The sequence below is a fragment of the Ursus arctos genome, unplaced genomic scaffold, assembly GCF_023065955.2.
Source record: "Ursus arctos isolate Adak ecotype North America unplaced genomic scaffold, UrsArc2.0 scaffold_7, whole genome shotgun sequence".
NCBI lineage: Eukaryota > Metazoa > Chordata > Mammalia > Carnivora > Ursidae > Ursus > Ursus arctos.
This window is the reverse complement of record NW_026623089.1, coordinates 72,995,082-73,139,260: the sequence shown is the minus strand read 5'-3', so window position 1 is coordinate 73,139,260 and position 144,179 is coordinate 72,995,082. Positions and strand designations below refer to the sequence as shown.

The 144,179-nt window shown below is 38.1% G+C and overlaps 1 protein-coding gene and 1 pseudogene across 1 annotated transcript in view; both read right to left on the bottom strand.

The window, feature by feature from the left end:
- PCDH15 (protocadherin related 15) overlaps positions 1-62,790 on the bottom strand; it is a 1,631,248-nt gene extending 1,568,458 nt beyond the window's left edge. The window contains exon 1 of the mRNA XM_057308638.1: positions 61,802-62,790. The gene's annotated coding sequence lies outside the window, so the exon portion shown is untranslated. The remainder of the gene's footprint in view (positions 1-61,801) is intronic.
- A 7,099-nt stretch (positions 62,791-69,889) lies between these two features.
- On the bottom strand, positions 69,890-123,466 carry LOC113259274 (60S ribosomal protein L27-like; annotated as a pseudogene).
- Positions 123,467-144,179: the final 20,713 nt, after the last annotated feature.

The following is a 144,179-nucleotide window of genomic DNA, read 5'->3' as shown; positions in this document are numbered from 1 at the left end:
CTCCCCCAGAACACAGAAGGCAGGCTGAAAAATCAAGAAGCCCACAACCCGAGGCGCCTGGGTGGCGCAGTCATTGAGCGCCTGTCTCCGGCTTAGGGCGTGATCCCGGCGTTCCGGAAAGGAGTCCCTCATCGGGCTCCTCCGCTGGGAGCCTGCGTCTTCCTCTCTCACTCCCCTGCTTCTGTTTCGTTCTTGCTGACTGTATGTCTCCCTCTCTCAGATAAGGAAATAAATAAAATCTTTAAAGAAGAAGCCCACATCTCTAAGATCCCTATAAAACAAGGGGCACGGCCTGGGACCCAGTCAATAATTTTGGGCTCTGGAAACCCCGCAACCTCTCTTCATCAGAATGACAAGAAGGAGAAGCCCCCCCCAGCAAAGAAAAGACAGTGAGTCAGTGGCCTCTGCCACAGAAGTAACGGATATGGATGTAACCAAATTATCAGAAATGGAATTCAGAGTAACAATGGTCAAGATAATGAGTAGACTTGAGAAAAGTATTCAGGAAAATATTACTGAGAATATAGAATCCCTAAGGGCGGAAATGAGAGCAAATTTGACAGAAATTAAAAATTCTATGAGCCAAATGCAGGCAAAACTAGAGGCTCTGACGGCCAGGGTCACGGAAGCGGAGGAAAAGGTTAGTGAATTGGAGGATGGGTTAATAGAGGAAAAAATAAAAATAGAAGATGGTCTTAAAAAAATCCACGCCCACGAATGTTGGCTACGGGAGATTACTGACTCAACGAAACAATCCAATGTTAGAATCATCGGCATCCCCGAGGGGGTGGAGAAAAACAGAGGCCTAGAAGAGATATTTGAACAAATTGTAGCTGAAAACTTCCCTAATCTAGCAAGGGAAACAAAAATTCGTGTCCAAGAGGCAGAGAGGACCCCTCCCAAGCTCAACCATGACAGACCTACACCACGTCACGTCATAGTGCATTTCGCAAATATGAGATCCAAGGATACAGTATTGAAAGCGGCCAGGGCAAAGAAATTTCTCACGTACCAAGGCAAAGGCATCAGAATTACGTCAGACCTGTCTACACAGACCCGGAATGAGAGAAAGGGTTGGGGGAGCAATTTTAAAGCTCTTTCAGAGAAAAACATGCAGCCAAGGATCCTTTATCCAGCAAGGCTGTCATTCAGAATTGATGGAGAAATAAAGACATTTCAGAATCGACAGTCACTAGCCAATTTCGTAACCACGAAACCAGCCCTACAGGAGGTATTACGGGGGGTTCTATAAAAGTAAAAAGGCCCCAAGAGTGATACAAAACAGAAAGTCACAGCCAATACAAACAAAGACTTTACTGACAACATGGCAGAATTAAAAGCATATCTCTCAGTACTCAGCCTGAACATTAATGGTTTAAATTCTTGCTTTAAACGCCACAGGGTTGCAGATTGGATAAAAAGAAATGACCCATCCATTTGCTGTCTACAAGAGACTCATTTCGAACCCAAAGATGCATTCAGACTGAGAGTAAGGGGATGGAGTACCATCTTTCACGCAAATGGACCTCAAAAGAAAGCTGGGGTAGCAATTCTCATATCAGATAAATTGGATTTTAAACTACAGACTATAGTTAGAGATGCAGAAGGGCACTATATTATTCTTAAGGGAAGTATTCAACAAGTGGATATGACAATTATAAATATATATGCCCCCAACAGGGGAGCAGCAAGATACACAAGCCAACTCTTAACCAGAATAAAGAGACATATAGATAAAAATACATTAATAGTAGGGGACCTCAACACTCCACTCTCAGAAACAGACAGAACACCCTGGCAAAAACTAAGCAAAGAATCAAAGGCTTTGAATGCCATACTCGACGAGTTGGACCTCTTAGATATATATAGAACACTACACCCCAGAACCAAAGAATACTCATTCTATTCTAATGCCCATGGAACATTTTCAAGAATAGACCATGTTCTGGGACACAAAACAGGTCTCAGCCGATACCAAAAGATTGAAATTATCCCCTGCATATTCTCAGACCACAACGCTCTGAAATTGGAACTCAACCACAAGGAAAAATTTGGAAGAAACTCAAACACTTGGAGACTAAGAACCATCCTGCTCAGGAATGACTCGATAAACCAGGAAATCAAAAATCAATTTAAACAATTTATGGAGACCAATGAGAATGAAAATACAACAGTCCAAAACCTATGGGATACTGCAAAGGCAGTCCTAAGCGGGAAATACATAGCCATCCAAGCCTCACTCAAAAGAATAGAAAAATCTAAAATGCAGTTTTTATATTCTCACCTCAAGAAGCTGGAACAGCAACAGAGGGACAGGCCTAATCCACGCACAAGGAAGCAGTTGACCAAAATTAAAGCTGAAATCAATCAAGCAGAAACCAGAAGTACAGTAGAGCAGATCAACAGGACTAGAAGCTGGTTCTTGGAGAGAATCAATAAAATTGACAGACCACTGGCAAGACTTATCCAAAAGAAAAGAGAAAGGACCCAGATTATTAAAATTATGAATGAAAAAGGAGAGGTCACGACGAACACCATTGAAATTGGAAGGATTATTAGAAATTTTTATCAACAGCTATATGCCAATAAACTAAGCAATCTGGAAGAGATGGAATCCTTCCTGGAAACCTATAAACTACCAAGATTGAAAAAGGAAGAAATTGGTTTCTTAAACAGGCCAATTAATTATGAAGAAATTGAGTCAGTGATAAACAACCTTCCAAATAACAAAACTCCAGGCCCGGACGGTTTTCCTGGGGAATTCTACCAAACATTCAAAGAAGAAATAATACCTATTCTCCTAAAGCTATTTCAAAAAATAGAAACAGAAGGAAAGCTACCAAACTCATTCTATGAGGCCAATATTACCTTGATCCCCAAACCAGGCAAAGACCCCCTCAAAAAGGAGAATTACAGACCGATTTCCCTAATGAATATGGACGCCAAAATCCTCAACAAGATACTTGCTAATAGAATCCAACAGTTCATTAAAAGGATTATCCACCACGATCAAGTGGGATTCATACCTGGGATGCAAGCGTGGTTCAATATTCGCAAATCAATCAGCGTGATACATCATATCAACAAGAAAAGACTCAGGAACCATATGATCCTCTCAATCGATGCAGAAAAAGCATTTGACAAAATACAGCATCCTTTCCTGATTAAAACCCTTCAGAGTGTAGGAATAGAAGGTACATTTCTCAATCTCATAAAAGCCATCTATGAAAAGCCTACTGCAAATATTATTCTCAATGGGGAAAAGCTGGAAGCCTTTCCCTTAAGATCAGGAACACGACAAGGATGCCCACTCTCGCCACTATTATTCAACATAGTACTAGAAGTCCTTGCAACAGCAATCAGACAACAAAAAGGGATCAAAGGTATTCAAATCGGCAAAGAAGAAGTCAAAATGTCTCTCTTCGCAGACGACATGATACTCTATATGGAAAACCCAAAAGAAGCCACTCCCAAACTATTAGAAGTTATAGAGCAATTCAGTAACGTGGCGGGATACAAAATCAATGCTCAGAAATCAGTTGCATTTCTGTACACGAATAACGAGAACGAAGAAAGAGAAATCAGGGAATCCATCCCATTTACAATAGCACCAAAAACCATACGTTACCTTGGAATTAACTTAACCAGAGACGTAAAGGACCTTTATTCTAGAAACTATAAATCACTCTTAAAAGACATTGAGGAAGACATAAAAAGATGGAAAGATATTCCATGCTCATGGATCGGAAGAATTAACATAGTTAAAATGTCCATGCTACCCAGAGCAATCTACACTTTCAATGCTATCCCGATCAAAATACCGAGAACGTTTTTCAAAGAACTGGAACAAATAGTCCTTAAATTTGTATGGAACCAGAAAAGACCCCGAATCTCTAAGGAACTGTTGAAAAGGAAAAACAAAGCTGGGGGCATCACAATGCCGGATTTCGAGCTGTACTACAAAGCTGTGATCACAAACACAGCATGGTACTGGCACAAAAACAGACACATAGACCAATGGAACAGAATAGAGAGTCCAGAAATGGACCCTCAGCTCTTTGGGCAACTAATATTTGATAAAGCAGGAAAAAACATCCGGTGGGAAAAAGACAGTCTCTTCAATAAATGGTGCTGGGAAAATTGGACAGCTACATGCAAAAGAATGAAACTTGACCACTATCTCACACCATACACAAAAATAAACTCCAAATGGATGAAAGACCTCGATGTGAGACAGGAATCCATCAAAATTCTAGAGGAGAACATAGGCAGCAACCTCTACGACATCGGCCAAAGCAACCTTTTTCATGACACATCCCCAAAGGCAAGAGAAACAAAAGATAAAATGAATTTATGGGACTTCATCAAGATTAAAAGTTTCTGCACATCCAAGGAAACAGTCAGAAAAACTAAGAGGTAGCCCACGGAATGGGAGAATATATTTGCAAATGACACTACAGATAAAGGACTGGTATCCAAGATCTACAAAGAACTTCTCAAACTCAATACACGAGAAACAAATAAACAAATCAAAAAATGGGCAGAAGATATGAACAGACACTTTTCCAATGAAGACATACAAATGGCTAACAGACACATGAAAAAATGTTCAAAATCATTAGCCATCAAGGAAATTCAAATCAAAACCACACTGAGATACCACCTTACGCCAGTTAGAATGGCAAAAATAGACAAGGCAAGAAACAACAATTGTTGGAGAGGATGTGGAGAAAGGGGATCCCTCCTATATTGTTGGTGGGAATGCAAGTTGGTACAGCCACTCTGGAAAACCGTGTGGAGGTCCCTTAAAAAGTTAAAAATTGAGCTACCCTATGATCCAGCCATTGCACTACTGGGTGTTTACCCCAAAGATACAGACGTAGTGAAGAGAAGGGCCATATGCACCCCAATGTTCATAGCAGCAATGTCCACAATAGCTAAATCGTGGAAAGAGCCGAGATGCCCTGCAACAGATGACTGGATTAAGAAGTTGTGGTCCATATATACAATGGAATATTACTCAGCAATCAGAAAGAATGAGTTCTCAACATTTGCTACAACATGGACGGCACTGGAGGAGATAATGCTTAGTGAAATAAGTCAAGCAGAGAAAGACAACTATCATATGATTTCTCTCATCTATGGAACATAAGAACTAGAATGATCAGTAGGGGAAGAAAGGGATAAAGAAAGGGGGGGTAATCAGAAGGGGGAATGAAACATGAGAGACTATGGACTATGAGAAACAAACTGAGGGCTACAGATGGGAGGGGGGTGGGGGAATGGGATAGACCGGTGATGGGTAGTAAGGAGGGCACATATTGCATGGTGCACTGGGTGTTATACACAACTAATGAATCATCGAGCCTTACATCGAAAACCGGGGATGTACTGTATGGTGACTAACATAATAAAATAAAAAATCATTATTAAAAAAAAAATTATTATACAGTCAAGCAGCTCTCCTTAGCTGCATTATTCTCCCTCCCTACAGTTCACCTCACCCCTACCTACCGTTATCAGTTTGCTCATTTTAGGCTATCATCTGGACAACTTTCTGAATTTTGTTTTATACTTACGCATTGAGGGCATTGACTCTTGCACATTTTAACTTTATAGAACTTTAAACTTCTTTAAAAATTCTTCTACAACTTTCCCTCCCTCTTTCTCTCCTTGTGTATGTGTATCTGGTTCATAAGTCTTCAATTGTCTTTGATGATTATAAAACAATGTACACATTTTCTCACTGGTGGATACTTAGGCTGCTCCAAATTTCTGATATTAAAAATGTGTCATAGTGAAAAGTATTGCACATGTCATCTTCTTTGCAGGGGAGAGCGCTCCTGCTGCCTTCCCATGCACTGAAGAGTGCGTGCGCTGAGAGGACTATCCCAGCCCGTCTGCAACTCGACCAGGCAGCAGGAACGACCTCTGCAAAACACGGGTGCCAACTACAGTGCCACAAGTGGCTTGGGTTCTGATGTTCTACACTCGTCCCCAAATTTGAAAAGAGGAAATAGTTTCAATTTTTATTTTTAACAAATGGGGTTTAAAATTACTTACCCTGGATTTTATTGGTAACTAGAAATGTTGGGCATAGGATTATTTTTTGTGAATCATGTGGATTTCCTCCATACTGAACTGTCCTATCATATTGTTTGGCCTTTTGGTGGGGGGGGTTGCTTTACCTTATTAATTTTTAGTTCTGTGTGCGTTCTGGATACAAAGTCTCTGAATTTACATTGTATGCGAATAATGTACTTAATTCCTTGTTCACAATTGTCTCAAATCAGTTTTCATACAGTCAAATTCACCCATCTTTTTATGGTTTCTGTTTTCATTCTCCAATATTTGGTACTAAAATACAAACCTGGCTATGATATGTTTTTATTTATACATCTTGGATTTGATTGCTAAATTGTCAATTTAGGGAATCAATGTCCATAAGTATATTAATTCTGTAATTTTCCTGTTTTACATTTTCTTACTATAATAAGACAAGGCAGAGTTACACAATGAGTTTGAGAGTGTTTTCTAATATTTGCTTCTCTGGCAAGTTCTCTTGATATTAGACTCTACGATCGGAACTGCCTGTCAGAAGCAGGGATTGAATGAAACATGAGAGACTATGGACTATGAGAAATGAACTGAGGGCCTCAGAGGGGAGGGGGGTGGGAGAATGGGATAGACCAGTGATAGGTAGTAAGGAGGGCACGTATTGCATGGTGCACTGGGTGTTATACGCAACTAATGAATCATCGAGCCTTACATCGGAAACCGGGGATGTACTGTATGGTGACTAACATAATATAATAAAAAATCATTTAAAAAATGTTTAAATTTAAGAAGCAGCATTGTTCTAAGCAGCCCCTAAACTGGAAGCAAACCATAAAAACCAGAATTCATAAATAAATTTTGGCATATTCTTAGAACATTGTACATCAGTGAAAATAAATGAACTATAGCTACTCAGAACAAAATGGCTGAATCTTAACTATGCCATGTTGGGAGAAAGAAGCGAAATACAAAAAGTACATAGATTATATCTGTTTAAATAAAGCCCAGAAATGGTCTTAAAAAAAAAAAAAAAAAGAATCAGGGATTGGTCAGGGGCAGCCTGTCAGAGGGGGCTGGGCAAACAGGAATGCACGAGGAGCTGGAAGTTACATCCAAAGTCAGGCAGCAGAGCAGGGGCACGGATTCACCAGGAGAAGAGGCCCCTGCCATCCACTACCCCACTAAGGCTTTTCCCTTCACTCTCATCCGGTTACATTGTGCTGAGTCAACAGAGAAGGAAAGAGTCCAACCTCACTTAGCAGATGGGTTTGCTCGGTATGGGGCACTGCCACTCTATAGTCAAACCTCGAGTAGTTCTGAGGGCAAAGCCTAGGAAGGTCCACCGGACGGACATGACTTCATCACAGTGTCTGAAAATAAGGATGCATCAGAAAAGGCTGTATATCAACTTATGACAGTTATGAAGCATGTGGGTGGCTGTTCAGTGGCCTGGACCAAAAATGTCCTGAAAACTGGAGACAAGGAAGGCTTGGGGAGCAGTCACTCTGATGCATTAAGAAGTAGAAAATGTCCTGAGTGTAGAGGACAAGTTGTCCCAAGGCGAGGACATTCGTGTGATCCACACCCAAGTGAGGAACTGAATTTCCCTCCCGCCCCGTCCCATGCCCACTCCCCAGCCTGTTCCAAGACCGGAGAGGTCCTGTGAGTGTTCAAGTGTAAGAAGTGCATTTCAGTCTTGACTGTGATCCTCTGTCCCCACAGCACGGTCACACGGCACACCGTGAGGGGCATCACAGATGTTCCAGAAGGACAAACACCGCAGCCCCAGACAGAAATGAATCAATGCCAATATCGCTAATGGGCCCGTAACGATTCTAAGGTAACAGTAAATATGTTCCTACCTTTCCTCAAACATCACATTGAAAACTGAGTTTAAAATTTTGAAAGGAAATGTTACATAAACATGTTATTACAATTATATAATTAAAGTACAAAGTAGCAAATCTTTAAAGAAGAAATAAGAACTAAGGTAAACTATTTTCAGCAGTAAAATCATGCACAGCCTTTACGAATGACAAGTACTAGAGTTAGATGCAGGATTCTATTATTTCATATATGAGAAATGAATAAAAGCATGTGTTCTGGAGAAGAATATCAGAAGATTATGTGCTTTATCACAACAAGTAAAGGTAGTTAATAGATTTCTTTTTACTCGTTTTAAGGTAAACTATTGACATTAAAATTCAAAAATTGTTGCACATTAGTGCATTACAAACAGTATTCACTGGAATAAGAAAATTTAGAGCTGAGATCCGATACATGAATCTATGAAAGTTTGTACCTCTTCCCACACCTTTCCCCAGAAACAGTATAATTTTCCCTAAGAAAAACGTTTTCCAATATTCTGTATAGTTCTCTTTACCTAGTATTTTGAATTACCAATGAATCTTAACATTCACAACATGATAGTTCTCAATGATCACTCAGGATGTCTCCAAATGCCACCCCAAGTAAACTATAAAGAAAGCCGTAATTACATCCCTAGTCTCACAGAGTGCAGCAGACCATTAAGGTCAAACAGCTCTCCAATGCACTGAAGAGCCGTATTCAGAGACATTCAGGGAACTTCCTACTCTCCGCCTTCAGACGCTTACACAGTACCATCTACTACCATGTTTAAGATGGCCTGACACTTTTTGAAATGTTAATTAAGCTTCTATAATAATTTAGGCCATTCTGTTGGATTCTTAAGTATGGGCAAAATTCCGTAGTGCTGTTTTCCTCTCAGCCAGTAGAGGAAATGATGAAGGAGAAAACAGAGAAATGGCCAGAACACAAAACCACAGAGGGTATGAACAGATTTTTACAGTCTGGCAATCCTCAGGCCAGCCGTGCCCAGTGTTCCCCCATCATCAGCAACAGACTGATCATGCACAATGCCAGTCATGCTCCCAAGCGTGGGCATCAGGTTGTCTAAGAGTCACTGCCCTCCCTGGTAGTGAAGTGTGAGTACGTGAGGGTCCTTTACAAACATAACCCTGCAACAGGTACTCAGATGCTGCGATGCATGGATTTCTGCCGGAACTCGAGGACCCCTCGGGGACAGTGACACGGTCTATCCCGGTACAGGCTCTGCAGGAGCACTAAACCCTCAGCATGTCTCCAAACTCAGTGAGCTGGCAGCTATGAATCAGTACTGGCATGAAACACATCATTGGTCCTCAGACTTTCCCTTTCTCGACAGTGTTTATTCTGTGATTTCCTACTTACAAGTCCTGTGACACCTACACCTCATTGTCATCATATGCCTTTTCTGGCCACGAACAACACATTGTGCTAACAAGTACAGGTTCCGTGAGCCACAACATTACTGAGCTGTAAACAAGAACTGTTCTTATTTATGGAAGATAAATATGATGAAATATAATATTAGCTTTTCTCCCACAATAATTTTAAAAACAGAAGTTCAACTTCACTTACATTTTAAATAAGAAATATGTTTTTGTTGGTAACAATTACTAATTTTTAAAAAGCTCAATAGTTGGGTTTTTTTTAAGATACACTGGGTAGCTCATTTAGAAACAGTCTAAAAACGAGATAATATGCATTTAAGAAAGAGCTCAGATAATACTTAAGAAATAACCCAAAAAGTTGAGAATACTTTCACAGAAAAAAAAACTGAGAAATTAATCTTTAAGAAGCAAGGTAAAAGTCTAAAATGACCTTTGAAAACCGTGAAGTTAACAATTCTACACATCATTAAACATTTTATATAAAATTTATTTTATAACCAAGTCAGGAATGTACATGCTACACTTTCAAAAAACTGGATTCATATGAAACCCTTGGATTTTTAGAACCAGCCTCATTTTTCCCCTACAACACCAACCAAATTTCATCACCACACCAGCTTGAAAATCACCTGGAATTGCTAGAATATATTTATCCAAAGTGGTCTGCATTATACTTTTGAACAAGACAAAATAATGGTAAGTTCCATGATTGATAATTATGTGGTGTTTTCCCCAGATATATTAAGTACTGTTCTCTGAAAAAGCACATTCTAGAACAATGTGACTTGAGGCGGCAGCAGATAGGATGTTTCCAAATATCCCGCTGGATCCACGTATGACAGAAAGAAATTCCAGGAACTGAGTGTCACTTGATTGCCCTAAGATCGGTCTCTCATGAGGTATATTTTAAATCAATTATCTCATGGGGACAAGAGGAGAGAGGCATGTATTTTCCCAGATACCAACAGCTGCCACTTTTCTCTCTTCTTGAATCTAGGAGTCAGTTTTGGAGGACGAGAAAAAGAAAAGCAAGTAGGGTAGTTAATGAAACAAGAAATTAGTTCCAATATTATTACAACTTCAACATCTGCTAGTTACAGAGATTGCCCCAGTTTAAAATTAATTCTTCAGTTAAGATACTAAATGCCATTTTGTGATTTTGAGTCAGGGGGGCCTCCCAGAATACTCAGAATCAACCTTTTGTTAAGTCATTAACTGACCGAACTTTTTGCATTTGTGCTTTTCAGTTAACATTATAACCCATTCCCCCACAGACATCCTTTGATTTTCTGTCATATTCATGGGGCTCTGGTTAGACACACTTACAGTCTCAAGGTTAGTAGCAATCATAATTTTACTTAACAATGCATCATGGCATTAGCATTTTAGGGCTTACTCTTCCAAGTAGGTGTTATAACAAAGCATTTATAAACACAGAACTTCAGCTTGGGTGAAAATTTATTAACTGAATGCCACTGTTGGCCCCAATTTGCTAGTTTACACACTGCTCATTAATAAAATGGAAATAATTTTATCCACACAGTTGTTCTAAGGATTAAACCAGATATTTTTTAAGTATTAGAAATCTACATGATAGAAAAAAACTTGCAACCTATTTTTCCACGTTTATATTTATAGACGTCTCAAAACTTGTTTAGCATAACTGAGAGTCCATTTTTCAGAAAATAAATGAGAGGCATTATGGCGTAATAAAAGTGGTTTAGAATCAAGTAGACCTGTATTCAAAACCCAGGTTTGACACTTAGCCAAGTAATACGTTGAGCTTCTAATGGGTATGCCTGGGAATATCGGGTTGCTGAGACATTTAATTAAGATAATATGCAAGAAATCAGTGTTCAGCAATAGGTGGGCAAGAGTAAACAAACTAAGTGATATTTATAAGTAAAAATCAAAAAGACTCAAACAATAGCAAATAAAACTATTTAAGTGATATTTAGAGATTAAAATAATGGAAACCGAGTAGTATTTAGACTCAAAATTGAAAGGACTTTGTGAGGAATGATATGTGTGAGGAAAACAGAAGGATGCATTGGTTTTTTGGTTTATATAACTGGATGAACAGTGATATTCATAGAAATACTATAAAAAAGCCTGGTTTAAAAGGATGAAATTATGAGTTTGGCTTTGAACAAGCTGAACTGAAAATATCATTAAGACATCCAAGAGAGGCCATTGTGTAGCTAATGGGATAATCTGAGTTAACACATTAGAATTATTTAGAAGGAGTTCTGGCATATTGTAGTTGGTTTAATGCCATTTATTATTATTATTGTCATTCACAGATTCCAAGCTTAGAAGAGAAACTTGAACAGGAAATATAAATTTCTGAGTCATCTGCACACAGCCTCCACAAGGAAAAAGTATAGAGCAGCTAAAACAACCCCAAACTGTCCAGCACCGGACAAAGGTGATGAGGCCTTTACACCTGTTCTCCCTCAGTCACTGCACATGGGCTTCCCTGAGATGGACGGAATAGGCAAGGCAGCGCTCTACTCTAAGGGATCCCTGGAGGAAGGGGCAGGGGCTGACATCTACAGAATGTCTGCAGACAGCACTCCTTAACACGAGGGTGACCATCCTTCCCTGAAGAGGGATTGGGACAAAGAATCCCCATGCCCCCCTCCAATTCCCCCCTCACCTAGTGGTTTACCGTGCTCAGGTTAATATTTTTTAAACCTGGTTGCTCCTAAGCTACTAATATCCTGTGTCTATGGAGTATACTTTGGGAAATACTGCTCTTTTTTTTTTTTTTTAAAAGACTGTGTATGATAAAAGGTATTCAGGTTTAAAAGGAAGAAATACAACTGTCTTCATTCACAGACGGCATTATCACCTATGGGAAAAGTCCAAAAATACTGTGAAAACTAATAAGCAATCCAAAACAAGGTTTTCAAGATGTAAGGCTAATATGCAAAAATAAATCCTTTCCTATATACCTGCAATAAACAAGTATAATTTGAAATTAAAAACAATACTATTTATATTAACAACTAAAAAAATAAAAACAAATATAAAGCTAAGAAAATATGTACAAAATATATGTTTTTCTGTGTGAGAAAAACTAAAAACTCATGAAAGATCTCAAAAAAGCTTCAAGTAACTTGACAGCTGTTTCATAGTTCATAGAAAGGAAGATTCAAAAATGTAAAGATGGCAGTTCTTCCCAACTTGACCTACAGACTCAATGTAATCTCAAAGTCCAACAAGTTATTTTGTGGATATGGAGAAACTGACTTTAAAGTGTACTGTAAAGTTTTATAAGTGACAAAAGACCCAGAACAGCCAATATGATCTTGAAGGGGAGGAGCTAAGTTAGAAGACTGACATCACCCGACTTTCATAAATGCCATAAAGCTGCAGTAATCAAGACAGTGTGGTCAGACAAAAGAACAGAAAAACAGATCAATGGAATGTAAGAGAGTCTCAAAATAGACCCACATAAACTGATAGTGATTTCAACAAGTGGTACCAGAACAACCGGGCATCCAAATGAAAAAGAAAGAAAGAAAGAACCTAGACACAGATCTGACACACCTCACAAAAACTGGATTGCAGACCTATATGTAAAACACAAAACTATAAAAATTCTAGAAGATAACATAGGAGAAAGCCACATGACCTGATCTACGGGTGTCTTTTACATTAGAAAACCACAAACACAACCCATGGAAGAAATAATTGATATGCCAGACTTCATTAATTAGAATCTTCTGCACTACAAAGAATGCTGTCAACAAAATGAAAAGACAAGTCACAGACTTGGAGGAAACATCTGAAAAGGTTACAGCTGAAAAGGACTGTTATTCAAATTACATACAGAACTCTTAAAACTCAAAAATAAGAAACTCAACAATAAGAAAACAAACAGTTAAAAAATGGGCCAAAGACCTTAACAGACACTTCATCAAAGAAGGTATACAGATGGCAAATAAGTGTATAAAAAGATGCCCCACATCATATGTCAAAATGCAAATTAATACAAAAATGAGATATCACTACACACCGATTACAATGGCCAAATTATGGAACATGACAACAGCAAACGCAGCAGGAACTCTCTCATTCTCTGCTGATGGAATGCAAAACTGCACAGCCACTTTGGAAGAAAGCTTGGCAGTTTCTTACAAAACTAAACATACTCGAACCATACAATCCAGCAATCATGCTCTTTGATATTTGCCCAAAGGAACTAAAATATTATGTCCATACAAAAATCTACACATAGATGTTTATAGCAGCTCTATTCATAATTGCCAAAACTTTTGGGTTCAACTTTAGGACCAAGATGTCCTTTAGTAGGTAAGTGGATAAATAAACTGTAGAACATTCAGACAGTAGAATGTTATTCGTCAGCAAAAAGAAATGAACTATCAAGATACAAAAAGACTTAAATGCATCATCAAGTGAGAGAAGCCAATCTGAAAAAACTACCTACAGCAGAATTCCAATTATATGACATTACGGAAAAGGCAAAACTATAGAAACAGTGAAAACATCAGCGGTTGCCAGGAATGGGAGAAAGGAGGAATAAATAGGCAGAGTCTTTTTGTCTGTTTTTTATGGCAATGAAACTCTTCTGGATGATATTATAATGTTGGACACACAATTATACATTTGTCCAAACCCACAGCATGCATAACACCAAGAGTGAAACTGTAACATAAACCACAGACTTTGGGTGGATAATGACATGTCAATGTATTCATCAACTGTGATAAAGAGGATGTTGATAATGGCCATACATGAGACAGAGCAAGGAATATATGAGCATTCTCTTCACCTTGCACTCAAAGTTGCTGTGAATCTAGAACTACTCTAAAAGAGAGTCTATGAAAACATTAGATATTAATCACAACACTTCTTGTAATGATGAAGAGTTGGAAGTAACCTAAATGTCCATCAATAAAGTGAATGAACAAAAAATGATTCATCCTGTGGCAGATGGTAAATTGGGTCACAAATTCTTCTCCTCCCTGCCTCTACAGCCTTCCAATGTGATGCCACCAACAGCCCTGAGGTTCGTGGACGTCTGTTCCCCTGCTCCTTGAATCTGGTCTGAATGTGTGACTACCTTTGGATGGGACACTAGCGATATGAAACAAACAGAGGCTTGAGAGATGCATGAGACAGCTCATCAGAAACCAATCAGAGTGGTTAGAACAGAGGAACTGTGCATCTGACCTTTTCAAGCCAGTTTGGGTGTGGCTTGAGTCACAGCAACAGACAACTATCTATAGCTATCTACAGAATCACAGAGCAGTTTGAAAGAATGAGGGGAACATATGCATATTAGTATAGTTACATGGAAAACGTGTTGAGACAAATTAATAAGAAAACAAACATATAAAAACCAGGAAGACTTTTTAATTCTACAGGCTATCCTATAACCTTCCAATAAATTCCTTTTCCTCTTACAAAAAATATGATTTTACATGGGTTAGGGGTCATGAAGAGAGTAGAATTATCTGTGCAGAAGGATGCTTCAATGCCTTCAAACAGGCAAACAGGCAAACAAAGACAGGAAAGTGTCCATTTATTCACTTGTGGAAATTTAAATTCTTTTTTTTAAAAGCAAACAAACAAATATTTCCAAGTTGTACTGAAAGACTCAAATACGTCTTTGATTTTTCTTACAATTTCCTCAGAAAGAAATAACAGAAACAACCACCTCAAATGGAACACTGCCGTGAGAATATCTTCAGATCATTTTGTTCTGTTGCTGAGGAAATATGGGCAATTTATTATGTTCTACATTTCCAAAAGCAGTCCTATTTTTCTCAAAATAATCTATTTTCAGAAATAGGAAAATACGAACTTCAGAAAAGCACAGTAATCAAAATGTAAACTCATTCAGAATAATCTAAAAGCATGAACCTATGTCTGTCAATGTCTATGAATCATCACCTAAATACTTGTAAACGTTTTTTAAACAAAAGATTACTCTTTTGAGGCAGGAGGGAAGACAAGAATAATTATTTAGGGGGGGAAAAACTTATAAGTTAACACTGCCATTGGGGTGCCTGGGTGGCACAGCAGTTAAGCGTCTGCCTTCGGCTCAGGGCGTGATCCCGGCATTATGGGATCGAGCCCCACATCAGGCTCCTCCGCTATGAGCCTGCTTCTTCCTCTCCCACTCCCCCTGCTTGTGTTCCCTCTCTTGCTGGCTGTCTCTCTCTCTGTCAAATAAATAAATAAAATCTTTAAAAAAAAAAAAAAACACTGCCGTTGTTTACGATTAAACATGCTTTTTCCTAAGAAAGCAAAAGCTCAGAATTAACCAAAAGATAGATAGATAGATAGATAGATAGATAGATAGATAGATAGATAGATTTTAATGGGAAAACAGTTCTTTGTTCTCAAATATGGGGTAGTAAGAAGAAAATTTCTCATCTGAAATTTTTGCAGATTGTTAAATTGTTCATGGCAATGGTGCGCTTATGAATTGTTTCTCTTGTTTCTTAAAAGTACTAGAATCACACGCTGCATTCCTTTGAGAGTTTTATCTGTAACCACCATGTCAGGAGAGGACGTGGTGAGTGAACATAAAGAGCCACTATGAAGTAAACAAACACTTTAAAAAGGTTCTTCAGTAATTTTTAAGAACAAAATCATTGCATGTGAGCTAATGCTGCTTTCTCGGTAGTTTGGAGCTGGTCTGCATAGGTTTCCAATACTGCACTAGAGTCTAGTAGGCATGGTATCCAACCTAAATCTTACTATACTTATTTTATTATAAAAATATTAATTTAGTTTAAGATTGTGAAAGGTTTGATTAATTCTAACATGATAAAAATATTAATTTACTTTAAGATTGTAGAGGTTTGATGAATTCTAACATGATAAATTGGCTCAGGAGCCAATTTTTTCCTTTAGGAGCACATCTCGGAAATTACATTGTCAGTCACTAGGAAAATATGGCTTGATATTCAGAGAGCATAAAGTCTGATTTATACATGACTTTTAAGAAAGCTTTGTATAAAGTAATATATATTTACTTATGCTGGGAATATAGTGATTTATACTACAGTGTGTAATTTACCATTATATATGTGTGTGTGTGTGTGTGTGAGTGTGTACGCACGCACGGTAGTAAATATGTGGGCAAAGCAGAAAATGTCTTCCAATGCTACCAATTTCCATTCAGACCTAACACAAAGCCTGACTTTCTTAAAACAGATTTTTAAAAATAAATAAATAAATAAATAAATAAATAAATAAATAAACAAAAACAAAAACATACTTCATTTTTGTCACCACTTCCTTATTAGCTAGCTGATTTGAACTATTTCTTCTTTCAAAATGACATTATCTGTTTACCATGGTATTAACAACAGCAATAATCATAACTTTCAGCTCTTTCTGATATGCTAAAAAAAAAAACTGGCAAAGGGCACTATTACAAAAGTGATACCTAAAACAAAATCCTCTAAATGGTTTTCATGCAAATAAATGTGAGTTGATTAATAAATTCATAGTTCTCATATAAATACGAAATGAATCTTAAATATAAAAACAGGTAATGAGCAAATATCACGCGATGATCAGGTAATGCATCTAGAACTGTACAGAGAACTTCCACATAGTACACAGCAAAGGACACCACGGAAGCTTCTCACAGAACAGCAACTGCAGCGAATACCTTCACTACTATCCCTTCAAAACGACTTATAAGGTAGAAAATCATTATTATTTTGTGAGTAGCACACTGTCCTTGCTTTAGGTGGAAATCATTGCACATATGAGAAAGCTGCATACCCTAGAACGTAAGTGTAGAGAGATGAGCGACAAATAGATAAACATGAAAATAATGAGGAAGCAGGCAGGAGCTGGACACAGACATTCCAGTTACACAAGCCTGAGCATAATTGTTTGTGCCAACCTGCCCTAGATTTTTAAAATTTATATTTCATTATCATATGCATCGTATCTTTGCAAGGTGATAGAAGTCAATGTAGGGAAACCAAGTGCGACATATGTCCACCAAGATATAATTCACCTGCCAATGTTCTTGTTCTTGCTATAAATCTCCCCCCAAAAATTCTGATTTTAATTAAAATATTAAAATTAAAATTAAAAATATCATTTATTCTTTTACAATATTATACATATATTACAATATTATATGAAGTTGCAAAATATGTTCAAGGAATAAATGTTAAGGAGCGGATGAGGAGAGTTAGATAATAAACAAGTACAGGATATATCGTAGGGACTTCTGCTGTGATAAAACATAATGCGGGTAAGAAAAGAAACAGTGACACAGGTGGCAAAAGTAATATTTCAGATACCTGAGCAAGTGGGTTCCCTTTTAGCAGAGAGCTGAGTGAAGTCAGGGAGAAGGTGTGCTATTAGGCAAAAGAGTGTCCGCACAAGCGGCAATGATGACATTTTTTTTAGTGTTTTTTTATTATATTATATTAGTCACCATACAGTACATCCCTGGTTTTTGATGTAAAGTTCGATGATTTATTAGTTGCATATAACACCCAGTGCACCATGCAATACGTGCCCTCCTTACTACCCATCACCAGTCTATCCCATTCCCCCACCCCCCTCCCCTCTGAAGCCCTCAGTTTGTTTCTCAGAGTCCATAGTCTCTCATGCAATGATGACATTTTAAAGTTCCAGAATGGGGACGCCCGGGTGGCGCAGTCGTGCAATGATTTCCACCTAAGCTTCTGCCTTCGGCTCAGGACGTGATCCCGGCGTTACAGGATCGAGCCCCACATCAGGCTCCTCTGCTAGGAGCCTGCTTCTTCCTCTCCCACTCCCCTTGCTTGTGTTCCCTCTCTCACTGGCTGTCTCTATCTCCGTCAAATAAATAAATAAAATCTTTAAAAAAAAAAAAGTTCCAGAATGGTGTGTGTTTGCAGTCCTTGGAGAAGAGAAGATCAGCATGGCTGAAGACAAGAAGTATAAATAGGAAAAGACATCGGAGAGGCAGCTAGGCTGAATGCACTGATGTATGGTGTGACGTAAACTCATTTTTAACATTTTCGTAATTATTAAATTGCATTGCTTTTACAATCCAACCTGAGGGAGAAATGCACTGTTACTAGGGGCAGAGGAGACAAACACCTGTCTCGAGAGAGGAAGCGCCACCATGTAGCAGGGAGGGCGCATGCTTTGAAAGCATAAGGCTGCAGCTGGGGAGGTAATGAGTTTCTCTCTTATTGCTTCTTCATAACTGAAAAAGAGCCGAGTAACACGTAGATGATGAAAATTCAAAAATTTTAAAGAAACAAAGGTAAAAGTCATTAAATGGCAGGAGGGTTCAGCCGCCACCCAGCAGCATGGCTGAACTTGAAAGGAACAGGAGACCAACTGTCATGTCCACTCCCTTGTTTTCCAGCAGGGGATGCATAGTAAATGTTGGGCTGAAAATATAGCGAGACACCTGGGTCTGGTTTCCAGATAAAAGTCCTCAGACCCTCTACACTCAACACCATTAACTCCAACAGACATCCCTTGGGTCCTTCACTGAGTCTATGGAATTCTATAGCCTCACTAGGAAGCTGGCATATCTGAAAATAATGAAATGTAATAGTTTGTTCCAATGTTGTTAATGTTTTAACTATTTACACAAAATAAAATCAGAATTAACAATATTTTTCATATGAAATATCAAATTATATGCTCCCTTGAGAGGCATATCTTTCAACACTAATGCTAAAAAGGGATGCTTACTCTTTTGATAGGCTTTTGTTTGATGCTGTCTCCTGCCATGAACACACTCTGAACCACAATCTGTGCAAAACAATACACGTTCTGCGATGTTTCCATCTGGCATCTGAAGTCAATGATTTGTAATATTGTTTTACCTACTGTGTGTCAAGATAAACATAACACATTTACTTTTAATATACTAATAATAGGCTAATGTTTCCTATGAAAATCATTAAATGAAAAACAGGTTAGCATGACATGGTATCCTTATTAATGCGACATAACATTGCAGCAAGATTGGAGATCTCTCCTTGGTGTTGTTGTAACATACAAAAAAGTAAATTTTCACCACTATGGAGATAAAGAGACACAGAGAGATCTTGTTCTGAACCTTGGCTTTCCCACCATATAATCCAAATCCCATTATCACATTGGAAATATACAAAATTCCAAAATGTGGAATCAAATCACAATATAACGTCAGGGTGCTATGTATGACTAGTTGTCAAACTCTACAACTGTAATGAGGAAAGAAAGGGAAAACATGGTTACAATAGTTTTCACAGCACCAGCAATGTCATGGGAAGGATCTCCTGCCCCTGGGTCAGTGCAGCTGCTGTGACAGGTACCTGCACTTACAGATAAGTCCCACATACACTGGTGATGGTGCGGTCACATGGGTCTTCTTGTTGTTACACCTCCAGTCTCCTTGACAGTACCTCATGAAGAGCAGACTTTTAGTTAACATCTACCGACTGCATGACTGAACCCAGGAGATGTGTGGTCATTTAAAAAGCAATTATTTCCTATCTATACTTCTAATAAGACATTATTTAATGATAAAAGACATGATCCCTCCAAATTATACTCAACTCGGAGTGCTCACTCAAGAAATCAGAGCTCCTCCTGTGCTCTCTCCCTTCACCTCTGGCTGTAAGGATTGCAGTGGGAGTAATTAAGCACCATTTATAATGATCTGAATGAGTCTAGTAATATAATAGATTCCTATAGCAGCATGGCTCGCTGATATTTGAAACAGCTGAAGTCATATTGCTCCAAACTCGATCCTTCCAAAGCAAATGATTTCAACTAATTCATGATTAATATATTGAACTTACAACTTTATAGTGACTTATAACCTATCCTTACCCCAGAGGTGAAAAAAGATTGATATTATTTTCATAAAAAATCATGCAGGTTGAGTTAATGTCAGAAACTTCCCAATGTAGAATTATTTGCCAAATAAAATTGGAAGTATATAAAAAAAAAACTTTATTTTGCATTATTTGATATGGTGATGTTAGAGGTGTGGCCAGGTGATACCATTAATTTACTCCCAGACACTAATCTCCAGAGAAAAATCACATCCATAGTTGGAAGTGAAGCACCTATAACAGTATTCTTTGCAGGACTTATTTCTAATCAAAGAGCTGAAATATCAATAAATGTTAGCACTCCCAAAGCCAGAATTGCCATTTTCTGTTCAGTTGTCAAGTGTACCTGAACAGTACATTTCTCTTCAAGATTTTGTTTTCCTTTCCTGAAAGCAACAAAAACATACTGCACTTTACAATTGTCAGACACTTGAAGAATCACGTGACCAACTCTCTTTGCATTAGAAACAGACTATGATACTTGAATATCAGCATTACTTCTTCAAGGTACTTAGAAAAGGTCTTCCATTCAGAAAAAACTAAACCAAATAAAATAGACTTTCTTTGCAAGTTGTACTATCTCTTCACCATGTAACATGCCTGAGAACAAGCACTCACTCGTAGGTAGTATGACCAACAGTGAACCATCCACATATACTCTGCTCCCCACCTACCGAACACCCTTGGTTCATCTGAATTGAATATGTTACATTTTGTGATAAGGATAACGTGTGTTTGCCTGTTTGATGCAAATTAAGACTTCGAAATGTATTTAATACTTAAACTCAGTAATGGTAAAATTCTCTGTAATATTTATAATCACAATAACAAATTCCATTCATCTACAGGAAGATATTTTCATTTTCATATCAATATAAACCATTTTAAAAAGAACAAATGCTTTCTGGTTGTTATGGACTGAATGTTTGGATTCTCCCAAAATTCCTTTGCTAAGATCCTGACTCTGGACGTGATAGCATTAGGAGGTGGGACGTGAGAGGTCATGAGGGTGGCGCCCTCATGCTGGAATTGGTACCCTTGTCAGAAGAGCTCCCAGAGCTTAATCCCTCTGCTCTCAGAGTCCTCTGTAGACCAGGGGAGCCTCCCACCAGCACCCCGCCATGTTGGCACTCTGATCTCAGGTTTCTCAGCCTCCACAATGGTGAGAAATTGATTTCTTTCGTTAAGTCAACTCATCAGTGGTACATCTTATTACAAAAGTCTGAACTAAGACCAGGATTATATGGATTTTGTCCCAGGCTATCGTTTCTATACCTAAATAAATAAATAAATAAATAAATAAATAAAACAGAAGCCTCAAAAAAATGAATGCTTCAAAATGAAAAAAGCCAAAATGCCCTTCGGCAGATGAACGGATAAAGAAGATGTGGTCCGTATATACAATGAAATATTACTCAGCCATCAGAAAGAACGATTACACAACATTTGCAGCAACATGGACGGGACTGGAGGAGATTATGCTAAATGAAATAAGCAGAGAAAGACAATTATCATATGGTCTCACTCATTTATGGAACGTAAGAAATAGCAGGGAGATCGTTAGGAGAAGGAAGGGAAAAATGAAAGGGGGAAAATCAGAGGGGAAGACGAACCATGAGAGACTATGAACTCTGGGAAACAAACTGAAGGGTTTTTGTGGGGAGGAAGTGTTAGCCCGGTGATGGGTATTAAGGAGGGCACATATTTCATGGAGCACTGGGTGCTACATGCAAATAATGAATCATGGAACACCACATCAAAAACTAATGATGTACTGTATGGTGACTAACATAACATAATAGAAAGAAAGAAAGAAAGAAAGAAAGAAAGAAAGAAAGAAAGAAAGAAAGAAAGAAAGAAAGAAAGACAGACAAAAACATAAAAAAATAATGGTGGACAAAAATAATGAATAAATGATCTATTATCTAATTTTACTTAAACTCCCTTAAAGTATGCCCTATTCTCATTTCGTCTCCAAAGGAATTACAGAATTTTCAAATCTCTCATAAGATAAATCTATCATGTGTGTGATTAAATAGTTCTAAGTATATTTCAGAACAAAATCTTAAAAATTATTCTGAAAACATTGGGGACTGGCTAAAATTTATTCTTCACATTTGATTTTCATACATACAAATATATGAAGATCAAGAAATATTTTATATTTAATATTTAAATATTGTATTATACTAAATTCTGTGGGGATACCTAAGAAAAAGGAAGAATAATTATATTAAGTCAGTCATTATGAGTTTACCACTTGTTCTAGCTGTACTCACAAGAACTTGTATTCTATTTAATAGCATGTATATTATTATTGTCTCTGTAGTGACTATTTTGAAGACTGTTTATAGCATTGTTTTATATGAAGAAAAAACATTGTTCTGGGGGAACCCCCATCCTCACACAGTGAAAGACAAAACAGAATTAAATCAAGTTAGATGCGTCAACTATCAGTGGTTTGAATAAAAGTAGATTTTTCAGGCAAGGATTAATGTTAAATTCACCTAGAAGACCAAGCCACATAAACTTTCTCCAGCAATATTTTAAAATATGAATCAGATTGTTAACTTGCTGATATTTTGCACACAGAATTAAGTATAATGGAAGAATCCTGTCATGCAGTCAATTCAGTAACTGTACAATTTCTAAACCCTTGAGAAAAAAGAAACTTAAGCCTTCCTTAAAGAGTCAACCTTGTAATTAAAGTAGCACTAAAGATATAGGAGGGAGAGAGTATGTGCTACTTTTTCAGTCTTTTGCGATAAACCATAATGAGTTAAAAGTGAAAAGCCACCAAAATATGTTTAATTTTATGAATCTACACAGGTAAGATTAATATCACTCATGATTTCAATAGACATGACAAGTAATTTAGGATCTTCTAAATTGCCCAACATTATGGAATAAAGCAGCATTAAAAGCTCAAATGACCTTGGAACACAATACTCTTCAAGTGACAATTCCCAACATGTCATTAATTATATGGGGTTCAAGTATACAAATGATGCTTTCACTGCTGCTGATTTTCAGTTTTATCTGTGAAAACAACAAATGAACTATTTTTTTTTTTTATTTCAGATTTTAATTCTGAATTATGTTTATTTTTCCAAACGTGTATTTTGGTAGCAAAAGACAATCACCAATACTTTTCTAATTTTATCATTTTCTTATATAGCAGGTGTTAACATAAAGAGATTTGCTTGTTTATTTTTTTATATTCAGCCGATGAATTTAGAACTTCAATACAGAGAATTACATAAAAGTATTGTATCAGTATCACAAATATCCTTTTGCATTTTACTTTTAATATGGAAACAATCATAAAAAATAATTATAAATGGACTTGAGATTAATCAGTGGGTAGATGACATCATCACCAGAGAAATAATGGAGATTTTAAACTACTGCAGAAGGATTAAGAGATAGACATCTCAGCCCTGAGCTTCTGCAGAAGTCACTCCTGTTACGTTTCACACGCCCCTGGGGCTCAGCCTTGGTCCTCGGTGCCGCTCCTCTGCTCATCTTCATAACTGCACTGAGCCTGTTTCTCCCCTAAGATCCTGAGAGATGCTCTCTCTTGTGCCTCCTTATCAGCAACAATCAAAGTGCTTAGGGCTGGCACAAAACAGGCGTTCACAGACTACTTCCAAAAGGAAGTGAAAATCTGTGTGGCTAAAACTAGTAAATGACTAACATGTCCAAAGTATCCATGATGACGGCACAAACATTCTATGAAGAATCTGTAATCAATATGCTTTCTGTTCGTTTTTGTTTTTTTTTTTTAATTGACTTATTTATTTTTGTCATCTCTGCCCCCAACGTGGGGCTGGAGCTCATCACCCCCAGATCGAGAGCCGCGCTGCACCGACTGAGCCAGACAGGCGCCCCAGTAATCAGTACGCTTTGAGTTGATGTCGCTTTGTTAGTACCCCTCACTCCTATTTCCTCTCCACCCACAGACCACCGTTCTTTCGTATCAGATTTGTCTCTTTCTGTTTTTAAGTTTTCTTGCAAAATGTGTATTGTTGTTTCACACTGCTATTTGTATTCATTCCATTTTCTCAACTCTGACTCTACAACTCCTTGTCTTTCCCGCACCCATGCTGACAGGGCTGACGTGGAGAGGACTCCCAGGTTGCTGGCACAGGCTGCCAGCTGGCTTCCTCCCCAGGGCAGTGCTGTACCTCCAACCAGCCCGCGCCCCAGCCGGCTCACCCCATCCCCAGCACCGCCGTTCCAGAAGTTCTTGCCTTTGCTTTCTGTAATCTTAAGAGGGCTGGAAAAAGAAGACTCAGCACCCAGTCCGTCCTCCTGAGCACTCCAGCTGTCCTCCAACCACAGAAACGCCTTCTCTGTCCCTTTACAAAACCAAGGTGATCATGCACATATTATCATGCAGCTTATGTGATGCAACCAGATTCAGGTTTAGTTTGAGTGAAGAGGAATCGAGTATAGCATGTGACTTAATGAGGATTACCAGAAGAAAAAAAAAAAAAACACAGGGACTTATTTATGCTAAAATGTAGGGATATATTTATACTAAAAAAAAAAAAAAGGAAGGAAAAGAACAAAAAAAAGTGAGAGTGGTTTATCTGAAATTAAACTGGGCATCCTGTATTTTCAAAGGTAAATCTGGTAAATCTAACATTAATAGTGTCTGAACCACAGGTTAGCAAGCCAAAAATACACTTATTAAATGTTCTCTAAACACTTAAAAATGAGGATTTGAAGAGTTAATACATTTGAGAGGCAGTGGCTATCCCAGAATGATGTCTCCAGTAATGTGACGTGATGAGAAAGTCATTGATGGATACTTCACTAATGATCTAAATCATATTTAAAATTGAACACAGATTAAGGTTTTGATAGTTTAAATATAATTGGCATTAAAATACCCATGAAATATTATTAGGCATTTAAATCATTTCTAATAAGTTATCATGAACAACTGACATAAATTAAGGCGATGGATAGCAAATTCTTTCTCCATAAATTTCACCATCACATCTATAATACCAAAATGTATTTACATTTTTCCTATAAATAACCAATCTTTATTAGGAAAAGAGGTACATTTCTAATAAAAAATTATGAATCTTCATGAATGATTAAAATGGAATTATAAAAATTTAACATCCACTCTTACTATTTTGCACATTAATCACTGTGCAAACATAATGAGTATAACAAACATTAAAACCAATTATATGTTTATAATAAACTGGAAATATTGAGGCCAATGATTAACGTTTTCGCAGGAGAAATTATGCAAATGTAAAGAGTTTGCATCTTTAACATGTTCCATTAATTTAAATTGCTTCAATAGAATTCAGTCTGACCCAAAATGCTTCTCATCAGCTCCTAGTTCCCACAGTTTGTGTAGTGAATGTTCTACATACAGAACACAACCCTACTGACAAAGGCAATCCCATATCACCCATTTCATAAACCCAATCTTCCTACCATTTTCAGAAAAATTACAGTAACAAAATTCTGAAACTATGTTATGAGCATCTTCTAAAAAAACAATGTTATATATGTTTATATATGTTTTCTAAATATAGATGCACTTTTTATTATTTTTTAGGGGATGGAGTTTGTCTGACTCTACAAGTTTTGGAGATCTTCAAGGTCAGGCCTCAGTAGATGAGCAGGAGAAAATCATATTAAGGTAAACAATAAACACTGTCAGAAGTGTCAAGTTGGAATTTTAATTCAGGTACTTTCCTTAGAAAAAACAATTAAAATTCCAAGACTTCAGCTTTCTCACCTGTAAAGTAGGGAGATAGATACACATATATAAGGATGTAAATTTGCATATAAATGCCCTATATTTATTAGGATATTATTGAAGATCAGAGTTGAATGTATTTCAGATTTTGTAAAATGTTAGGTTGCCAATATATAGGTGATTATTACATTAGTACTTAATTAAACATAAATAAATTATTTTAGGTACTTGAAAATAATATTTTGACTCATAAGCAGTTTTATGACATCCCTGAAAAGTTCTGACATCCTTAATTCATTAAAAACTTATTGCTTAGCAAGATAGAGTTGATCACAGAATATCAGGACAATGGTAAGCACGCATCACCCGTGTCGTTGGGACTCTGTAAACCAGCTTCTGTGATCTGTTTCTATAGAACTTCTGTCCTCATTTTTCATCCTTCCTGTGACCAGCCAACTGGAAAAATGAGCAAGAATTTGGGAGGCACTGAGACGTGGTAACCTCACAGCCTATCATAGCATTCCTGGGAACACTTCTGTTCACTTTTCCTGGGGTAAAGAGTTAGTGCGAGAACAGAAACCACATGTCCGTGATAAACATCCACACCTCCCCAGACTGACAAGAGTCATATTCTCAGCTGTGTCTTCCTTTATGGACGCGGACGCTACAAACCGCACATTACCCAGATGTGAACTTCCAACAGCACACTTCACTTCTCTCTGGGGGCAGTTTTGTCGAGTGAAAAAAAAAAAAAAAAGCTTAACTACTGTTCTCTTTGTCAATTCCTGATCTTAGTCCGCCACTCCCATCTTTTGGGGTCTTTCTGTAGCACAGGTCTCTGCATTTGGGTTTAAATGAGAAGAATCTCTACCCAGGTCACACTTACGTGCCTGACTTCGGCCTAATCTGTCTAGGCACCATCATCATCATCATCATTGTCACTGGCAAAATAATAACACTCCCCTTTACCAAATACTTGCTGTATTCCCAGTCTTTAATGAAGGGTCATGTGATTCAGTATGTACAGAAATCCCATGACATAGGTACTGGGGTCACTCCCCTCTCATAAATGTGAAAAGTGAGACTCACAAAGTTACTCACTCAAGATTACATAACTAGAAAGGGACAGAGCTAGTTTTTGAACTCTCATCGGACTGCAGGCCTGAACTCAAACATTATTCCAGCCTACATTTAAAAGGAGTTGATTAAAACCCATTTACCTTGCTTTCTTTTTCCATGATGAATGCAATCGACCAGCGCCTGGCCAGTCTTCTCACTGAAACCCTGTGGACTCAAAATCTATTCCAAGTACTTAACTTTCTTCTGCAAATTCCCTCATCTATAAAATTGAGAATGATGATAATTGCAGAGATGCCAGGGAAATTTATAATCATTAACGAGCTAAGCCTTTTGAAAATATAAAGCAGCATTAAATGTTAATATTACTAATCTTCTTAATTAGGGGAAGTGGCAAATGTGTCCAAAAAGTCTGTAACTAACTTTATTACTCTTTCATTTATGTAGCTAAGTTTAAGCCCTTCAAAATGTGTTTTATGTTGATTAAACATATGGTTGGCTGCATTTATAAATGTCCATTACTAATATGCTATACTATGGTAATTCTGTTTCTGCTGTTATGAATAGAGAATGATGAACTTTGATCAAAATTTTACATCTCAATAATTATATGCTCTTCTATTTTTATTTTATTTGCAATAAACATGCATTTATGTATTTATTCATACGTTGGTATTTTTCTTCAGTTAAGGATTTGAAGGAACTTACACTGAGAATATAGGCATTTGAGGACAAACAGGATCTAAACTAGAGTTTAAGAATCTAAAGTAAAGTGAAGTTAAGGTGGGACAGAAATACAGTGATGACAAAGGCCAGTGCTTTGCCAGTGCTCAAACTAGGATTTCTTTGTAAGCTTCCTGGCTGTTGAAAACTTACAGGCACATGCCCTTTGTGGTCCTGTTAGCTGGGAGGAAACACACTAATAGAAAGCTGTTTTATATATTATACTTGTCATACATAAAACAAAGATTATATAGTGAAAATAAACATTTTTATAATCACAATTCTTCACTATAAAAATGCTCATATAGTAAAGATATAGGTCGTATTATCAGACTCTCCTCATTACCTACTTTGGTGTTCCTGTTAAAATTAACATGAATGGTAACAGTATTCATATTGAATACCCCTTAATTATTTAAATGGGTTCAAATTCACCATATTCAGGACTGACAATGAGCAGCATGTTTTATTTTAAAATCAAATTGATTTCTATCTCTTGATCTGGATTGCACAGAGAGAAGGCATCCAAGCTGTTGTGCTGGGCACCCTCACACATATCTCCTCACCAACAGTCAGGGATATGGAATGCATAGTGTATTTGATCATTCTTTCACTATAAGCAGAGGAGAAACAAACAATGGGATGAGATCTAGAACATTCCTTCAGCAAAAGCTATTAGTCTACTACCGGGGCTTGTTTTTACAACACCATAAAGGATTCCAATGTAGGTATGTATTTATTTTCTGGTTTTATTTATTTATTTGACCATGTTTTTAATTGAGCATGGTTGACACAGTGTCATATTACTTTTAGGTGTACAACACAGTGATACAACATCTCTATGCATTATGCTGCACTCACCACAACTGCAGTCTGTCACCACATGACACTGTTACAATACCATGGACTCTATCCCCTGAACCGTTCATCCCATGACTTACTCATTCCATTACTGGAAGCCTGTATCTCCTATTCCCCTTCACCCGTTTTGCCCATCCCCCCCCCACTTCCCTCTGGTGACCATCAGTTCATACTCTGTGTTGATAGGTCTGTTTCTGCTTGGTGGGAATGTAAATTGGTGCAGCTACTGTGGAAAACAGTATGGAGTTTCCTTAAAAAATTAAAAAGAGTGACCCAATAATTCCACTACTGAGTATTTACTCAAAGAACATAAAATCACTAATTTGAAAAGGTACATGCATCCCTATGTTTAAGGCAGCATTATTGACAATTGCCAAGATAAGGAAGCAGCTCAAGCGTCCGCTGAGACATGAATGGATAAAGAAGATGTGGCATGTGTACACACACACACACACACACACACACACACACAGTGGAATATTACACAGCAGTAAAAAGGATGAAATCTTGCCATTTGCAACAATACGGTTAGCTTAGAGGATGTTATGTTAAGGAAAATAAGTCAGCCTGAGAAAGACAAATACCATAGGGTTTAACCCACATGTGGAATCTAAACTACAAAACAAATGAGTAAACAATAGATTCAATTTCATATTAGAGATCTGCTTGTATATTTTTTATATTTAAGAAAACAAATTCATTTTTTGTTTTAAAATTAATTTTGGGGGCACCTGGGTGGCACAACGGTTAAGCGTCTGCCTTCGGCTCAGGGCGTGATCCCGGCGTTATGGGATCGAGTCCCACATCAGGCTCCTCCGCTGTAAGCCTGCTTCTTCCTCTCCCACTCCCCCTGCTTGTGTTCCCTCTCTCCCTAGCTGTCTCTCTCTGCCAAATAAATAAATAAAATCTTTAAAAAAAATAAAAAATAAAATTAATTTTGCAACCACATCAAAAGCTGAATGATCAGTTATGCTTTCTACCAACTATTTGTAAGAATTACTTGTGAAGTCACTACACATTACACTTATTTCAATGGTGGTCAAGATTGTAGAATCTACAACCTGACTATGTAGGTCCAAAATCTGGCTCTGCTACTTGGAATCTGGACCAAGTTATTTGAACTCTGTTGCTCAATTCCCTTGTCTCTAGAATGGGAATAACCATGGCACTTACTTCAAAAAGTAATTAAGGGAATTGAATACATAGTACAGAAGGGGAAGCTGAAGGACTCCGTGTGAGAAAGGCTCTGTCTCTGCTCTTTTTCTGCTGGTTCCCATAGACTCACGTTCCATAGTCTGCCTCTGAATAAGCCCAAGAAGGTATGTTCCCTCCTCAATGGGGAAGCAAGAAGGTTCATCATTCTCTGAGTTTTGTCCTAGGCCCCAAACACCTGATGACACCCAAGAAGAGCCAGATCCCAAGCGTGTTCCAGGATATTAGCTTCAAGCAAACCTCTGCTAACACTGGCATCCACACCCCCACCTTCAGTTATTTATAGAGTAACACCTCTTGTTCACCTGACACTTGCCTTTTATTGGACACTACCATGGATTCCTGGATGAACACAGACCCTAGACTCCTTTCCAATATAAATCTCTAACCCCAAACGACGACTAGACTCATTCTTCTCTCCTTTCTGAGTCTCCCAGACTCTTCATCTGCTATTCTCTGTCTGTCACTCACACTATTCAATAAACTCTGTTTTCACTTCCTCTGGCTCACATTTGATTTCTATCCTGCACGCAGCCAAGGACCCTTCTGGCTGGACCTGTGGGACCTTCCCCTGGGTTCTCAGATCCAGCTTGCCTGCCTCAGTACTACCTATGGTCGGATCGCCCAGTGCCTGACATACACTAAGTGTTAAGTATATGATTCCTATCAGCATTAGCAGTAATTGGCCCTGGAACTGAAAAGATATGAATTAGCTCTGTCCTTCAGGGATTCCATTAGGTGCTATGGTCTCACGTTTATGCATGCCTGCCTACCTCTCCCTGCTCTTGGTGTCCATAATATTTCAATAGTTATCCTTCAGAAATAATCCTGGTCATCCAATAACCAATGCATCAAAATCTTATAGAATTAACACAAGAAAAAATATCAATAAAGATTATAACTAAAGGAGACTTCTCAGTCTTAATAACTTTAAAGACTGTATTTCACAATGTGGTTTAGATAAAACGATCATTTAGATCTATTTACAATGCAAAAAGCTTATTGAGATTTAAAGATTTGTATGCTATGTTAAATGTTTTCCTCAAGATTTTTTTCTGTTAAGGGGTCATTTGGTAGCTTTCAGGTTCCTTGAGACTTGGATCTGGCAGACAACTGATGCTCAGAACACGTGTGCGGGACATGTTTGTCGAATTGAACTGAAGTCATGTCAGTCACATCCAAAGAAGGTTAAAGAAAAGGAAAAGAAATAAAGCAGAACAAAAGACAGCTCTAATTCTAACACTTCACAAGTTCTGAATCCACAGTATACGGCCAAGAGATAGGCAATTACATGAGTGGGAAAGATAGATTAATTGGGGCTGACCTTTTCCTATGGACAGAGCAACTTCAATCCTTGATTTTAAAGCTCTTCCTTACTTTTGATGGAGGAGGCGTTATGTTACTTGGTGCTGCCTTGTCATTGGCCTCTGATATCCTATGAGCAAAAGCCAAACTGGTTTTTCTTGACCATCTGCTAAATATTTATGGCAAAGACATCTATAAAGTAAGAATTTCATAACAAAAGTTGCTGACATCTGAGACTGTTTTATTATCTAAATGATAAAAAACACAAAAGCTTCTAATGCTTTCTGTTATAGAAAGCCCATATAAATTTAGGGTAACTATTATAGCTGGCCAACTAGCTACTCAACAGCTGATTATATGTATTACAAATTAATTAATTAATAGAAGAAGAAAGCCTACCCAAATGCTAGAAGCCCATGGGAGTATATTTTTGTTTTAGTCCTGATATTATAAGAATTTATTTGAATTTCAATTTACAACTACATTAAGATGAGAGTCATAATGATTATGTACCATGTGAAAACATTTGAGGATCTCAAAGAAAACACAGAAGAAAAGACCACTAATATTACCAAACATTTGCCATTTTATATTTTCTGGGGAAAAAAAAAAGTCTGTAGAGTTAGGGGAAGTAGGGACATTCTAAGAGGGGAAAAAAAGGGAAAAATGAATATTTGTCCTAATAGCATTATGAAATACTGTCAGTAATAAAGAAGTAAAATAACAAAATCTCACAAAAAGGTTCCATTTCCTCAGTTTGTCCAGTTAAATAACAACATTTAATTTCCCACTAAATACACAGAAGACAGATTTCTTTTTAGAGATTGGTTTCTTCGGCATTGTACCTACATTACTTCAGAAAATCTTTAAAATAATCTTAGGCACTGCCATCATTCACATTTTTTTCAGTAAAGAAAAAAAGCAAAGGTTCAACAATAAAATTTCAACCAACAGTTAAAATGTAATCAAATTTATTGATTAAAATAAAGTGTAAGATTTAAAGGAGTAACTTATTTTTAACCAGGGGTTGATTCTTTGAAAAGAGCAACAAAATTGATAAAAATTTAGCCACTTATTTAAAAAAAAATGACTCAAAATCAGAAATGAAAAAGGAGAAATAACAAGCAACACCACAAAAATACAAAGGACTATAGGAGAACATTATAAAATATTATATGTTAACAAGCTGAACAACCTAGAAGAAATGTATAGCCTTCCAAAACTGAATCAGGAAGAAACAGAAAATTTGAAAAGACCATTTACTAGCAATGAAATTGAATCAGTAATCAAAAAACTCTCAACAAATGAAAGTTCAGGGCCAGAGGGCTTCGCAGACTAACTCTACTAAACATTTAAAGAACAGTTAATAGCTATTCTTCTCAAACTCTTCCAGAACAAATAAAAGAAGAAGGAAAACTTCCAAATTCATTCTGTGTAACCAACATTACCCTGATACCAAAATCAGATAAAGAAAGGCACTTCAAAAAAGAGAATTACTGGCCAATATCTCTGATGGACGTAGATGCAAAAACCCTCAACAAAATGTTAGCAAACTGAATCCAACAATACATTGAAAAAAAAAGTCATTCACCACAATCAAGTGGGATTTATTCCTGGAACGCAAGGCATGGTTCAATATTTACAAGTCAATCAACATGATACACAACATCAGTAAGAAATAGGACAAAAACCATATTACCATTTCAATAGATGCAAAAAAAGCATCTGACAAAGTATAGCAGTCAGTCATGATATGAACTCCCAACAAAGTAAGTTAAGAGGAAACATACTTCAATATAATAAAAGCCATATATGAAAACGCACAGCTAACATCATACTCAATGGTGAAAAACTGAGAACTTTTCCTGTAAGATCAGGAACAAGATAAGGATGTCCACTCTTCACCATTTTTATTCAACATAGTACTGGAAGTCCTAGCCACAGCAATCAGACAAGAAAACGAAATAAAAGGCATCCAAATTTGTAAGGAAGAAGTAAAACTTTGACTATTTACAGGTGACATGATACTATACTAGAAAACCCTAAATACCTGACCAGAAAACTATAAAGATAAATGAATTCAGTTAAGTGACAGGATACAAAATCAATGTACAGAGATCTGTTGCATTTCTATACACAAATAATGAAGCAGCAGAAAGAGAAATTAAGGAATCAATTTCATCTACAACTGCAACAAAAACAGTAAAATACCTAGGGATAATCCTAACCAAAAAGGTGAAAGACCTGCACTCTGAAAACTATAAAACACTGATGAAAGAAATTATGACACAATAAATGGAAAGATATTCCATGCTTATGGATTGGAAGAACAGATATTATTAAAATGTCTATACTACCCAAAGCAATCTACACATTTAATGCAATTCCCATCAAAATACCAACAGCATTTTCATTTCTTAAAATTTGTACAGAAACACAAAAGACCCCAGATAGCCAGAGCAATCTTGAAAAAGAAAAGCAAAGCTGAAGGCATCACAATTCTGGACTTGAGATTCTATTACAAAGCTGTAGTGATCAAAACAGTATAGTACTGGCACAAAAATAGGCATATAAATCAACAAAACAGAATAGAAAACCCAGAAATGAACCCACAACTATACAGTCAATTAATCTTCTACAAAGCAGAAAAGAATATCCAGTGGGAAAAAGACAGTCTCTTCAACAAATGGTGTTGGGAAAACTGGACAGCAAAATGCAAAAGAATGAAACTGGACCACTTTCTTACACCAAACACAAAAATAAAATCAAGATGGTTTGAAGACCTAAATATAAGACCTAAAACCATAAAAATCCTAGAGGAGAACATAGGCATTAACTTTTTTGACATCAGCAGTAGCAACTTCTTTCTAGTTCAGTAAAGGACACAATCAAGAAACTAAAAAGCAACCTGTAGAATGGGGGAAGATATTTGCAAATGACATATCTAAAAGGGTTAGTATCCCAAATATATAAAGAATTTATAAAACTCAACATCTAAAAATGAATAATCCAATTTAAAAAATGGGCAGAAGACATGAATAGACATTTCTCCAAAGAAGACAACCAGATGGCCAACAGACACATGAACAGATGCTCAACATTATTCATCATCACGGGAATGCAAATCAAAACTACAATGAAATGTCACCTTACACCTATCAGAATGGCTGAAATAAAAAACACAAGAAGTAACATACATTGGTGAGGATGTGGAGAAAGAGGAACCCTTTTGCACTGTTGGTGGGAATGCAAACTGGAGCAGCCACTCTGGAAAACAATATGGAGTTTCCTCAAAAAATCAAAAATAGAGCTACCCTAGAATCCAGCAATTGTACTGCTAGGTATTTACCCAAACAATATAAAAATACTGATTTGAAGGGATATGTACCCCAATGTTTACAGCAGCATTATTTACAATAGTCAAATTATGGAAAGAGCCCAGATGTCCACTGACAGATAAATGGTGAAAGAAGATACAGTACATACATACAATGGAATATTACTTAGCCATTAAAAAGAATGAGATCTTGCCATTTGCAGCAACATGGTTGGAGCTAGAGAGTTTTTTTCCAAGTGAAATAAATTAGAGAAAGACAAATACCATTTGATTTCATTCATATATGGAATTTAAAAAACAATAAATGAACAAAAGGGGAAAAAAGAGGAAACCAAAAAACAGACTCTTAACTACAAAGAACAAACTGTTGTTTACCAGAGGGGAGGTGGGCGGGGATGGGCGAAATAGGTGATGGGGATTAAGGAGTGCGCTAGTCATGATGAGCACTGAATAAAGTACAGAATTGTTCAATCACTATATTGTACACCTGAAACTAATATAACACTGTATGGTAACTATACTGCAAACGAATGAATGAATGAATGAATGAATGAATGAAATTTTAAAAAAGAAAGAAAAATCCTATTTTTGCCAACTTTTGCTTTCCTTTTCTGAAAAATTTCCCCCTGAAAATAATGGATGAGTTTGTGGAATGGCATAAAAATGAATGGGTAGGCAGAGCTGCCTAGAGGGGCTTCTGTTAATATCTAATTTCACTTATTTTATAAATAAACATAATAATCTACCAGGATATGATGTGCAGGCTTCATCATCTAACAGAAATTGCCATCAAACTGACATAGGTCCTTTCCACTGCAAATAAAGACATAATACATTAAAAAAAAAAAACTAGTAATATGTGCTATATCCTTAAATATTGGGGTTGCATATTATTATTTAGGTTATTAAAATATTTCGAGTATACATAACACACATATATTAGATGTACATATATGTCTTGTCTTTATAGATGATGAGTTCTACCTACGCAAATTCAATTGATTAGGATTTTCAAAGTCTCACTGAAAGTAACAGCCATGAGAGTAAAAATCATATACAAATATATGTAAAGTATTTCAAATAGGAACATGACCTCTGTCAGTCTAGAAGCAGTCATGAAAAAAGAATGTAAGGAGGAAAATATCTGCTGAGAATCCCTACAGTGCAAGATATCTCTCATGTCTCTGCCCCAATCCCATCACCGTGTCCCTCACACCCACTCTCCACACTCAAGAGGTGAAATATAGCAACTACTTCTTGGGCTCCTCTGCTGTGTAACTTGGGCTCATTCAGCCCATGGGAGGCACCAGCAGAAGACCCCATGGGGAGAGAAGTACCCATGTGGCTTTCCTATAAGATCGCATATCCTTGTCTGTCACAGCATGGAGCTTCTCAAATTACCTCATTTGATTGTACCAACAGTTCCCTATTAGGAATCTGAGTGTACTCCTGCAATATCCAGAAATTTAAATACTTTGTTCTCTGCATTTTTATTTCTTTTATTTATTTAGATTCTATTTATTTATTTGAGAGAGAGCGAAAGAGCATGAGCAGGGGGGAGGGGCAAAGGGAGAAGGAGAAGCAGACTCCCCACTGAGCAGAGAGCCCAACATGAGGCCCTATTCCATGACCCTGGGATCATGACCTGAGCCGAAGCCAGACATTTAACTGACTGAGCCACCCAAGTACCCCTGTTCTCTGCATCTTTAAAAAAATTACTTTAGGAACTGACTTGATAAAGATCTACCAGAATACTTTTTGGAAATATCATTAAAACTGTATCAACCTATTATATAATAGTTAGGTATCAAAGCTATTGTTTTATCTACTTATATTTATATTTCTTGTGTATGGCATGCATATCAAGACATATTCCATGCAACTTATGACACAAGACATACATAAAATTGGTCCATTAAAAGAACGCACATTTTCTAAAGGGGATTTTAAACATGTAAGTCAAATGCCTTAATATTTTTAATACCCTTCTAAGAAGTAATACCACTTCTGAAAATGTGCTCTAAAGAAATAGTATTGGATGTGTGGTTAGATTTAACTACAACAAAGATATTCAATATAACCATTCTTTAGAAGTGAATAATTAAGGGGCACCTAGGCGGCTCAGTCAGTTAAACATCTGTCTTCAGCTCAGGTTATGATCCCAGGGTCCTGGGATCCAGTCCCCTGTTGGGCTCTCTGCTCAGCGGGGAGCCTGCTTCTCCCGCTCCCTCTGCCTGCTGCTCCGCCTATTTGTACTCTCTCTCTTTCTGCCAAATAAATGAATAAAATCTTAAAAAAAAAAAAAGGAAGTGAATTAAAATCAATCTAAATGTCCAACTTTATTATTGCTAGTTATGGAATACCAAGGAATAAAACCTATGCTTTTAAAATAGTTCTCAGTTGCCCTAAATACATGTTCAAAATAAGTGAAGAGGAAACAAAAGTATGTTCTTAGAGCAGATAGGATTTCTTTTTGAAAATGTATGTTAATATGAAAGTTATGACATTCAAGGAAACTAAAAAACAGTGTTAGGTAATATTTTCATTAAAATAAAATTCTTCTTTCTTGCAATTGTGTGGGTTTTTTTTTTTTTACTTTTCCCACTGTTTATCTATACTGTATACACTGAACGTGTATAATTTATGTATCAAGATAAAATCAGTAAGTTCAACTCTTAAAATCAAAATGAAAAGCCACATAGAAGAGGAGAGGAGAGAAAAATGAGTTCTGCTCTTCTCATCAGATGAAAAAGAGTGCATGGTTTACAAAAAGAAACAATTTTCCCTCTGTTTCCAGCTCTAAGCTATAAAAGGAATTTGTTGTGTAGATTCGGAAATAAGAGGTACTGAATACCTAACACACATTAAGATAAATAACTGTTTTAGCTTTTTTTGACAAAATAGAAATATTGCATTATCACTTACTATATCAACCACTGGAAAAGAAAATTTCAAAAAATTATTTAAAATTGAAGAGTTGTGTGATTTTGCCAAAACATCGAAAGGCATTATCTAAGATTAAGCAAAGAGCTTTCCAGGGATCTTTCTATGGTGCCTACATCTACCTTATGTGATGCAATTAGGACAATCAAAAAGATCCGGATGGCTGGATTGGCATTTGGAGACTAACACCATCATGCAGCTCAGTTTACAAGTTTCGCTCATGTATTTAGTATTCACTGGGAAACATACATGCACACTAGATGTCAGATAGGAGGATGACGTAAATATCTTCAGAGTGCTTGTGTCCTAGTCTGAAAGACCTGTGTTAGGAGTCTGGAATTTCAAGTTGCTTCTTCTCTATGCTTGCCAAGTTCATGCTATTAAAGCTACTGCTGAAAATTGTATAATATAAATACAAATAATAATGAAAAAACGATTTGAAAATATGCTTCCACTTCATAAATAATACTTAACACTCTTTAAGAAAGGATTGCGTGTGATGGTAGGGTAAACCTCCTCCCTGCTGAATCATTAAGAGTCAATTCTAGATTTGTTAGCATTTATTCAGATAGGTGGCTAATCGTGCATGTTCTGCTTACAGTTGTTCGATAGGAAATAAATAAGAACCAATTCAATTTTTTAATTGAACTTCAATTCCAAAAAGGATGAAAGGAAAAATGAAGCCATAAAATAAAATATAAATTAAAATATTTCAACTGAAAAAAAGTTAAGCTATCTCAGACAATGTTGGAGGGTGGGGTTGGCTCATACCACAGAAAAGCTGCTAATTCTCATAAATAGTCAAACAGAGATATAGATATTATACAGGCGTGACTGCAAGAAACTGGGATTAATCAAAGAACCCAGCATTTTCCATGCTGCAAAAATTACAATTGTAAACACTTTTTTCTACTCTATCAAATGTTATGTGGATAGTAAATGAGTTTGAATAAAATCTACTGTATTGAACAGAATTTTTACTGTGGATCACGACTATTGCAGAGGCCAGTTATTATCTCCTTTGTGGTGCACTTGACCCTGCCCTGGACTGGGGACGTGACAAGAAAGGTCTTCTGCTAGACGGAACGGCCATGGTAGGGAGATTGTGAAGACACTCCACCCCTGGATTCTGGAGCCTTCTTCAGATGGTGGCACAATGTTCAGATCTAGTGGGGACTGGTTCTTTCACTTAATAAAACAGTCTTGGCAAAGGAATGATCGTATATATCATCCACGGATTATTGATTTTTAGTCATTAAAATTCACTGAAATATGTTGAACATGAAAATTATACAAATATAATTTTGTTACATTAGAGTATCTTTCAGATTCTCCAGAATTTCATTCTAACCATCAACCACTATAGTATAATATTGAAAAGGTTAACATATACTCATAGGTTCAATGTTCTGAAAGGTTTATTTTTTCTTTATAATTATCTTAAGATGATCTTTCTTCTATAAAGTGTTAGTATATCTGGTAAGTGAGAGTCTATTTACTTTACAGCAATATCTGTATTAACCAGCTTTATATGACCAACAACAGCTCCCAAATTTAAAACACTATATATTAATACCTTCTCTTTATACCTGGCCTCATAACAAAACACTAAAGTTGTTCACAAATTTAGGTTCACATTAGAATAAATTGGAAAAAAAATTTTTAATTATTTATCTGAGAGAGAGAAAGAGAGGAAGAGAGAGTGTGTGGGGTAAAGGGTGAGGGAGACGGAGTCCCAAGCCAACTCCCTGCTGAATGCTAAGCCCAATGCGAGGCTCAATCTCACGAGTATAAGATCATAAACTGAGCTGAAACCAAGAGTCAGCACTTAACTGACTGCACCACCCAAGTGCCCCTTAAATGGAAAACTTTTAAGATCATGATGAATAGGCCATATCCCAGACCAACTCACACTGAATCTCTGGCCCTAGCACCCAAGCATCAGTATTTGTTTTAAATTCTGCAGGTATAATCACAGTTGAGAAACACTGCACAAAATAATAAATGCAACTCACATGTGATTAAAAAAAAAAAAACAACATTGAGTTGATGCCAACGTTTGTACAGATAGTAGCAAGCTATGGCAATTCATCCATGTGTCAAGAATTCATCTCAGAGCTGAGATTATAAAAGACCTGGAAATTGAGGTGTTTGTATATACATTCTCCTGTAAATATCAGAGAATGCTGATATTCATCTTTATTTTGATTCTTGGGAATATAAATAAAAATTTTACATTCATTTCAAAAATTCTAAACTTATTTTAAACATACAATTCTATTTTTGTTAGCTCCTGTCCATAAAATAAGTCTTCTGTTTTGAAGTAAATAACTTCGGGGATGCCTGTGTGGCTCAGTCGTTAAGCATCTGCCTTCAGCTCAGGTCATGATCCCAGGGTCCTGGGATCAAGACCCACATCGGGCTCCTTGCTCAGCAGGGAGCCTACTTCTCCCTCTGCTTGCCACTCCCCCTGCTTGTGCTCTCTCTCTCTCTTTCTCTCTGACAAAAAAAATAAAATCTTAAAAGAAAAAAACAAAGTAAGTAACTTCAATCAGGATTTATACTCTAGTGCCCATTACACAAGTCTAATTCTAATAATAATGCTTATACTGCTTACTACTAGGGTGAAAACATGCATAGTTATTGATCCTAACTGCATAATCAACAGCCATCTAGAGATGAAGGTATAAGTACAGACACAGGAACTGAAAAATTGTAAGAACTGTTAAATTTAACTTCTGGTCAAATCTTACTCTAAAATTATGCTGGATGATTGTGATTAAACATGTGTGATTAGAACTACCTGATGTGTTTGTTGATTACACCATCAGGCAGAAATACAAAAACTAATACATTTAGAAATCATGGAAGGAAAGTAATGTAACATTTTTTGGGCTACAGGGAATTTTTTGAAAGCCTAAACCTACCAAAACATTCTGGCTTGCCTAATTTCATCCTGTTTATTTGTGTGTCTGTTTGCTTTAACAAAAAAATAAATCAATATCTTGAGAAATGTCTCAGGAAAACTGAATATTACACTCAGTCCCCAGGCCTCACTTTAAAAAAAAATGAGGTACTGAAAATAATCAAGTTTTAGTTCTATAGTGCTGTGGCTCAGTAATGCAGAGAAAGGCATTTAATGTATCATCCTCATTTTGAGCCTGCTTAAGACAGGGAAAATCAGGGGCACCTGGGTGGTTCAGGCAGTTAAGCTCTGCCTTTGGCTCATGTCATGATCCTGGGGTCCTGAGACAGAGTCCTGCATCGGGCTGCCTGCTCAGTGGCAAGTCTGCTTCTCCCTCTACCTCTGCCCCTTCTCCTGCTCATGTTCTTGCTCTTGCTCGCTCTCTCACAAATAAATAAATAAAATCATTAAAAAAAAAAAAAAAGACAGAAAATCATATCTACTCCACCTACCCCATAAGATTATTCTAAAATATACTGAGATAGAAAATCACCTTATAAAGTTGACAGTGTTGTTTAAAAAATAAAGTATGATTACATTTTCTATTAATAGTAGCTTTTTATTCATCAAATAATGCGTTCTCTAATGCTCTCATAAACTTTAGGAGTTTCTGTCTGTTTACCAATTCATGCCAGGAGAAAAGGCACCATTATATTCAGGAACTTGAAAAATCACTTTATCTGAGATATCAACTTGAAGCAAATTCCCATGCAAGATGACACAAACTTGCTTTTTAAATAATTTACCATTTTTTTCTAAATACACTGGAAAGCTTGAATTCAATCTTTCTAACAGCCTTAAATGCCATCACGAAAATGTTTACCAACTATTTCTTTCATTTATGAATGGGCATAAAGATAATGGAAGTCACCTGGCTAGTCCATGAGTTTGTGGGGCCCGAGTCTAGGTCTCATGAGTTCCAGGCTAGCGAGCTTCCATGCAGATACACAACCCTTCTCCATTACTCTCAGCCCCTAATGAGAGAAAGTCTCATCCTGGGAGCTATGATAAAATTGAGGCCAGGATGTTTTCATACATATTAATGGCAGTTTCCCACCTCTCCTGAGGTCTGTGAGCAATGAAAGTACAAAGCTGGCTTCTTTTACCTTCTCCATGACCTCTTATAGTTTCAGTAAACTATGCAGGGAAATTTATAATGCCTTACATTGTGCTGTGTGCAAGGACTTCACAGAGGAATTACACAGTTCCTCCCTACAGAGAGCTCTTAGTATAAGAGGGGGACCAAGTGGGCAAAGAAAATATCGATAAAATGCAGAAGTACTAGGAGAAAGTTGTGAACAAAATGATGTGACAACATATAAATAGTATACTGAATTCCATCTAGTGATTAGGAAAGATTTTCCATACGAGATGACATGTAAACTGGATCTTTTAGGAAGAGAAATTTAACACGAGAATTAGAAGAGGATTTGATGGAAACAGGGTGACTAAAGTTGCCTTCACACAAGTGATTTTGGTGGAAAGCCACGGGTTGAAGGAGAGCCACAGATGGGAATAATGAGAGAGACCTGAGCTGGGAGAGGTAGGTTTGGACTAGATAATGCAGATTTATGTGCAAGACAAGGATTTTCATACAATGTGTTGTAAATAATGAGAAGTCAATGAGGTTAATCAAGTGGGTTGTAATAGCAATGTCTAGAAAGATTAAACGAATAGATAGGTGATTAACAGAGCATGGCAATGTCATGGAGAACAGAGTAGAAAAGAAGTGTTAAGGACATCAGCAAGATGGTAGAGTAGGTAATACCAGCTATCTTTCCCTCACATAAAACAACTAGACAACTATCTGTGACTGAAAGTAGCTCTGGGAAAGCTCAACAGTCCAGTTAGGAACATACAACAGCACAGTGAGCACAACATGGAGAATTACCTACGTTAAGGACTACCAAGGATATCAGTTTAGCTGAGTTGTCTGGGGATGGTCAGGAGCAAAGAAGGGTGGATGTTCTCAGTGTCAGCCACGTGGCAGATGCCACTGTGGTCCCTAGTGGCCTGCTCTGCAGGACCCTGGCAGCTCGCATGACAGCCATAAGCTATTTATAGCTCTCACAGTGGAGGATCCCATAGTGTTCACTGGCACAGACTCCAGAAGCCTGCTCTATAGGGCACATGGGCAGCGTCAGCAACTGAGGAAGCCAACAGCCATTGCTGCCACTCACCCCCCAGAGACAGAAAAGCTGCTACATCCCCCAAGAATGAGCTGCTATTGCACCACCCCAGGACCAGGGCTGCCACCCCAAGCCCCCTACATGTCCTAGACTCCAGAGCTGTAGCTGTTCCATGTGCACCCATGCTCCCGAGCCCAGCTCTGTGGCTGCTCTATGCACAGTTGTGCTTCAGAATCTGGCCTCACAGGTGCTCCACATCCACTCATGTCTCAGGCACTGGACCCACCACCTTGGTGAGCTAGGTAAGCCCAGAGCTACTGTCACTCCATAAGCACTTACTCTCCAGAACCCAGGTCCATGGCAGCCCATGGGCATGTGCACACCAGACGTCAGTGTCATCACTACTATGAGGGTACCTGTGACCTGACCTCGTGCCAAGGCGGGATCCCTCTGCCACGACAACTCTCCTGGGAGAAAAACATCAGAAAGTTCCCAGCAGCCATCATCACTGAAGACCCAACAGCCCTCAATACCACTGTAGATACACATAGCCTCGGCCCTGAGAATCCCTGCAAGCTTCACTGACTCTGACCTTGGCTGACTGAGCTACATGGACACTATGTGGTCGGTCCTCTCCTGGAGTAGAAATCACCACACTCTACCCATCTGGCATCCTCACACCCACTCATAGGTAAAAGTATATCCCCACTGAAACCAAGCCATAAAGTCAGGAATAGGTGACTGTTCCATCAACTATGCAGACATCAACACAAGCTACAAGAAACATGAAAAATCAAGGAAACATGACACCTCCAAACACAATAATTTTGCAATACCAACCACAAAGAAATGGAGATCGACAAATTACTGGACAAAAAAAATAATTCAAAATAATTGTTTTTAAGGAAGCTTAGCAACCTACAACTAAATGAAATCAGGAAAACAGTACATGAAGAAAGGAGACATTTAAAAGAGGTACAGGAATGATAAAAATAAAGTAGCAGAAATTCTACAGCTGAAGAATACAATGAATGAAATGAAAAAAAAATGCAATAAAGTTCATCAGTAACAGACCTGAATGATCAGAAGAAATATCTGTGAACTTAAAAACAAGTCACTTGAAATTATCCAACGGAGAAAAATGACCATAAATGAATAAATAAATAAAGGAAGGAAGAATGTTGAAAGGCTGTGAGAATTATGGAACAACATCAAGCATAACAATATTCACAATGTGAATATGATACAGAGAGAGAAAGAATGGGGCAGAAAACATATTTAAAGAAATAATGGTTGAAAACTACACAAATCTGGGAGAGATATGGACATGTAGTTACTCAGTACTCAAAACTCATAGGTCCCCATACAGATTCAACTCAAAAGAAAGAGAACTTCACCCAGGCACATTATAATAAAACTGTCAAAAATCAAAGATAAAGAGAATTTTGAAAGCAAAAACAAAACAAAACAAAACAAAAGCCTCATTTCTTACAGTAATACTCCCATAATGTTATCAGCAGATTTCTTAAAAACCTTGCAATCAGGACAGAATGGACTGATATATTCAAAGCACTGAAAGAAAAGACTGCCAAACAACATATTTTACTTGGGAAAGCTCTCCTTCAGAAATGGAGAGAGAAAAACTTTCTCAGACAAGCAAAAGATGAGGGAGTTCATTACCACTAGACCTGCCTTAGAAGAAATGATAAAAGAAGGTCTTTAGAAGGAAATGAAAGGATGTTAATTAATAACATGAAAACATTTGAAAGTATAAAACTCTTTGGTAAAGGTAGGTATACATTTAAAATTAGAATATTTCAGTCCTGTAATAGTGGTATATAAATCACATCACTCTAGTAAAAAGGTTAATTACTAAAGTATTAAAAGCATATACCAACAATAATTTTAATGGATAGAAATAATAAAAAGACATAAATTGTGACATCAAAAACGTAAAACGTGGGGAAGGGATAATTTTTGTATATGATTACAGTTAAGCTGTTAGCTTAAAACAGATTGCTAGTATAAAATGCTTTATATAAGCCTCATGGTAATCACAAAGCAAAACCCTACAAAAGATACACAAAAGAAAAAGAAATAAATCAAAGCATACCACCAAGGGAAATCATCAAATAAGAAAAGACAGCAAAAGAGGAAGAAAAGAATGAAAAAGCTACAAAATAGGCAGAAAACAATTAACAAGGTGGCAACAGTAAGTCCTTACTTATCAGTAATTACTTTAAATGAAAATGAATTAATATCTCTAATAAAAGACATAGACTGGATGGATGTATAACAAATAGCAAGACCCAACTCTATGCTGCCTCTAGAGAATCACTTCCAGCTTTAAAGACACATGTACACTGAAAGAGAAAGGATGGAGAAAAACTGTGGAAATGGAAACCAAAAGAAAGTATGGGGAGGTATATTTCTCCCAGACAAAATATACTTTAAGTCAAAACCTGTTCTTAAAGACAAAAAAGTCACAATATAATGATAAAAGAGTAAATTAATGCAGAGAATATAACAATCGTAAATATATAAATACCCAACATCAGAAGGCCTAACGTATTAAGCATGTTAACAAATCTGAAAGCAGAAAAAGACAGCAATGCAATGATAGTAGTGAAATGCAATACCCAACTTTCAACAGTGGGGAGCTCATCCAGACAGAAAATCAATATGGAAATACTGGATTTGAACTACATTTTAGACGAAAGGGAACAAACAGACACATACAGAACGTTCCATCCAACAGCAGCAGAACACACGTTCTTCCGAAGTATGCGTAGGCATTCTCCGGTATACATCTCTTGTTAGCTCACAAAAAAGTCTTCACAAATTTAGGAAGATTAAAATCATTATGAACAACTTTTCCAACCTCAACGGTATGAAACTAGAACTCAATAATATGAGAAAATGTGGAAAATTAGCAAATATGTGGAAATTAAATAATACTCTTGAATAATCAAGGAAGAAATCGAAAAATATCTTGAGACAAATGAGAACAAAAACACACCGAAATGTGTGAGATGAAGCAAAAGCAGTTGTAAGAGAGAAGTTCATAGCAGTGAACATCTAAAGAAAGAGAAAAGACCTCAAATAAACAGTCTAACTTTTCACTTCAAAGAACTAGAAAAAGGAGAACCAACCAAGACCAAAATTAGCAGAAGGAAGATAGTAACAAAGATCAAGCTAAAATTGAAAAAGGAGATGTAAAACTGATATTGCAGAAATATAAAGAATTCTAAGAGACTACTATAAATAATTATATACCAACAAACTGGATAACTGAGAAGAAATGGGTAAATTCCCAGAAATTTACAACCTACTAAGATTGAATCATGAAGAAAGAGAAAATCTGAATATACCTATGAATAGTATGGAATCAGTAATCAAAAGTCTCCCAACAAAAAAGGTCCAGGACCAGATGACTTCACTGGTAAACTCCACCAAACACTTAACAAGAAGTGATGTCAATCAGGGAACATTCCCAAACTCCAGTGAACATGGGAGTGCAGATACCTCTGTGAGATTCTGACTCCTGGGAGTCAAGAAACGGTTCCATTCTCACCAGCTCGTTTTCTGTCTTTCTAGGCTAGTTAAAAATCAGATCAGTTTTCACACGAGTAGATTTCAAAATATGGATATTCATAACTAATACACACACATATTATGTATGTTAAGTTACCCAGATATTTTGTATATACTTATATATAATACACACACAATACTTGGGAGGCTTTCTTCTCTGAACTTATGTTCATTTCCAAATTCTTCACAATAGGCTATTCTAGAAGATAAAAATTAAATCTTAACTGATTGCGAATAGGGGCAATTCTCATATATGCAAAAGACATGAGGGAGATTTTGCACTTTTTCAGATGACCTTAACCAACCTAAATTTACTGCACTGTATAAAAAAGACACTATACCAGATTTCAAGAGATGTGGTTCTCAATGGCAGCTCTGGGATTACTGCATGAAATGGGTTTATAGTGTGCTTTCAACCTTGGTCCTTATGTCTATAAGTAGGCATAATCATACCTGCCCTAACAACCTCACAGCTGTCCTAAGAATCATGTGGGGCAATATATGGAAAGTGCTTTGTCATCTGTAAAAGTCTGCTAGGTAATTACTGAAAGCTGTACTCACTGTCCAGACCTTGATATCTCCCTGTATATCTAACCATTGGAATCCCATGTCTAAATGAAAAGCATCTTCTTTTACATATATGTGTGTGTGTGCGCACGTGTGTGTATATATATACACACATATAAAATCATAATCACATATTTAAGCCAGATATTCACTGCCCATACATAACATGGATTATGCAAGATTAACACTTATGAAAACCCTTTAGACATTTAATCATGCTATCTCTAAACAGTATGATAGTATGCTTATGCCCAAGCATATGTATGATACAGTAAATAATTCATGAAATGAACTCACACTTCGCAGTAAATAATCTTGCTATTCTGCACAGAAGTTTCATGTGTAGAACTGCTCTGTAAAACTAAGACTTGGAAAATAAACATCAATCATACTTTGTTAACTGATACAGAAGCAAGCAGGAATGGCTCTATAAACAGTATTTAAGCTGTCATAATAAGGTGCAAAAAAGTCACACTATCTTTAAATAATAGGCAAAATAGGATATGCTCTTCAAACATTATGCGCTTTATAGTGAAAACTTCTGGAGATATCGCTCAGGTAATTATAACACCAAACATAAATGAGCAAGCAAAATTCCTGGCTGAAACTTATCACTTGGAGATTCCACAGCTGACTCTAAACCAAGAGGAAGTGGCAGCTCTGAAATAAACCTTGGAAGGCCCAACAGTCAATATCAGGGACTCCCCAAAACTGAAGGAAAACCTGTTCAAATGTGTTTGGCAAAACCACATTTTCAAACTAACTTTAATTTATTCCTAAGAGGTCGGTTACACTTGTTCTTTTTAAAAGGAAACTTCTTAATTAGAACTAAATCATTCATTATTCACTGTGATACAGGTTTTCTACCCTGAGGTTTCCTGTGATTATTCACATGTGCAGCTAACTGAAAGGGAAAAAGCTATTCTGATGACTGAGCTTGGCTTTAACTCACTGGTTTTTATCTCCTTTAACTTCCAGTCTCGGTTACAGATGGTCTTAAAGCTGGGGAAAACAACATTCTGGTAGACGGTAAGGGAGAAGTACAAGTCATTTCGAAGTGCTGAAGCTTTCATTAAATACGGCAAGCTCTTTCAAATCCTAAAGCTATTTAAATGGAGGGCTAAGACTTTTCTGTTGGTTTTACTTAAGAGCATAAAAGGTTCTGTTCAGAATCCAGCAGTCAACCTCCTGAATGGTGTGATTAGACATTTATTTTGACAGTGCTCAATGACAGCTCAATTATGCCCCCAGAGTCAGCCTTGCACATCATCAAAATGTCTAATGATTTGAGTGTTTATGGGGTAACAACAACCCACATACTCAACAGTTTGCCAGAATTCTGTCATTATGACATCTAAATGGAGCATTTGAGTGTTTGTGTAATATACCTAAATCTAATATGGAATTTTAGCTGAAAGAAGTGAAATCATTCCTAAGCACTTCATGCAAGTTACCAGAAGAGAAGATATTCTTGAATAATAAAATGCCTATTTGTAGAATCAAAGAATGTCAGTATTAGAAGGAACATGTTAGGTCATTTAACTCAGTCTTTGTATTGTTTCATTTTGGAACTGAAATTCAGAAATTTTATAGGGCTTATCCAAGATTAGAGAAATGATAAAAAAACAAGGCTGAGCCAAGAATACAAAGCTCTTAATTCAGACTTTTTTACTTTCTTTCATTCATGCCAAAGTATTTCCTGGAAATTAAAAATTAAATATAGTATCTCCAAAAGAACGCATCCCCCTAAGATAGGAATTTGGGGGTAGTGCTGCATATAACCTTCTATTGTCTAATCAGCTACGTATGATAGTACCAGAGGAAGAAAGTCAGATATTCTAAAACCTTCAAAACATGGAGTTCGATTTAAGGTGAATGACATATGCACAAGGGTGTTTGTTAAATTCCTGAAACTAGAATCTGTCAAACGAGCAAAGGATAAGTATGTTTTAGGCTCTAGTACTGTATACAAAACGGCAGAATTGTCTCAATGAAAAAATATTACAAACAAAGTCAGAAATCTTGGTATCTCACTCATGTCTCTATAACTCATGGTAATTTGCTTAAACTCTTGGAGCATTGCTTTTAATAAATCTGCATGTTTCCCCTTTGATTTCATTGATTTCAAGTATTCCCACTTTATACTTTAAAACAATCACCTAAAGTTCATTATCAAATAAGCTACGGAACAATGCTCTCAAGCTATCATATCACAGTAGTTTCTCTCTATGGAGAAAGTAGAGATTCTCCAACACATATTTATTCCCAAAACAGAGTTCTCTTGGAATCCCCAGATGGGTCTGGTTGGTAATCCATGACAAGTGTTGCCTTGGGTGGCCTCGCCTCCTTCTATCTTGATCTCCAGGTAAAGATAACTCACGGCTCATTACCTACAGCCTCTGAAGGGAGTTGGTGGCACCACAGACTTTGTCTGGCCACCACCTCACCGTACAGGGTTCCCAGGCTCCCATGATCTCTCTCGCCAGAGTGTGTGGGCACCACAGAGGCAGTGCCAACAAAAAGCGTAACTGGGACGTATACTACTTTCATACTTTGGAACATGTGAATAAGTAATTCAACTCTCAAACAGGTAAGCTCTATATGAAACAACAATACCTTTCCTCTCTTTTATCCAAAGGATTTGGTAGAAAGCAAAATGTAACACACATTATATATATTAGGATAATTATTTGTGGTAATTGTGACAATGATCTTAATTTCTCCTCCTGCTTTTCTGAACTTGCAGACGCTCTGCAAACTAAGTGTCTTGCTGATATAACAGTTCCCATTCTAAGTCCCTAGCATTATTCTTCCCTATCCTCTAGAAGGTCCTATTCAGGTAGCTCCAAGCAGAATAAAAAAGACATGCATTATTCAAAAGACAAATGTTAATGCAAGTTTCAATTATTAAATGTATTTCCCGCCCATTATTGATATAAGTGGTATGTAATCAAGGCATGGTATATATTTCTATTCCAATAGGAAAGGTAAAAAAGAAAAAAGAAAATTATTTTTTAAACTTTTTAAATTATTGAAGTTTTATTTTAATTTTGAAATGCTGAAGGGGTACTATTTAACAGTGAATGAGTGTAAACTCCTCTGAGTAGATATTACCTAAAATAGAGATGTGTGTTTTCCTAAACTCATTTTAGAATAGAGACCCAGCAGACAGAGGGAGCCATTCTTTGTACAGATTGTAATGAATTCAAACATACTCATTAATTTTATAGCAGCTCTTTTGGTTTCACAGAGAAACATAAAAAGGTCTACCTTATTGGAAAGAACACCCAGTAGTTACCTTGATACTTGATAAGAAGGAATTTGTTCTACTGTTTTAAATGCATGGGTGATAAAGCAAGACTTAGAAATATTTTTGTTAGACAGTTTCATTCTAATATATCTTCTTTAACAGAAATGACCTATACTAAAATAATTCAAAATACACTCTTCTGAAGGTGATTTCCACATAAAATTTGAACACAATTTTAAATAACCATTACTAGGAAATGAATTTGAATGACCTTTGAAGGAATAACATTTTCTGCTGATGTTAAAATTTGCTAATATATATTTTGTTAAAAGTGGTTTGGTCATTGTTCCTGTATGATCGACCTCAAACCATCAGTGTTTAAATAAACCAAAGTGCTCAATCTATTTCTAACAATCATCCTGGGGGAATTCTATAGCTTTTTGTCAAGTTTGACTTAATAAGGAGTACTATATTAGTTGTACAAGTTAGTGGGACATCCAAGGTTGTCTTGGTAGGAGGGTGACATAATGCCCATTAATAAGAGCTGATAAAATACACAAGATGTCTTATGCAAATAAAAGCAAAGTATGCCTTTTAAAAGAACATGAAATAATTTTCCTCTTATAGGAAGCCTTCACATTATTTTGTAACTATATTCTTATATAATTTAAACTATTCCACAAATGGTCATTAGCTAATTGATTATTTGGAAATTTTTTAAAAAATCAGATCCCTATAATAGCTTACATTATAATTAACCCAGTCTGTAATGAAATAAAAACAAAATTTAAAAATAAAAGACATAAATGTGAATATTCAAATAATTAAACAATAAAAGAGCTCTTTATGCAAATCCTGAAAGGTAAAAGTAATAGAAATATTAATAGATCTAACATAAAAATCTAAACAATAAATACATTCAAATATACCAACAAAAGTTAAAGATGTCAAATTGTGAAAAACAGTAATAAGAAATATAAATAAATCGTTTGGAAAACTTCAAAATTGTATGAAGTCATTTCAAAAATAAATGTACATAAAAAAATTATCATATATTTAAAATCAATCTCACCATTAAAAGACACAATGTAAAATTGCAAAAAATTGGGCAATATGTTAACCTAGTGAAAGTGTAAATTGCTTCCTCTCTTTGTATATTCTTTAAGCCAATAATTTTCTACCTCTAGAAATATAGAAGAAGAAAATAATTGAGGACATACACCCAGTGATATACAGATATTTCTAGAAGCAATATTTCTAGTACTGTGAAACGAATGCCGCGCTAAGGAGGGGTACGTAAGACCAAGGTGGGTGGTGACGGATGTAATATGGAGAAGCATGCCCCTGGCGCAGCATCTCCTACCCTGCAGCAAAGCTGACCGACTATTTCTGAATCTTCCATATTTTCAAAAGAAGAAGAAAACTCCAAAAATCTTCAAGTTACAAGTATCAACAGCAAAGACAACTTTAAAAAAAACTGTGAACGGTAACCACAAAATCCATCATTGGATCTAATTCAGCCCAACACCAGGTTGCGACCTCAGATCATGGGACTGCGTAATGTGGTGCGACAGAAAAATATTGTCATAAAAATGTTCATAGTAAATTTATAAATGACAAAAGCCATCTATTTTATTTAAAGGAAAAATGAGCTTGAGGCGCCTGCATGGCTCCGTTGGCTATGCTAGGATTCTTGATTTCGGCTCAGGTCATGATCTCAGGGTGGTGAGATCCAGCCCCCATCCTGGATGTGGAGCCTGCTTGGGATTCTCTCTCTTCCACTGACCCCCCACCCCCACCACCATTCCCCACACTAGCTCACTTGCATGCAGGCACATGTGCTCTCTCTAAAAAATCAAATCAAATCAAATAAATAAAAATAAAGGAAAAATGAGTTTGACAAAGAATTACAGGCCACCAGAAATGAGCAAGGATATCTTTCAATGGTAGGATTGATAACATATTTTTTTCTTTATTTATTTTTCTAGATTTCATTATTGGGACGTATTATTCTGAAAGTGGGAGCGGGAGGAAGGAAAATAATACTGTGAGTGATACTGAACTTGGTACTGAGAAGTCAGGTGTGTTGTAGCAAAATCCCATCCAGGAGTCCGCAGGCAGAAAAGCAAGAAAATCGTTTTGGAGCCTGGGAAGGTGACCCAGGGGGCATGGCGAGGGACCACTGAGCCCACTGTGCACTGAGACAGCATTGGACGTGAGCCCTACCTAACCAAGCCCTGGTACTAGAACTATGGGGAGGTCACAGGATCTCAGTAGTGCAGGACAGCCGGCACCTGCACTGGGAAGCTCGTACAAGGAAGAGATGACTCTGGGAATAAATGGTCAGTTTGCAAGCAGGAACCAAATGGAATATCCCACAAAGATCATTGTCTGAGACGCATCTCATTCTTTTTCTTTCCAAATAGGGGTGTTTATTCTATTTAATCATTTGTCCCTATTTCATATTATACTTTGAATGTGACGTAGAGCAGATAGATTTTATCTGTAAGTTCTAGATCAAGAGGAGACTCCATGTAGAGACTTATACTACAGAAAACTCATATTACTAATGCTTCTCTAATAAAAAGGTATAATCACTACAATTACTGCAAGCAACAAAGGACTCCAAAGCAATAGGTAATGTGTTCATGAAAGCCCAATAAGGTGCCCATATTTTTGCTGTTCAGAAATACAAAAAAGCAAATTATTAGTCTGTAGATGAATGAGTGCCAGCGGGATTACATCATCAAATGTCTCGCTGGCATAATCAGTCCCACGACAGTGCAACCCGTTGCCCTTACAATCTCTCTCTAACAATTGATGCACACAGAATCAGAGAAATGGTATTGGTCCCATATTGTTTTAGAGGGAAGCAGTCTAATAACTTCTCTAATGTTCTGCCTTTTAATTCTTACCCTCCTAATTATCTGATAATGACCATTTAAATTGGGAAAGCTTTGATTACATTACATCCTTCCGTTCAGCATGGCCCAACTCTTTGGCCCCACATTCAAGGCTGAAGACTTCACCTGAGACAGGAATCTCTCTTGGGGAGTCATCAGCTTTTAGAACTGAACACAATTCTAAGACTTTGTTTTCCTTCTCGACTTTTAAGTTAATTCTATTCTAACTTTTAATCGATGCTACTGAGTAGTAAAGAGGCCTGAAGGCCACTGTTTTGTTCTGAAAAACAAATGAACAAAGAAAGACATGTAACTCTAATGAAATCAAGGTAGGATACCGAATCCTTATTTAAAAAAAAAAAAAAACACAATTATTTCTAATAACCGTGCTTTCATTTCAGATGGTTTTCAACAAGGATAAGGACACCGAATAAATACAATCCTAGGAAAAAGCCAGGTTGCTTTTTTTTTTTAATTGCTTTGTATTTATTTTTTAGTTGCAGCTACTCAAAGCCAAGGAAATGCTGAATGCCCATAAACCTGCCATCTCTGCGTTCATCGGTCTTGTTTTGTTGTTTCATTTTAAATTGAACCAGTCATTCACTATGAATATTCTCTTAGGTAAAACTTTTTCAAGTATCTCTCACAAGAGCTAAGGTCAGGTGTTATTTGTGGTAGCTTTTTGTCTGTGAATCTATTTTCCTAATGCTGGAAAACTTCTTATGCCTGAGACTGTCCAAAGAGCAAAAGCAAATAAACAATAGCAATTGTATTTTCAATTAAATATATAAAAATACACGTTTTCCCTTTTGGATCATGACATGCATTTTTATTTGTAAGATGATATTTCTATGCACATAAAACTACCAGATAGTCATATGTGATATTATACTTTTCTACTATACTTTTCCAAACACTTGTTCAAAATGTTCGCCTTTCAGCAGCCTGAACTGTGTGTCAAGCATGGCCATAAACACGTTCCTTGAATTATCTCATTAAAGTCTGTTAACACTCAGGAGGTCCTGTCAGGAAGAAAATGAAGTAAAGACGCTTTCAGGAAAAATGTCCAGTTTCAGAGCAACTAAACAGCGGAGCCTGGAAGTGCAAATACCCACCCTGTATTTTGTACTGACCCAAAAAGGCCCAGAGAAGGTGAGTCTGCTAGGACCTGTGCCATCCAGAACACCACCTGATCTGCAGGAGCCGGGTCTGGATGAACACACATGTAGAGAACATGCCTAACGTGAGGACAACAGAATCAGGATGAAGAACTTGTACTGAGCCTTGGGAAACAGAAAGGAGCTCAAGAGAGTTCAGAATTAAGTTACAGATCAGATACCAGAAAACACTAAATGTGTGATTGTCAACATACTCTGGTTGGTGAAACTTTTTTTTTTCAGAAAAAGGTATTTATACCTTACAAAAAAAGGCACACACATAATGTTGATGTATTGAATTCAATATTCCATGTTACTTAAATGCTAAAAATAAGAATTTCCTTCGTGAAGAAAAAAAAAAGGAGTCATACAATTAACCTATAAAATACAAAACACAGAATCACAAGTTGAGGGCAGTACTTTTTTTCATATAATAAACGTGAAAACTGTATCAGAATAGAAAAATCCTCAAAGTAAAACGGGTGCTGGCAATCAGCAGTCACACACTGCTCGAGGTGAAGTCGGCAGTGTCTACCAGCAGTGTTAAATTGTGGCTGGTGGCATTTATAAACACCATCAAGAACCGTGAGGTTGCAGACGTCAGGAACACGGACTCTTGATTCAAACTCCATCTCTTACTGGCTGACTTCAGCCCAAGGTCTTAACCTTACTGAGCATGCATTTTCTTATCAATAAATTGGGGAAATAATAAGATTTACTTTATGAAGTTAATAGGAATTAAATGAGTAGGTAAATGTAAAATTCTTAAAATAATAACTGGCATAAAATAAGTTGTCACATGACAATTTATTATTACTTTTGCTAATCTTATAATTTATTGTTTAGGCTAAGCATAGTTATTGTATGAAAATAAAAATATTACATATTTTTTAAATTTCCAAAGTGTTTTTGACTACTTATTGTGCAGAAAAATATGGCTTTCTAGAGCAGTATTTAATGTAGGAGTTACATGTAATATTTATTTTATAAATACTGGAATGCCATAATTTTTAATCAGTTACAGTATCATTACAGTAAGTCTTCATTGGGCAACTTTTTATTTATTAAATTTTGCCTAGAGCAATTAGAGCCCTCCTAAGATGAATTTCTAAGCATATGGTCTTTTTTTCCCATTAGAAAGATGAGTAAAAGTACTACTCCACCATTCTTTTTAATTAATATGTTCACAATGAACACAGACTCACTGCATTTTTACCAAACTTAATCTGCTATTTTTGGAAACAATGTTTATAAATGGATTTGTAATTCCTTAATCCATGCCAAATGTCATCAGTATGTCATGGCCGGATGGATTCTAAATGCCAACAGAAAACCAATACCTAGAGCTAAGCACACATCATATATTTTAGATTTTGAATAACTGTGGGGAGTCTGGTGACCACGGGCATTCTTTAGAAATCATTATTTGTGCATGTATATGTGTGTGTATGTCGTGCATATCTGCATAGGGTTATTATTTTTATACCTCTAGATACCAAAGTATAGAATCAAATTATATTCCCTCACCTTGTCACACAGTGACCAACAAGAATAATGTATATTTGTACCTTAAAAATTTACCATGGCATATTCAATAAGCCAGTATAATACTTTTTAGAGGAAATGATATCACTCCTCAAAAAATGGAGTATTAGGTCTCCAGGTTTATTGCTAAGTCATAGCTGATATAGAATTTAGCTGTCAGCGCTCCTGGGTGGCTCGGTTGCTTAAGCCACTGCCTTTGGCTCAGGTCATGATCCCGGGATCCTGGGATCAAGTCCCGCATCAGGCTCCCTGCTCAGCGGGGAGTTTGCTTCTCCCTTTCCCTCTGCCTACTGCTCCCCCTGCTTGTGCTCTCTCTCTCTCACTTTCTCTCTGCCAAATAAATGAAATCTTTAAAAAAAAAAATTTAGCTGTCGTATAGTAATTAGTATGTTATTTTTTCAATTATATTAATTTTTCAGGATTCAACACCTGTAACACTTCTGTTGGCATTAATTTTTCAGGATTCAACACCTGTAAACCTTATAAAATATAATGCAAATAATGATATCAGCTCAACTTTATATATACATTTTTGTATGTAAAGACCCTTTTAATAATTTAAAATTTTAACATTTATAAACTCATTTAAGAGAACATAAAATGTTATGCAGATGCTAATTTTATATATACTGCAGTACCTAAAAATTGTTCTGAATAATGTATATTGTGTTAATGTTACAGTATTATTTTTAAAACAGTAATACTGTTTTAAATAGTTATGTACTGTTTCAAAAATGCAGATTTCACTGATCCATCAAATGATTAAATCACAATATTGGTGAATTCAAATTATTTTTACTCTTCCAAGTACACTGAAATCTATCAGAAAGTACAGAATAAATAATTTGAAGAACATTTGACTTACATGTTTTAGCAGAGTTAAAAAATAAGAACTGGAACATTATGGATTTTTAATTTATACCTATTTGATTATTAGTTATTGCTTTAAAAATATTCTTAGAAAGGAATTTTGAATCAAACCATTAGATTAATCCATAATTGACTATTTAATTTCTCAGAGAAGTCTGTCCTTGATAGCAATGCGGAGAGGGCTTCAAATGAAAAGGGATAAATATGGCAATGAGAATAAAGTTCAACAGGAAAGTTCTAATACATACATATATATATATATATATATATATATATATATATATATATAATATATGCATTTCTAAAATATATATAAAAAATCTTCTTATTGTTACCTGAAGCATGTAAGAAGAAAAACAATATTAGAAAATAATTTTAAGAGCCTTTTTTTACATTGTTCCTTAATATCTTGGATGTGCTTCCTTTCTCTTCCTTGCTTCATTCATGAAAAGATTCCATCACTGAGAAGAGGTAGGTATTTAAGGGAGTAATTCACAAATAATAACTGTAGGAATGTTAGAAAACACCTAAGTCACAGAAATCACTTCTAATTTTTTTTAAGTTTTTTTTTCTTTTTTTCTTTTTTTTTTTTTTTTTAAGATTTTATTTATTTATTTGCCAGAGAAAGAGACAGCCAGTGAGAGAGGGAACACAAGCAGGGGGAGTGGGAGAGGAAGAAGCAGGCTCCCAGTGGAGGAGGGAGCCAGATGCTGGGCTCAATCCCAGGACCCTGGGATCATGCCCTGAGCAGAAGGCAGAGCCTTAAGGACTGAGCCACCCAGGCGCCCCACTTCTAATGTTTTATTCATCTTTAAAACGAAAGCCAGCATTTCTGTTTTACCCTACTGTGTGCAGCTATAGGACACAGTCCAGAGACTATTCTCACACCAGTTTTAAGACATTTTATTTAAATGAAGTCCTTGACCTACCACAGCCATGTTGCTCTATCAGTAACCAAGGAGATGCAATTCTTAGAAGACATTTATGTTAGGATTTTAAGAATTGAAGAAAAGAATGAAGAATTTCTTTTATCAGGAATGAAACTTGCAGTGGCCATCCTGTAAGATAATCTCTCAAATGTCTGGCAAAAGAAGACTTGTAAGATACAGGTACACAAACGTCCTCTGTCCACTCTCAAAGACAATACGGACTGGATCAGACACGGTAAGTTCTCCTGTGCCTTCCATTTGTTCTTTCTTCCATAGTTGTGTCTTCTAGTGTGATCCCACTGACAAACCATGCCAACGGCAAACCAAGAAAGACAGGATCTAGTATGTGGTCTCCCTAATGTGTCCCTAGTCCCTGGATTAGTGGTAATGGCCCGCCTTTCTTGTCCACATCTCAGCAATGTACCTAACTGGTTTGTTGTGTGCACTGAAGTCTCTGGGAGGCTCTGGCACGCCGGTCATAAGATGACCAATAGGGAAGAGGCTGTAGAGCTGGCCTCATACACCTGTGACTGTGGTCTGATAAGCATTAACTTTTAGGAATTTTTGTCTAAAGACCTGAAAACCCTTACGGGAAACACGTGTTAGGATTTGTCTTCTTCTAGGAGACCCTCTATTAAAATGCAAATGACCTGTTAAGGTATCCATTAGGTCACTGACTTAGTGTGAATGGATTTTTTCTGGTAGCACAGAGGAATTTGAGGTAAACACAGATGGTGTGCAAAGAGGAGCCATTCTGATATTAAGAACATAGAACAAAGATGAGAATATATTTAACATTGTAGTTGACGAGAAAAGTATTTATCTAGTATATGTGAAATCACTCTAAGAGATAATATCTTCTATCTATGGAGTGGTTTACATCAGAACACAGGGCAGGAGAGTGGAAAAAATATAGGAGACATGGCTTCTAGGTTTTCTTGGACAGAGATTGGGAAATGATTTTTTTAAAAGGCCATCCTTGGCAACAATGGGCACTCGGACCTAATAAATAGTATGTTTACTAGGACAATACTGTCAGAAAATTTATCATTAGAGAAAAGTCCAATGTCTCCATTGCTATATGTGTAGCTAAAGACAGTTCAAGGGTAGAATTATGTAAAATATTATTCATCACAATAGTGCCATCATGTGGGCTATTCTCTCTTTCATCCCATGGGGAGAGGGGCTATATAAGAGGAAAAGAAGTTTCCAGAACTTTCTAAGTAAAATTCCACATATTTTTTAAACACGGAAATAGACTGTCTTTGCTATCAGTGATGTGATCGTTTTACAAAAAGTCTTTAAAATGTGGCAGGAATCCTGAAACATGTGGACTACATTTCAATCTCTGTGAATCAGTCATAACATCTGTGATTTGGGGCTAATATGAAGCAAAACCACAGCTTTCTTAGGTTGAGGTTATCTTGCTAGGATGAAACTAGTTCTGTGATTTCCTTCCCAGATTTCCCCCATCTTAGCGTGTCATCAACCAAATATCCAAAGAGGTTGTTGGAGTTTCGACAAAAAACAAAAACAAAACTCAATTCAAAAATTAACATATAATTCATATTAATCTCTGCTGTAAATCACCTGAGAGGTCATGTGTTATTAAAACATGCAAGCTGCATTTTCAAAAACTTGCAACATGTACATAATTTAAAATAGTAGTCAACCCACATATATACACAATTGGATAAAGAGGTTTTTTAAAGAAAATAAGCAAATACAATATCCTCTTCCTTTAACCATATGTGATGTTGTGCTTTTATGCTGCAAACTTTTTAGTAATAGAAAGCTCTAAGTGCTTACTAATGTGAAAACGCGTTCTTTACAAGCCACATTGTAGAGAAAGTACGATAAAACACACACACACACGTGAGAACTCTGATAACAAAATGTCAATGAACACCACACATCTTGAAGACCATGACAATGAATGATCAACTTGCTCTGGCTGCAAAGAATGGGAAAAATTAAGAATTTCATGGAAATGTCACTTGCAAAATAAGACTTTAAAAAACGACCAATTTTTTTTCATTTTTCATTTCCTTCACTTTTATGTCCTTTGTTAAGTTTTATTAATGGAGAAAGTAGAAAACATTGATTGTAGAGATTTTTAAGTTCACTTTCTCCCTTTATAATATCATGTAAGCTACTTGAATTACTTGCATTACTAGCAAAAAATGTAAATATGTAAATATATGAAATAAAAAGATTAACATTTTAAAAAGTGGCCTCCCTCTGGTGAAGAAGAGATAATCATGTTTACTTAACCAAACCATCAAGTACATTGTCTTTTTTTAGACATAATATCTTAATCCTGAAGCATTTCTGTCACCTCAGTGACAGAGGCACATTAGTGCCTCCTGGTTTTAATCTCAAATGGCCACCATCCATCATTTCAAATCCACAAACAACGGAAGTTTGATATTTGAGAACAGCCATCTCCTAACAGGACAGATGTGACCAAAAAAATGACACTGATAATGGGAAACAAGGAAAATTCAAAAAGATAACAAATACTAGGAAAAAACCTCAGATTAACATGATACCCTCCCTAAAAGCAAGTTCATTAACGCTAAGCCTGTATTTTTCACAGAGTAATTCTTGAGCTAGAGAACTGGAATCACCCACAGTGTTAAACATGCAGTTAACTGGATCCTCTTGAACAAATTTCTCATGTGTCTGGGGTCATAAATCTCCATTTTTATGCATCCTTAGGCACTAAAATTTGACAAAAACTGTCTTAGACCCTAAGACTACAGAGTTTATTTGGAAGTCCGTAAGTACAAATGAGAGCCCCTTATTTCCTTGGGATTCCCAGTTCTTTTGAAAGCATTTATCAAGCAAGGAGTCTGACCTTTGCGATGAACCTGCTCATGCAGATCTAAGATAAGACTGATTCCTGCTGAGAATCCAACCTCCACACACACACACCCCTCAAATTCTAGCTCTATTCCTTCCTGTCTGCCCTGCCCCCACTTTCCTTCAGTATGACCCATGCTCCTAGCTTAGTAGTGCTGTTTCCCCTCGCCCCCACCCCACACCTGGCATAGCAGGACACTTGCTGAGTACACAAGCGCACACCATCTACTCCTGGGGTATCAACATTTCAGTTCAGAGCAATCCCAGCTCAGGGCTGCCCTGCGAGAAGGAACGCACTAGGGACAGAGCTTTACTACACAGACATTGAGGTTCACACTGGAAGCCACAAGTGCAGAGAAGCAAGAGGGGGAGGAAAAGCGGTGGAGGAAGGAGTGGGAGAAGCTCCAGATTCCACTGGTGGCAGCTCCTGTGAAGGATTCCCTGTAGTGCGGACCTGGCAGTGTGGCCTGGGGCTAGGTCCTGGACCTCAGCTCTTCCTGCAGGACATCCTGGCATGGACAGCACCCGGGCGTGAGGAAGTAAATCAACCCATCCAACACAGTTCTATTCCCACAAATGAGGTCAGAAACGAGATGCAACAGCAGCCTTTCAGGTACTGCAAGCTGGGAATACTAACTGATCATTTATCTCCCTGACTACCATCTGTAGATAGGAAATCCCAGTGATTGTCAAAGAAACCACCCTCTCTCTGCAAGTTAACTTACCTTTCTGGTTTCCTTTATGCATCCATATTCTTGATATGTAAATTTTGAGAATGATTTTTTAAAATTTCCCCACAGTCCAAAAACACTGTTTGGCAAAATATCAAGGGCTGTTTCTATCCTCATGCAATTTATGTCATTAGTTAACATGCAACTATAGGGATCAAATACACACACAATATACAAAATCTTACCATGCTGAGTTACACCCCAGATACTAGTTCAGTCTTACCCCAAATTACCTCTTTTAACTAAAAAGGATCAGGTATTTAAATAAAAACTTTGGGCAAGGCTGGAAACAGCAAGGTATTTCATCATTCCTGCAGATTGTAAAAGTGTTCCATTCTCTCTACGTTCATAAGCTTTGTTACATGGGCAGCATAGGGAAAAGGGAGGGAAGGAAGGGAGGAAGAGAGGTAGGAAGGAAAGGAAGGAAGACAGGCAGGCAGGCTGGTTACAATGTCCTTGACGTACTGCACTTTAAAAATAGGGGAGCCTCCTCCCCAGTTTTTCTGTAATAAAGCAAGCCAAGCCTCCATGCATTACATCCGGACATTAGGAAAACTTGCATGGGGAAAACTTTTGGGGTAAAATGAAGGTGATTTCTCAGCTGGATTGCAGTTGTATATGACACTGACATTTATTTCCCATAATTCTTGCCCACAGGAAACACATCCTTTAAGAAACTGAATGAAATCAAGTTGGACCTTCTCAAAATCTGCAAGCTTTCAACTTCCCCGGGAAGCCCACATACCCCCAACATCCAGTGCCAGGAGCGAGGCATTCAAGCGAGGAGCGGTGGAAGGCAATCCACCTTGAGAGTGATTCCTGAGCCTGAATCCGACGCGGGGAGGGCGCGGTGGTAAAGGAGGGACAGGGGAAAGCCTCAGCTGGAGGAAACTAGACACCGCTTTGGAATCTAGGCTGAGCGCTACAACCCGGATGCCACCCCCTAGCCTACCTCCAGGCTCCAGCAGCATCCGCGGCGTCCTCCCGTTCGCTCCCTCCGCAGCAGCGGACACACGGATCCCGAGCAGCCGGGAGCTTGGGTCCCGCAGAGCGCTCGTGCCAAGCGCTGGTCTCGATTAGTTACCACAAGAGAAAAAGGGGATTAAATCCAGTTTCCAGGCACCCGCGTCCCAGAAGATTCCAGCTCCTGCTCAGCGCTTTTCGCAGCTCTTTCTCCCGGCGAGGGGTGACCGAGGGGCCCGGCAGCAGCTCCTCTCTCCTGCTCTGGCTGATCGCTCCGGTCTCCGCCGCCGCCGCCACACGGAGCGCCCCACTATCCACTCACCGCGCAGCAAGCAGGCCTGGCCGCGACCGCGCGAGGGAGGTGGATGGATAGAACCCAGAGATTTTTCGGGGAAGGAAGGGAAAACTTTGACGTTGGAACCGCACACGCAGGACTGAGAAGACACCAAAACAAGTTGCAGGTGCCGGGGCGGAGAGGACGCTTTCACCAGCTCTGGTAAAAATCACCCCTCCCCAAAATCCAGGAGACGAAGCTCCCTGCTCCTTGGGCCATTCCCGAGCGCACCTCGTCAGCTCTGGTCCTCGAGCCCACCGGAAAAGCACAGGGCTGGGGAAGCACCGCGAGTCCTCTCCTGGGGTGCAAATACCAAACGCGCCTCCCGCTGGAGAGGCTGCCGTGGACGCGGCGCAAACAGAGAGAGGGGAGCAGGAGCGCAGAAGCGACTCCCTTCAGGCAAAGTAACTGCTACAAAGTGTGCTCCCTCCTGCGCAAGGACCCACACGTTTAAGGGCCCGAGCGGACGTCAGCACCAGCTGAGCCGGCGGGATGAAGCGCCCAGACTGCCCGCCCCGCGGGCTGGAGCGCGCAGATCTGCTCGCGCCCGGAAAGTCGCTGTCTTCGGGGAGTACGCAGGGCTGGGGGCGCTGCGGAGTGTCAGCTCCCCAAGCCCATCATCACAAACCGTCTTCCGCTGGCATTTGTGCTGTGGGTGCTCTTGACGAACTGAGCAGAGCCTGAGCTGCGTGCGGAGCGATCTGACCACTCTGCGCGCGCGCACCCAGGATTGGGTCACCGAAGCGCTCCAAACCTGGTTTTTAGGGAAATCACTCTCCTCTTTAGCTGTGGTCTGAGTCATCATTCTGATTCATTTTGCAAAGTTAGTTGAAATCCACGGGGACGCCTGTTAGGTGAACGGGATTGGATTGCCCAGATTCGAAATCCCAATCCTGACAATCTCACATCTTCCCCTAAACCCTACAGGCTTCCTTCCTGATTCAGAATCCTATGAATACACGAAGCTCCTCGAAAAGTTCCAATGATCCTTACTCTTTTCTCTGAGATGATTTTCATGCTTAGATGCCCATTGGGAACCCACGAACCTTTCTTTGCACAGGGAAGTAGCAATTCTTAGACTCATACGTTACTCTAAGTGGCATTCTCTAAGATTTTTTCTTATTTCCAGGTTGGTGTCGAGGAATTAAATTCAAACTCAAATATCATGGGGGGAAAAAGGAGTTTGTTTCTTCATCCTGTGTAAGATAACTGATTCTGTCCCCAGCTGAGTTTTCCTTTTTTTTTTTTTTTTTTTTTTTTTTTGGCCAGAACAATGATACACCGACAGTGTTTTTAAAAGTATAAAGTAAGATGAAACGGAGGGGGAGAAATAATTCCGAAAACAGGAATCACATGTCCGCGGCCCCTTCCTAAACTCTCCTTCAGGACAGAAAGAAATGACAAACTGAGCACACTTGTTAGCAGTCCTGGCTGTGTTCAGGGCACGCGGAGACTTGCAGTGTCCAGCTCAGTGAAGAAAGGGTAACAGAACGGGGAGCCCCAAGCCCAGAGAAACCTGCGGCTGTCAATGGCCAAGAACCCCTGTATTCCCCAGCTCTGGTGCGCTCCAACCTCACTAGGGTAGACTCCCCTGGACCACAATCACTCGAAGTCTTTTTAAAGTAGAAAACTGAAACTCCGCCAGAGAGCTACTCCATGTTTGCTCCAACTCGCGCGGGGGCCCGGCAGCCCTCCCTCTAGCGGCCGAGCGCGGGAAACACGCAGGGTGCGTGCGCGCGTGTATGCGTGCTGCGCGCGCGCCTGTGCGTGTGTGCGTGCCGCGCGCGTGCGTGCCTGTGTGCGTGGGGCGGGGGTGGGGGGTTCACTGTGAGCGCTCCCGGACCTCTGCGGCTCTCCTGACCCCGCTTCGCCCCAGCGGGAACCGTCCCCCTAGGGCCCTCGGGTGGCCCTTCTGGAGCGTCCTCCTCCGAGCGCTCTACGCTGCGCGGGTCCAAGCAGACCTTATGGAGACGCGTCTGCATCAAGGCGCTTGAAACTTTAGAAACTAGCAACGACCACAGTGTGTGTGCTCATTGTAGTGAATATACCCAGAAAGAGCAGAGACCTGGGGATCGGGGAGGGGAGCAGGACGGGAAAAGGCTTGAAAATATCAGTAACAGAGATCAACTATTTTTTTTCTGCAAATAAACAGGCTTCCCGTGAAAATCCCTAAGAAGTCAGGGGACAGAGTCATTTGTTGCTTTGGCTCCTGCACCCTGCACTCCCGCTAGGTTCCGGGTCTTCCAAACTTAGGGCTCCCTCCAAATGCTTTTGGGATCTGGGGAGGGCTTCGTCACACGGTCCCCAAACCCATCTCCATGATCTGTGTGGCTTTCTGAGCGGCCGGTGACTGTAGGAATCACCACTTGTGACCAGGACAGGCAAGCGTAGGCAGTCTCCCGGTTTCATTCGTGACTCAGGGTACGGAGAGGGGGATGAACAGGGACCCGGGTGGGGACGTCGGCGCGCCACGTCTCCAGCACGGCCCGAGCAACCGGGGAAGGCGCTGGGACCCCGTCCCTGCCCGCCGGGATGCTCGGGTGCCAGCTGGGCTCGGGGGAGGAAGGCGGCAGTTCGACGCTCTGGAGACGGATCCTCACAGGCCCCACGGCCGGGCGCTTAGGGGCCCTCTGAAAGGTGGGCGGAGAAGGGCGCCCTGGGCCGAGTGGACCCAGCGCGCACCCGCACGTTCCGCCTCCGGGTGCGAAAGCTCGACCCCGCGGAGCTGCCGAGCCCGCAGCTGCGAGCTAGGGGAGCCCAGCGCCCGCAGCCTCTGCGCGCCCCGGTGCCCGCGGCGGCCTCCGCACTTCCTCCCGGGCAGAGACGAGCGCGGGCGGAGGCCGGGGCGCCCTGAAGCTTCTCCCGCGGACCGAGAGATGGCGCAGGGCAAGCGGGGTCCCCCGGGAGGCGCCGCCCCAGGAGCACAGCCACACGGTGCCAGCGAGGTACCCCCAGGAGGGCGCGCCCCCCGAGCACAGCGGGAGGGCTGGCACGCCGGGCCCGCGGGTAGCCCCCCGGAAGAGCGCGCCCCCGGAGCACAGCCGCGCGGGGTTAGCGGGGTCCCCCCTGGGGGGGCGCGCCCCGGTAGTATAGCGGGAGGGCGGTCGCGCCGGGCCAGAGGGGTCCCGCCGCGAACACAGCCGCAGGGGTTAGCTGGGTCCCCACGGGAGGGCGCCCCCCCAACACTGTCGGAAGGATGGTACAACTGGCGGAGGGCGCCCCCTAGCGGCGCCGGGCGGGCGGGGGAACTGTGGCCCGGGGTCCCTCCGCCAGCCACAGCAGGGCGGGCGCTGAGGAAGAGCGCCTGGTGAACGCAGAAGGCCCGCACACCCGTGGTGCCTCCTCCCGCATTTCCCTCCGGGGAGGCCAGTCTGTTCCCCAGAGAGCTTCCCCGCTCCTGCTGGTTCCTGTGACTCTGACCTGGATTCACGTGCACCCCCGCCGTGGTAGTAGGAGACCTTAGGGTGGCACAAAAGCAAGAGGAAACAAACTTCTTCCTGAATAAGCCCCCGAAGATCAACTTTCTCTGAAGGTGCCATCAGAGCAGAGCGAGCTTCACTTAGCTTTTGTTATTCTCATGCTTTGACAAGTCAAAGATGCAGATCTGTGGTATTGGATAGACTCAATTATTTTACGTTCTATAAGCTAATCGATACCTTTTATTTATTTTCTGTCCTAAAATAGTGAAACTAATCTTGGTGTGATACATAGAAAAGTTACATATTAATATTACTTAATTAAATTGGCATGATAGTAAACAATATTGAATTGCCATCTATTATAACCTACTTTTGTTAAAATTTAAAAACAAATCATTTCCTTGGATCTAGAAAAAGCTCACCTAGAACATTAAAATAGAAATACTATTTTAAAAATATCATTCAATTAAAAATACATTTTATGTATATCGATATTCTTATAGATTAAATTATAACTTAGTGATCCAGATTTTAAAAATGCTAAAAATAAATCTCAAAAAGATTATTGGAGAAATGGCAAGGAATTTGGAGGAAAACATTTAGGGAAATATTATACAACTGAAAATATGTACTTGGATTGTTTATATAGAAATTTTTTTACAGTTGATAAAATGATTAACATTCTTTTATTTTTAATTATAGTAAATACATATTACATAAAATTTGCCATCTTAACCATTAAGTGTACAATTGAGTAGTACTAAGTTTATGTACATTACTGTGTGCATAAACAGATCTTCAAAACTTTTCCATCTTGCAAAACCACAAGTCTATACCCATGAAGCCCCTTCCCCTCTCCCAGCCTCTCTTACTCTGTCTCTTTGCACAAGCACAGAAGAAAATCCATTTTTGGATGCAGCGGGAAGGTCATCATCTGCAAGCTGGGAAGAGGGCCCTCACCACACACCAAGCCAGGTGGCCCCTCGGTCTTGGGTTTCTCAAGCTTCGGATTTGTGTAACAGGCTTCTGTTGATTAAGACACCCAGTCTGCTGCATTTTGTTATAGCAGCCTAAGCAGACTAATAAATATGCAAATTCTATTTTAAATTTTTATTAGGAAACACATTACTGTTTTCCACAGCAGCTGCACCATTCTGCATTCCCACCAACAGTGCACAAGGGTTCCAATTTCTTCACATTCTCACCAACACTTGTTATTTTCTGTTTAATTGATAATAGCCATTTATCAGGATATCTCATTGTGATTTTGATTTGCACTTCTCTAATGATTAATGATATTGAGCATCTTTTCATATACCCAGCCGTTTGTATTTCATCTTTGGATAAATGTCTGTTCAAGTCTTTTGCCCATTTTTTAATCTGGTTGTTTGTTGTTGTTGAGTTGTAGGAGTACTCTATTTTTTCTAGATTAATATGAAAATTTTGTCTTAACTTGTTCTATATCTTAAAACATTATTTGGTTGTGGCTTATTTTACTTATTACTGAACTGTTGATGGTAATGATCTCATACTTTTTAAAATTTTTTGAAAGTTTAATATACTTCACACAGAGAAAAGTAATATATTTGTATAATGAGAGATCTGATTGTTTTTAAAGTTACTGTAAAATATCCTACATATAAAATGAAATATTTGTATTTTTTATTTTTACTATAATGAAAACTTCAAGCAATCCAAACTTTTTAAAGAAAGGAATGGTCCATTTGATAAATAATAATAATAATAATAATAATAATAATAATAATAATAAGTACAGTTTATCTATGTTGAATTGTAGGCCTAATTATTCTTCCAAGTGATCATTCTTTTGCATTCTTAATTGTGCTGCAGGCATATATAAAGTTCATATTTTAACACTTTCAAATCCATGTAGAACTAAGATGTTCTTGACTACACAACCTGGTGTTCTCTCTAAAGCAATTCTTGTAATCACTAATTTTATGTTTTTTTTTCAAAGCTAGGTAATCTGACCATATGAATGATTATATAAGACTTAGGGCCCAAATTAATGGATAAGCATATTTTATGTATCTTTTATAATTCAGTTGTGTTAAATATATGTATATAATTCTAGGAGGAGGAAAGAAGTAGAATATATTTATCAATTCATATTTAAATATAAAATAATTTACTTAAGTTAATATTTTCTGTTTAAGAGATCCAGCTAAGTTTTGATTGAAGTATTAAACTGTATTTATAGGTTTACATGTTTAAAATAAGTTTGGATTATATTTTGTTGAAGACTTTGCTTTCCCTAATTTTAAAAAATACAGCGATCTTTGCCAATCTATTAATCTATGTGTTTAGTCTCCTAATTAATGTCAGGTTTTTCAGGGACATCCTTAGACTGTGAACAGCAGAGTCTGACTCTTCTGGTGAGAAGCAAAATAGGAAGATCTGTGAGCAACCACAGGCTGTTGTAAATGGCACTTTTAAAAGTCTTCTGCAGGCATTTGCATGTTATCTTTCTTTTTTCCCTGCATAAAGTCCTAACCTGTTTTCTTTTTGGACAACCATCATAGATTTACTATCTCCAGCAAAGGCCAGAAATTCTTAGAGAAACCAAAATGTTATGCAAGCTGATACAGATGCCGTTACTAAAACTAAATATAATCAAGAGGAATCATTATTGCAAATCACATTGACAGCAATAGCCATCTTTGAGATGATTAAAAGGATATTGAATAAAACACTAGATGTAGGGACTGTTTGCAGTAAGTATAATGTGCAAATAGAATGTTACAGGAAAGTTACCTTCTGGCTCACATTGGGTGCTTAGGAGATCTGGTTCAGTAGCAGTAAGCTCTATCAAATTAAAGGGAAAATAATTTCTTATTTATCAACAAATGTCTCATACCTAAATCTGCTCTCTCCTCTTTATAGCTCCTGGTCAGTTACAAAGTTTGTGTCCACGTGTGCAGCCATTCTCCCATTTGTTATTTTCAGAATGTTCCAACATTAATGGTGCCCCACGGTTATTTTTACATATCGATTATGTGGACTGGGTGAAATTTTGAAAAGCTACTATGGCAGTCCAGCTTCTACCCAGGACTGATAAAATCACTTCAGGAAGAGCCCCTGGGAAAATCAAACCTAGCTAGGATTTTCTCAGGTGCTTGAGAAGCAGACTGTCTTTGATTCTGTTGAAGAACTCCTATGTGGTTGAACTAACTTACCAAGGTCATTAGAAAAAACCAAAAAACAAAAAACCTTTAAAAATTGAAGGTACAGTATTAATTTATGTACACATATCTTACACAAGCTGCATTTCAAGTACACAATAGATGGTAAGTTTGGTCAATAATTGTAGCGTTAAGTTTTACAATGAAAGAACTGTTATTTCCTCTCTTTTTCCTTTTGCTTAAAAGTATTATCCCTTAGAATTCAATGAGAGCAAGCCATTAGAAATCAGACACAATACATGTATTCACAGGTAAATCAAAATAATATATTTCTCGGTTGCTAAAGGTGTGTATTTCCTATAAATCTCATCTCTTACAATAATTTTTAAAAAGTGCTTTGACAAACCAAATATGTTCTTAAATATGTGAGCAGCTTGCGTTGATTTTTTTTTCTGCCACCTTCAGTGACTGTCACAGAAAACAGATGCAAATAGCATCTGCTTCCATGACAGATGCCAAGGTGGCAGCAGCATCCTCGAGATGTCCACAGGATCTGTCTGGACAGTGATTAGCTTTCATGCTATTAACTCTGCAGTAACAGAAATATTGTTAAATAATCTAATGTTTTTATGATTATCAATTTTGTCTAAAGTACTAAACTGCAAAAAACAATATTAATGACATACTTCTCCAAATTATATTGAAGCATATCCCAAGTACCTTTACACTATTTACAGCTAATTAGCAAATTACAAAAATTCAGGAGGAATAGATAAAAACATGTATACTCTTTTTTTTTAAGATTTTATTTATTTGACAGAGAGACACAGCGAGAGAGGGAACATAAGCAGGGGGAGTGAGAGAGGGAGAAGCAGGCTTCCCACTGAACAGGGAGCCCGATGCAGGGCTTGATCCCAGGAGCTTGGGATCATGACCTGAGCTGAAGGCAGACGCTTAACGAACGACTGAGCCACCCAGGCACCCCAAAAACATGTATATTCTTAAGGATATTTTTCTTTTTTCTTTCTTTTCTTTCTTTCTTTCTTTCTTTCTTTCTTTCTTTCTTTCTTTCTTTCTTCCTTCCTTCCTTCCTTCCTTCCTTCCTTCCTTCTTTCCTTCCTTCCTTCCTTCTTTTTTCTTTTTTTTTTTTTGTATTTTTTAATGACCAAAATAAAATAGATCTAAATCTGCAGCTTCTGGAACAGCCATTTGTTGCAGCTGGTCTTGTACCTCTCCTCGAACTTGACCTTGGCCCCTCATTGGGCCTCCCATTTAAGAGCAGGGTCTCTAAAGACATCCTTGTTGACCACGGTTTTGTCCAAGGGGATATCCACAGAGTACCTTGTGGGCATGAGGTGATTGTAGTTACAAACTTTCACAAAAGATTTGATTTTTGACTTCTAGGCGATTTTCTTCTTGCCCATGGCAGCTGTCACCTTGTGGGGATAGTGGTTAATTCCAGCCATCAGAGCATGGCTGTAGGGATGGTCTGAGGTGCCGTCATCAATGCTCTTCACGATTTGCTTTGGGTCCAGAGTAGCATCTGGCGAGGAAAAGCACCACCTTCCCAGGTTTCAGGAACTTGCCCAACTTATCCCGTTACTTCCTGACAACAAATAAGCAATTTTACAGATAAGGAAATTGAATCTTTTAAAGAAACAATCCTGTGGACAAATTCTAAGAGCTGGAGCCAGGATGTGATCCAAGTCTGAAGTCAGGATGTGACTGGTAGGTCGAATAATCACCCCCAAAGATGTCTGCCTCCTAATCCCTGGGACCTACCTATATGTGAGATGACATGGCAAAATGGATTGTCAGTGGAATGAAGGCTGACCTTAAAATAGGGAGATCATCCTGGACTAGTGGGGTGATCTTGAGAAAGAAGCAGAAGAGGAAGTCAGAGCAATGCTATGTGGGATGGACCCAACCTTCTCCTGTAGGCTTTGAGGGTGGAGAATGAGGGCGCGGGCCAAGGAATGGTGTGGTCTCTAGAAGCTGGAAAAGGCAAGGAAACAGGGTCTCTAGAGATCCTCCAGAAATTAATGTACCCTGCCAAACTTAATTTTAGCCCAACAAGATCCATGTCAGATTTCTGGTCTATAGAATATGAGATTAGAAAGAAATGTGTGGGGCTCAGTCAGTCAAACATCCAACTCTTGATTTTGGCTCCAGCCATGATCTCGGGATCGGGAGGTCGAGCCCCGTGTTGGGCTCTGCGCTGAGCATGGAGTCAGCTTCAGATCCTCTCTTTGCCTTTCCCTCTGCCCCTCCCCACCTCTAAAAAAATAACGTGTCCTGTTAAGCCACGAGGTTTGTGGTGATTTGTCACAGCAGCAACAGGAAGACACTACACGGATCCAGGTCTTTCTGCCTCGGTACCTCACTTTTAACATCTACATTTTTAGTCAGTGGCCATCTTTTTGGTATGAAGAGGGTTATCTATAAGGACCAAGTAAGAAATTCTCTGGAGATAAAAGAAAAGAATCGGGGAGGTTTGACACCAATTCCATTTCTCCTACACTAGCGAATGCACATACATTTTGCGGAAGATAGAGGTCAACAGTACACTTATACACATCCTTTGTGGTCACTTCACACAAAAAAATCACTTTATATAAAATCATCTGGGTTATTCAATCATTCATCTAGTTAGTTATAAAACTGGCTTATTCTAAAATAATACATATTTAAGCACATAACCTAGCAAGCAAAACAAACTGTCGAAGTCAGGGAAAGATCAAGGGGAGATAAAAATTCAAAATTAAGGAGTTTATAGTATAGTACGTAAAATGCATAAATCACTAAAAAGAAAAATAATCACAGATTTTAAAAGGGGGAGGACTTCTTATGTTTCTTGTAAGAATCACACGTTATATATAGAGACCGTAAAATGTTAAAAACAAATAAGTAAGTTATACTCCAGTCAGGACATAGAAAATCACAGGAGACCACTGCACCACACCTAGCAAAGGGGGTAATGGTAGATAGGCTGTCAATTCATAGTTTCAGGGACCCCATCAGAAGTATGGTGATGCAAGAGATCAGAAAAAACACTAAATTGCAAAAAGGATGGGCAGTTCTTGGAAGAAGTGAGTTCCACAGTGGTGACACGAGATTAGGAAAGGGAGATACACCATAGAGGAGGGTGAGAAGGAACACCTTACATTTCAGCACATTTTTACTGTGACATATGAGTGAGCCTGTAGGATTAGAATCCAAAGAAGCCAAACTTATCTGATGTGAATACACTTGCCAGTTCTTCTCAAATGGCATTTATGAGTGCACAAGAGTAGTGTGATAAACGCTGGGCGAAGAGCAAAAGACCTGAGAAACACATCCCCACAAGGTGTAGGGTTGTGTTCGTCCTTCTGAGCGGCTGTAACAGAATACCACAGACCAAGTGCTTCTCAATGACAGACATATATTCCTCACAGACCTGGAGGCTGGAAGTCCAAGATCTGTGTGCCAGTGTGGCTGTGTGAGGTCACGGGCTTTTCATTATATCGCAGGTGGAGGAAGGGAAAGGGATTTCTCGGGGATCTCTTACAGTAATGGATGCCTCCTCAAGGAGGGCTCAGCCCTCAGGACCTCATCTCATACCAAAGTCCCCAGCACCTAATGTAATCACTTTGGGCATTGGGTTTTTAACATGAATTTCGTAGGGACACAAGCATTCAGACCATAGCAAGCATCTTCAGGAGCTTAGTATAATGGTGCCCTACAGGTGGGCTTAGGACAAGACAGTGAGAGAAATACCAGATAAGAGCTCAAGGCCTTCGCTGAGTCAACAGTGGCATACCAGCTGGGGACCTTCGCCCTAATGTCTGGAAACAAGTCATCAGATCAGAGAGAATTTTTTTCCTAGGTACAGAAAGAAGGGGGCTTCACTAGAGAAAAGACAGAACCCCTCCCAGCTGCCCAACATCTGGACTAAAAGTAGAGATAGAACTCTGACATCTCCCTGATGATTGGATATCAAACATTACCAGAGTTTTATCTGCCCTTGAAACAGCTGAATGGTGGTGAACGAACGTCCCAACAAGGCCTAGATCCCACTGAACGACGCATTCGATGGACTCAGCCTGACCGAACCCGAGTCACCTAATAGGACTAAATGCACTTGGCATTCAGTCCGCAAACGCTATTTACTGTCCTTTCTACTGTCTTTTTCTACATATCCAGAATGCATTTACAAAATATAATACTTTAGGAAAAAATAAGCAAATATATAATCAAGGGGAAAAAAGTAGTCAGTAGAAGCAGGTTCACAAAATACCCAGCTATAGGATTACTACATGAGGACTTTAGAACAGCTATTATAAATATGTAGAAGGGATTAGTAGAAAAGGAGTCAAAACGTGTGAACATCCGAGGAATTTTCTAGAATATTGGAAACTTAAAAAAAACTAATTGGACATTCTAGAGCTAAAAAATAAAATATCAAAGATGGATATAGCCACGGACTGGACTTGGCTGCAGAAATCAGGGCACCTTGAATACTAGTCCATACAAATTAACAAACCACAAGCACGGAGAGAAAAAAAGAAAATTATGTCTAAGACATATGGAACAATATCAAAATGAAAAATAAAATTCTAATTATATATCAGAAGGAATAAAGATAGTGAGTGGGCAGAAGACCTATTATATGAGATAATGCGTATGCCTTTTCCAAGATTGATGAAGCTCAGCAATCTCTAAGTGGCACAAATGCAAAGAAAACCACACTGAGATACATCACAGTCAAACTGCTGACAAAGATAGAGGAAAACAGCAATAACAGGAGTCTTTGTGCACTGCTGGTGGGAATGCAAACTGGTGCAGTCACTGTGGAAAACAGTATGGAGGTTTTGCAAAAAATTAAAAATCGAATTACCCTATGATCCAGTAATTCCACTACTGGGTATTTACCCAAAGAAAATGAATACACCCATTCGAAAAGATAGACGCACCCCTATGTTTGTTGCAGCATTTACAGTAGCTCTTAAAATATATATTGACATATTCTGTATCCCTGCCCTCATTCATCTCCCAGTCTTGTTGCAACAAAGGAAAGATACTTCTTAACCACCTACCTCCGCAGGCACAAAATCTGTGAAGAGGAAGAGACAAGGAATGTAATTCTCTTGTGTAGTGAGCTATCCTGCAACATTATAACATATTCAATATTTAAAGACCTGCAACTCAAAACAAGTAAGATAAATAGAAGTGTTGTGATTTAAGTGCAAATTAAGCTCTCAGAAGTTTTAAAATATAGGTTTTGTATGTAATTAATGAAGCAATGAGAGTGTAAATATTATGTAGTAATTAGATTCGTCAGTGGTAAAACTGAGGTAACTGGCGATTTATTCTCTTATGTCAGGAACAAATTTTAAAACATATAATAAACAGCAATTACTGCTTTGTGATTATAAATAAAATCATATATTTAGGATTTGAAGCCTCACTTCACCATTCCTAAAAAGCCGTTTCAAACCTTGAGTCTCTCAGGAGTACTTGAGTCTGAATTATTACAACTCTCCAGTTTAAGAGCATTTCCCACTGATTTCAGGTTTAAGTTGTCCTATATCCATATTTTCAGGGGCAACCACTTTTATGTTTTGCAAAATTTAAGTGTGGACAAGCTATTTACTAATTGACAAGTTTATAAAATAGAATTTTGACAAAACAAGGCATGTTGTGATTATGTGGCTTAAAAAGGTCAATTCCTGGGGCGCCTGGGTGGCTCAGTCGTTAAGCGTCTGCCTTCAGCTCAGGGCGTGATCCTGGCGTTCTGGGATCCAGCCCCATATCAGGCTCCTCCGCTGGGAGGCTGCTTCTTCCTCTCCCGCTCCCCCTGCTTGTGTTCCCTCTCTCGCTGGCTGTCTCTCTCTCTGTCAAATGAATAAATAAAATCTTTAAAAAAAAAAAAAGGTGAATTCCTTTTAAAATCATAATAAATCAATCAAATACCTTACCATCAAAAATAAAGAGTACAGTTTATGTGCTTTTTTCAAGTGAATGATCCGTTGTTAATTAAAAGAAATAAGAGGAGTCTGATTTTCGATTAGAAGCCAGGCATTTTCAGCTTTTCTTCTTGTTCTATTAGGAGCTGAAAATTTACACTAACAAACATGCAGACCCTTAGTTCTGTTTTCTCTATTACCTCCATGTCATTTCCAACCTCTCCCTCCACCCATGCTGTCCCCAAATCGCACTCAGCCTCTGATGTGGGATTCTCTAATACATTCTCCATCACCTGTGCTCCCCATCTTCTCTGCGAGGACAACCTGCCCTTCTTCTTGCATCTGATGGCTTACCGTCTCATCTTTCTGGCATCATCTGAGCAGGCATCCCCACTACGTCCTGGACTCCCCTTCCAGCGCTTCCTACACACACCTATGTGAGCGTGTGAGTGTGCAGCAACTAGTATACCAGGGTGTGTAACCGAATGCGAAGTGAGATCTTTGGGGGGGCAATCAGGATGAGAAGGGTGAGCGCAGCAGTGAGTGTTAGGGTTTGGTTTATAATACCAGGTGTATTCCATTATCCGGCATAGCATACACAGTAGGCACCATATGTATACATTTATGGAACGTAGGAATAACCAAATATATAACATTCAAACTATGGACCTTTGGTTTGCTTCTTATAAATCAGTTTCCCTGTTTTGTATCATAGTTCTCTCATAGACTTCGTGAAATTTTCCTGCTCTCATTTCTTTGTTTTCTTAGGCATCCTTAGGTCCTTAACATTTGAGAGAACCTGAAGGGACCCATGAATCTTACTCTCAGAAAATGTATATACCCAATATTTGCATACATTTTTTTTGCAAAATGTATGGAAAGCATAAGGTTCCAGCTTTAATCATTCTTGGTGGGTAATAGCATCAGTCCATGTCTTATCATTAATCACCTTCCAAGAGTCACCTGATAACACTGATATATATATATATAATTTAGAACTCAAAATGAGGTGATCATGGCAGTAAAGGATTGTCAGTGAACACGGAAAGATATAATAAGCATTTGGTGATCTGATTAAAGAATAGCCTGAAATGTGGTTACAAAATTGTAATATCAAAAGATAATCTGTTTAGTCAATTTATGAAAGAGGTCCTTCCTGGTCAGGTTAGCAAACACGGAGCTCTCTGTGATTAGCCGTGCCCACACTTTCTGTTAAATATAAAATGCGGCATTGGGTCTCAATGGCAGCTGTGTTCGTGATCTGCTGCTGTACAACAAATTGCCCCCCAAAATGGAGCGGCTTCTAAACAGCCACCACAGAACCGAAGGCTGATGGTCCCAGGAGTACAGGGATACCTCGTGCTGCACCGCCTCAAGCTGGAGGAAGTTCCCTCACTCGCAGGAGGACCAGCCTTTTGTTCTCTTCAAGCCCCAGCTAACTGCATGGGACCTGCCCACATGAGGGAAAATGAACATTACAAGAACTATGCATGCTATATTTACTGATGAGCATGTATTATATTTTAATAAGTTTATTTCATAGTAAGTTTAGCTTTTATCATTTTCAAATTTTAATAAACTGTAAACTCTTTTCAATGAAAATAAAGGTTTTCATTAAAAAGCACAAAGGAGGGGTGTCTGGGTGGCTCAGTTGGTTAAGCTTCTGACTCTCGGTTTCCGGTACGATCATGATCTCAGGCTCAGGTCATGATCTCAGGGTCGTGAGATTGAGCTGCCGGTAGGGTTCTGCCCTCAGTGCAGCTGAGTCTGCTTGAGATTCTCTCTCTCCCTCTCCCTCTGCCCCTTCCCCTGCTCCTGTGTGCTCACTCTCTCTCTCTCTCTCTCAAATAAATAAATAAATAAATCTTTAAACATGCACACAAAGGAAAAATGACTACCACTGTATGACCAGCATGTTTTGCATTTCATTTGAGGTTCAGGGTTAGAGACACCTTGATGAAGAGAAGACTAGAACTAACTTTGCCTTTCCTGACTTTAACACTAGGCAACACATTAGATTATAGAGAGGCAGCGTGGTCAGTCTCCATGGTGATTAAAATTCTATATTTTGGATACAAATGACAGGCAAAAGGGAAAATGTTATAACTATTCTGGGAAGAGATTGTAGAGAAAGCACCTGGATTATATCAAATAAGAAGGACCATCCAGGAGAGGGAACCAGCAGCGATGGTCTCTTGAGAGATGAACCTCAGTAATACCTACGGTTGAGTTTAGGGCCTAAAACATGAAGTGGGGAAGTAAAAATATCCTCCTCAATCTTCTAGAATGCATTTGATCATTATATGAAATAAGTAGGCTGGCTCTCATTGTCAGAGAGCAGGGAAGAAACTTGGTAGAGTATTTGAAAAGTAAAGATAACTCTATCAAAATGCTATCCCCCTCGATTTATAGGTTTAAGTGCTTTGCAAGACTAAGAACTTACCAGGAGTGGAGTAGTCCGACACGGATCTCAGTCAGGACATCAGTGAATCCTGCCTCTTCACATGCTCCAACTTTTCTGAGTGCACTTTGTAGGGTCCTATCCAGAATAAGGCCCTGCTAGCTCTTTTCCGGGGATTGGGAGGTAGCTGGTGTTCTTCCATTTCCAAATAACCCCTCTCTTCAGTGCCTACTTCAAAACCTTGCTGAAATTTAATTACTCCAATATACATGTAAAGGGGTTCAGAAGAAGCCCCCCCAAAAGATGCCACTTTGGCATGTGGATTATTCTGAGCTGAAGTCAAGCACAGCCCAGCAGACTCTCCCTTCACTGCCTATGAGAATTTAGCCAGGGGGCCTGGACCAGGAAGACCGGCTATGCCAGAGATAACTTCTGTATCAGAAAGACTTATGGCATTTATTTATTTATTTATTTATTTATTTATTTATGCCAAACACTTGCTCTTTTCATCTTTCCATGACTTGTTTTCCTCCCTTTGAAGCCCCCACTCCTTTTCCTTAGCTCAGGATGGCCCATCACCTCAAACGCCTGACGGCCTGTGAGCCTCAGGTCCTTATGGGGCTCTTGTATGTCAGTAATTGGATTTGTTTTTCTCCTGTTAATCTGTTTTATGTCAATTCAATTATTAGGCCTGCCAAAGTACCAGGAATGGAAGAAGAGGGAAATTTTCCACCCCTACACATTTATAACTATGTCTTCTAAATTTCTTTAGCACTGGTTTGAAATCACAAACAGGATATTCAGAGATAGAAATTCACTTCTGCTTTTGTGAACTCATTTAAACAACTAACATTTATTTGGTACTAAGCTTTATTCTTTCAAAAAGAGTTCTCACAAGCACTCAGGGAATGGATCATTCAGTCAGAGGAAGGGTTTATTCCTGAGTGTTTTGCAATAAAACTTGATAGCTCTGTTGAGATGTAGACCTGTATAGACAATATTTCTCAAGCATCTACTATATACTTAACATTGTGTTTGCTGTTGAGATTACTAAATAAATAGGTAAATAAAGAATCACTTTGTGAAGATCCCCCAGACTCTTGTTAGAGAGAGGAGTAACAATACATTAAATAATTTTAAAACTTTATAGAATATAATTATATACTATGTCATTATAATTTAGAAGGAGAAAATTAATGACAGATACTCTTTTCTTATATTCCATAGACCTTGAGCTTCAAATGAACAAATATTACATATTATAACTGTAACTGTATATGTCATTGGTAATCTGCACCTTTACTCACAGACATATCTCTGGTAATCTGCACTTTCCCCAGTACCAGGAGCAGCCCGCCACAACTGCAAAATCACACTGTTTTTACTGCTGTTCTTAGCTTAATATTTTTCCAAGTCTAAAGTCTTTATTGCATCCAAATCTAATGTTCTAAGTTAGTACATTTCAAAATTTCTGCCTTAAGGCCTCTGGGAAAATATAAAATTCTACTCATAATATAAAAATAAATGCCTCAAATGTCTAAAACTTCCACATATGTCCATGTATAGCCATGGGGAGAAATAGTGTATAATCACCTTCTTAAGATGCTTTATTTTTCATTTTTGTAATTTTAAAATAAGTTAATTAAAAACAAATAGGGAAAAAGTAATGATTATAATATGTTTTATAAAGTCACATGCAGAATTTGTGATTAAAACTCAAATAATTTACATTGTGAACTTCAGGATCAAACTCAGTATTTTTTGCCCAAAATGAAACTTTTGTTTTCTTTTTTGGGGTTTTTGTTTTTGTTTTTGTTTTTTGCCTCCAAACCATCCATATGACAAGGGATCAAATAAAGAAAAATTCAGTGGAAGTAAGAGTCAGTTAAGAATGTAAAGTCCAGGGGCGCCTGGGTGGCACAGCGGTTAGGCGTCTGCCTTTGGCTCGGGCGTGATCCCGGCGTTATGGGATCGAGCCCCACATCAGGCTCCTCCGCTATGAGCCTGCTTCTTCCTCTCCCACTCCCGCTTGTGTTCCCTCTCTCGCTGGCTGTCTCTATCCTGTCGAATAAATAAATAAAATCTTTGAAAAAAAAAAAAAAGAATGTAAAGTCCAAGTGCACCTTACAAGCTTGGGTTACAGGTTCTGAAGAGCACCCAGGAGACTGTTCTCAAACACAGAAGGATGTGCTCACGCACCACAAGTAGATTAAAGCAAACACACAAACAAAACCCGAGGTTAGCAAACCTGACATCCCTTGCTCACAGGTCATTTATATAGTTCAATGAGTCCCTGTCATCTCAAAGATTACTGTGAATCAGCCCAAAAAACTTTCTGAAAATCATCAATGTCAAGATACAAGAAGGCGGGAAGAAGCACAATAAGACTTTTATGAGTAGGCAGAGTCACTGTATGACATTAGATATAATTTTGTGATTTTTTAATTTTTATGAACATTTATAGATATATACGCATATGCAAACAAATACAAATGTTCAAAGTAGATTATTGAATGATTAATTAAATGTGAGTTTTGTGTACATTCTTAGTTAAAAAGAAAACGTGAGAACTAAGGAAATGCAGAAAATGTGATATTTTTATATATTTTCTATTTTTTATATATTTTTATATTTTTATATACCTGTATTTTTATATGCTTAAAATGAAACAAAGAAAAAAATACTAGTATTAAATGCTGACAACCACATGGAGCAGCCAGAACTCTCAGACACGAATGATGAGAATATGAATTGATTTGGCTACTTTCAAAAATGGTCGAGTCCTATCAACTGTAGCTGAATATAGCTGAATACACATACCCTACGAACAGGACGTCTCTTCCACCTCGAAGTAAATTCAACAGATAGGCATACATGTGTTCAATAGCAACAATAAAGCTAACTGAAATATTTATAACAACCATATTTACAATATCTTATCATGGGAAACTACCTAAGTATTCATCAGGAGCATACATAAATTGCATTACATTCATACCACAGAACTCTATTCAGCAATGGAGAAGACCCCAGGCATAATCAGACACAAAGTGTGAAGCAAGTTCCCAAACATAATGTTGAGCAAACTAATTCAGAGAATATGATGTATAACTTCAAAGAGAGACAAATGTATGCAGCAGGAACAGAAGTCTGAAGGGTGGTCATGTCTTCAGGGAGGCAGCTGGAGGCTGGAGGGAAGCAGGAGGGCAGCACCTGTGTGTAGAGCACTACCGGACTCTTACTGGGGAGTCACATTCGGTTCCTGAACAATGTACAGAGCTATAAATTATAAACTGGGCACATTTCTGTTTTGATGTATTTTTTTCTACAACAAGCTGAACATGAAGAATTGGGTTTTCTACGATATTTGTTAGAGGAATGTTAGATTTGAAATGCGTCATTTCAAATAAAAGCCATTTTTAGCCAGTGAATGTGAACAGCTGTCTAAGTCCGTTACTCGATTAATATGTTAACTGAAGATGCCATACTGCCTAAATTTCTGGGTTTGATAAATCAAGGCTACATAGATTACCTTGAAAAAGTAGTTCAGTCTGTATAAATTCTACAGAACGTTTTGCGTAACTTTTCTCTAAAAAGTGAATCTGGAAGAGAAACTCCATTAGAGTGAGACTGTGCTCTGGTATCAACCTTCACCTCTGGTCTCTGTCGCCAAGATACGAGCTCCAGAACAGACCGACGCGGGGGAAATGCACACGCGGGAGGCTGGTCCTGCACATTGCATTTACACAGCGGTTTTACATGAAGAGTATTTTGCCGTTATATTGCTACTTTTGGTGTCTGTAAAGAATTTACTTGTATTAATAAATTTCAACCTAAGTTGGCTATTCCTTGCCTTTAGTTCTTTTGCTACAGAACTATAGTTTTTGAAGGGAAAAACAAATGTCATAAAAAGCGGATTTTCAAAATGCTAAAGCACACTCGACAGCTTTATGCTTCTTTCATAAATTGAATCTATTAATTTGTCAAACATATTGCAATTCTGTGTTTATAACTGCAATTCCTAAAATATATGTATGCAAAATATGTATATAAGGCTTACTAGAGCAGCACTCTCAGATTTCAAAATAAAAATTCAACAACCTTCTCTAGAATTAAATGCAAGACAGCTCTGAAATGCTGAATTCTCTGAGGTACGTGCTTTCCCTTGAGTAATGCAGCTCCCCCTTGCTGGGAAGCGTTCCTCCTAGGCTCGGGGTGGGGGTACTGTGACAGCAGCCCCCCATAGGCTCATCCCTGCTCTCAGCCATGCCGGCCCTTCTGGGAGACTCTGAGCTCCATTTATTTCCTGGCTTTCATAAGCAGTTTGCCGTCTCTCTCTTCTCCCCTCAGGACATCTAAGATTATCTTTGCAGTGGGTGTTTTTTGCTTTTGTTTTTTCAAAGAAAAGAAGGGAACTCTCCAATCTGTTATATTTTCAGGTCAGAAAAATAAGCTCTTAATCAGGGATGAACAAATGAATCTGGTTCAATAGATGCAATGGTGGGGGCGGGGGAAATACAAGGAAGTTTAAGTCAACTGGCATTTCAGTAAGGTACGGGTCCAAGATGGCTTTTGTACACTTTGCGCATTCACAGTTGTTCACGAGCACCTTTGTTATTCACGATGAAATGTTCCGTGCTAGACTATCAGGAAATGGGAACATAGGTTTTGATAAGTAAAAATAATTCAAAATATATTTTCAATATTTTTAGATGTCTAGCGACCTCTCTGAGGTCAGGTACCCAGAATGCTTTGTTTTTGCATCCCTCTCAGCATTTGGCAAGATATTCATAACTTTTTTCCTTTTTAACACATATTTACACACAAAAAAATGTACCTTGGGAAGTGATTGAATGACTACTCTCTAGCTGCCATTCAGAAGGTACAGCCTGGGGCAAGTGGATTGGTTGTGCGTTTTAAAAAATCATTTATTGGGGTGACTGGGTGGCTCAGTGGGTTGAGCATCCCACTCTTCATTTCGGCTCAGGTCATGATCTCAGGGTCCTGGGATTGATCCCATGTGGGGCTCTGCACTGGGTGTGGAGTCTGCTTGAGGTTCTCTCTCCCTCTCCCTCTGCCCCTCCCCCCGATTATGCTCTCTTTCTCTCAAATAAATAAATCTCTAAAAAAATAAATAAAAATTCATTCATTATGTTACTATACAAATACATTCTTTTTTTTTAAAGATTGTCTTTATTTATTTGAGAGAGAGAGTGAGAGCATGAGCAGGGGGAGGCGTAGAGGCAGAGGGAGAAATAGCAGGAGAGCTCCCCACTGAGAAGGGAGCCCTATGAGGGACTGATTCCAGGACCCTGAGATCATGACCTGAGCCAAAGCAGACACTTAACAGACTGAGCCACCCAGGAGCCCCCTATACAAATACATTCTAATGCAGGAATTCAACAAAATAAATATTCATCTGAGTTTTGACGTGGAGAGTAATTTTGTTTTCCCTCTCCTGATTCATATTTAAGTTTTTTTCTCATTCTAGATTTATTGACATGCTCTGCTTTGCTTGGTTTTATGTATGGAAAGTAACTGAAACTTTCAGTTTTTGAAACTTTCAGATTGAGTAAATATAAGCAAGCTGACTCATGTTAATTATTAATTAAAATTTTTCTTTTGAGATAATTGTAGATTCACATGCAGTTATAAGAAATTATGTTGAGAGATCCCTGCTACCCTCTACCCCGTTTCCCCCAATACCACCAGGATAATAGTCCAACGTTTCAGGAAAATTCCATCTCCACAAGGACCCTGTGTATTGTACTTCTTCTCTCATTCTTCTCACTCCTTACCCTCTTCCCCAGTTCTGACAATGACGAACCAGTTCTGCATTTCTGTAATTTTGTCATTTCAAGAATGCTGTAGGAGTAGAACCATGTTGCTCCACGTGTCCATGGTTTGCTCCTTAGTAAACTAGTTTACTTGGCCATTCACCGATTGACAACAATCTGGGTTGTTTCCAGCGTTTCACTATTACAAATAAAGCTGTCAAAACATTTATGTACGAGTCTTCGTGTCAACATAAATTTTCATGTTTCAGAGATAAAAGATCAAGAGTGCTGGATTGTAGGGCAATTCCACGTTTAGATCTTTAAAGAAACTTCTCAACTCTTTGCTAAAGTGGTTGTTTAACACTTTATATTCCCACCCTCAATGTACGTGTCCTTACCAACATGTGGTGTTGTCGCAGATTTTTAGTTCAACCATTCCAAGAACTGTGTAGTGATATTTCACTGTTTTTAATTTGCATTTCCCTGATGGCTACTATTGCTGAACATCTTTTCATCTGCTGGTATGCCATCTGTATATACTCTTTGGTGAAATGTCTGATCATGTCTTTTGACCATATTATAACTGGATAATTAGTTTTTTACTACTGAGTTTTTAGAAATTTTATATATTCTAGGTATCAATTCTTCATCATATATGTTGTTTGCAAATCCCCCCCCCCCGACTGGCCTTAAAATTTCATCTTCTTAGCAGAGGTGCTTGAAGAACATTTCCCATTTTGATGAAGTCAAAATTAACAAGTTTTCTTCTCAGGGGTCAATCTTTTGCTGGTGAGATGAATTACTGTTTGCTGAGCTCTAGACCTCAGAGACATTACCTTATATTTTTTTCTAAAAGACTTACATTGTTACATTTTATATGTAAGTTTCATTTTGAGTTACCTTTTGTACAAGGTGCAAGACTTAATGTCTATTCCTTTGCTAATGCTACACAGCCTTAGTGAGAGTAGCTGTGTGATAAGTCTTAACAGTAAGTAGACTGATGACCCTTGCCTTGTCTATTTCAGGATGTTTGGGGCTATTCTAGTTCCACTCCCTTCCTTTCAATATAAAATGCTTTACCTTTGTAAGTTTTAATTCTAGTTCCTTCGCCTTTCTCCTATATCTGCAAAAAGTCTCACTGGGAGTTGGACAGGAATTGCAGGAAACATGTATAATTAAGGGAGAACTGACACAGTCGCTGTTTGAGCATTGTAATTATGAGCCTGTTTGTCTCTCCAAATTCTTAAATTGTAAAATCTGATTTCTTTCATGAGAGCTTTGTAGCTTCTAGTATACTGGTCCCATACATATTCTGTTAAGTGTAAACCTAAGTATTTGTTTATTTGAATGATTGTAAATGGAATCATATTTTTAAGTTTGGTTCCCATATATTAATTGCTGGGACAGAAATACAATAGACTTTATTCTTTTAAAAGATTTTATTTATTTATTTCTTGAGAGAGGGGAGAGAGAGAGAAACCCATCAGTGGGGGGAGGCAGAGAGGGAGAAGCAGGCTCCCCACTGAGCAGGAAGCCCAACGCAGGGTTCCACCCCAGGACCCTGGGATCATGACCTGAGAGGAAGGCAAACACTTAACCAACCCAGGCACCCCTACAATGACTTTTATATGTTTATTTTGTTTTCTTGACTCCACTAAACTCACTTATTAGTTCTACAATTTTTTTGTAGATTTCTTTGGAATTTTCTATAAAGATAATCATGTTATCTCCTAATATAAAGTTTTATTTCTGGGGCCCCTAGGTGTGTCCTGCATGGGGCTTCTTCCTCAGCAGGGCTCCTGCTTCTCCATCTGCCTGCCCTTCCCGCCCCCCATGCACTCTCTCTCTCTCTCAAATAAATAAATAAAAATCTTTTTAAAAAAGTTTTATTTCTTTCTGTTTCATCTGCACACTTTTTATTTCTTGCCTTTCTGCACTTCTCCCAGTCTCTAGTACTACATTGAATAAGAGGTATTGACGGTTCACATCCTTACCTGATTCCAAATCTTAGGAGCAACAATCACATCTTTCATCATTAAGAATAATGTTGGCTGTAGGTTTTTTGATCTTTACTAAGTTAAGAAAGTTCCTCAATATTTGTATTTTTCTGAGTATTTAACTCATGTGAATGGCAAAAAATTTTCACAATTTCTAGAATGTTATATGAATTTTCACAGCTTTATTTTTGCCTAATCGGTACAATCATATGATTTTTCTTCTTAAGTATGCTGATATGATAAATTACATTGAGCAATTTTAGATCAATAAAATTGATGTAACCTTGCATTGTTGGAATAAGCTACATGGCCATTGTCCATGGTATAGTTATGTTTATATGTTACAAAAGTATATTTACTAATATTCTGTGGGGTTTTTTGTGTCTGTAATTATGAGGATTATTGGTCTATAATTTTTATGTATTTATTATTGTTATTTATTTATTTATTCACTTTTGGTCTGCCTGATTTTGATATCAGAGTAATACCAGCTTCAAAAAAAAATGAATTGGGAAATGGTTGTCTTCTATTTTCTGGAAGAAATTGAATCTAATTGGTGTTAATTTTTCTTTAAGTATTTCATTAAATTCACCAGTGAAATTATTAGGACCTAGAAATTTCTTTTGGATAGACTTTTAATTAGAAATTTAACTTTCTTTAGTTGTAAAGCTATTCAGTTGAGAAATAACCTGCTAACCTTCTGTCACGTTGAGGTCCCAGGAGTCTTCTTCAGGGTCACCCATGACCCCCCATGTCCACCTGCACTGTGTGGAGTTTCTGTCTCACATCTTCATCAATCCCTCACAGTGGCTCCAAACACCAGGCTGATGTGACTTCTGTAGTAAGGACTTTCACAATTCTCCTTATTTTCTTCCTCTTACCCAAGCAGGGATCATATCCTTTCAGTCTCATGGTCACTTTTTCCCCTTCAGGACGTCATGGTCTTCTAGCCCCTTCATTTCTCTTCTCTGCACACCTTCAGAGATTTTTTTTGGCTGGAAAAGCCCTCAAGACATAAAGACAGCTTATGTTTGTTACTGTCCCACTATATCCCCTCAATTAATGTAGCAGAGATGAATATGCAAGTTTAAACGGATGGGGGGATAGGGAATTAAATATTATTAATTAACATACATATTTTAAATCTTATTTTTTAATCATCAGTCCATTAAATTGTATGAATAATATGGAAAGAGAATGAAGACAAACATTTGATAAGAAAAAAAAAAAAACCTTTCCAATATTTTATATCCAGTTGTTCAGGCAACCTCTTGGCAGCTTCTGGTAAGCTTTCTGAAGACTGGCTTCATCTGGGGGGAAGGGATTGGATGAGAGAGAAATGAAGGTATTTTCTTATTTTTAATTTTTATTCTAAATATTTAAAAACCTTGTATCTTATGTATTATTAAAGCTCTACAAATCCAAAACAATCCCTTTACTTCTTCTGAGAGTATATATATTGGTGTTATGAAATGTCTATAGCTTTACGAAGAGTGGAGATTGTTTAAGCTAACTTTGTTTTGTGGAAGAGAAAATTGAGCTCCAGAAAAAATAAATGACAAAAGTGAGCCAAGTGTTAGTCCCACTGGTATATCTTTTCACACACTGATTTCTGTTTTGAATCAAGATGAAGTATGTTGGAGTAATATTAATTACATGTGATTTACCTTCCCAAGAATTAATTCTGAATCCTGGATGCATTTTAAAAATCATGTTTTATGATTGGAGCTGCAAAAATGTTATTCTCAAATACTTTAACCTTATTTCTCACAGAGTAGAATTTTATCACTTTTAGTTAAGTAAGACAAAAGTAAAGAAAGTGGGTTATTAAATACTGTAAGTGATCTCAGTTTAATATTATATCCCTGAATATTATACTTCTTAACATTTTAACAAAATTTTGAGAAACCAAAAGAAATATTGTATCTTCATTTTTTTGTCTAAGTTATCAAATGTCTTAAGCAATCACATTATAAACATGCAATTTTATAACTGGCTTCCCTTTGGACACATTTGGAATGATATGGTTGATAATCAAATCAGATTTCATCCTTTATTTCTTATTGCATCACAATTAAACTAAAGCATAATTTTATTTGACATACCAACAAAACTGGCATTCTGCAAAATACCTCATAATATATATTAAGACCATGTAAAATGAATTGTTATTGTAACTAATGTATGTGCTGTGAAATGATTTATTCTAGTCCTGCTTAACAATTACAATAACATAGAAATGATGGGCTCTAAAGAACAGTGTAGAATTAGAAACAGAAATGACTGTACGTCACATTGCCATTTCATATAATGCACTGTAGCCTGCTGACAGTAATCTTAATGAGGATTACATTAGCGATATCAAAAATATATGTTGTCATCCATTAACAATCAGATACTCCAAGATATTTATCTTGTGTCTACATTTGCATGCTACTTTTAAAAGGCTCTTATTTCAATTAACAGAATGTTGAAATCCCATTTGAAAAGAAATTTGAATGCTAAATTAAACCATCGATAAAATTCAACAGAGACAACATAATGGAGAAATGCAGAAAATATGAATGGTATTGAAATTTTGATTGTGAAGAACAAATTAAATTCAACTGGGAAGATGTATCATCTGGTACTGACATTCAGAAAATTATGCAGGATTTGGGCATTGGCTCGCCAGACAGATAATATGCCTTTGTGTACCTCTACTCCCACAGGATAAGCAATCATATAATTAGTGGTCTATATCTGCTGCATTGCCATTGAAGAACCTAAATGTATCTTTCAATTTTTAGGACCCTGTCAGTTAAACATATCAAGGATCCTAATTTAACTGGGGCACCTGGGTGGCTCAGTCTGGTAAGCGCCTGACTTTTGGTTTCCACTCAGGTCATGATCTCAGGGTCGTGAGATTGAGCCCTATGTGGGGCTCTGCTTTCAGCGGGGAGTCTCTTGAGAGTCTCCCCCTCTGCCCCTCCCCCGCACTCACATCCACTCTCTCTCTCTAAAATAATAATAATAATAAATCTTTAAAAAAATAAAAGGATCCTAATCTAAGTAATAGAAGGCTAAGGTTGAGGGTAAAGTTTATTGACCAAATGCAACCAAGAAACTGAGTAAGTCAACAAAAAGGCAGGGAGAAAACTGGACCAAAAATTCATTTAGATCTCAAACTCTGGTTTATCTAATTTGCTTTTCTCTGTTTGTGTTAGCTTTTTATTTTTTCACATTTTTTCTTACACATGTAAACTTGGCAAACACCACCTTCCAAATTCCTACTTTATAACTTAAGCTTTTACTCATTTCAAAATTTTTAATCCTAGGTAAGTTTTCTAGTTTTCCCAGCTGGAGTTTGGTTCCTATACATGACGAGGATTTCGTTGGATAATGGAAAAATGAAGAAGTTATATTGTGGGCAAATCTGTTTGGAATAGCATGAAGTTCATGGAGGGGGTTATTGTTCTCAGAAGAGGAAGACATAATAAGCACACCAAATATTTGTTGTCTTATGCACATTCTTGTAGTTGCATTTAAAATTATATGCTTATACAGAAACTATCCTCAGGTCTCTGTTTAGGTTAATTAATTCACCCAAAATTAGTTAGTGAGTACTTTCTGTGTGTTAGAAGCTGTGCAAGGCACCTGGGATTCCACAGTAAACAACACTGACAGCTTCTTTGCCCACAAATAATGTGCATTTCAGTGTGGAGATGGCTAGACTACAGGTTAACAAGCAAATATAGAAACTTTAAATAGTCATAGGTATCATGTGCTAAATAAACAAGGAATTGAGATGAAGAGTGGTGTAGGGTGGCTATTTTACATAATACAGCCAGTGAAGAACTTTCAGAGGCATCCTTCGAGACAATGAAAGAGAGGACAGCAGGTGCAAGGGTGTGGGTTGGGAAAGGTGGGGATCCATTCAGACAAACCCATGGTCTATCACTAGTGAAGTTTGGAGGAGTCTTAGTGAGGGTTGGAGAAACCATCAGATCAAACAAGACCTTGAAGGCCTGGAGTATGAACGTTATTCTCAGTGCAATGCGTAGTCTTTGAAGCATTCACTTCAAGCTAGGGAGCAACATTATCTCATTCATATTTTAGAAATAGCACTCTTGCTCTTATGTGGAGAACGATTTGGGGTGACAGATGAGAGAATTTATTTGGTGATACACTGGATGTGGGAGTTGTGAGAAATTAAACTTAGAATAATTCCTTGCTTGGTAACTGAGCAGAGAGATGGCGCCAACTAGCGCTAAGACCAAGGAGACCTCTGTCTGCAGAAAGAGCTGGGCCAGGTTGAAATGGAGAGTGCACTGTAGTGCAAGATGTTGACGTTGAGAGAGACACAAATGGGGGAAAAATCAGGGAATAGATACCGAGTCTAGAAGTTAAAGTGAGGACAGGAGCTGCTTTAAAATGGCCTGCTGTCTCTCATGATGATTCCATGGCCTTGATTTTCTTTCCTTTGCCTTCACATAATTTTGGAATTTATATTTCATTAAAATGAGTCATTGCTTTATCTAAGCTTCAAAGAGAAACCCTAACAGCATGGTAGCATCACCTACGAGGATTATTGTCAGGGTGTTAAATTTTGTATCATAGGATGAGTCCCCTGTATCAACAAACCCTCCCCTTTTCAATTTTATCATCTCCCTGATCTATCAAACACTCTCAAGATCCAGTCACAGCTCCTGAAAATACCTATCAACCAGATCTTGAAACATTTTGTTTTTATTACCTCTTCTCCCTTTGAAATCCTAGCTTCTGTTCAGTCGGGCTATGTTAGGTTTGAATTTCATTATTGATCTAGTTGCCCAGAAGGGACAAGAGGGTGAGTCCTGAGTCAGAAAAGCTTTGTTTTGTCAGGTACCCTCACGATCTCCAAACAAGGAAAAAGACACTGTCTTCCAATAGGGGTGATGTGGCACTTTTGTGGGCTCACTTAGTTCAGAGGAACCTGCAAGTAGAAAGTTCCCAATTGTCCCTAGGCTGCCATCCCCACACTAATCATTTTCTATTAGATCTCTGTTATTTTTGGTAAAATCATAACATTAAATATTTACTGAAAGGGAAAGACTTTCTAAAGCAAAAGATTACAAATATAAATTCATGGAAATATAAAGAGATTATTTATTAGCCAAGTGTGCTTCATTTCAAAATAAAAGGAAAGAAGACAATGAAATTACTCTACTGAAGATTTTTTTTTAAGAATGACCATAATCCCCAGGCTCCTGGGTGGCTCAGTCAGGTAAGCATCTGACTTTTGGTATCAGCTCAGGTCATGATCTCAGGGTCAGGAGATGGAGCTCCACACTGGGCGTGGAGTCTGCTTAGGATTCTCTCTCTCTCCCACTGCCCCTCTCACCCCTACTCACACTCTCTCTCTTTCAAAAAAACAAAACAAAACAAAAAGACAACCTCTTCATCATAAGGAGATTCCTATAACTCAGAAAGCAATGACTTTCATATAATATATTGAAATAGTCAAATGAAATAATATACAAAATGATCTTGTATGGCTATATATTATGAAAATAGATATTAGAGAAATGTTTGTCTAATGTGCGGTTAATTTGTGACATTATGGTGACATTAGGACAATTATTTCAGTTCTCTGATACTTGGTTACTCATCTGAAAGTTGTGATTAAAAAGAACACAACTTCATAGTAGTTTGCTACGAATATTAGAAATAAAATATGTAAGGATCTTGGTATATGGTACATGGTAGGTACTTAATAAATGTTTCTTCAATAAATGAATTTAAATCATTCAATGCAAAATAACAATCATGTTTATGATAATTATGAGAGGAATTGTGTCTGACAGAATTCTCAGAAAAATATCTTATTTTGATTATATTGGGGGGCAAAAAGAAGAAAAAGACAAGCCTTTTACATTACTTTCTTACACTTCTCTTCCTAGCAGGTCTTAAGATTTGTAATATATTCTGAGTGAAAAGAGTTGAGGTGTCAGACCTTAAGGCACGGAAAATTCCATTGACATTTTTTATTGCATTCCATGCTGAAAAATAGCTCTAACAAAGAAATGTAGAAGTTAAAATATAGATTTAAAAATTTTTTATTTATTTAACCGATTTATGAAATCCTATGCATATTAATGACCCTTTCCTCTGTAATAATCTAGGTGCTACATGGTGTTTTGATGATGCTTTTATTGTCCCCAAACTTTTTAGAATATCTCTTCAGATTCTAACTTTAGAACTAATATATGAGAATACACAACACACACACACACATACACACACATATGCATGCATTACATAATTTTATAACCAACCTTTATTTCTTAATAAAAACTTTATTACCCAGTTCAGTCATCCACCCACTTTATTCACTCACAGACACCATACATATTTGACAAGATACATATCAAACAAGATTAAATAGGCTCAGACAAATGTGTTAAAATGTGAAGGCAAATCTACAGAGAATTCTAAAGCTTGCTTTGGCAAAAGTGGCATCCCTAAAATAGATGTGTGACCAATCAAGGCAAAATCTTGGAAGCCAAATGGTCATTTTCACACAACATTCAGTAAATTTTAAGTTAGTTTATTCAAATGGGCTATATGCTCTTTAGAAATCTACCATCTCATTTATTTCCACCTAGAGTAAGGAGATTTTATGCTACACAGTATTTTCATATGGTATTGTGGTGACCAATGGTTCCTTGATGGATATGAACTTAATATGTTTCTGATTACAACATGGATTTTGAACAAGAAATTAAATTAATATGGTATATATTTTATTGCTCAATAGCACACAAAAATGTTCATGCTAAAAAAAACATAGGTAATGGTTTCAATGTAGAAAAGATCAATTCTGTCTCAGTTATTAACACAAAACAACCTCAAAACATAAAACTGTATTATACACATTCAAATTCTATCAGTTCAATATTTTTGAGGAAACAAATACACCAAATAAAAATGCCTCCTCTTATCACTTCAGAAAGAAAGCTACTTTCCTGAAGCAGAAATCTGAAGACCAACAGAAGGATATTGGTAAAAAACATTAAGGACCCTACACAACCAGCTAACTCCAGCACTATTCTAAGTTATTCTTTTCAACTTTTATACATGTAACAATTTTTGTAGGTAAGAGTAATAAAATGCCCAGTTACCCACAATATCCCTGAAGAATAGTATATAATAATGATTTATATCATTATTATATACTAGATAATAGTATATTATCTAGTATACGCCTCTCTTAACTATGTTTCTATTTCTTCACCTCAAAATAATGTTTTGTTTTACTCATTGCCATGATTTTCAAAATTAGTAGAATTTTAGAGCAATGTTTGCTTTAGAGAACAAGTGAACAGGAAGTTGAATTCCATATATATGGTCTTCCCCAGCTCCCTGCCCCTCCCGTTTCCCCTATTACTAACATCTTGCTTTAGGGTGACATGTTAGTTATGGTTCGTGAACCAATACTACATTAGGGTTCACTCTTTGTTTTGTACAGTTCCAAGGGTTATGACAAATGCGTATGTCCTATACCCAACCTTACCGTATCATACAGAATAAGTTCACTGCTCCAAATATCACCTCTTCTGTAGCTATTCATTCTGTTCCCAACGCATGTCCCCATGCCTCGCCAACCTGGACTCCCTGGCAACCACTGACTTTTCATTCTCTATAGTTTGTTCCATAATGTACATATTTGGAATCATAGAGTATGCAGGCTTTTCAGACTTGCTTCCTGGACTCGACAATATGTATTGAAAGTTCTTCCCATGTCCCTTAGTGAGCATGATCGCTCATTTCTTTTTATCATTGCATAATACTCTACTATATAGATGTACCACATTTTGGTTATCTATTCCCATTATGAAGGGTGTCATGGTTGAGTCCAATTTTTGACGATTATGAATAAAACTCCTATAAACATTTGTTTGCAGGTTTTTATATGTACATAAGTTTTCCATTCATTTGCATAACACAGTTGCTGGGTCATAATCTAAGAGTTTGTTTACTTATGTAAGAAAATGTAAAATTGTCTTCTAAAGCAGCTACATCATTTTGCATTCTAACCAGCAATGAATGAGTTTCCTTGTTCCACATATTCATGAACATTTGGTGTTGTCAGTGTTTTGGATTTTAGCCATTCTATTAAGTGTGTAGTGGTATGTCACTGTAATTGCAATTTCCCATTGACATATAATTCTGAGCATCTTCTCGTATGTCTACTTGCCATCTGTATGTCTTCTTTGGAGAGGTATTTGTTCAGATATTTTACCTACTTTTTAGTTGGGTGGTTTGTCTTCCTATTATTGAATTTTAAGAGTTATTTGTATAGATTTGATAAAAGTCCCTTATTAGACATGTGTTTTGCACAAATACTCTCCCAGTACGTGGCTTGTCTTTTCATCCTTTAAAAGAGCAGAGTTTTTATTTTTAATGAAGTCCAGCACACCAAGTCTCCTTTCATGGACCATGCTTTTGGCGTTGTATTTAGAACTCATTGCCAAACTAAGGTCACCTCGATGTTCTCCTATGTTATTTTCTTGGAGTTTCACAGTTTTGCATTTTACATGTAGATCTATAAGCCATTGTGACTTAATCTTTGAGCAAGGTGCAACATCTGTGTCTGGATTCAATTTTTTCTGCATGAGGAGGTCTTGCTGCTCCAGCACTGTTGTTTGAAAAGCTGCCCTTTCTCCGTTGAGTTGCCTTTGCTCCTCTGTCAAAGATCAGTTTACTCTATTTGTGTGGTCTGTTTCTGGCTCTGTGTTCTGCTCCAATGATGTATTTGTCTTCTTTTTCTCCAATACCCCACTGTCTTGATTACATAGCTGTATAGTAAGTCTTAAAGCTGAGTAGTGTCAGACCTCCAACGTTGTTCTTCTTCAATATTTATCAGCTATTTGGTGTCGTTTATCTTTCCAAATAAAATTTAGAATCAATATGTAACTATCCACAAAGTAATTTGCTGGGATTTGGGTCAGGATTGCATTGAACTTGTAGATCAAGTTGAGAACTGACATCTTAATAATTTTGAGTCTTTCTATGCATGAACATAAAATATGTCTCCATTTATTTAATTCATCTTTGGTTTTGTCCATCAGACTATTATAAATTTCCTCATATAAATCTTATACGTATTTTGTAAGATTTATACCTAATTAGTTCATTTGGAGGGGGGTATTAAAGTAAATGGTATTGTGTGCTTCTAATTTCAAATTGCATTTGTTCATTGCTGGTATATAGGAGGCAGTTGACTTTTATAAATTAAAGTTATATCCTAAAAACTTGCTATAATTAGTTATTAATTCCAGAATTTTTTTTTTGTTCTTTGGAATTTTCTTTACAGATGACCATCTCATCTGAAAACAAAGAGTTTTATGCCTTCTTTCTTGATCTATGCAGTTTTTATTTCCTTTTATTGTCTTACTGTGTTAGCTAGGATTTCCAGTACCAAGTCTAATAGGAGTGGCAAGAGGGAATACCCTTGCCTTGTTCCCAATTATATGAAAAAGCATCTAGTTTCTCATAGTTAGTAATGGTTACTGTAGGTTTTTGTAAATGTTCCTATCATGTTAAGAAAGTTCTTTCTTTTTTACCTACTTTGTTGAGAACTTTTATCATAAAGAGGTCTTGGATTTTGTCAAATGCTTATCCTGAATTTACTGATGTGATTCCTAAGATGTTTCTTTTTATCTTGTTGGTAGGATGGACTACTTTAATTGGTTTTTGAAGGTTGAACCAGCCTTGCATACTTGTCCTTATAAATAGAGAGTATTCTCTCTGCTTCTGTTTTCTAAAATATAGTATCATTTGTTACTTAATTTCTGCCTACTAAATCTGTTCATTTGTGATAGAGGCATGTTAAAGTTTCAAAATATAATACTACTTGCAGTTCTATCAGTGTTTGCTTCATGTACCTTGATGCTCTGTTGTGTCAACCCTAAAAGTAAGTTCTACCAGCAAATGGATTTATTCATGAATAGCAGAGGAATTACAATTCAGGACAAGTAAGCTATAGCAAAGCCACAGGCAGTCAGGTAATCAAAGGAGAGGAACTTCAGAAAGAAAAGAAGAAAGTTGCGAGGAAGGGAAGCTGTTCTTAGTGGAAGTCTACCAGAGTTCACAGTGGTGATGGTTTCTCACCACTGAGGGTGGCATTTTCTTACTGGCTGAGCTTGTTGCTGGGCAAGGACAGTCATCCTTCCTCCTGCTTGTGGGATGGGGGGTGCAGGGCCGGGGGGTAAAGTAGGCTCTTCCTGCTGGGAACGCAACTGAAGACAAGTGGTAGGTAGGAGAGCTCCCCCTCAATTTCACAGTTTTTAGGCATATACACATGAAGGATTGTTAAGTCTTCTTGATGCATTAATCCCTTTATCATGTAATTGTCTTTCTCCCTGACACCTTTCCTGGCTCTGAAGTCTGCTATGTCCTATATTAATATAGCTACTCCTGATTTTCTTCCCATTAGTGCTAGCATGGTATATCCTTCTTCATTCCTCTACTTTAAATCTATCTGTATCTCTATATTTAAAGTGAGTTTCTTTTAGACAATATGTAATAGTGCCATGTTTTCTGATTCACTCTGACAGTTTCTGTCCTCAAGCTGGTATATAGAGTCCATTTATATTTCACTTGATTATTTACATAGAGTGATACTGACCATATTTATAACTGTTTCCTACTTGTTGCCCTTATTATTTGCTTCTTTTCTTCCTCTCACTCTTTTCCTGCCTTTTATTATTTTTATTGGACATTGAATATAACCTAATTTTCTTTCTTCTGTTTGCATTTAATGATATCTCTGCTAATTCTTTTAGTGGTTGCCCTTAAGTTTGCAATAGATAATTACCACTGATCGTGTTCCGCTTTCAACAGCACTATAGCATTGCATGGGTATTGCAAGTACCTTATAAATATGTCTCCCCAGTTCCTCCCTCCCATCTCTCATTTAAATCATTCATGTATCCATTAATTGAACATACTGTTATCTCTTAAGAATATGAAAAAATAAAGGATTTTACTGTGTTTTCATTTATTCCTTGAAAACTACTCTTCCTTTATGTAGATCCACGTTCTACTCTGCATTATTGTCCTTCTCTCTGAAAAAAAATTCTTTTAACATTCTTTCAAGTCAGTACTGCAGATAACAAATTCCCACAACTTTTGTTCGAGAAAGTTTATTTCTGCTTCACTTTTGTAGGATAATTTCACCGGATACAGAATTCTAGGTTGTTGTGTTTTTTTTTTTTCTTTTCGATACTTACATATTTTATTCTACTGCAGTCATTTTGTTTGAGTTTCTGACTTCTCTTGTGGCAGCTATTGTATTGGGTTTGAACAGGGTGAAAAAGGTATCAGGAAAAGACAACATTTTACTTCTTAGTGACAAACACCTGCTACTTCCAAATCCCATTCCTGAATCTATGGCTGCCATCATATATCTTACCCTAGGAAAGGTTTCAGAACACAGCATTGGTGTATTTTCCCGCAGTTCAGGGCACCACATCTGATTCAAGTTCTTCTTACAAAGCAAGCAGTTATTTTTTATGAGATTCATCTTCTTTGGTAGAATTTGCTACTTCCTCCAGTCCGGTAGCACACGATCCTATAATCGCATATGGAAACACTCAGATGATCAACCACAGACAGCCATCTCCACTATCCTTTGCCTCAACTGTGAAGCATCGCAATATAAGGCATTATTACCATCTATTTTCCAGTTTAAGTTAATCCATTATTGAATTAGAAAATAGAATTAGCTTAGAAAACTTCTGATAATGTTTCTTTCCATAACATATGGACTCTCATTCTACTGTTTTATGTAGGTTGGAATTTGAAGAAATGAAAACATCCTTCTTTCTCTTCCTGAGTTATGATTTGATATATTCTTTTATTTATAATAAATATAATTAGGGATGATGACTTAGGTTTATGACAAAGGAGACTTCCTAGGACTTACTTCGAAGCTGAACTTAGTTCTTACTCACCATCAAAGACTACAACTGCAGACCTATAGGACAGGGACAGGTTACCTAACATAGGAGACTCGGAGAAGTGTGGATTTTGAAGACACAGTAATTTAAAACAGGAGAAAAGGAAATTGATTCTCACATTTTCACATTTTCTCCCCAAATCTCTAATGAGATATATCCGTACATGAGGGATGAAAAGGTTATCTCCCATTCTTTTTTCCCTCTAGGAAGTAGAAGGAAGTGTTCATCTGTCATGGAAATTTGAAGTAAACTTTATCACTTAACAATAAGTGTCTGACAGCTCCTAGTATCTGGTCTGTGATGACTCTGTCAACTTCTCTTCAAGCTTAAGGGGAGTCTGTGCAGTACTGCGTCTCTCTGCAGTAGCACTAGTAATGAATCCACACCCTCCAAGGAAATTTGAAGAGCAGCCAATGTTAGTATGAATATTGCTAACATTCAGGAGGAAACTTTGAAGTTCTGTATGCTTCACTTTTTTTTTTTTTTTTTGTGCTGGTGATTTTTAGGGAAGAATGAAAACACTTCCTTTTCTGGAATATTCCAGAAAAAAATTAAATACCAGAAAAATAATTTATATACTTGACTGAATATAGAACCAAATAGTAATTAACAAAAAGTACCATGTTATTTTAATACAAGAGGCTTTCTTATATGAAAACTATTACTCTCAAAGATGCTCTCAATAAATAGTAAGATTACCTTGGGTTAACTAGAACCATTTTTTTAATAAATATTTAATGGAATGGGGAAATTGCCATGATATAATGTTAATTTTCTTATACGTTTATGTATTTTGTCAATATTAAGCCAACACATACATGAAAATACATTTACATGTTCATTATTTTTTTTTAACGAGAAGGAAATATATTTACACTTTTTAAAATGATCTCCTGCATGGTGAAATATGGGTGAATTTTGTTTTGTGTCATATCTCTCTACATTCTCTGATCTTACCTGGGCTTAACCTAGGGATTCTGAGGAATTCTCTACATCATTAGCACGGCATCTCCTAACTGCACAAGTGCACTAATTTTGTTTTGAGTTAAAATTACCTTTCCATGTAAGCAATCATAAAAGGACACTTTAGTTATTTAGAGGATAGCTTTAATTTTATTCTAATTTTTTGATTTACATTAAAAGAAAATATTCCCTTCAGCATAAGCTGAAGATTAACTGTAATATTTTCAGGATAATTGTTAGCTCATTTGTCACAATAAAAGCAGTACGGGGAGAGGTTAAGAGTGCCGGCCAGCAGTCAGAAAGATCCAGGTCAGAATCCTGGTATTGCAGATTCTAGTTCCATGGCTTTGGGCAAACTGCTGATCCCACAGAGTATTGGTGAACAGCAACTGAGCCAGTGTATTCACACTAAGTTCATAGTCTTATTACTATTGTAATCACATTCCAGAAAATTAAGCTTAACTGAGAAATAGTGAAGAATTTCTTTAATAATATCCGTGTCCGGGGCGCCTGGGTGGCACAGCGGTTAAGCATCTGCCTTCGGCTCAGGGCGTGATCCTGGCGTTATGGGATCAAGCCCCACATCAGGCTCCTCTGCTATGAGCCTGCTTCTTCCTCTCCCACTCCCCCTGCTTGTGTTCCCTCTCTTGCTGGCTGTCTCTCTGTTGAATAAATAATAAAAATAAAATCTTAAAAAAAAAATCCGTGTCCATTATGTAACATCTTCTCATTTAAATATAAAAATCCCGGGGCGCCTGGGTGGCTCAGTCATTGGGGGTCTGCCTTCGGCTCAGGACGTGATCCTGGTGTTATGGGATTGAGCCCCACATCAGGCTCCTCGGCTGGGAGCCTGCTTCTTCCTCTCCCATTCCTACTGCTTGTGTTCCCTCTTTCTCTGGCTGTCTCTCTTATTGTCAAATAAATAAATAAATCTTTAAAAAAATAATTAAAATAAATAAATAAATAAATAAATAAATAAATAAATCCCTTCTCCAAATGAGTACACATTTTACCATATTGTTTTCCAGGCAGCTTGTTTTATTATGATATATTAAAATACTATTCCCCAATTTTAGAGACTTTCTAGTAAATACTTAAAGAGAAAGTTGTTTGCAGTATAGATTTTCATTTCTCTATTATCTCATTGTGCAAATGTTATAATTGGCTGACTATCAACTTTTTGGTTAAGTGCATCAATAAGTTATTGTACTGTAAGTACTGTCTGCAAAACTTTGGGTTTGCACACTATACAAATATATGCCAACATTCTAGGAATGTCTTTACAAAAACAAAATGTAGAAAAAAGTTTATGCCGCTGAAATACTTAATTTTTTCAAACATTTGTCTTATTTATATATTTTGATATATCCAAATATATAATTGACTTAAGCATGTAAAAGTATATATCTGAATGTCAGAGAAGTAAATATATTTTAATTACCTTACTTAGAAATAGATTAAAAGTATGCAGTGTTTTGAGGAACCAACGATAGGAAAGAAATGTTGTTGGTTTTTTTTTTTTTAAATCTCAATTCCAGTATAATTAACATACGGTATTATGTTAGTTTCAGGTGTACAATATAGGGTTTCAACAATTCTATACATTACTCAGTGTTCATCATGGTAAGTGTGCTCTTAATCCCCATCACCTATTTCCCCCACCCTCCCACACACCTCCCCTCTGGTGACCATCACTGTCTTCTCTGTAGTTTAGAGTCTGTTGTTATTTGTCCCCTTTCCCTTTACTCCTTTGTTTTGTTTCTTAAATTCCACATATGAATGAAATCATATGGTATTTGTCTTTCTCCGACTGACTTATTTCCCTTAGCATTATACTCTCTAGCTACATCCATGTCGTTGCAAATGGCAAGATTTCATTCTTGTTATGTCTGAGTAATATTTTCTTGTGTATATATATACACCACATCTTCTTTGTCTATTCATCAGTCAGTGGACACAGGCTATTTCCATATCTTGGCTATTGTAAATAATGCTGCTATAACATAGGGGTACATATTTTTTTTTTTTCAAATTTGTGTTTTCATATTCTTTGGGTAAATACCCAGCAGTGCAATTGCTGGGTCATAAGGTAGTTCTATCTTTAATATTTCAAGAAGTGTCCATACTGTTTTCCCCAGTGGCTGCACCAGTTTGCATTCCCACCAGCAGTGTAAGAGGGTTCCCTTTTCCCAAATCCTCACCAACACCTACTGTTTCTTGTGTTGTTGATTTTAGCCATTCTGACAGGTGTGAGGTGATATCTTATTGTAGTTTTGATTTGTATTTCCCTGATGCCGAGTGATGCTGGGCAGCTTTTCATATGTCTGTTGGCCATCTGGATGTCTTTGGAGAAATGTCTTCTCCCCATTTATTTTTATTTTTATGTTTTAAAGATTTTATTTATTTATTCGACAGAGATAGAGACAGCCAGTGAGAGAGGGAACACAAGCAGGGGGAGTGGGAGAGGGAGAAGCAGGCTCCCAGCAGAGGAGCCTGATGTGGGGCTCGATCCCAGAACGCCGGGATCAAGCCCTGAGCTGAAGGCAGATGCTTAACCGCTGTGCCACCCAGGCACCCCATTCTCTCCATTTTAAATTAGATTATCTGTTTTTGTTTGGGTGCTTTTTTGTTTGTTTGGGTTTTTTGTTTTTTTGGGGTTCTTTTTGGTGTTGAGTTGTATAAGTTCTTTATATATTTTGGATACTAACCCTTTATCAGATATGTCATTTGCAAATATATTTTCCCATTCAGTAGGTTTTCTTCTAGCTATACTGATGGTTTCCTTCATTGAGCAGAAGCTTTTATTTTGATGTAGTCCTAACAGTTTGTTTTTGCTTTTGTTTTTTTGCTTTTGTTCTCCTTGCTTCAGGAGAAATATCTAGAATAAAGTTGCTGAGGCTGACATCAGAGAAATTACTGCCTGTGCTCTCTTCTAGGATTTTTACTGTTTCAGTAAAAGTTGCGGCTTAAAGAACATGGATATTAGTAAAGTTAAAAAAAGAAAAACATTATTCAGGCTAAATTTACCATCCAGTTGTCATGGCAATGTGCATTTTGCCTAATGGAAACATTTGGAAAACGAAAAAAAAAAAATCTAACTTCTGGATAGTGTGTTGTTATAGGATATGTGGCTGATACTTCACACTGTGTTAATCAATTTTAATTTAAATATTATTTATTTGCATCATAGCTGACTAACTCACAGAAAACTCGGATTGATTCCAAGCTATCTAGGGCATTACATTATTTTCTTAGTTTTATATTATCATTTGAAAATGTGTCTTTTAATCTCTAATGAAATCACTAAATATTTCCAGAAGTCAGTTTCCCCTAATTAAACACTTCAATTAGTTAAAACTATCCTACAAACATGTAGAGATGTACAGGAAAAAGAAATGTTGGCATTTGTACCTGTTTAGGTTAGAACTGAAATTAAGCATAGACGAAACTCTTTTTTAAAAAGATACATTTCTTTCACAACATCTTACTTCACTACAAAGAAAGACATGATTTGGGCTAAAGTCTTCTCATTAATGTAACAGTTCTATATTTATTAAACATGGAAAACACTCAGTTGTTAATTTTCTTTACTGTTTGAATCACTGTGCCACAAAACTTTTTGTTTTTGCTTAATAATTTTTATTTTTCCCATGAAAATGAGTGAAATTTGCTTTTGCCTGACTTTTTTTCTTATTGCTCCCTTTGATTTGACTACATTGATTGTGAGGTTTATTGTCACAGATGGCTGATGCTGCTTGTGAAGGACAGGCACAGTCTTACAGCACTTCAACGATTTCCAGGTCACGCCGTATTACCAACAGGAATGGACGATGTCTAGCAAATTATAAAGCATGCACTCCTTAACCATTTCCATTGTTTCCTGCCACCACACGCCTCTTGGTTTGCAACCGGTCCACGAGGTGATACGGCCCAAACCACTGAGGAAATGAGGAAGAAGGAAAACAAAACACAAGCAACTGGCGTTTCAGAACCTCACAGAGCGACCACAGGCTTCTCACCGTAGTGTGGACATCTCACAGGTAGAACTGCCTCGGCAGGGCTTCCGTTCCGGGAATAAATTCATGCTGCTCGCTCATAGGAACAAGTTGACACTTTACAACGGAAGTCTGCAAAGTTGAAACATTAGTCTAGAATGTAACCACCCAGGAGGAGATTCAGCGAAACTTGGAGTCTGAGCTTCCCCGCTAAAATTTGTCTGACCAGCAGAACAAATTCCTTGGAGCTAATGTGTTAAAAAATGAGATTTTAACCAAAGTTTTTCTAATCCTCAATACACAAGATAATCCATTATGGCACATTTTCTCTCTTTAAAACCAGAGTAAGTTACATTATAGTACCAGCCTCCCTGTGCAAAAACAAGAAAGCATCGCAGACTTCACTGTGGCGGGGAAAGGACATGGTCCAATTAAAAGAATACTTTTAAAGAGAAGTGGATAATCACGTCTGTGACAGAGAATTTCTCTGTATTTATTTTTTTTTAAGATTTGTTTATTTATTTGAGAGAGAGAGAGAGAGAGAGAGAGCACGAGCAGGGGAAGGGTCAGAGGGAGAGAGAGAATCTCAAGCCGACGCCCCGCTGAGTGCAGAGCCCTATGCGGGCTCAATCCTATGACCTCGAGATCAGGACCTGCGCCAAAATCAAGAGTCAGACACTCAACTGACTGAGCCACCCAGGGGCCCCAAGAATCTTGCTTTTAAAGAAGGCTGGCTAAACAATATTACAGACCTATTTTCAATTTCCAAGACCTATTCTTCAAGATTCTGCAAAACTCCAAAAAATGGCATTTCACTATTACATCTTATTGACATGTTTTATTTTCTGAAATTATATAATTATTTACATTAGCCATATCTGACTTTGTTTGTGGTGGGAGACATGCGCATCTCTCATTAATACTTCTGCAAACACTCATCCAGTTCTCAGATGGGCAATGCTGTCCCTGAAACGCATCCCAGAGGCTTCTCGTCTCAACATTCCTGGCAATACGGCCCATGTCAAGACTGGGCACCCCACAGAGGAGCCTAAACTATTCTCTCCTCCCATTTTTTTAAAATAATTTTTTATTTTGTTATGTTAGTCACCATACAGTACATCCCCGGTTTCTGATGTAAAGTTCGATGATTCATTAGTTGCGTATAACACCCAGTGCACCATGCAATACATGCCCTCCTTACTACCCATCACCGTCTCTTCACATTTTTACCCCAAATGCTAATGCCCATTTTCCTGCTCCCCTGCCTAAAGTTCAGAGGGACATTGCAAAGTGCCACGTGGCTGGCTTCTCCCAGGGATGATGCCACAACTCTCATTTAATTTTCCAAACCCAATTTCTCCTCCACTGTCACTGGCCATCCTCAGCTTCCCACCCTCTATCACGATTCTAACTTCATTGTGTGGTAGAAGTATCCAAGCTAAGTCTAGCTCTTCCGTTCATCTCAGATACTCTACCGGCTGTGTAATGTTTCTGCAATCCTACCCCTTTCACTCTCCTTTGTAATGAAGATATGATCACCCTGTTTCAGAATCTTATTTGCATTCTGGGAAACCAGAGTCCTGTTGAGGCACCGATTCCCCTAGACACAACGGCTCGTCCAAATAGACAATGAGGGCCACAGGGAGCATGCTCACATCTGAATTGCAATGTTCTATGCAACCGTCAGTTCCTAACCCTGGTGCTTGGTTCCCTCCATACCAGGGAATGCGGTTTCTCCCCAAGGCTTACTTGGCCTTATCATCCTCACACAGTAAATTACAGTAAGTCTAGATTATTTCCAGTTTTTAAAAAGTCTATTCCATGGTTACTAGCTTCTGTGACTGTTGACACATTTCACTTTGCTCTCATTATTTCTACTTCCCCAAGCTATGAAGAAATCCCAAATGTCCTTAAAGATCCAGCTCAAGTGATTTATTTTCTCCTGAAAATGTTTTTGTTTAAAGCAATCTCTCTTCTGAAATCCCCATGGATTCTCCATATCTCTTATCCATTTACTGTGTTTTATTGGACATTAACATCATCTCCCTAATTCTATCCTCTTCATAATCACTCATAACCTGAGCAACTTCTCATATTTCTTCCTATATCATGCAGTATACCTTATATAAGGCCTTGAATATTCAATACAAGATTGCTGAATAAATAAAATCATGATGCAAATCAGACATTGATATTTGTAAGGTAGTAATATTCTTTATATATTCTATCTTTAAAGCTTTATTCTTTATATATATTTTTTATATAAACATTTTTTCTTCTCTCTCAATTGTTTCAGTCCTTTACTTTTCCTGGTCCTTCGAACCTCCTGTAATCGAGTTTAGTGCCCTCTAGCTACACATTTTCCAATGTGCCCCATGCTGTCTTAGAATAGCTATGTCATGGGAAGGGCCCTTCCTTGACGTGTGTTCATCGCTCTGTTACATCATAATTGTTATTTGACCAACACACATTTATTGTCCATCCAAAAAATGCACAACTAACACTGATGGCTTAAAATAGCCTTCCTTCTATTTTGCACAATAAATTTGGTAAAATATGCATTACTTTTTCCACACGATGGCCTCTGTAAACTCAAAACAGCAATCTCCCATTTTAATGACAGCTGAGATGTCAAAATAATAAACATTTAATATAAATTTTGAAGCTGCGGATGGAACCCTGTGATGACGGATTACTATGACAGAATAATTTTTTTAAAACTCAGATAATAGGCATAATAGCATGCAGATCAAACAGAGAAACCAACAGAATTTTTAATTCTTTCCTTGGAAAAGGGGGAAGGCAGGTAAAACTTGTGAAAAAAATCTTTTCAAATGATAAATCCAAGACTGGTAGTGATAACAAAGGCTAAGAAATAAATAATTTATTATTAAACTTGAGGCTTTAGATGTTAAAGGTGGGGAAAAAAAAGAGGAGAGTGATCCATAGTTTATGACCATAACCACTTATCACATGAAAACTGTGTATGGAAGACAAACTGTAGCACAGAAAAAATTAGTTTAAAATCCATGTGGCCACTTTGAAACTGAAACCTCAAATAAGTAACACTCATTGACCTTGTTTTTCCCAATGCACCAGAGGTCAAAACATCCACGTTCCCTTTTCACAAGAAGACCGTCACTCCCAACTCAGAAAGTATGGAGAATGCTTTCGGGTTTATGTAAATGTATGATATTAGCTTTTGGTTCTCAGATAAATAATAAATTTATATGAACTCATTACTGCACAGCAGCAATCTCAGGAAGAAAGATCAAGAACTGCAAGGTCCATAAAGATTTTTTTTCTTATATTTTTTCAAATAATCAGAAATAATTTTGTGTAGAGCATTTTATTTCCCTAATAATTTACATTCACTGAAAGAATTCTGACTAGTATTTGTGGTATTATTCTATTCTTTTTTTTTTGATACTGTTATATTCTACTTGTGTCCAAAAATATCATTTGTAGTGACGTAAAGGCTAATCATATAATATACAAATCAATCAAATCTAAAAGTTCTCTATTTATGCGAGTAAACAAATGTATGTTCCCTCTTTCATTGAAAGTGTAGACATTGAGACGCCTGGGTGGCTTGTCGGTTAAGTGTCTGCCTTCAGCTCAGGTCATGATCCCGGGGTCCTGGGATCAAGTCCCACATCAGGCTCCCTGCTCAGCGGGGAGTCTGCTTTTCCCTGCTCATGCTCTCTCTCTCTCTCTCTCTCAAAATAAAACCTTCAAAAAACAAAAATTTAAAAAATTAAAAAATCAGAGTTTTCTGCTTCTGTCCAAAGTAAAGTAACTGATGATAGACTCAGTTTCATGCCATCAAGAAGTGTGAAACTGGGTGAACGGTTTTCAGATGTTGGACAACAAGCTCATAGGAAAAGGATCATCCATGCAATGGCAGATCCCACAATGAGCCCCAGGATAACGGTTTTCAGATGTTGGACAACAAGCTCGTAGGAAAGGCATTGTCCATACAATGGAAAGTCCCGTGGTGAGCCCCAGGGTAACCCAAGCTTCCTGACTGCAGGTTCTTGTTGACCTCATCCCAAGGAAATGGGCCCAAACAGCGTACTGATCATGCTGAGCTCAAGAATAGGAACCAGGAGTTCTCAGGTGCTGACATAGCCGAGATTTCAGGCAGTGTACCAGAAAAGAGGAGTTTTTCATAGAATACCCCTGCCTGAGGTCCCTTCATCACTGTCCAAATACAGCCGTCCATGCACGAATCAAGAGCACAAGCAGGTGGGGAATGGTTTCCAAGGTGGTGTGGATGTATCAGAGAGTTGGGGAACTCGATGCTACATGGAGCTGAGAGGCAGGAGTCCTGTCCAGGCACAGTGGGGAAATCTTACTGAGCATGAAGGCCATTCCCGTGAAACCCCAGAAATGCCATTCTCTAGATTCTAGACTTGAGCCCTTAAATGCTAGGTTCACAACCACTCTAGACAGATTCGGCAGCTTAAAAACAATCCTTGAAAGGATCAGCCAGATTCAAGTGTTAATGAACCACATGTCAGAACACCATCTAACCCTCTTTAAAGGAAGAAAACAAACTGCAGATACTCAGCACAGTAGTACCTGCAAGCTCCTACATGCAAAACCAAATAAAACAAAAAACTTCGTATGTGTAGACAAAGGAAAATCTGACCAATAACCAGCAGACAAATCATCAATAGTATCAAGAGAATGACACATGTTGAAATTAGCAAAAGCATACTTTAAAATAGCTGTTACATACCATGTATGAACAAAGATTTAAGATCAACGTAAATATAATGGAAAAGGAGATAGGGAATCACAGTAAAGAACTAGAGACGAACAGCTGAGCCCCAAGCTTCACATATGAACGGAAGAGTTCAGTGGCTGTGTCTAGCGGACTGGCTGTAGCAAGTGAAATCAGCAGCGGGTTTAAACTGTCCAAACTGAACCACAGAGGAAACTAATCTGAGCAAAAATGAACAGAGACCCAGTGTCTGGTGGGACAATATCAAGCAGCCTCACGTTCATGCAACTGAAGCTCCTAAGACAGGCTGATGGCCTAAAGTCATCTGAAGACATAAAGCAGGAGGGGCTCCTGCTTCTGGCCGCGGCAGCACAATGGTCCCAGGTTAGGCTTCATGGTGCCGACAACCATGAGACTGAGCACAACGTCAGAGGCACTGCACAAAAGACAGGACGAGACATAGTCCACAACAAAGGGGAACTTACAATGTCACCCCGAGATCCAACTCTGTGTTGTTTATAAGAAACCCACTTTAAATAAAAAGACACATTAGATTAAAGAAAGGCCACCAAGGAAGATACAGTAATCAGAAGAGAGATTTATGTGCTTATGACTGCAATTTAGACCAGGGCAGCTGGACATTCCTGGCAACAGTTTGGTGGCTCGTGTGACCCATTCTGCAGTCACCTGCAGGCAGCTAGGTGCTACTTGAGGGTCCAAGGCCTCAGTCTCATGTGTGATTAGCCAGGGCCGTTGCCACGTGCTGTCTTGCAAACCATCTCCAGCAGGGCGGTCCAGGTCTCTTGGTGGCAGCAAGTCCGAAGGGTCCTGGATCGCATGTGTATATCAAGCCTCTGCTTCAGAAAACAGAGTGATGGAAAATGCGGGAAAGAGCTCTGCCATGTGGTAATGAGTATTACGTAGTCATTCCCAAGGCTGAAACAGAGCTCTGTTATATAGTCACTAAAAAGAATGTAACGAAGCTTTATCAGAAATTAAAACCTAAATTTTCTCATGTTCACAGTGACCAAGATACCCATCTCACACACACACACTCACACACACACTCTCAGAATATGCATATGAAAAATTAAGTGTTTCATAGATGGATGAACACATACTAGACTGTTTTTAACTTTGTTGACCTTAGATAGAAGGAAGCATGGGAAGGAAATGCCAAGTATGAAATGCTTGTATGCAATGCATTATATGTATTATATATTATATAATAAATAATTATTTATATATATAGATATAGATATAGTATGTTATATGTGTACATATGCTGATAAAATACTTAAGCCTACAGTTTTTTTTAAATAAAAATAGACCATGATCACAAAGGGCTTACCCGAGTAATGAAAATATGCTATTTTTTGTACATCAGATAGTCAAATTAAGTGTTGTATTAGTATAATTAATACAGTAACACTTTCCACTAGAAATCAGGGAGAGAGAATACTTTTAGTTAAAGAAGAATACCTTCTAGAGAGGATATCCGAGGCCCTTAGACTAGTTATCAGTTTATCTTAGGAGCTTATCTTCAGTACAAGGACGGGAGACTTTGGAGCTTCTGGGGACAAACCATGATGGAAATGATGAGAGACAGATGGGAAGCGAATAGGAGAAAAGAGCTAAAGCAAAGCTTGGGAACACTGTATGCTCCATGGAATCCTTCTCCTGTGGCCCCAAACTATTCATGGAATTTACTAAGACAACTGCCCTGGAAAATAGTCCACTTAAGACATTTACACACAAAACCTTATTTTTTACTGAATACTTTAAAACTGAAAACTTACCCTAACTCTACAATTCACACACAGCCCATATCCTCAAGGGCATGTGGTTTAAGTCTGCTCGATGTGTAGTCCTTACACAACAAAATTTCATTTTACAGAACCCTGCAAAAATAGTGTAGATATTTACATTTTGTCGATGGATTCATAAGGAATTACCATTCTATAAATGAGACTTTCTCTATGAAACTATCCTCACTCTAGTTTTTTTGATCATTTTCTCCACTTTGAACTTTACGAATGTAGGACTTTCTCTTCTGAAAATGTAGTATTAGAACTTACTAAGTTTGTCATTCCAGCACGGACTTCCATCAAATTAAGTGACTATAATGGCAGTTGCCAAAATTCTGACTTGAGATATACAATTATATATAGAATAACTTTCAGTGGGACTATAAGCTCACTTTAACTTTGAGTCCTTCTATGAGATCACCAGTTAAATATCCTTAGACTAGTCTGCTAATGAAATCTGAAGACAGGCAAAATCTGTTTGATCTACTCTAGGCGACCATTTATAATTTCCATTGCCTACAAATAAAGTCTTAGAGGTATTAATGATCCATATCTCTAGTAAACTGGGATCTTTCATTATTGTAATTCAAAGGGAATGAATTCAGAACTGAAGTTAACATTTGTTGCCTATAGATGAAGTCTCCCCACAAGTAACTGCTCAATTAACCTGCCTTGACTTCCTTTGAAAGACCATAAATTCAATTGCTGTAGCTCTCTATCAAAAGTTTTGTAAATAATCGAAAGGACCGTAATTGTCAGGGAAATAGATTACATATTTTAAAGATTAGGTGTTTTGCCATGTTGTCAGGATAAGATATCATAATTAGTTGAAAAAGAAGGAAAAGTATAAAAAATACTTTGGAATTTCCAAGTTTCATGTATTTTTATAAAACCCTACATTGCTATGGAATTCTAAAGGCAATATCCAAGCAATAACCCTATGGAATTATTTTTGCTTGCAGCTTTGAATGTTCTCAGTGAGTAAAGTCAGTATAGAAGCCATATGGCAAGCGGACTTATCTAGGCTCAAGACACCCACTCACTCTAAACATTTACAAATCCATATTCCAGAACGGTAGCAAAGAAGTTAATTTTAATAATACCCCGATAAAGTCATGGTTTCTAGCTGAAAGTTTATTTTCTACGGAGTTAAAAGTCACTGGTTTCGAAATCAAAGCTGACATATTTGATGTATTTATTTCTTTAGATTTCTGAGTACACGAGGTGACCTAGGTGTCATGAGCCGATTTATTCTGATTAAGGTATCACTAGGAGGCTGGGCTATGACTGTAATACTGTTTAGTGTGCTTTTGTACTCATGTATTCTTAAACTGGGTATAAATTAATTCATGCTGATGTGACATTTAAAAAGAAAATCTAATTTTGAGGACACACACACACACACACACACACCGGCTATGAAAATTAGGTGTCTTCTTTTACTCAATCCTAAACAGAATCTACAAAGAGCTAAGGGGAATTTCATTAAAATCAAGAATCCTTCCCAGTATAACCCCATCCTTGGCTTGGGCATGTCAGGCTCTTAAGAAATTTAGTGTCAAAACTTCTTTCAGATGGCTTACTTCTCTTGCTACTCCACATAAGGTATCTATTCGCATTTTACTCAGAAAGAATGGAGGATAATCTCTTAAAGCAAACTTAATCTTCAATCAAATTTTACGGGCTCTTAGTGCCACAGTCCTTAGAAAAACGTATGAGCTACAATTTGCTACAAGTCTAATTTTTAATAAGACCTCTCACTTCCATCAGTGGAGAACATCAAGCAGGATTTGTAATACTTGCAGATCTTAATCGTCAAGATTTTGCTTTTCCAAAAATAAAACTGTGAACTGAAGTTTTACATAGAACACTTACTTTAGATTACTCCCAACAAGTTAAACATAAACTTGACTTAGGACACCCTATAAGTCAACATTTTAAAAATAAATATATTATTCGCCTTGAATAATAATTGTTACCTAGTGACACCATCTATAAGCCTATACAAAATTGAATTAGGCACAAAAATTCCAAATTTAAATGTACTAGAATGTTTACAATCTATAGTTTCTACTACTGTCTTTTGTTCTCAGGAATTCAGGAAAAAAATAACAAATGTCAAGTGCATAAATAAATAAAAAGGCACTCTATGTACATGGTCAAATGGTCTCTATCAGTTCTATTAAAAAAACTAGAAAAAAATAAATATTTTACCAGATTAATATTTGATTAGAAAAGAATATCTTTTTCAGACAAGAGAAAAATTTTGCCTGTCCTTTGGAGGAAAGTTGGTGAAGGACCACAGCACACTTTCATGCTGATTATCACCCACACTAATCCTGATTTTCTATAAAAATTGCTCCTAATGCATTAGGAGTCCTCTGTGAGAAGGAATTACAAAACCTAGATCTGATAATATATGATACCTGCTATCAAAGTGTAAATGGCAAGCAAGCTTTTATCTATTGTATTTATATATGATTTCGGAGAGGCTAATTTACTTTTGTGGATTTAGGATATGCAGGGAGATCATGTATCTTGATCTAATTTTAAATTGTATTCTCGGCCTTCACGGGACAAATTCGTATTATGCTTTAGTGTGTACCAGTACACACCGCACAAGGGGAGTGTCTAACTCTTCACAAGTCACCGGTATTACAGCTCATTTTTGACGCTGACTCAAGATGAAATGCGCCATTGATTTGAAACCTTTGCTTCATATGTGTTAAGTTTCTAATGACATGTTCACCTTGCTTATTTTAGATATATCTATCTTCACACCTAGGAGTCCACATTTGCTAGCCATTTTTTTTTTTAAGTTTGAAGCACTATTTTAAATTGTAAGGAAAGGGAAGCTGAGCATGCTTATCTATATTAACCTCTGGTTACTTTGTTTCAAAATTGCATTGATTAATATGAAATTTAAACCTTAAAAATAAAGAAGAGAAGCATATTTGTCTTCTAGGAATTTCTACTGGCTTTGTTAACTTACTGTAAAAAGGGGGAAATAAGTCACTCTGATCATATAGAATTGTTTGGGAAGAAACAAAGATGGGCAGTGGCCAATGTCCATTTTATAACTTTACTATGTTCTGATTTATTTTTGAGATGGGGATCACTTAAGTAAAAGACAAGCTAGAATGTACTGAGTTTTAAAATTTCTGATATTAGAATCCCTATCTCCCCTCCTGAGGGAAACACATGTATGTTTCCCTGCCTTATTTGAAAATGACAATGATTTTATGATTTTTATATTTATGGTTTTTAATGTTTGTATTTGTGCAATATATAAAAATAAATTGATGTTTATGTTTTATATTTGTGGTTTTCCTACCCAATCATAATTTCTCATTTGCAATCATGTGACTGAGAAAGGAAGCCAGGCTTTAAGAGGTGAGTCATGGTTTTCTCCTGTTGAACAGAAACAGTTTCAAAGATCACCAACACCAGCTACAGCCACTCTAAATCACAATCAGGATGGACCAAAATAAGACCAATCCTCTTAATCACGTCTGAGCATTGAAAAAAGGTAAGAACTTCATGCAAACCACACAGATGACCAAGCATTCGCCTTTTCATCACGCGAGTTACTGATACTTCTCTATCAATTACAGCTTTAGACCTGCTGCTTTTCTCTACCATCTACAGAAAACATTTTTAAGATGCCCAATGACAGAACTGCCTTTGCTCTCCCACAGCACTCAAGGCAGAGCAAGACAGGGCCAACCTAAACCGTCTCCAAAATCACCCAACAGAAGCCCAAATCATGCAACAACCTTCTTCTAACAGCCTCTCGCCAAGAAGCCCCTTATTTCCTCATGGTGGGCTGTCTTCCTTGTTGCAAGGAGCTGATAAACTCTACCTCAGTTGCCGGCATATATGTTCCTAATGATCTTTGGCTAAAGGGCAGTAGCATGACGCATGGGAGTGATTTTGCACACATATGAATATGCCCATGCATGGCCATCTGTCAACATGTAATCCATTTCTTTGTGTCTCCATGACTTAGCTGTAGATGACCTCTCTTTCCTCTCACATTTGTGTGTACATGACACTATCAGAATATAAACTTAAACTTTGATTTGTCCTTAATTGACCTGTTGTAAATACATTAAACAGGTAAATGCATTCAACAATTGTCTTTCATTTTTTTTTTTTTAGCATTGAAGTATAATTGTTAGACAATGCTTATTAGTTTCAGGTGTACAACATACTGATTACACTCACTAAGAGTGTAATCACCATCTGTCACCACACAACATTATTACAGTATTATTGACATTCCCTGTGCTGTACCTTCCATCTCCATGACTTATTCATTTTACAATTCAAAGTCTGTGCCTCTTAATCTCCTTCATCTATTTCCCCCACCCCCATACTCCCTACCCGCTAGCAACCACTAGTTTGTTCTTATTTAAGAATCTGTTTGCTTTTTGCTTGATTTTTAGAATCCACATATAAGTGAAATCATATGATATTTGTCCTTTTCTGATTTATTTCACTTAGCACAATATCCTATAGTTCCATCCATATGGTCACAAATAGCAAGATTTCATTCTTTTTTATGGCTGAGTATATTCCATTGTAGATATACACCACCTCTTCTTTATCCTTTCATCTGCTGATGGACAGTTGGGTTCTTCTATCTTTGCTATTGCAATGTTGACATAAACATAGGGGTGCAAGTATCTTCTCAAAATAGTGTTTTCAGGGGCACTTGGGTGGCTCAGTCAGTTAAGCATCTGCCTTCGGCTCAGGTCATGATCCCGGGGTCCTGGGATTGAGCCACACATCAGGTTCTCTGCTCAGTGGGGAGTCTGCTTTTCTCTCTCTCCCTCTGCCTCTCCCAATTCTGGTGCGCTCTAGCTCTCGCTCTCTCAAATAAATAAAATCTTTTTAAAAAATCATGTTTTCATTTTCTTTGGATAAATAGTGTGGAATTACTGGATCAAGTGATAGTTCTATTTTTAATTTTTTCAGGAAAAAATTAAAATACTGTTTTCCAAAGTGGCTGCACCAATCTGCATTCCCACCAACAGTGCACGAGGGTTACTTTTCCTCCACATCCTCACCAACACTTGTTTCTTTTGTTTTTTATTTTATCCATTCCGACAGGTGTGAGCTGATATCTCCTTGTGGCTCTGATTTGCATTTCCCTGATGATGAGTGGTGTTGAGCATCTTTTCATGTGTCTGTTGGCTGTCTTCTTTGGAGAACTATCTATTATGTCCTTTGCCCATTTTTTAATTGGGTTATTTGCTTTTTCGGCATTGAATTGTATAAATTCTTTATATTTTTTCGGATATGAACCCTTCATCAGATATGTCATTTGCAAATATCTTTTGCTATTCAGTAGGCTTTTTGTTTTGTTGATTGTTTCCTTTACTGTGCAGAAGCTTTTTATTTTGATGTAGTCCCAATAGTGTATTTTTCCCTTATTTTCCTTACCTGAGGAGACATATCCATAAATATGTTGTTAAAGCTGATGTCCAAGAAATCACTGCCTGTGTTTTCTTTTAAGAGTTTTGTGGGACCTAAAAGGTATCATTTTTAGGTCTTTAATCCATTTTGAATTTATTTTTGTATGTGGTATAAGAAAGTGGTTCAGTTTCATTCTTTTGCATGAGGCTGTCCATTTTTCCCAACATCATTTATTGGAAACACTGTCTTTTCCCCCCAAAATTATCTTACTGAGTGCCTAGCATATGCTGGCCAGTCTCCTGTGTGCTTGGCAACACTTGGAAAAATAATACGAACAATGTCCTTGCTCTCTACTTAAGACGCTACTATGTGCCAGATCCTGGTGTCTGTTAACTCATTTTTAAAATCTACATGTAATTCTAATATTGCTAAGGAAAAGGGCATTGTGTAAATAGAAGCATTAAAGTAATTGTGGAGAAGAGGGAGAGTGTTAGCATGAGCAGGTGAATGTTGAAACAATTTTCTATTTGTTAAAAGATCTTGCTCTCTAGCTGTGTTTTCTTTAATCTTGTTTTGAAATCCAACCAATTTCTGCCTGAGCTCATTTCTTTGTTGTAGTACCTTGTGGAAGGCAGTCAATAGTGTCAAAAACACAAGCACATGTACTCTTTCCTACACTTTCCTGGACCACCTGCTTCACAGGCCCGTGTTCTGCCTTCCAGATGATTGCAAATGACACTTACTAAGTATTTTGCACTTTACAATGTGGGTCTCTAGCTTTCCAGCCTGCTACCTCATTGCTGCAACCCAATTCCTTACCAATGTCAAACATTTTATGGCTTTTAGTGTACCCCACTCTAAAGAACTAATTTCTCTGTTGGTTTAGTTACCACTTGCTGCTATAAATACATCTTGACTTACCATTGGCTTGGGAAGATAAGAGCTTGTTACTCATTCAGGTCAGCGCACAGGTGTTCTTGTCGAGCAGCCTTGCATCTGACCCTGCAGAACTCAGACTCCTCTCCTGTGAGGCCTCCCTTTCTAGCTCCTCAGTCCTCCCCATCATCCCAGAAGATAGGGAGAGAGCACTCCCATATCCAGCACTTGGCCCGACACAGACACAGGTAAGTATGTGCCCATGTTATTGGTCAGGACACAGGAAACTACCTCATTTAAGTGCAAGGGAAACTGTAAAATATGGCCAAACAGAGTAGGTGGTAGGAAAATGAAATCGGCTTTGGTGAACACATCACAATCAGCCACAGGAACTTAAAGGCCATTAGTTTTCAGACTGATGCTGTCACTAATAACTTTCCAAATTCACGGTAGCAAATGACTAGAAATGGAACTAAGGGAACCAAATTCTAGGGCATTTATTTTCTGGACTGTCCCATCCTTCTCTCGAAGGTCAGTTAAAGAACTGTCATTTGTTACCTGACTCATAAAAATCAGAGAGAACAACTGTGGTGCCTCAACGTGTGTGTGAGTTCTCATTTAAAATCTTCTCTTATTAGTATCAGACCAGGTATTTGTTCAGAGTATTCACAGGCAGTAACACATTTGCAGCTTTTGAGAAGATGGAGGAAAAAGTGAATTTGCCGGTATTTCTACCAAGTTCAACCGTTTCTTTAACGCACTGTGAAGCACGTGACTTAAATTCAGCTCATTTCCAATTCCCGGGGTTGAAGAAGACCCTTTGGCTTCTGCTGTGTGAGCTCTATGACAATCTGGACGGCAAAAATTTGAGCACAAAATATGCATGCTCTTCTCATTTCTGTAATAACTTCAGATTCATTTGGGAGAAGAGGAAACAAAAATGTCACCTGATGGTAACTTGCTATTTTGAATATCTGGATTGGTTTTCTCAACTGGCATACAAAATGGACGTTCCAGGAAGAAGTTTTCTAGACCATTTTCTCACAAGAAAAAAGATACTCTTGAAATATTTCCGGGTGTTTGTTTTTTTTTTCTAGTTAAGTTAAAGGCTATCTAAAATCATACACATTTAAAAGTTAGACAGTCTTCAATGGGAAGTTTACTTGCGAATTTTTCTTTTTTTTTTCTTTTTTTTTTTTTTAAAGATTTTATTTATTTATTTGACAGAGATAGAGACAGCCAGCGAGAGAGGGAACACAAGCAGGGGGAGTGGGAGAGGAAGAAGCAGGCTCATAGTGGAGGAGCCTGACGTGGGGCTCGATCCCCTAACGCCGGGATCACGCCCTGAGCCGGAGGCAGACACTTAACCGCTGTGCCACCCAGGTGCCCCTACTTGCGAATTTTTCTTTATGATCTTCTGTAGTCATGCTTTACTCTTATTATCTTTTAAAATTGTTTCCCTTGTTTACACTGGATGGTCTGAAATAGTTTAATTCCTTGTTTTTAAGAAGACATTGAGGAAGTTGGTCAGTGGATGGAAAAACTGAATAAAAAACTAAAATTGATTCATTGACTCATTTTTTTGCCGCAGTTGTTTTATGTGAGTTAGCAGGGAGAATCATTCCTCCTCCATCGCTGACACTATGGGTGTTACTGGTCAAAAAATGTCAGCAGTGGGCAATTCTCGACCAGAGGCCCCAGTTCAGGGTTTTCCCATGTCGAAGGGCATCAAAATTTGTGAGATATTAGTAGAGAATGATTTCTTCCCATTCTTACAGAGGAAGAAAAAAAACTTCTGAAGTGCTAAGAAGACAATTCAGATTTAAGCACACAAACACTAAAGTCTACGGAGATAAGTGAGGCCACTTTGAGTGACGGTCAGCAAGAGCTACACGAATAGGAGTAAAGGAATAATCTTTCTAATAATTTGGCATTCGGGTCCTTATTTGATCACTGTTCTTGACTTCAGAAAACTGTATTTAAGAAAAAAAGAAGAAACAGAAACTGGGGCAATTACAGAATAGAATGTAAATTGAAGGATAAGGAGTTCAATAGATAAAAATATAGAAACTGGGCAAGCATTTGAACATAATTGGAATTAAAGTACATTTTCACATATTCAAGCTGACTTGAGAAAAAAATTTCTGAGATTGAATGGAAGATCAGTTATACTTTTGAACACTTTAGGGCATCGATGAAGTAACATTTTACTCAGACTACCCAACTCAGCTTATAAAAACTTAGATTAATTGTAAAAGTAAGTCAGTACAAAATGTCTGAATGGTGGGTTAAATCCTATGCATTTTATTCCGTTTGCAAGGGTGGACTCTGAAAACCTTGCTCCAGACCCCCCTGATTTCATGCCATATGTTAACTTATATTTAATTATTAAAAAGCCTGGTTTCTCCTTCTGTTATTCTGGTATTCTGTCTAGCTGAGGCTCTCATTAGAAGGTATTTTAGAAACAGGAAGTGAGCGGTTTTCTTCAAACAACCCACATGACATCAACAAGAAGTAACTATCAATATTGAAGGAAACATTATTCAGCGATTTCTAGAAATTAAAATGATATTAGTCCATCTAGTATAATTCAAAAACTCCAATACCCATGAGTATATCCTTCTGTTCCTGAAAAATTATATATGATTTAATGGTGAGTCAGAGAAATCAAGAAGCATGATAAAGGTAATGCTGGGCTTACAGAATAAGTTTGGAAGTTTTCCTTCTATTTCTATTTTTTGAAACATCTTCAGAAGAACAGGTATTAGTTCTTCTTTAAACGTTTGATAGAATTCCCCTGGGTAGCCATCTGGCCCTGGACTCTTGTTTTTGGGGAGACTTTTGATTACTGCTTCAATTTCCTTGCTGGTTACAGGTCTGGAGGCTGGTTCTTTGAAAGAATTAACAAGATCAATAAACCCCTAGCCAGACTTAATCAAAAAGAGAAGAAAAAAGACCCAAATTAATAAAATTACAAATGAAAGAGGAGAGATCACGACCAACACTAAGGAAATGCAAACCATTTTAAGAACATATTATGAGCAACTGTATTCAACAAATTAGGCAATCTGGAAGAAATGGATGCATTCCTAGAAACTTACAAACTACCAAAACTGAAACAGGAAGAAACAGAGAACCTGAACGGACACATAACCTGCAATTTTTTTTTTTTTTAATGTGACCAGTCTTGTAGCATTAAACGATGGGAATGGCTCAGGAAATCTTTTTTTTTTTTTAATTCTGTTAAAATCATAATTCGCTAGTGTGACATTTAGCAGCCTTTACTATAGGTGTATAAAACTACTTAGAGTAGTTAGATAGTTTAGTTAGATTATATTCAAAATTAATTTATTTAGAATTCATGAAATGTCTATTTATGGCTATTTTATTACAGTCTTCTAAATTTATCTTCCTGCTCGATACCAGAAGAGGTGTCACAGAGGGACGTCATGTTTTAGAATAGGGAAATAATTTTGTCAGTTGCATTTCCTAATCTGTTTGTTTTAATTTTTAGTCGTTATTGGAGAGAAACACCAGTATCTCTGATTTATCACATAGACAAGGCCCCATTTTTCTTGATCAATGTTCTTTTTTTCACTTGTTTCAAGATGTACTCAGGTGTCTGTTTTTCTACATTGGTGGATCACACTTTCTTAATATGTTTTTCGCCACAGGATTTTTGAAAGTGTGTTGTCAGGCAGTTGATAAAACAATAAACTAAGGCTATTCCTGTACCTGGTGCACCATTTGAGACACTGCTTGATTTTTCTAAGTTTCCTTTACTCCCCATTTGCTACAAATTGCTTCCATTTTTCTCAGTTAACTCATTACATTTTGTCTTTCTCCCTTTGTTTGGTTCTTTCTTTTGTTCTTAGCTTGCTATCTTATACCATTATGTATATTTACCAAAAAAAAGTTTTCTGAATTTGTTTATGAGATAAAGCACATTCAGAAATGTTTCTGAAAATTCTCAGATAATTCTAACGACTCCTCTTCCTTTTTGAAACTAGTAGCCCCTGACCTCTGTAATGTGTTCAAAAAGAAACATGGGTCAGTGCTGTAATACGCTACATTTTCTTGGCTCTAAGGGATAATTTACACACCATAAAATTCATTCCTTTTATGTTTGCAATTCAATGATTTTTTTTTTTGTAAAAATCCAGAGTTGTGCAAGCATCATCACAATCAAATTTTAAAACATTTCTATGACCCCAAGGAAAATACTCTTGCCCATTTGCAATCACTCCCAAGTTGTAGACAACCATGAATCTACTCTCTCTCTGTACAGATTTGCTTTTTATGGACATTTCACGGAAGAAAGTAATACGTAGTCTTTTGTCTCTGGGTCCTTGCACTTACCATGATATTTTGGAATTCATCCACATTAAACATAAATCAGTACAATTCTTTTTTTTTTCTTCCAAATAGTCTTCCATTGTATAGACACACCACATTTCATCTATTCAGAAGTTGATGGGCGTATGGGCTTTCTCTGCTTTTACTATTATGAATAATTCTGCTATGAACGTGAATATACAGGTATTCGTATGTGCATATGTTTTCATTTTTCCTGGATATCTTGGACTAAAATTGCTGTGCTGTATGGTAAATTAGAAAATTATGTTCAGGGGCGCCTGGGTGGCACAGTTGTTAAGTGTCTGCCTTCGGCTCAGGGCGTGATTCCAGCGTTCTGGGATCGAGCCCCATGTCAGGCTCCTCCGCTGGGAGCCTGCTTCTTCCTCTTCCACTCCCCCTGCTTCTGTTCCCTCTCTCACTGGCTGTCTCTGTCATGTCAAATAAATAAATAAATAAATAAATAAATAAATAAATAAACTCTTTAAAAAAAAAAAGAAAATTATGTTCAAAACTTTAAGAAACTGCTAAACTGTTTTCCAGAGTGGTTGCACCATTCTGTGATCCAACCAACAGTGTATGAAGTTGGCATGTAGCTGAAGTTATTTGAAAGAATGAAATCCACAGTTGTACAGTTTAAATATTCTGGAAATAAGATGTGTATGTTTCTAAATGGTACTCTATATTAAAACTCTCTGGGTACACAGCACTGAACAAACAGGCAGTGTCTCTCCACAGACATATACTGCAGCATAGCAGAGAAGAGAGCAAACACTTAGTTGCTATATACTTTCATTCTGGTTACTACTCCTGAAGAACACATCACCCCAAACTTAGCGTAACTATTTTATCTGGTGGGTCATGGTTTTAGGGAGAGTTTGAATGAGCAGTTCTTTCTTGAGGTCTCATATGCAGTTACAGTCAGATGTTGGCCGGACTGCAATCATCTGGTGGTTTGTCAGGGCTGGAGATGACTCATCCACAGCTGGCAGCTGGGAACTCAGCTCAGCTGTTCCCTGGAGTATCTACAGGTAGCCTCTGTATGCAGGATTTTCTCAAAATAATCAGACTTCTCACCTGGTACTTGGCTTTTCCCAGAGCTAGCATCCACATAGAATCAGAAGGAATCTGCGTTGCCTTCTCTGGGCTTTTCTGTCTCCATAGTTATCTTGAATCACTTCAGATCTGCTCTAGTGGTTACAGGTGAATCCCCAACATTGACCTGGATTCCAGACAACCCACTTCTCAATGGGAGGGGTGGCAAAGGTTTTGGAAACGCCTTTTTTAAAAAAGATTTGATTTATTTATTTGAGAGAGAGAGAGCACAAACCAGGGGAAGGGGCAGAGGCAGCGGGAGAAGCAGACCCCCAGCTGAGCAGGGAGCCTGACTCAGGACTCGATCCCAGGACCTTAGATCATGACCTGAGCTGAAGGCAGATGCTTAACCAACTGAGCCACCAGGGCGCCCCAGTTTTGGAAACCTTTTAAAACTGTCTCGTATGTATTAACTGAGAATGTGGTAAGTGCTCTGGAGGACATGTAAAGGGTGCAGTGAGTTAGTAGAACAGTAAGACTTCATTTAGAGTCAGGGTCAAGGTCACCTTTCACAGAAGGGGATCTATTAATAGTCCTGAATTATGCACAGGAATTAGAAGAACAGAAAGTTGGAAGATAGCTTTCCAGTAATGGGTAAAATCTGAAACAGAAAAGAGCACTCATCAGAGGAAGGCCAGTGTGGCTAAGAATTCTGGGAGACTGGCAAGGGACAGCTTGAGCAGAGAAGAGTGATGCTGGATCGGATCAGGCAGGACGTTTTATGATTCCTCAGTGACTTGACCTTTAGTAATAAATTTCATGTTAAATTGCTAAAGTGTTTTAAATATAGAATTGCTTTGTTTTTCTGTGAGAAGCGGGGAATGGGTAAAAAGTACAAGCAGTAAAAACCAGAAATCAGAATCTCTTCTGTTCATCTCCTTTCTTTTTTTGTTTACTTTAAAAAAAAATCACTACTCATATTTGTTGATCCATAAAATTCACAGAATTCTAGAAGTGAGTGAAAAACATAGGGTCCATCCAAACCTGCCCTCTCAAATGACAAAGGTGGAAATAATAGGCCCAGAGATTAAAGCTGCTCACCGAATGTCCTCCCTGCTGCTGGCCGAGCCTGGGTAGGAGCACCAGCCTCCCAGCCCCTTCGTTCCTAAGTCTCGGTTCCCTTCCTTGTTGAGCACAGCCAACGTGAACTTCCCTGGGCAAGGACCCAAAGCTGTCCAAGAGCTTCACATTTGCAGGCAAGAAAACATGAATTCAAGATTGCTCGGAATGATTATGGGCATTTCCCTTATTTTGGAAGTTATTGATTATTTTGCCCTGGCCTCTTGTATCTGGAATGCTGAACCAACACGGCTATTAAAATGATAAAAATAATTTTACAAACCTTGAAGGTAAAATGTCTCAAAGTTTATTAGAAGCAAAAGTAATGACGAGTAAAGAAAAAACGCATTCAGGGGCGCCTGGGTGGCTCAGTCGTTAAGCGTCTGCCTTCGGCTCAGGGCGTGATCCCGGCGTTCTGGGATCGAGCCCCACATCAGGCTCCTCCACTGGGAGCCTGCTTCTTCCTCTCCCACTCCCCCTGCTTGTGTTCCCTCTCTCGCTGGCTGTCTCTATCTCTGTTGAATAAATAAATAAAATCTTAAAAAAAAAAAAAAAGAAAAAAAATGCATTCAGAGAAGGCAGTTCTCTCTAGTGAAAGGGGTCAGGGCAGCATATAATAGAGAGGAATTGAAAAAGATTGAGCATTCCTGTTTGAGGTTCGTGGGCAGCACAGAAGTCCCAGAAAATAAGGAGAGTCAAGAGGACCTAAGAAGCCTGAATGGATATCATTTAAGTAGACTTTATATGTTAGGACAGTTCTCGATTTATAGAAAAATTAGGAACATCATACAGAATTAGTACCATATACTTCTTAGTTTCCTCTATTCTTAACATCTTGCATTTGTCTGAGGTATTTGTTAAAATCAGTGAACCATATCAATACATTATTAGCAATGAGTTTACCCTTTATTCTGATTTTCTTAATATTTATCCAACGTCCCTTTTCTGTCCCAGGATCCCATCTGGGCCATCGCTGCACTGTTATCAAGTCTCCTGAGGCTCCTCTGGGCTGTGACAGTCTGTCATACTTTCTTGTTTGAGGGATTTGACAATTTCGAATGGTACTTGTCGGGCATTTTATAGCAGGTCTCTCGACTGGGATTTCTCCGGTGTTTCTATTGTGATGAAGCTGGAGTTCTGTGTCTTGGGAAGCACAGAGAGGAGGTGCCTGTTCAGCATCTCATATCAAGGGCACATCCGGTCACCATGACTTACTGCTGCTGGTGTTGATCTTGACCACTGGCTACCGTAGCACTTGTTGGGTTTCCCCACTGTATGTGTCCCCCACTTTCCATACTGTACTAATGAGAAGGAGGTGACTGCCTGCAGCCCCACTGAAAGGACTGGAAATGAGGTCCTCCATGTTGAAGGGTTAGATATTTATAAAAATTATCTCGAGGGGCGTCTGGGTGGCTCAGTCGTTAAGTGTCTGCCTTCAGCTCAGGGCGTGATCCCGGCGTTCTGGGATCAAGCCCCACATCAGTCTCCTCCGCTGGGAGTCTGCTTCTTCCTCTCCCACTCCCCCTGCTTGTGTTCCCTCTCTCGCTGGCTGTCTCTCTCTCTGTCAAATAAATAAATAAAATTTAAAAAAAAATTATCTGGAATTCTGCATGGGAGACTTGTCTCTTCTCCCCCAGTTATTTATGTATTTGAAACTCTGATACTTTATTTATTTTGTTGTTCAAACTGTCCCTTCTTTGGCCAATAATTGCTTCTCCAGTTGACTCCTATGTCCCTTTGTTCTGTTTCGTTTTTGAGCACTTTCTCACCTTCTCCTAATTACAAAATGCTCCAGGATCATCTAATATAGATCTTGCCTCAGTCCTAGAATGAGACATTTTTCCAAGGAGCCCTCATTCTTTTTAGTAGGAAATGGTGTTGAAAACCAAGATCCGAGTATTAGCTGTCCTCATGGCTAACGGAGTGTGGTTACATCTAGGTCTTCTCAGTTGACAGAAATAAAGATGATATGCATATATACTATACACACACACACACACACATACACACCATATACACTATATACCACCTGTATTTATACATATCATTAAATATTTACATATGTCAACATCTGTGTCTCTATTGGGCTAAATATGAGTTACTACTGATTTCTCAAATTCTAATTCATACCAAGTAGATCATTCCAGCTTCCTCTTCTTATCTGTAAATTCACACTCTGATGGTGAGAAACCTTGCTCCCACCATCGGCCGTACATTTGATTGTTCGGTGCCAGCCCACCTGGCAGAGGCACCAGAATCGTGAAGGCGAGTGGATGGACTCTGTGCTGTTCCTAATGCCCGAATCTCGTTGACTACGGTCTTTCCAAAGGCACTGGATTCAGCAGCTTTCCCCATAATCCCGCCAGTAAGGTTGTTTCATGTATTTGTGATGTACTTACATACTCTTATCAGTCTGCATTCTTTACTGGACTCCACAAACTCCTAAATTATTTTTTTTTTAATTTTACGTACACGAAGGTTCATTTTTAGTGCTATAAATCCTGCAGGTTGTGACAAATGTACAATGCTGGGTATTCATCATTACACTACCATAGAGAATAGCTTCACTGCCCTGAAAATTCCCTGCGTTCCATCTACTCATCTCTGCCTCCCTCTCCTCTTCCCCAATCCCAGGCAACCCAGTGATCTTTTTAATGTTTCTTTTATGGCTTTGCCTTTTTCAGATTGTTATATAATTGGAATCATGCAGGATTTAGTCTTTTCAGACCAACTTTTCACACTTACCCATATACAGTTAAGATTCCTCTATGTCTTTCTTCTAGCAAATTCCTTTTTGTGTCTTTTTATCACTCACTAGTATTCCAGTGTATGAATGTCTGGAGCTGCTTATCTGCTCACCTCTTGAAAGGCATCTAAGTTGCCTCCTGGTTCGGTGATTGTGAATAAAGCTGCTACAAAAGTTCACATGCAGGTTTTTCGTACGGAAATAGGTTTTCAGATCAACAGGGAAAATATCTTGCTGGATCTTACGATAAGACCATATTTAGCTCGTAGTAAAACACCAAACCTCTCCCAAAGTGGCTTAACCACTGTGTATGACCACAGAGGGTTTCTGTTGTATCCTCACCAGCACTGGGCTTGTCTTTATTTTTTTTTCTTTTCTTTTCTTTCTTTTCTTTTCTTTTTTTTTTCTTTTCTTTCTTCTTTCTTTCTTTCTTTCTTTCTTTCTTTCTTTCTTTCTTTCTCCTTCCTTCCTTCCTTCCTTCCTTCCTTCCTTCCTTCCTTCCTTCCTTCCTTCTTTCCCCCCCTCATAGGTATGCAGTGGTATTTCATTGCTGTTTCAAATTTGCAATTCCCAAATGAAAACGATGTTGAGTATCTCTATCTTTTCTTACGCATCATCGCCATTTGCACATCTTCCCGGTGAAATGGTTACTCACATCTTTTGGCCATTTTGAATTAAATTGTTATTCCTCCGGTTTTGTTCCTTTCCAGTAGTTGGTTGGCGATTCCAGGTCTTTTGCCTTTCCATACAAGTTTTAGAATATGTTTGTTGAAAACTTCACAATAACTTGCTGGTGTTTTGATCGCAGTTCCGTTGACTCTATACATCAGGTTGGCTGGAACTGACATTTTAAACATATTGAGGCTTCCAATCTATGAACACAGAGTATTTCTCCATGTATTTAGAACTTTTATTTTTTTAGTCAGAAATTATGAATTTCTGAGCATAAATCCTGTACATATTTTGTTAGATATATAGTCAAGTATTCCATTGTTTTCCTATGTTAACATAAATATGGTTTTCATTCCAATTTCCAAGTATTCACTGCTGCTATATATGAAAGTAATTGCCCTTTGTATATTAATCTTACATTCCGTAGCTTTGCTCTAATCTCTCATTAGTTCCAGTAGTGTTGAGAGACTTGGAGGGGGGCATTTTCAACACAGACAATCACACCATCTGCAAATAAAGATAGTTTATTTTATTTCTTCTTTCTCGATCTGGATACTACTCTTTTTCCTGTTTCCTTTGGACGAGCTAGATAGGTCTTTTATTACAACGATCCACAGGAGTGGTAAGAGGGGACATTCTTTCCTTGGAACTTTAAAAGGAAAGCACCCAGTTTCTTACATTTAGTTGATGCCAGCTGTAGGCTTTTTGTAGATGTTCTTTAGCAAGCTGGAGGAGCTCTACTCTATCTCTAGTTTAATGAATTTTTTAAAATTATAAATGGATGTTGGATGTGTCTCATGTTTTTTTTACATTAATTTATATGATCATAGAGGCCCCTCTGTGGCACAGTCGGTTAAGCTTCCAACAGTTAGTTTTGGCTCAGGTCATGATTTCAGGGTCTTGAGATCAAGCCCCGCATCAGGATCCAAGCTCAGTGAGGAGTCTGCTAAAGTTTCTCTCTCCCTCTTCCTCTGCCCCTCCCTGAGCTTGTGCTCTCCTTCAAATAAATAAATAAGTCTTTAAAAATGTATATGATCATATAATTTTTCCTATTCATGTTGCTGATGTGATGAATGACTTTTATCAGTTTTTGAATTTCAGTCCTTGCACACCTGGCACAAATGCCACTTGGTCATGATATATCATTCTTTCCATACTCTGTTGGTTATCAATATGCTAATGCTTTGATGAGAATTTTTGCATCTGTGAACATGAAAGATGTTGGTTCTTTTTTTTTTCCCCAGAAACATCTCGGCCTTTAATTGTCCTTTCCCATAATGTCTTTATCTGGTTGTGGTATTAGGGTAATGCTGGTCTCACAAAATGAATTAAAAAGTGTTTCTTCTGCTTCTATTTTCTGTAGGAGATTAAGGAGCATTGGTGCCATTTCTTAGTTAAATATTTGATAGAATTTACCTGTGAAATCATCAGGCCTGGTGTTTCCTTTTAGAAGGCTGTTAATCATTGATTAAATTTTTAAAATAAATATAGGGCTATTCAGGTTATCTCTTTCTCCTTATGTGAGTTTTAGTAGTTTGTGCCTTTTGAGAAATGTTTCCATTTCATGTAAATTGTCAAATTTGTTGTATAGAGTTGTTGCTATTTATCTTTCAGTATTCTTTTTGTTGTTCATGGGATTGGCAGTGATGACTCCTCTTTCATTTCGGATCTTGGAAATGTCTCTCTCTGTCCTTCTCTTGCTAGTCTGGCTAGATGTTTATCAATTTTATTGATATTTCCAAATGATTAGCTTTTATTTCACTGATTCTATTTTTTCCTGCTTCCAAGTTCATTGCTTTCTGATTTAATTTTCATTATTTCTCTTCTTCTTTCTTGTTAGGCTTAATGCACTTTTCTTCCCCCTAGCTTCCTAATGTTGTGGCTTAGATCATTACTTTTAGATGTACTTTCTTTTATAATACATGCCATTTTTGCTGCATCCCACAAATTTTGCCATGCTGTTTTATTTTAATTTAAAGAAATAAGGAGGTACTTGGGTGGCTCAGTCAGTTAAGCATCCCAAGAAAGAAAGGAAAGAAAGGAAAGAAAGAGAAGAAAGAAAGAAAATATTTAAAAATATATCTAGTAACATCTTCTTTGACCTTCATGTTATTTAGAGGTGTGTTTTTAAATCTCCAAATACTTAAGTATCTTCCTGCTACTTTTCTTTTACTGATTTCTATTTTAATTTCATTATGGTCTGAAAAATACTTTGAATGATTTATAGTTTTTAAAATTTCTTGTTATATTTTATTGCCCAAAATGAGATTTATTTATTTATTACAAAATGAGTTTGGAGAATGTCCATGGTAAATTTGAGAAGAATATGTGTTTTCTAAAAGCGTCAATTATTTTGAGTTGATTGGTAGTGCTACTTAGTTCATTTCTGCCTTTTTGTTCTATTAATTATTGAAAGAAGGCTGTTGAAGTTTGCCACTATATTAGTGACCTGCTCATTTCTCCTTGCAGTTCTACAGGGTTTTGCCTCATGGAGCTAACATTCTGTTGTTAGTGCATATACTGTAAGGATTACTACACGTCGGGTTGGAGAATGGACCCTCTTGTTATTATGTAATATTCCTCTTTGTCCGGATACATTTCCTTTTTAGAAGTGTGCATTGATGAAATAAACATAGTCACTGCAGTTTTCTATTATTGGTGTTTATCTTTTTCCATGCTTTTGCTTTAAATCTGTTTATTTTTTAAAATGGGTTTCTTGTGATAACACACAACGGGTCCTATTTTTATTTTTACCTACTCTCTCGTCTATTTTTTAATTGGAATAGTTAGGCCATTTATATTTAGAGTAATTATTGATATTGTTGGATTTATATCAATCATAGTTGTGATATTTTCCTATTTTTTACATATAGTAGCTGATTTTTAATTTTTTTCTGCCTCTTATTTTTTTTTTTAAGATTTTATTTATTTACTTGATAAAGAGAGAGAGAGCACAGAGGGAGAAGGAGAAGCAGACTACCTGCTGAGCCGGGAGCCTGATGTGGGGCTCGATCCCAAGACCCTGGGGTCATGACCCGAGCCAAAGGCAGACGCTTAACTGACTGAGCCACCCAGCGTGCCTGCCTCTTGTGGTTTTGAGTTTTTTTAAATGATTCTAATTTCTCTCTTCCCTTAACTTATAAATTATGCTTCTTTAAAAAAAAATTTTAGTGGTTGCCTTAGAACTTTCAATACACATTTACAACTAATCTAGGCCAATTTTCAAATAATACTATATCACTTCACAGGTGATGCAAGTAATGTAACAGAGTATTCCAATTTTTCTTAGTCTTTTTTTTTTTTTAAGATTTTATTTATTTATTTGACAGAGAGAGACAGCCAGCGAGAGAGGGAACACAAGCAGGGGGAGTAGAAGAGGAAGAAGCAGGGTCCTAGTGGAGGAGCCTGATGTGGGACTCAATCCCAGAACGCAGGGATCACGCCCTGAGCCCAAGGCAGACGCTTAATGAACAACTGTGCCACCCAGGCGCCCCTCTCTCTTTGTCTTTAAAACACTTTGTCATTCATTTCACTTATTCATAATTTGTAATCAACCAGAGCATTGTTACTACCATTACCTTACACAATTATATTAGACCAAGAGGAATTATAAATTAAAAGATTTTACTTCTGCATCTCAGATAACTATAAATTTTTTGACCACGTCATTTTTACTGTTCTGAAAAACTTCTTTTAGTATTTTTATGAAGCAGTTCTTCTGGTAATAAATATTCTGGGGTTTTGGGTTTTATTTTGTTGTCAAGTAAAGTATTTATTCTTCACTTTTAAAGGATAATTTCAATAGCTGTAGAATTGTAGGTTTTTTTTTTCAACATTCTAAATTTTTCACACTAATATTTTCTGGCTTCCATGGACTCTGATGAGAACTCTGATATAATTCTTTTTTTCATTCCCCTCTAAGTAAGGCTTGTCTTTCTATGTCTTTTTTTGCAATTTGAATATATGACCAAGTGTATTTTTTTCAGTATAAATATCGGTTGGTGTTCTCTAATATTCCTGGACCCATGGCTTTGTGCAACTTATCAATTTTGGAAAATTCTTAACCCTTATTACTTCAAATATTTATTTTGCTCCCCTATCTCTTTTTTTCTCTTTTGGATATTCCTATTATGCACATTATACCTTTTGAAATTGTCTCACAGTTCTTGGATATTTTGTTCTTTTATTGTTTTCATTCTTATTTCTCATTACATTTTAGTATAGGTAGTTTCTATTCACATATCTTCCAGATCACAAATTATTTCCTCAGTCATTTCCACTCTAGCGCTCAAAATCAAAAGCATACTTCATTTCTGTTACAACAGTTTTTATTTCTAACCTTTTCTTTTGATTCTATCATAGTTTACATTTCTGTTTATATTATACAAACTTTTATCCATGTTGTCTACTTTTTCCATTAAAACCATGGCTGAGTCTGTATCTGATGTTTGCTTTTCTTTTCAGACTGTTTTTCTTGCTTTTTATCATGCCTTGAATATTTTCATTGCTGTTGCTGAAAGCCAAGCATAATGCTTTGAGCAACAGGAACAGGGCCTGTAGTATGAGGTTTTGTGTTAATCTGGCTATGAGTTTCACTTTGTTTCATGTTTGCTGTTAGGTGTAGCCTCCAGAGACTTCGATTTTACCTTCGTTCTTGTTTTGTCTCTCTCGTTGTGTGGATTTCCCTAAGAATTCAGATGAAGCCTGTACTCCACAGTTCTTTCAGCTGCGATGCACTGTGTTTGTTCCTATGGCCTGTTTGTGGGGTGGCAAAGTGTGGTGGAGTGGGATCATTCCCTGCTCTTATGATTAAATTTCAGTCATTTAGTTGACTATCGTTCAGGGACTACAAAATCCACAAGTGTTTCTAAGCACTCCTCATTCCCCTCGGGGAGAAAGTCTCTCCCTTGGGGAGTATGTTTTTGTTCTAGAAAACAGTCTGGGATTGTGTGTAAATTGGCAATCTTCCCTCCCCTGCCTAAGCCCTGAGAGATTTTTCTTGACTCTTCACCTTGAGACCATTGTGGGGTTCCTGGAGGAAAAGTCCATGAGGGTGTGGCCCCTTAATGCTGGGGTCTCCAGGAATTCCTCATTCCCACTGTAGCCCACATTCAGTCTCCAGCAACTCCTCGTATTTGTGACCTATTTCTTGCTTCCAGTTATGGCGCCATAGCTTCTGCTCCTAGCGTGCAGATGTCGGCTCTAGTTCTCGAATTCACCTGCCCCCCTGTTTCAGTGCAGCTCTTTGCCCTGCAGTCTTAACTCTCCAACATGTTAAAGAAAAGGCCCTGATATTAAAAAATTTTCAGCTTCTTTCTGGTGGTAAGGGTAAGACTGACAACATTCAGGCCCTTTACATGTTGGAGCTAATACTGGAAGTCAAGTGAGTAATTTTTAAACGAAATATTTAGCTTGGCCTACAGCACATACATCTCTCCGATCCTACTTAAAACTGTTTGATGGTTACATGTTTTTCTTGAAAGACAGACACAAATTATCAAAGGTTCTGTATAAACAGCCCTAACTGCCACCACGCCTCACGGCACTCTCTCTTACTCACAGTAACATGGCCACTTGGTTCTTCCATGTTCACATCCATGCCATGCTTCCATGACACAGGGTATCTGCTAGTGCTGGCTCCCCACCTTCCCAGAACGTTACTTCTCCATCACACACACACACACACGCACGCACACACACTCGACTGTATTTCCATACTGTTTTCAGCCCCAAGCTAAGAGCTTTGCAGAGTAGGTGTTCCGTTGATATGAAATGCCTGAGAGGAAGGTATTTGCAGCTTGCAACATTCATAACAGCACAGAGATGGGAGATGGTCAACTGCATAAACCATGCCATTTTTTTTTTCAGACATCTGAGGTAGTTATCAGTATGCTGCCCTAGTAGTTTGTCAAAACATGTGTTGGATAAATTATTTTATTGTCTATTTTCTATCAAATTTGCATGGATTGTCTATTCTGAGACAGCTTTATAGTAGAGATTTCATCTTCATTATCTCATGTATTACTCATGCAATATAAACATGTATTAACTATAATTTACAGATAGTAACACTGGGTTCAATAGGTTAAATGAATTGTCTACGGTAATAGTACTAGCAAAACAGTATTGGAATTGTGTCTAATGATAATTTTTGGTACATTTTATCGAGTACTGGCTGTTTTGTATTATAGTAAAATCTTATGTATGCCAATCTACCCCATTACACATGAAACCCTCAGGTTAGGAACTGGGCCTGACACGTATTTGGATTTATTTATTCGTAGATATGTGATGTAAGTATTTCCAAGCTTTGTTACGATTTATCAATTCTATAAATATTTACTGAGCCCCTACTGAGTGTCAGACACTTTATCCAGCACCAGGAAAACATCAATAACTAAAATAAATAAAGTCCCTACTTTCCCTAATCATTAGGGAGAGGCAAAAATCAAATTCTTATTAAATCAACTTTAGAAAACATATCTCTAGAATACAAAAATAATTTTAAAAGTGTGTACATAGAATGATCACTTAAAAAGAAAATATCGATACTATTTTTAATTTTTTTAGTTTTAACTTTGTTCATTTTCATGAATTTAATAGGATACTATCAATAGAACAACTAAAGTATAGTAGGAGCAGAGCTTAATCATGTTGGGGATGTTTGAGATATTTCTGAAACATACCAGTCAGCAATGGGATTGACAGCAAAATCCCCTGGGGCTTTGAAAGCCATGGATGTCTAAGAGAGACAGCAGATCTACTCTTACTATTTCAAAAGTGAAATATGAAGTGGCATAGATTTTGTGTATTTGCATTTTTGTAAAACCTGTAAAGAGAAGGTAGAGACAAGAATAACTGATCACTTACTAACACGGTCCAAGGCCCTTCATCCAAAAATCCCAGCGTCTAAAAGAAACCTAGACAGTAAACGGCAGAGACAAAATAGGGTTATAGCCATCTGGGAAATTCTTTTATATTCCTGATGTCAAGAGACTTCACATGGGAGAGTAATTTGACCTCTCAAACTCATTCCAAAATAGCACATTGGGCATAAATGTGTGTGAAACACAGAAACCACTTCTCCTCCAGGTATAACAGGAGGTGAGGTTTTAAGTAGATCTTTTCTGGAGTCCTACATTCTGTATGAAATGCCTATGAAGATTTCCATTGCATACACGCTTTAACAAGCAAGGTGCAGCGGGAATCTAAATCCCTGTGGAATTAATAAATGGTTGGAGGAGAGAAGCAGGCAGGTGCACGGGAGGAGCTGCACCAGAGTCACGGCTGAAGGACTACCAGGCCAGCAGACAGTGTAAATGGAATTTCAAATGCACATGTGGGGGCCACTCAACCATTAAATTCAAGATCTCTATGGCAAATTGAAACTGGGAAGAAACATAATGAATTAAGAAATACAACCTGTTTGCCTAATTTACTTAATTTATCTATTACATGGAATTTCTAGAACTTTATTATGTGTTAACAACTATCATGAACAATTCACACAGCCATTTTCATACAGCTGTTACATAATTCCTGGTAGCTCCTATCATTTCTCCTTTGGCAATAAGGCTACCCACGCACTGAGCAAGCGTATTCATCTGTCCCGCTGTTGTACCGTTCACAGTGTGCAGATTTTCACATGATTGCAAGCACACCGCACCAGCATCCTCGGAACAGATATGCAAGAACCCTGGGCCCTTTCTCCTACTCTTTCTGTCTGCTCCCCTGCTTTTTTTCCTCTCACCTTTATCTCTTTAAACTGAAGATAATTGTCCTGGTGGTTGCTTTGGAAAGATGCGTGGGAAATTAATATTCTGAACACATGGTGGGTCCCTGGTGATTTCCTATCTAATTTTGAAAAGTGCTTTCAACGCACTGGATTAAGAAACCATTATTCAACAAATTACTACCTTAAGTCATCCATTAGTTCACTTACTTATGTGGTCACTCCTTCAACAATCATTTCTTATCTACGATGTTCCAAGAACTCTACTAGAAGAAGGGCATTGTTGCTTTCACCAATTCTATGAGGAGTGATCAGTCACTCGTAAAATAGCTTAAGTATATTTACCCAACGTTTCTAAGAAGACGTCCTTATTATTCCCTAACCTGAAGAATTATGTTAGTTTTCATCATGAAATTCATCCTAGTATTGGTATTTGGGAGATAATTCAGAGAAGAAGGGACTAATATAATTTAATGCAGAGAAAATCATATCTGTGTCAATAAAACCAGACCTATTATTGATCATTTACCCAATCACATTATATTGCTGTATTCTGCTAAGAATTTCCTGTATTTCTGTGAATTATTATTCATTTTCTTTACACAAAATCTTTTCTGTGTTAAGCTCTCAAAGAATATGCAGTAAATACAGTGTCACACAGTTTAGTGGGAATGGAGTCTCATTCTGGTGTCAGGTTGCAGTTCAAACCAACCCCCGACTGTGACCTCAGCTTCCTGGTTCTTTACACGAGGAGCAAAGTCCATGACACTTCCCACAGTTCCTTTTAGAAGCAGACTTCCATGATTTTCAGGAGATCTAGCTAAACAGAACCCAGGTATTGGGTCTCCTGCCCTGTTCTCCTGTATATCATTACGCATTCACAAGGAGTTTCAGCAAATTCAATCTTCAATAATCTTCTATCTTAGTCTCTGAAATAAAGGCAATTATAGTTGAAAATGTGTAATCATTTGGAGCTTTTAAGATTCACTTGTAGCAAACGGAAACTCATCTTTTCTTTTTTAAATCAGCAAACTTAGTAGGCTCCCATGCCACATGCCAATGCAGAGAAAATAATACCTGTTCCAATTAATACTTTGATAAGTACTAGATAAACACTCAAAAAATCCGATGCTTAAAAGGAGTGTTAGGGGCTCAGAAGCTGAAGAATAAGACGAATGTCCCAGAAAATGGGAATACTACTTCAGAAGCCTGGTACACGGTGCACTGAGCCAGACCACATGATCGTTGGCATCTACAAAGTATTTAGAGGTTTTCAAGTACTTTTCTTCACATCATCTTTGTGTTTCATGATTCAAAGTGGTGAAAAGTACCCTACATTCCTCGAGCAGTTAAAATTGTTTCGTTGCAATTCATGCTTATTTCGTAGCAGGGTCACGAAGCTTCTGGGGAGGGCAGCAATACTATGGTCACTTCACTGACGATGAAATGGAGACGCGGAGGAGTCACACCCTCGTTGGAGTGATGGGATTCGTAGGAGTCCGTGGAGCCCAGAATCAAACCCTCCTCTGCTAAGCACGCGGCAGCCACAGGACACCGCCCGCGGGATGGCACTGATTCGGGTGAGACGAGACCGGTCAGTGTGAGTCGTAATTTATGTCACCACCGAATTTCGAAACATTATTGACAGTTGAGACAACTGAGACTTAGGAGTCTGAGGGTCACACAGACGTTTCTGGTGGTTAAGACTGGTTTTTATACCTTCCAGTTCTAAGCTCATTATTATCTTTAGTCTATGTTATTTGTCTTTATCACAGATCAAAACAATAAAATAAAAAGGTCGGGATCTCAGACCCCACTTAAATCATCTCCACCCCTTCCGCCTAACGTAGCTGATGCTCTTCACAAGCTCAATGTCTCCATCTAAAAACTGGTCTCAAGTGTGTCCACTCCCTCTCCATTCCATCAGCCAAGCCAGCTTCCAAGCCAAGTTTGCTCAGGGACTAGAGTTTCTACTGCAGTAATAAGTAAGTTCTTCCAGATTCATACTCAGCAAACGTACCGATTTTAATTAAAATGTCTATCTTTCCATTCTTGCACTTACAACAGAACAGAGTGACTAGGATATCAAGTTGGCCCATGGAGAAAGACGCGGGAACGCCTTACATGATTCAAACTTGGAAATCACAGTCCCTTCTCAGTGAGGGCTCAGCCTTCGCGGCAGCTTTGAGCCTGTGCAGATCTGCAGTTTCAGAAATCAAATCTCCCATGGGAGGTGAGTTCCACCACAGCTATTTTATTCAGTGTGGATCACCGATCACCAGTGACTGGCACGTGCTTTCCCACAGCAGGTGCTCCCCCTGCTCGATCTCTCTCAAATAATCTTTTTTTTTTAAAGTAATATAAGCCCCCACGTGGGATACATTCACCTGAGGTCCTTCAGCTATCTTTAATAACAGATTAATTAAGTAATTAATAATGAGATACCCAGCAGGGTCAGCACCTCATTGCACTGGCTGTTCAGCTTTGGAAGTAAATGCGGTCGCTGGTTGCAGGAAAAGGCTCTGATGGCTTGAGGCAGTGGATTCCTATGGTTTCAAGAGACTTTTCTATACGAATTCTGCACTGAAGACCTCAGAAAACTGTGTTGGGTAAGGGGTTTTGCTGATTACTACATTGCTGTGATTTGCTATGATTTCAAGATGAAGTGAAAGATTATTTTCCATAATATGCTAGTCGATTCTATTCCTAGATCAGTGTTACATGGTCTTGGAGAAAATTGATTATTAAGGTAACCAAGAAGAGAAAAAGATTCATAGAAGCAGAAATGTGATTTAATGTCCATTCCACATGGGTTCGCTTATTTTAAAATCTCTCTTGTGACTGCTTCTTCTCTTTAAGTCCTATGTGATTCTGACCTTTTATTTTTATATGGGGTGTAAAAAAGTAGCCCACCTTCTTCACCAAGGAATCATAGTAGATAAAGCACCACTGACTGCTTCAACAAACGAAGCCCTCAATGTCTCAACATGGAGACATGTTTATGTTTTGTTCATGTGAAGTCCAAACACAGCGCATTGCTGCTCCCCTGTAAGTCCTGCTCCTGTAAGTGAGGATTCAGAGACACGGGTTTATTTTACCATAATGCTTCCCCACCTGGCTGTGTGCATCAATACTAAACAGGAAAAAGCAGGGGGGAACTTGGTATAGGGTGTGTGTGTCAAGGAGCCCAGACTCCCAGGGGTGGATGGGGTGACGCATCCGTTAACATCCCATGGCTACCAGTTAGACACACAGCCTCAGCTTCCATCTCAGAAGGCTGGAGTACGTGGTGCTGGTGTATTTTCCGGGAAGAAAAACCAATTATTTTGTAAAACAGTTTACCAATCTAATCACCTATATAAAGAATGTTTATTTTATCACACTTGATTCTGGTATTTTGCACTTTGTGCATAATCGTGCCCATTTTCTTGTTTTCTAAACTTCCCTCCTTCCCGCCCCACTCCCTGGCTGTCTGGTTTTAGTCCTTCCCTCACTGAGACAATTAGTATCTTGCCACCAAATTTCTACCAAATCAGTGGCAGCCCCACATGTCTATATAGGGAGGATGGGGGCCTCCGTTCAGTTGGAAGAGAGACCTAGAGGTTTACTAGATGTCTCCAGTACTGTATTTACCCAGTTATGTCTGTTAGAGTAGACTTGTGTTGGGAGTGGATTGGACGAGTTTGGGAAAGAACAACCGTTTGGGAGGTGTAAACAGCGCTGTTCTCTTCAGCGTCCTGTGGAGACACATGAGTGGTTTCCAAACCACTGTAAGTGCACGTTAGTTTCCACGCACGGACTGCGGAAGGTTCTTCTTTATTTTGGGATCAGTGAGCCCCGTTGCTCTTTATGACTGTCAGCATTTGGCACATATTTAAAATCTAGACATGAAATATGAAATAAATTGACCTGTTCGTTGCTTCTAAGTGCTTATCACATGCAGCAAAGCGTGTTCATTTCATTTTAGGGAAGAGCCCAGGTATTTCTCTTTTGAGTAAGGGTTCATTTCAATAAGGTTTGTGCAAAAGGAGAACATTCTATCTTCATTTTTAATGTGCTCATAAAAAGATAAATACAGAGCTAGCTATGATTTTGATCTTGCCATTCAGAGACATGTCTGGTAAAAAAAATTCATTATTAATTATGATGCTATTCTAAAAATTAGAAAAGGCATTTAATAGTTGTATTGTATCACATGTCCCACAAATCAAACATATCACCTCTGTATGGTAGACCCCAGTGACTTTAAGGTTACAGTGACAAACGGTTATAGTTCAATATAGAAGAATAATGATTTCCCTGAGTAGTACATCGAATATGAACTCCCGTCTTTGGGACATGCAATTAGAAACTACTATCTAATGAATGAATGACTGTGTTATTTTAATACACTAGTTCCTTTGGCACTAGGGCAAATATAGAGAAATAGGTAAAATCATTCAATGAAAGGAGAATAAAAGCCCAGAAGACTCAAAATTAAGGCCTGCATCAAGAGTGGATTTGGGCTTCAATTTTTAAATTTTTCTTGTGGTACAGGAATATACAAACTTAGAAACTTAAAAATTATCTGGACCGATGATCTCCCAGAGTGTGTGACAAAAGTAATAAGAGAACTTCGCTGTGGTGTGGGCCGTCTGTGCCAGACAAGTCAGCAGGAGGAGGGAAGCCCCGCTACACACAAGCTTGGAGGGAAACGCAAACTCACACACAATGGAGATGCCGTCCATTTACTATCAGCAAACCCTAGTTCATAGCACCTGCCCCATGGCCCTCGCCGATGAGGCCAGACATCTCAGGGAAACATCTAGTGAAGAGAAACTTCAGTCGTAACATGCTGGCCCTGTGACTCGCACATATTTTCATAGGTCCTGACTCACAGGAAAATCTCAGATATAAACACAATCCCATGCTTGTAAATGTGCTACCCTACTGATCCTGTTCCATTGTCCTTGAAATTAAACTTGGCAACTTTCATCTTTTTCCCTCTAAAGACATCTTTCCCAGGAGGTTCTGTGACCTTCAGATAAAGAGACCCCTGATGAGCCTGCTTTATGGGTGCACCAGACACATCTGGACATACTGACATTTTGATGTAAAAACAGGTTACATTCCCATCGTGCTCCTGCTGCAAGACAATTACACTCCCACCTTGTACCATATGGAGTTATTATACAGTTCAAGTGGATAAAATGTGTGAAAGCATTCTGAAGACTATGGACCACGTGTACTACGAGGGATTGTTATTTAATTTATCCACATTTGGTGCTTTACAAAGCATCTTTCTACCTAGATGTTTGGGTACTGGGAGGGGCTGGGAGCTGCGTGGTTCATAAACTATTGGCCGAGTTTGGAAGAGAGATTCACAATCTCAAACTTGAATCACTTACCAATAATAATTGCCAAACAGACTGAGGCTCTCCTTCCGACCCCATGATGAAGATGCTCACGGAAGTGGGTGCGCCCTCCAGCCTCTCCCAGACCAGGAATAACGTGAATGCAGGCATTTTGACAAGCATCTGTTTGGGCCACAGGGGAGCTAAAAAACTAACAAACAATTCTATATAAAATACTTCAGTTGAGGGGCGCCTGGGTGGCACAGCGGTTAAGCATCTGCCTTCGGCTCAGGGCGTGATCCCGGCGTTCTGGGATCGAGCCCCACATCAGGCTCCTCCGCTATGAGCCTGCTTCTTCCTCTCCCACTCCCCCTGCTTGTGTTCCCTCTCTCACTGGCTGTCTCTATCTCTATCGAATAAATAAATAAAATCTTTAAATAAAATAAAATAAAATAAAATAAAATAAAATAAAATACTTCAGTTGAGTAATGCGGGGCTGTCCCTATATCAGGAGTTTTGTCTGTAAGGCATTTGTCACCGTCTGAATGGGCTGTGGTTGCATGTGCTGCCTCCCCTTGCCCCGAGCTCCGGCCAGCAGTGGGCAGGCTGGTCTGAGGCTCTCACTCCGTAGCAGCACTGCACGCACGAGCGCGTTCTTGAGTGGCAAGCCCAAATTGCTCAGAAAGGGCAATACAAAACCAGCTTTCCGATTTCAATAACGGAGGTCAGTTTGACATTTACAGACATGGGCTTGTTGACGGTGTGTCTGCATACTTTTGCATGATTTTAAATGCTAAATAAGTCGCTAAGCAAACAGAAAATAAAAGCCGAGCAAAAATAAAATTTTCTGCCTGACTGAAGAGGATGATGAAGACTTAGACTTTCATTATTCTAGATGTTATTTAAAGATTTGCTTTAATTAAGATGAGGTAAAGGAGAAACAAAATAACATTTAAAAAGAGATTTCAGCGCTATGAAAGCATAGGAGATTTGAAGTCATTTTGTGTTTCATTTCTATTGCATCTCCCGGGTTTCGGAACCTCTCTCTGCGTTATTGAGTGTCCACAACTGGGGGGCCTCAAGACAAACACACGAGTAAGACCTCTCTCCTTCAGTACCCCCCCACTTCCTGTCCCTGCCCAGCCACCCCATTTGTGACTCTGGGCCTCAAAAGGCCTGTGGCTCTGATGCACTCCCACCCTGTGGACCTGGCTCCTGGGCGCCCATGCCTCTGACCGTCTCTGCTCTCTTCCTGTGTCCAGGGCCCACCAGTCTGGTCAACCACCAGCAAAGCAGCAGGAGTTCTGTTTGGTGATTCAGTCCACCTGGAGAATTGATGTAGGAACCTGGTTCTGACACTTGCTTATATAAAATAAAGGATCACACTAGTAACGAAACAGGTCCATAATATTTTGATCAGTTTGTAGTGTCACAAAAAAAAGAAAAGAATGAAATTAAGATAATGGAACAAGTCTACAACAGAGCTAAAAGTCTCATCGGGTCACCATGGAGGACGTCCTAGCCACTCTGTCCTCCTGGCCCTGCCACCGCCCAGAGAAGGGAGCCACATCAGAAATCCACCTGTGGTTTATGTAAATTCTACTGTTTTGTTGTTTGTTTGTTTGCCTTTGATAAAGTAGCAGGGTGAAAGCTCTGAGCTCAAAAGTTTACCTAAACCAGTAAGAAAGAACACACTCAAGTTAGGGGCCAGGGATCAACCCCACAGAGGGGCTTGACCCCCCGGGGAGCCTGACAAAGCCGCTGTGCTAACGTGTACTTACCTACTGTTTGCACTGAAATACAAGTGCAAATATTTGGGTTCCAGTCCTACCTGTCATTAATTAGCTTGGGAAAAGTCATTTAAACCACTCTAGTGACAGACACAATATACACATTCCATCTGTAAATAGGAGGCCGGCGTGAGTAAATTCCAAGTTCTTTATGGCTCAGGAAAATAACGGTTCAGGACTTTAAAAAAGCAAGTATGTTCAAAACGATGATTCCATCTCATGTGAATTAAGAGTAATTTTCTTTGGCAAATATTTTAAAAGATAAAAATAAGCAAATTAATTATCTTTCTCATTATTTTAAATGTTTAGCCTAATTGTGATTGTATAAAATTACTGGCCTTTTTTTTCTCCTGTTACGAAACCAAATATAATTTATCTCATTAAAAATAAGATCTCTAAGTTCCTCTTCAGAACGGCAACGCAGAGAAGGCCTCTACAGACATGCTTCCCGTGGAAACAGGTGTAACTGGTGTCCTAGTCCGTTCAGGCTGCTACAAAGAAATACCATAAATCAGGTAGCTCGGGAACAGAAATTTGCATCTCGTAGTTCTGAAGACTGGAAATCCAAAGTCAAGGCAGCGGCATGGTTGCCTTCTGGTGAGGACTTCTTCCCTGTTCGTAGCCTGTGCCTTCTCACTGCACCCTCACGGGGGGGCGGGGGGGGGGAAGAGTTAAGGGAGCTCTGAGGAGCCTCTCTAACAAGGACACTAATCCCATTAATGTGGGCTCCCTCCTCATGACCTAATCACTTCCCAGAAGCCCCACCTCCTCATACCATCACATAGGGCACTGAGATTTCAACATACGAATTTTTGGGGGACACACACATTCAGACCATGGTAACTGGTGAGAAAAATAAGAAAGAACAAAGTTTCATGAAATGGTCTTAAAAACACACTGCAAATGGGGAAACATTTATTCAAGAAAACCTCCTAATATTCAGTAAGACGGTGAGCCTGTGGTATGAACCAGGAACTCTTACCTCCTCCTGCGCATGCCCTGAGTCCAGTATGACAGAGATTCAACAGTAGATGGGTGGAAACAAACACTGGACTCCCTCTCCTCCCTTCCAGTGGAAGGCTGCAGCATCTTCTGGGGAGAGGTGGGACATCCAGATTTCTCATTCCCATCACCCAGTTACCTGTCCAAGAGGCTAAAATCCAATGAATTTGTCCATGAGGTTGGAGGCTCCCTTCTTCAGACTCTCCCCCCCACACACGGAACACTGGCGCCCCACCGCCTCTGCCCCAGCTCATTCTCAGGGTGGAGGTTCCATTCTTCACAAGGTTTAGATAAAGGGAAACCAGAAAGGCCAGAGATCACCACCTCTACCCTTCTAAGGTGGCAGCGTCACTCAGAAAGAGGCCACTATCCTCAGGATCAGTTTCAGATCTGTTGCCCAGGGGGAGACACAGGCCACAAGACAGCTCTGTGACTCTCCCCAGTTTGAGACACGGTGTGAGAAAGTTCAACCCTAAGGATACTCTCAGAAACAATGGTTTTGGTGAAAAGCAATAAAGAGGAGACCTGTAGCTTTACTAGCGATATGAGCGAAACCACAGGGCAGAAAGTTTTCCAGAGAGAAACAGGGAAGAGGTGACTGAGAAAGTCTTTGTGGAAACAGTTGAACAACCTGCAAACTGGGACTTCAAAAACAACTCCATTAAAGGAGCCAGAATGTACCTGGATCAGTTTGTGGGGTAATGTATGCTGCAAGGTGTTGTTGGAGACAGTAGAGCAATCAGCCATCAACTAGCCGAGCTTGCAGGCTGGATGGGGTTAGAAGAAGACAGAGAGCCCTGCTACAACCTGTAGCGTCCCCAGGGGGTAGTGCACACGTCCGAGCTGTGCCCTCTGACGAATAGCAGAGGCTTCACAGTGCTCAGAAAATAGACTTCGTTAACGTGGTCCAGCCAGCCACTACACACATACACATGTGAACAACCATCACAAGTCCCGGGAAGGTAGGAAGGAGTATGCAGAATTGCTACATTGTCAAAAATATCTAAATTCCAACACAAAAACAAAAATTAGGAGGCACAAAGAGATGTGAAAATGTGACCCATATACAGAAATAAAACATACATAATTAACCAGGCAACAAAAACCCTCTTTGAGAGCAATCAAACTTCAAAGTAGCTAGTCTAAGTATGTTGAAAAATTATAGGAAATCATCCTAAAGGAAGCAGGGAAGGTATGATTACAATGTCTCATCAAACATACCATACCAATAAATACAGAGAGATGATATTTTAAAAATGGACCAAATAAGAATTATGAAATTAAAAAGTTGCAAACTGGTGCAGCCACTCTGGAAAACAGTATGGAGCATCCTCAAAAAGTTAAAAATTGAGCTACCATACAACCCAGCAATTGCACTACTGGGTGTTTACCCAAGAGATACAAAAATACTGATTAGAAGGGATACATGCACCCTGATGTTTATAGCAGCATTATCAACAATAGCCAAATTATGGAAAGAGCCCAAATGTCCATTGACTGATGATCGGATAAAGAAGATGTAGTATCGACATACAATGGAATATTACCAGGCCATCAAAAAGAATGAAATCTTGCCTTTGCAATGATGAGGATGAAGCTAGAGTGTATTATGCTAAGCAAAATAAGTTCAGGAAAGAAAAATACCATATGATTTCACTCATATGTGGCATTTAAGAAACAAATCAGATGAACATAGGAGAACACAGCAGAAAAAAAGAGAGGGAAGCAAATCATAAGAGCCTTTTGAAGATAGAAAACAAACAGGGATGATGGAGGGAGGTGGGTGGGGGATGGGCTAGATAGGTGATGGACATTAGGAGGGCACTTGCTGTGATGAGCACTGGGTGTTGTATGGAAGGGATGAATCACTGAATTCTACTCCTGAAACCATTATTATATTATATATTAACTAAGAGAATTTAAGTAAAAAATTGAAACAAAACAAAAAGAAAAAAAATTACAGTGGAAAAATCACTTACAGCAACAAATATGAAATATGATTGTTAAGAATCATCTTAATAAGAAATAAATGATACCTACAATTAAAAAAAGAAAAGAAAGAAAAGTACAATAACTGAAATGAAAAATTCACTAGAGGGGCTCAACAGTGGATTTGTGACTTGGGAGAAGAAAGACTTAGGGAACAAATATGTGAAAATGAAACAACACATTCCCAAATAACCAAAGGAAAAAAAATCACCAGAAAATTAGGAAATACCTTCAAATGAATGAATATGAAGACAAACCTGCCAAAACCTCTTGGATCAAGTTAAAGCAGTACTTAGAGGGAATTTTTAGCTGCATGTGCATAAATTAAAGAAGAAAGACATCAAATCACCTAACCTCCCATCATAAGACACTAAATTAAGTGGTGTGGAAGGCAGTGTGTAAAAATGAACTTGCACATTTGGTTGAGGAGTTTCCAAACAAAGCATTAAAAGTGCAGATGTCTCCTTGCTGCTTAAAATAAAACGAGAGAGCAAAGAGATGAACTGAGTGAGGAACTAGAAAGATAAAGGAATAAGAACCTGATGATTTGGAATATTGTTGGTCTGTTCAGAGTGCAAAGGACACTAAAATTAGAAGTTTAGCTGGACTGTTTGCTAAAGCCAGGAGTATTAATTTTTTTTCCAGCTTTTCAGCACAGAGTAAAAAGGATTTACTGTAAAATTAGTGAAGCTCAAACTTCATCCTTATTTATTTTCTAAAACCCTGATAGGGGCTCTAGAAAGGTCTAACTGTGTGGGTTTTTTTTCAAAATTCATAATAGTAAGTATTTTTAAAAATTCTTTTGCTAAAAGAGGGTGCCCTTATATGGAGAAAATAGAGCAAAACTCAGGGTTTCTCCATCAAGACTTAGGTCTTCCTTAATTATCTGTAATTGGCTTATTCCTCTCCAAATAGGAGCTCATGCTGCAGTGACCATCAAATAAGATAAAAAATGCAAAATAAAAAAGTCATACCACAATATGAGTATATCAGAAATTATTTTAGATTTTTAATAATTTACTCAACTCAAAAAAAAAAAAGAACATAAATTTTGGCAATAAAGATCACACCTCCTGATGATTTCCTGGGTCACTGATATCCTTTGGCCACTTTCACGGCCACGGAATAGAGACATGACAAATTTAATAAGGAAAACCCAGTGGAAAGCACAGACTCGTAATAGCTTAGGTGAACAACCCCCGAATCTCAGAGTTTTGCGAAAAGCAGCCTTCCTTTCTCTTACCCTATGTGTAGCTGTGGGTTGACTTCATAATGCTTCAATCTGTAAATTTTGTTCCCTGTGTCTTCTCTTTCATTGACCCGCATTAAAAGAGGAGCCTCATCCTAGGCATTAACGTGTATGGCAGATAACAATAGCAAAACCAACAAACTACATAAAATCCTTGCATAGATGTGATATCGTCGTGTTCTGCTGGGTAAAACAAGTTGTGGGACTAAGGTTGACAAAAGACAGGGAGCACATTCTGACTGCAGGGGGGAGTCCAAAGTGCTGACAAGTAATTTGGGAGCTGACACCCAGGCTCTCACTGTGTATGCAAATCAAAACCACAATGAGATATCACCTCACACCTGTAAACATGGCTATTATCAAAAAGTCAACGAATAGTGGTACAGATGTGGAGAAATGAAACTGTTGTGCATGGTTGGTAGGAGTATAAACTGGTGCAGCCATTATGAAGAACAGTACGTATGGAAGTTCCTAAAAAAGTTAACAATAGAAGTCCCCTATGACCCAGGAATAGGATATTTTGAGGAATTATCTGTGGAAGACCATCTTGGCTCA